Source organism: Lygodium microphyllum, chromosome 2 (assembly GCF_053477565.2).
Source record: "Lygodium microphyllum isolate KBCC chromosome 2, Lygodium_microphyllum_v1.1.10, whole genome shotgun sequence".
Taxonomy (NCBI): Eukaryota; Viridiplantae; Streptophyta; class Polypodiopsida; order Schizaeales; family Lygodiaceae; genus Lygodium; species Lygodium microphyllum.
Window position 1 is genome coordinate 129762946 of NC_141136.1, and position 144179 is coordinate 129907124.

Here is a 144179-nt window from a genome sequence, read left to right on the forward strand (position 1 = left end):
TATAGATTATTTTAGAATACGAGATTTAATATATGATTTTATTAAAATAAGCTTTTTTTATGGAATACCTTACTATTTTCTTAATGTGGTTAAGTTTTAAAAGGCTTTTCTAGCTTTCTTTGTAAAAGCAACAGAATCATGTGCAAAATAGGAGAATAGGGTGAAAATTGAGTTTTTTTGTTTGTCCCTCATCCAGAATCGAAATTCAAAGCTTCAAGAGTCGTTTTGGGGGTTTTAGTACGCTCCCGACGAGATAATGATGTCAAAACATCAAGATTTAGAGCACAGAATTTTCTGTAGCAACTGTATTGTGTTACAGGATACCTCTTGACTCTTAAAACTCTGTATTCAATTGATATTTGTACTTTCTTTATAATTATATGTAATATGAATGTAAATATCCATATAAAACTATAATATATAATTAAGGATGGCAAACCATGGCTTTTGCCATGAGGAAGGTTGGGCCCAATTGTGTGTTTTTCTCTTGTCTTTCTCAATCTATTCAATTATTCAAATCCTCTTATGCATTATAATGTTGTTTGTATTTAATAGTTGAGATGTTTGATTTATTAGATTTTTCCACTAAGTTCTATTATGTGTGTCATAAAATTGTTTATAATTGAGATTTGATTTGCTAGATTTGCCATGTGTTCCGCTTTGTAACAATTGAGTTCATAGTTAACTAATTAGTAAAAATTTTCAATTACTCATTGATTTGATTTCATAGTAATCTAATCAACACTATTAATAGAATAAACCAAAAATTAAAGTAATTAACATTAAGTAGTATCTTAGGTGAAACAATTCATAGTTTTGTTAATAGTGATAGTTAGTGATTAGTTTGAATATATTAATGATTAATTAATTGTAGTGATTGATTAATAGTTAGTAATTAGAAGTTTGTAGTAATTACATATTGTATAGTTGGATAGTTAGTGATTAACTGAATACATTATTGATCAATTAATAGTAGTGATTAATTAATAGTTTGCTACTAATTAAGAGTTTGTTACTTATAGTAGTGATATAGTGTTAGTTGGTTCATTTAGATAGACATAGAATTTAGTGAAATTTCAAATCCGACACATTTTAGAATTTGACTAACTTCTTACTTTCCCAATTTATGATTTGCTCATGTTTTGCAAGGTACATTTCATCAACACAACGATCAAATCTATACACTAAGTTTCTACATAGCTTCAAAAAAAGAAAAACTTGTGAGTGTTGCTTATGAAATATATAGTTTTAAAAAAACGTTTCATTTTGCTTAGATATCATTAAAAATACATTTAATTTAGTAAGACCAATATCATACATAAAAAGCACACATCGGTTTTTTCATACATAGTTCAAAAAACACAAATTCACTTTGCGTACATATGGCTAGAACTGAGTCTTCATCAACACAATGCCTTAGACTATATAACAAGTTTTTAGCCAAATCTAATTAGCTCCAAAAACTTTTCAATGTTATTCATCGAATGCATAATTTAAAAGAGGCATTTCATTTTCCTTACATGTACATAAAGATTAAGATGTAAAAACATGTTTAAACTTAGATATCAACCTATATCTAATTGCAAGTGTCAACCTAGTTTATTTGTTGATTATAATGATCAAAATTTACTTTCTTAAAACAAATCTAGAGACACACTCACTCGCTCACACACACACACACTCTTTGTGTGTGTGTGTGTGTGCGCTTGCTTGCAACATACACCCGACTACCCCACTTGTGCCACCTAGCTTTGCCTGCTTGTGGTGCTGTTACTAACAGCACCCATCTTGTTGATTGACCCTACCCCACAAATGTTTGTTAGCCGCTCCACTCGTGGCAATCCTTGCATGTTGGTTTGGAGAGAGAGAGAGAGAGAGAGAGAGAGAGAGAGAGAGAGAGAGAGAGAGAGAGAGAGAGAGAGAGAGAGAGAGAGAGAGAGAGAGAGAGAGAGAGAGAGAGAGAGAGAGAGAGAGAGAGAGAAGTTTAAGTATGCTTGAAGGTCTAGCCCCCCTCTCTCATATTTTCATGTCTCCTCTCTCTCTCTCTCTCTCTCTCATCCCATCAGTCCTGCTGCCCATATTCACCCACCTACATGCCACACTCCACCATTCCTAATGCCAATTACATACCACTCCATGCTAGCTCAACTACTTTTGTTGCCCACTACCCACTCTACTGCTACCCACCTCATCACCCAGTCCTCGACCATGTTCTCCTTGCTTCTACTGCCCACTTTGCTGCTAAGAGAGTTCACACCTGCCACCTATTCTATTTCGTGAGAGAGAGAGAGAGAGAGAGGCAAACACACACACACACACACACACATATGCGCGCGAGCACACACACACACACAGGTGTGTTTGTTAGCCCACGTCTACTACCCACACAAGTGCCTCGTCATTTTGCACACATTGCTGCACTGCCACCTCCCTATCCATGCCCTTCCAATTCTTGCCTACTCTGAGAGAGAGAAGGGGGGAGGAGCTAACATGTGAAAGAAAGAGAGAGAGAAGTCACAACTTGTCAAATTAGGTTTGGAGGAATAATGCAAGTTTGGAAGGCCCTATGAAGGTTTGAGCCTACAACCAAAATAATATACAATAGAATACATAGATAGATACCTAAGTGGTAATATGGTTGCTTGTTGTGGTATTCCACTACCATTTGACTTGAGGATCCCTTCTGTGTGTGAGAGAGAGAGTGTGTGTGTGTCAAACAATAAACTCTTGCTAAAATGAATAATGAAGTAAATTTACCACTACCATTTGACTTGAGGATCCCTTGTGTGTGTGTGTGTGTGTGTGTGTGTGTGTGTGTGTGTGTGTGTGTGTGTGTGTGTGTGTGTGTGTGTGTGTGTGTGTGTGTGTGTGTGTGTGTGTGTGTGTGTGTGTGTGTGTGTGTGTGTGTGTGTGTGTGTGTGTGTGTGTGTGTGTGTGTGTGTGTGTGTGTGTGTGTGTGGAACAATAAACTCTTGCTAAAATGAATAATGAAGTAAATTTACCTTGCACATGCAATAAGGGGCCTTAAAGTGATAAATAGAGACTCATAGAAATCAGATAGGTACAAAACTACTAATCACCATTTTGTGTCAAACATATATACATCATATGCGCAATACCTGTTACTTAATACTAGGAGTGCACCTAAAGTAGGTTATTGCATGTGCTCTACCACAACTTAGTTATCTATACAATACATGGCCAAAATAGTCCATAACTTCAATTATTTCGTATCAAAGTTTTGGATAGAGAGGTAGAAGCTAGTTTGTTGGCTTTCTAGCTTGTTTAAAATAAAGGTTTTAATAATTGTATCTACTCAAATGTTAGAGCTGTTGCAACATACCACATCAATCCCTACTTTCCATCTACATGTGTCTCATATCACATTAATGCATTGACACATAATTGCTATTCGTGTGTGTGTGTGTGTGTGTGTGTGTGTGTGTGTGTGTGTGTGTGTGTGTGTGTGTGTGTGTGTGTGTGTGTGTGTGTGTGTGTGTGTGTGTGTGTGTGTGTGTGTGTGTGTGTGTGTGTGTGTGTGTGTGTGTGTGTGTGTGTGTGTGTGTGTGTGTGTGTGTGTGTGTGTGTGTGTGTGTGTGTGTGTGTGTGTGTGTGTGTGTGTGTGTGTGTGTGTGTGTGTAGAAAACTTCGTTAAGCTTAAGCATGGGACAAAAGTTTGACATTAGGTACAACACTAACATCCCTCTCTCATCCAATAGATCAAGTTTAATGGGACTTGAACCCCTTGCAAAACCATGTTGATTTGCCCACCTAGAAGCTCCTCAAGACCTATATGTTAAGCTTGCTTCAAAAGAATAATGTGTAGACGAGGGAAAGCACAACTAAGATGCCACAACTCACCATGAGCTTGGCACCTGGAGATCACCAAAAGTAAGAGAACGGAGTCACCAAAATTGTGTTAGAATCCAAATGTATCTTACTAGAATGGTTTGATTGATTGATTGTCTATTATAACAACTCTTTGATTATTGAATGATTGATTACAAAATTATTAATCAATGACTCTTGTCTACATTTTGAGATTTTTAGGTTTTCTACATACAATGCTTCCATAGCAATACAATTGACTACTTTGTTGTTCCTGCTAATTGATTGAGAGGAATGTAGTCATGACTAAATCCTTCAGCACAGGGATTGCCTTTCACCATGCCTAGGGCACCTGGCTTGGTAATGATTTTCTGGAAATAGTGATGTCTTTCTATAATGCATGTTACCTACTATTCCTATTTCTAAAAGAGCTTGAGACTCAAGAAAATAACTTCTTGGATATTGCTTAAAGTTATGATGCCAATAACTTATGGGATATTGAGTATGCCATCATTAGTACTTATGATTTAAAGAGAGAGAGAGAGAGAGAGAGAGACAGAGAGACAGAGAGAGAGAGTGTGTGTGTGTGTGTGTGGTGATGATGCTAGCATACTCATGATAGAGCTAATTGGGATTGTATGAGCTCAAAGGTGGGATTGTATGAGCTCAAAGTCCCACCTTTGAACTCATGATAGAACTACAACAAAAGGTAAAACAAAAGTTATAAGGAGAGGATGCTTCTTTCTTTGCAAATAGAAAGAATGACAAAGATAAGGACTTTGGTAACCCTCCTTGTCCTCTTCAATAGATAAGAAGAAGAATCTCAAGTGATCCTACTACAAGACTAGACACATTCAAAGAGAATGAATGAACATAGAAACAAAGTTGCATATGAGAAGAATGGTTTGATCAAACCCAGTGGATCAACCAAGAAATTCTAACAACAATTATCAAAAAGACCATATATGACTATTCATCCTTGGACCATTTATAGTGGTGCCATACCATATATGGCTGTTCATCATTGGACCATTTATAGTGGTCCCAAACCATATATGACTATTCATCATTGGACCATTAATAGTGGTGCCATACCATATATGAATACTCATTAAGATTAGTTTTCCCTTGTCCAATAAGAGATGACATCATGGTTGATATGGATCTACTATATATGCTAAATATAGGAAAATCAAGGTATGATACATTGGTCCAAGAGGACAAAGGACAAAGGGGGGCCCAAGAACATTTGGTTAGCTATCTATTGAGAACGAAGTTTGATAAAGTACAATAGCTCGTTATCCTCAAAGTGGGTATGGAGGATTCAATGTGGATGGAAGATATGCATGTGGAATATTATTCCACAATGCCTAATCACAAAATGGGACCATGTGCATTGTTGCAACTACCAACGCATACTTTTGCCCCAACAAATATTGAAGTGACCATTGCAAGAGTGGCTTCAAAGCCTGAGGTTGTGCTCCCAAACACCAACCTTTCGAGCACTATGGCAAAGATAAGCTAATCTAGATGTGGGTAAGTAACATCTTTAAGAATGAAATGTAGACACAATAACATAGTTTGAGCCACCACAATATCCAATGACAATATACACAAAAATAGGAGGAGACCCAAGATGAACCTAAAGGTAAAATGGAAACTTCTTGAATCATGGATTCATAAGAATACAAATTGTTTGAAGCCGATGGGTGCTCTTTACTTGTCACATGTGTTGATGCATACAAGTACAAGGATAACTTCCCCACCCACGTAGTTTGACTACCTTATTTTTCTCTCAAACATACTAAATCTAGCTTGTAATCTATGCTTTTTTTAATCTCGATGGATGTATCATATCAATCATGTACTCTCAATCTACCAATTCTACATAGCCCCTCACACCACATGTATTTGTACCTCGATTCTCTCCCAAGCTTAGCCTCACCAAGGATCCTACCCTATGATTGAGCACAACTATTGAAACCAAGAAAAGAAAATAGATGGGTATGGTAAAACTCAACATGTTGTAGTCCAAGTGTTTGTTGATAAGTTCCAAAGCTTTGATCAATTCCAAGGCTACATCTCTTCATTGAGCTAGTTTGCATATTCACCGCTGAGGTTCCTAGCTCCCACTAATTCTAATGGTGTACCCTTTGTAGCTATATACTCGTTAATCTCCACGAGTTTCATATTCAAGATATAACAAACTCCATTACTTGTTCCTCCAAACCAATGCCAACTCTCTCTCTCTCTCTCTCTCTCTCTCTCTCTCTCTCAAATCTCTTTGATAACACCTCTCACTCTCTACACACATAGACAATAATAGATGAAAGAAAGAGAGGTGAATAAGCATGCAATCAAGTAGATGGAAGGTTCCCTCCTTGCGATGGTGCTAGGAAATGGTAGTGTACTCTTGTTAACCCCAACACGAAGAAAGCAAAAGAAAGTGGAAAAGACGCAGGGCAAAGGCGGAAAAAAGGTAGCCCGACTGAAGAAAGAAAATGAGAAAAGGCCAGAAGCACAAAGACAACCTTAAAAGTCCAAGGCAAACACAAAAAGGGAAATGCGCATTTTTGAATAAAAAAGCGCACCCTAAAATCTTGTAAAAGAGTGCCGGGCTCTCACCCGTGCAATTTGTAAATGTAGAAGGGCGGTGAAAAGGAAACTAGGAAGATAAAAGGACAATGGAAAATAGGGCCTAGGCTATGACCGGCCATGTAAAAAAGGGAAAAGGGGATGACCGCCCAAAAGGGAAGTAGGGTTTTGTATATAAGGTTGAAAAGTGAATGAGGAGCTCATTCTTTGGTGTGTGGCAAAACTAGTATTCTTCTTCCTCTCTTCTTCTCCCCTTCTTGCTTGTGTGTGCTCTTGAGAGAGGGAGTGTGAGAGTGTGAGGGAGTGAGCGTGTGCGAGAGTGAGGGATCAAGAGGGTGAAGCTCTTTACCATCTCCTCTTCTCTACTTCTCTTCTCTTGCGCACGTAGCTATGGAGGATGGAGCTTGGAGATGGAGGAGGCTTGAGGATGCTTGAGCTAGCATCTGGAATCATGGAGCTACCGGAGTGCAAGAGAGAGGAGGGTACTCGATCAAGCATCAAGGTAAGTTCACTGCATTTGTAGGATCGACGGCGCGTCGGCTAGGTGAGAGATAGCCATTAGTGCTCGGCTTGGAACGCTTGAAACAATAAGCGGTCTGAGGGTCTTGGCGATTGAGTGAAAGCTCCCACATTTTGGTTCCATTGCCGGGACCAACTGATTCAAGCTTGAGCACTTGCGTGCCTCAAATCGAGCATCGAAGTAGGGTATTCATCCCCGAAACAGAGCTTGAGATAGGTAGGAAGTTGGGTGTTTTCGATCTTCAGAACATGTAAGTATTTTGGAATATTCTGGTTCTTGATGATTGGAAAACATGGAGAAACTAGTTCAGTGTTTTGCTTTCGATTCAGGTTATGTTTAGGATAGATTAGCAGTAGGAAATCACACACGAAGAGGCAGAGGGCTGCTGCTGTGAAACAGGGGAAAAACCACAGGAAACAAAAGGAAAAATGGAGTAAATGCAAAGGTAACTGCATAGGAAACGCCAGGGAAGGAATCTGTAGTGTTCAGGGAGGAACTAGCAGGGTATAAACTCTAGGAGAGCAAGAGAACCCCATTTCCAACCAACGGAGAGCGAGTGAGATAGAGAGTGAGAGAGTGAGCGAGCTTGGCAACCGTCCGATCGACTAGGGCATGGAGGATATCGCATTCGACGACTCCCAGGTAACCGATCTCCTCCTCACCACTTCAACTCCATCGCTGGTTAAACGCATGGTCAATAGGATAAAACATCTGGAGAAAATCGAGCAAATCCGTGCGTGTAAGCTCATCGGACTGGCGGACTCGGACGTCCGACCCAGTGTCCGATTCCCAAATCGGACACTCGGACAACCGTCCGATCGGAACAACCTGTCCGACTACTAGGATCGGACCAACTAGTCCGATCGGATGTGCCACGTGGCACCCGGACCAACCCGTCCGATTTTTTAGGATCGGACGCTCGGACCAACCTGTCTGACTCGGATGCTCGGACCACTCGGACGCCTTGACTCGGACCCACCCTGTCCGATCGGACAAATTAATACACGTCCCCAATCGGACCACCTGCTCGGTCCGATTTCCAGAATCGGACCCGCCCAAAATTGGACCGCCCAGAATCGAACCCCCTTGGCCGATTCTTCGAACACTTGCCCGTCCGATTTTTGAGAATCAGACACGCGGACCTTAAGACTGTCACTTAGCCCTGATATACCTGGTCCGATTCCCGCAATCGGACCACTGGTAAATCAGACCACTGGTAAATCGGACGTCCGATTCCCAGAGTCAAACCAAAACAAAACCTGACCCATCCAGGGACACACTGGGGCACTCCCCCAGTGACCCACCCCCGCGTGAATAACAGGAAGCAGCATAGGACCCTAGGACCCGTAGAACGGCCAGAACTAGAGTAGCAAAGCCTGTCAGGCCCAAAACAAGCAAGAGTGAGTGAGACGCCGGGGAATTACTCACAGCACTCAGGTTGAATTTCCGCACTTGAAGTACACTTAGGAAAGCCGAAAGCCTGTTTGAGCACAGTCATGAACAACACGCTTACGAGTGACCATAAGTTGAGCACTGTATTCAAAAATTAAAGAAACTCACTCAGATAAATCGCCCAAAAAAAACCCACCAATAGGAGAAGACCCAAGGTGTATGCAAACGCGTGGAGCGCAGGGTAGGATCAAGCAAGGAGCGTCAACGACGAGGATCTGACTTACGACCAGGCGCAAGAATTCAACCATGACAAAGGGAGGCTCAGACCATCGATTTACAGGGGAGCTAGATGTTAGCGCATTTCCAGACGCCATACAACAAATGGTGAGCAGTTACGATGTGCATGCAAGGTACGAGCACCGTGGCAGGACGGCAGATGCAATCATTGAGGAGCTAGAGGAGGAGAGGAGGCTAGCCCGCAAGGCATTGCAGGGCATAGCCGAGTACAATAGGGACCAACAAGCCAGGATCCTAAGGCAAAGCATGGAGCTGCATGAGGTGTAGCAAGTGTTGAACTTGGCTAGCCGGAACCGGACAGACCAGGAAAGAGCACTAGAGGAAGACCTGATGCTGGGTGAGCTCCTCATGAAACGGCTACTCAATAACACCGCGGTAGAACACAATGCCACTGCGCTAGCAACCTCGCTACTTGCAGGGCTGGGGGCAAACCAGGGCTCAAAGAGCCAAGCCAAAATACCTATTGTCGCCAAGCAACTCGATAAGTACCAGCCACCGGACGACCCGTACAGCTTTGTCGAGCAGTTTGAGCAGGTCTGCAAAGCCAATGGCCTCAACGACCAGGCCCAACGTTCACAAGCATTCGGACTTTGCTTAAGCGATAAGGGTAGGACGTGGTATACAAGCCTAGACGCCATAGAACGAGCCAACTTCAATAACCTCAAGGACCTTTTTGTCAAGAGGTTTGGCGAACCCGGATACTCTGACAACCTGCTAGTACGCCTGATGAACGTCAAGCAGAAGGAGAAGGAAGGCATCTGTGACTATGTGACCCACGTGAGAAGCCTCCTTAAAAGAATCCCCTTAGGCGAAAGACCGACTGACAGGGCAGTGTCGACCGTATTCATCAGCGGGATTCGAGATGAGGAATTGTACAAGGCACTAGCAGGCAACTCAAGCTTGCAACGAGACGTGGTGGCTAGGGTTTTTGAGGAAGCCATTAGGGTTGATGACCAGCTGAAAGAGCGGAGCTCCAGGAGCTCAAACCTAGAAGAAACCAACCCGCGGAGTTTAGAGCGAACGCCAACCTCTAGCGAGCTATCAAACCCATCATCCCAAGATAAGGGAAAGGCCACCGAGACAGACCATGGCTTGGCTGAGGTCAGGACGGAATTGGCCAAAATACAAGACATGTTGAGGCGACCGACGCGTCTGCACATCCAGTGCGTGTACTGTGGAGGAAACCACCTACCAACAGAGTGTCAGGACCCTAGGTCAAGACCCTGCGCTAACTGCGGTAGGTTCGGCCACGATGCCGCACACTGTAGACTACCACGAAGACTACCATACACGCAACCCTACGACTAGCCTTACTCGACTAACAAGCCACAGCCATTCTTCGGAAGGGGAGCCCCGCTAGCCCTACCAGCGCCTAACGATATGAAAGCAGCAGTCCCTAGGATGGACATAAATCCCACTGGTATCCCTAGACCGCCTGGTCCCTATGTGACCCACCCACCGAGCGATGCTCCCGTACACTACGTAGAGGAGCCCAGTGACGAAGAAACCTACATATACCCTTACGTCTCGCATGACGACGAGGGCAATGCAATCCTCATGGATTACCGACCCGTGCCGGTGATGGCATTAGGACGAGGACGGGGTAGAGGCCTAGGAGGGCAGCCACAGGATCCGGTCACTTGTTGGACTTGTGGACATCCCAGTCACGTCTCATCACGCTACCCCGAAAGAGAGCAGCAAAACAGGGACAAAGCTGACCAAAGGTGCGCAAAGTGCGGAATCACCCATCTTTTCATAGACTGCCCAAAACAGAAGTCGCCTTCTGGTTCAGCTAATTTGCCATCCGTCCCGCTGGGGCTGTTTGGTGTTGAAAACCCCGATGGGGAGGCCACACCTATTCCCTTGCGAGTTATGACCCGAGCACAAACGAATCAGGCCGGCCTCTCTCTGCCAGGACCTAGCAATCTTGACGCGACCTGAGTAGGAAAGAAGAGCCGTAGGCGAAAAAAGAAGAGATCAGAGGCTAAGGTCGCACTAAAAACCGACAGTGTTACGACCTTACCCCAAGGGAAGAAAGTCTCAGACGCAGAGGCAGAGACTTCAGCCCCTAAAACAGCCCAAAAGGGAAGTGCTAAGGTAGGGGAATACCCACACCCCAAGCGGCAATTGGAAGCCATAGAAAAGGTGAAGGAATGGGTGAGGGAGGCTCAACAGCACCTCAAGGATGTTGAACCCATCACGGAGGACAAGATTGATGATCTCTCCAGCATGAGCACGCCACTATCGCTGCCCCAACCTAAGTCTGCCGAGGCTGCTACGCCACAAGCAGTGCCGTCAAGGCCAAGCCTAGACGCAACAGACCCGCAGATCAGCTGCGGCCATTGGCCTGGACAGTCTGAACTAAGGGAAGAACGAGTGTTTAGCAATCTCCTGACCACACTAGTGACCACCCCTGTAACGGTTGGCATGGGAGATCTGCTTAGGCAACACTCTGCCCTATGGGAGGACCTCAAGCATTGGGTCGAGAGACCGCAAGAGCAAGCTCCGGCAGATACTCAAGACCAGGATGCGGAAACGCACTTGCCAAGTTTGACGCTACACTCCGGGCCTAAATCCTTGCACGTCAACGCCTTCTAGGAGGGCTCGGAGATGCACGCAGTCCTGCCAATCCTAGCCCTAGGAGACGCAACGAGAAAGGGGATTGTAGACACAAGAGCTGGGGTTAGTGTGCTTAGCCACGCAGTGTTACAGAAGTGGGGAAACCCGCCTGTTGAAGCTGCTCGGTTTAACGTCACGCTAGCAAACGGTATGTGAGTGAAACCATTCGGGGTCTTGAAGAATTGGCCAGTGAAGATTGCAGGAGTCCAGTTCTTTGTCGACTTTATCGTCATGAAGGGAGTGGACTATAATATCTTATTGGGTCGACCCTGGATGCGCAATGCTAGAGTTATCGAAGACTGGGGTAACAGCCTGATCTTCCTGGGCAACCGAACTAACGCTGTGAGAATAGAGATGGACACTTGGAAGACCTCGCCAGTCGACCTAGACACCATCTCTACTCTACTCAAGGGAAACACCCAGGACAAGGAACCCTATGGGTCCTTAACTAAGTATATCCCATGCCCAGACGACGAGTGGGATTGGATGCACGTTCTCGCTACACTCGACCTGCCGTTCTCAGATCATGAGGCGTACGAGCAGGCTGTCAAAACAATTGGCAAGCCAAAAGAAACACTTCCTACACCTGTCTACATGATGGCAGCAAGCCTCCATGAAGGGCCTAAGCCTGTCGCTTTCCAAGTGCCTACCAACAAGAGGGAACTCCAGGGAATACTAGGGCACTTAACGGACCGACTAGCATGCAACGCAGCCGCCAATCTCAAGCCTCTCCAGGACCGCTTGGAAGAACCCGAGTGGAAGTGGACCAGGGTACATGAACTGAACCTCAGGTACAACTGGGCGTTGATTCCTGACCAACAAGACGAGGCAGAGCAGGCCTTGAGGGACGATGAGCAGTCTAGCGATGCAGATTCCTGTGACGAATACGAAGATTGCCAATCCTTCGATGAAGGAAGTGAGGATGAGGTGGACACCGTAGAATACGATACCGAAGGGCGAGAAATTGAGCAAATCCGGGCAGATGCTAAGCCGCAGACGAGACCGGCCCTTAGAGTGGACCAAGGAGTCATGTGTACGAAACGCGATCATGCTTGGTTGGAACAGATGGGAGCTGTGATTTTGAGCAAGCCGGCCTGGCCCAACCAGGAACGGTAGTAATGCTTAGAACCGAATCACCATCCGAACTGCGGCCGTCAGGGGAGACCACCTCCTCTAGTTAAAATGGGAAATTCGACTCTGAATCTGAAGTTACTTCAGATGGTGACCCAGAAATCCCTAGGCCACCCATGACCAGACGCACCAAGGGAGACTTACCTGTCCACCTGAGGCACAGACGGTTATGGCAGAATGAGGCTAAGCGTCCCAATGATGCGCGATCAGAGGAACAAAGGAAGCCACAAGACCTCCCTAAGCGCTTTTCGAAATTCAAAAGAGGGGACAGGGTAGTGGTTCTGCTAAGTGCCAAGCACCAAGGGTAAACCCGCTGATGCCAGGAGGCATATTCCACGGTGGATTCCGTGAGGTTTTACGGTGGATTCCGTAAACTCAGATGACCGGGGCTCATACGCAAAGAGGATTCTTTGTGCGAGAAGTTGATGGGGACGCCTGTCCTTTTCGGGCGTTTCATTAATTTAGTGTGTACATGGGTGATTCCATAGCGGGTGATTCCGCAAAATGCATATTAAATTAATAAACGTTTATGAGTTTAGAGTGCGCACTCGTAATAAATTAAGGTTAGGATTTATTTCTAACCAGTTGATTTATTTATGTAGCTGAAGACTGCTAGGTATTCACTTTTGTCGGTTTAATTGTGTTATTTTACTAACGATTGTGAATGCTTCAGTTGATGTGTAGAGATAGCAGCAGTGGCGGAGGAAAGCATTGGAGTCTAGCGGGTTTTCGACCTTTAGACTATATTTTGATAGGCGCCACGCCTATATTTTGTTATGTCTATAGAGACATCGATTATTTATTATTATTTTGTATGCGCTTATGCGCCTGGATATGTTATTTCTATTTGGACATTGAGATTGGGCGTGCCAGACTCTATGGGCACCGCCCATTAGCTTTATTTTCCTATTTTTGGTAGAAAGCAAACTCAAAAGCTAAAAGCTTATCATATTTTTGTAATTGGGCTATTATTGAGCATGAAGATTGGAAATATACATTAAATACATGCTTTGTGAAGCGCTCACACAAGGCATGGGGGAGATTGAACCCAATTTGTCTCTTGCCTCTTGTCGTGCTTGCTTTTACATGGGTTTTTGTGCTAAAAAGTAGAGTACTTTGTTCTTGGGGACCTTCCAGGATTCACCACGTGAGCTATCTGCGTCCGATCTGCGCACTAGTGGTATCAGAGCGGAGCAGAGATCAAGGGCTTCCAATCGCTACCAATCTCGGGCGAAGGCGGAGCTCCAGGAACAAACGGCCTCTACAGTCAATCTCGTCGCGAACCGTCGATACAGGCAGACTTCTGGCGATCAAGAACCCCTATTTCCACTGTCAGATCGCAAAGGACCAATCTCTGCAGGCGGAGGACCACGCATCCAACTCCTTCATCAAGTCGTGGAGTTACAGAGATAAGCTTCATTGTTTTTCTCAAAATTTCTTTCAATAAGCATTAGAGAAAGCTTAAGAAGCTTATTAAGCTTCAAAATCTTCAAGTTGACTTGCAAGAGGACCCCCCGAAAAATCCGCGCAGGCAAAAACGGTCCCCCCCCCACGAAATTTGACGACGGCCTGTTTAATCCTTCTTAAGCTTCATAAGCTTAAGCTTAATTACTTAAGCTTAAGGCTTCTTGCAAGTTACACAGGGCAGAGAAGTCGATATACTCCGGGTCACGCACTCCAGAAGTCAAGTTCAGTAAGTCACTTGGAATCAAGTACTGCAAGTTCTGCAAGTCGGCCTAAGTCCAGCAAGTCAACAACTCTGCAAGTCTGCTAAGTCTGCAACTCTGCAAGTCATACTAAATCAGAACTGACTAGTGCTTAAAACTCATAGAAGACTTGTTCGTATGCAAAAACTCTGAACTGGAAAGTTGTTCGTAGCAAGCTGTTTTACCTATCTACAAGTTTGTTGAAGTACTTTCAGCACACGGAGACAGAAATATTGCAGAATTTCTCAAAATTGAAGAAGAAAATATCCAAAAAAAATACATAGCCTTGTAACCCCAAATTTGAGCTACGCTCATCCCGCTAACTGATTTTGAGTGAGAAAGGTTTGTTGAGTTTTACAGGATGACTACCCCACATATGGATGATCCTATGGCTGAAGACGATCTACCCGAGCCTACCATGGAGCAAAAGCTGGATCTTATCATGCTACAATTGGAAGAAGAGCGAAGAGCTAGGCAAGCCTTGCAATCGCAATTGACAAAGCTACAAGGAGCGTCCACTGATAAAGAAGAACCTCAAGCTGAAGATTTGATTCGCCGTACCATCGACGCCACTCTTGAAGCACAAACCATTCGCAAGGAATCCAAGATAAGTAAACGAAGTTTCAAGTTTCGCACTTTCAATGGCATAAGAGAAGGAAAGACTGTTTTATCATTCATTAGCCAGTTTGATGACTATTTCCATGAGGAAACTTATCCCGAGAAAGATAAAATCAAGTGTGTTACTAATCATCTGATAGACAGAGCATCACTTTGGTGGACTGTAGTCCGCAAGAGCATAGAATGTCCTGCTACATGGGAAGATTTCAAGAAGAAGTTCATGCAAAATTTCCTACCACCGCAATTTCATGAGAAGGCTATCAAGCAATGGGATTTACTTCAACAACGGGATCGTGAGCCTATTCCACAGTATACAGAGCGTTTTTGGAATGCACTCCTACAGCTACGCATGCTTGAAGACGTACCAAAAACGACACATAAGCGGAAGTATATGTCTGGACTTCTTGGACATTACTACGCTGAAGTGAACATGTTCAAGCCGCTACCCTTGAAGACGCCATCTCCTTAGCTCACGACACTGAAGATAAGTTACGCGGAAGAGATCGACGACCACAGCCATTCCAAGCAAACGGTAATTATGGATCTAAACAATTCAATTCCAATTTCAGAAGATTTAATCCAGGTCGTTTCTCATCACCATCTTTCCGCAAGAATTGGCCTAAACCACCTGCATTACCATCCAATGTCAATCCAAATCCTAAGCCTATTCCACAAGCAAATCCAAATATACCCAGACTCCCAGCCATTGCAAATAATGTGACCAAAGCCAAGCCCATCGTATGCTACAAGTGTCACCAGCCAGGGCATCTCGCAGCAAATTGTCATTCAAAGAAGCCATCAGCACATATCAACTACCTTGGAGCTATGGACGAAGACGAGCATGAGGATATGCCGGATTTCACTGAAGAAGAAGATTATCCTACTACTACTTCCGACACTTTACCAGGTATGCCTACTTCACATTCATTGTTGACTATGAAATGTATGGTGCATGGAAAAGAAAGAACTATATTGCATGATGACGGTAGTACCCATGACTTTATTTCAGCAAAATTGGTAAAGGAATTGAAACTGCATACTGTACCTACGCACTATCGCATAAAAGCTGCATTTTTAGGCACTAGGTACAATGGCACACAAGAAGTTCAAGATTTAGAAATTCAAATTGGTCCATACATTGAAAGAAGAAATTTCTTAGTTGCCCCATTACAGTCAAGTGACATTATTCTAGGAATGCCATGAAGACACCAACATAATCCCAATATAGATTATTCCACACACACAATGAATATAAATTTTCAAGGAAAATCTATTACATTATTTGGTATGCATGCCTCTCATATGTTTCCACTGCTTTCGCATACTCAAGCAAAACGTGCACTACGCAAGAATACTAAATTATATCTCATTTGGGTGAATGAATTGCACGCAAAAGAAACTCATATGCACCCTAAGCATAAGGAATTTCTCGCATATTTTAAGGATTGTTTTGCAGAAGACCTACCACCAGGTTTACCTCCATCACGTCCAGAAGACCATAAGATTGACCTAATACCTGGCACACAACCACCTTGCAAAGCCCCATATAGGCACAATCAAATAGAGCAAAAAGAAATCCAGAGTCAAGTTGAAGAATTACTAAATAGAGGCTTAATTCAACCTAGCAGTTCTCCATTCGGTGCACCTGTGCTCTTAGTCAAGAAAAAAAATAATACTTATCACATGTGTATTGACTACCGAGCATTAAACAAGATCACTGTAAAGAATAGGTATCCTATACCTAGAGTTGATGACCTTATGGACAAACTGCAAGGATCTTCTATATTTAGTAAAATTGATCTTAAGTCTGGATATCATCAGGTGAGGCTAGATAGATCCGACATATTTAAGACTGCATTCAGGACACAGTTTGGCCATTACGAATTCTTAGTCATGCCATTTGGATTAACTAATGCACCTGCCACTTTCAGTAGAATGATGAACCGTATTTTTCTAAAATATCAATATTGTGTGATTGTTTTCTTTGATGATATTTTAGTGTTCAGTCAAAGTGAAAAAGAGCATTATGAGCATTTATCATTAGTTTTTCAATTATTGAAAGAAAATCAATTGTTTGCAAATCCTGACAAGAGTGAATTCTTTAAGACAGAAATAGAATATCTAGGTCATATTGTATCAAAAGAAGGAATAAAAGTTGATCCTAAGAAAATTGATGCAATATTGCATTGGCCTATTCCTAAAAATGTACATGAATTACGCTCATTCCTTGGTCTTGCTAGTTTCTATAGGAAGTTTGTACGTAATTTCTCATTACTTGCTTTACCATTGACCAAACTTCTTAAGAAAGGCATTGTTTATCAATGGACTGAAAACCAGCAGAAATCCTTTGATTTACTCAAACGTGCATTAACCAATGCCCCTGTTCTACAATTGCCTGACTTTAACAGACCATTCTTTCTAGTTGTGACCGATGCTAGCGGATCAGGAATAGGAGCCGTGCTAATGCAAGACAACCATCCAATAGCATATTCTAGTTCTAAGCTGAAACCCTCTGAGCTTAAATATTCCACTTATGACAAGGAACTCTTAGCAGTTGTCCAAGCATTAAAACAATGGAAGCATTATTTAATGGGTTCAGAATTCATGATAAAGACCGACCAGCAAAGCATTAGACATCTACTTAGCCAACCCCAAATTTTTGACCATCATATCAAATGGGCTTCATTAATTCAAAGTTTCCATCCTATCATTCAATACCAACCTGGAAAAGAAAATGTAGTTGCTGATGCATTGAGTAGAAGACCTGCAATTCATAATATTTCTATCATATCTTTTGATTCTTTGATTGCTATGAAAGACACATATCACCAGGATATTACTTTTCATTCTGATTGGCAAAAATTAGTTCAAAATAATTTCATTCATGTTGATTCATTGTCATATAATGATGGATTTATGTTCTTTGAAAAGAGACTGTGTGTTACTATTCCATTCCGATCTTTTGTTTTGAATGAAATTCATTGTCCCCCATATCAAGGTCATAGAGGTATCATTTCTACATTACGCATGTTAACTGAAGATTTTTATTGGCCGCATATGGATGCAGATGTATCTAATTTTGTTTCTGAATGTTTGATTTGTCAAAGAATAAAGAGACATCATGGTAAACAGTATGGACTATTAATGCCTTTATCTATTCCATCTAAACCTTGGGAACATATATCTATGGATTTCATCACTGGTTTACCAAATACTAAATCTAACCATGACATGATTTGGACAATTGTAGATAGATTTAGTAAGCAAGCATATTTCATTGCATATAAGAAAACTTTAACAGCATCACAAGCAGCACAGTTATTTTTGAAAACTGTTTTTACTAACCATGGATTGCCGAAAGTGATTATTTCAGATAGAGATTCTAGATTTTGTAATAATTTTTGGATTACACTGTTTGCAAATCTAGGCACAAAGATTGATTTCTCATCTGCATTTCATCCAGAAACAAATGGACAAACAGAAGCCACAAATAGCACCATTCTAGATCTTTTACGTGCATACACTATCTCTAAACCTCAGACATGGGATACTCATTTACATTTATTATAGTTTGCATATAACAATACACCGCACACATCTACAAAGAAAGCACCTTTTGAAGTTATTTATGGATATAGATTATCTACACCTGTTGCATCTTTGTCTAATAGAATACAAAGTGCCGATGATATTGCTATTATGCATAACACTATTTTTGATGAGGTAAAGGATATGATTGCTAAAGCCCAACAATCATATACCAAACAAGCCAACAAGAAAAGACAAGCCATAAATTTCAAAGTTGATGATTATGTTTGGCTTAGAATAGAAAAGCGTAGACTGCAAAGTGTAGACAGACATCCAGTTGTCAAATTAGCTCCTAGATTCTACGGACCATTTAGAATCATTCATAAGATTAATGACAATGCATTCAAGTTAGAACTGCCATCTCATTGGAAAATTCATAATACATTTCATATTAGTTTATTGAGACCATTTAGAGGACAATTACCTATCCACCCTGTCTATGAAAACCCACCTTTACTAGAAGAAGAGACTGAAATACTTGAACCAGAAGCCATTATAGACACTGACTACATGACCACTAGAACTGGCCGAAGGTATTCTAGATATCTAGTAAAATTTAAGAACCATCCTGTAGAGGAAGCACAATGGATGCACGCTAGAGACTTAAATGCTTTCCCCACTCTGTTAGCTCCACATTGAGCTAATAGCAATTGAGGTCAATTGCTATCCCACCCCGGGGGTATGATGCCATGAGGCATATTCCACGGTGGATTCCGTGAGGTTTTACGGTGGATTCCGTAAACTCAGATGACCGGGGCTCATACGCAAAGAGGATTCTTTGTGCGAGAAGTTGATGGGGACGCCTGTCCTTTTCGGGCGTTTCATTAATTTAGTGTGTACATGGGTGATTCCATAGCGGGTGATTCCGCAAAATGCATATTAAATTAATAAACGTTTATGAGTTTAGAGTGCGCACTCGTAATAAATTAAGGTTAGGATTTATTTCTAACCAGTTGATTTATTTATGTAGCTGAAGACTGCTAGGTATTCACTTTTGTCGGTTTAATTGTGTTATTTTACTAACGATTGTGAATGCTTCAGTTGATGTGTAGAGATAGCAGCAGTGGCGGAGGAAAGCATTGGAGTCTAGCGGGTTTTCGACCTTTAGACTATATTTTGATAGGCGCCACGCCTATATTTTGTTATGTCTATAGAGACATCGATTATTTATTATTATTTTGTATGCGCTTATGCGCCTGGATATGTTATTTCTATTTGGACATTGAGATTGGGCGTGCCAGACTCTATGGGCACCGCCCATTAGCTTTATTTTCCTATTTTTGGTAGAAAGCAAACTCAAAAGCTAAAAGCTTATCATATTTTTGTAATTGGGCTATTATTGAGCATGAAGATTGGAAATATACATTAAATACATGCTTTGTGAAGCGCTCACACAAGGCATGGGGGAGATTGAACCCAATTTGTCTCTTGCCTCTTGTCGTGCTTGCTTTTACATGGGTTTTTGTGCTAAAAAGTAGAGTACTTTGTTCTTGGGGACCTTCCGGGATTCACCACGTGAGCTATCTGCGTCCGATCTACGCACCACCCGCGAACCAATCGAAGGGCGAGCCAAGGTCAAGGAGGTAAACCTAGCCCTGGAAGGGGAAGTACCCCGACCAGTGTTCATTGCCGAGGACTTGACCATGGAAGAAGAGTCCAGTCTTGTCACTCTTTTGCGGGAGTACCGGGACGTATTTGCTTGGTCTTTAAATGAGCTACAAGGGGTAGATCCGAGTGTTGTGACTCACAACATACCCATGACAACGGATGCAACGCCGGTCAAGCAGCGATCATACCCCATGAATCCAAAGCATGCTCATGCTGTCAAGGAGGAAATTGACAAGCTGATGAGAGCCGGATTCATTTACAAAATTGAGCACACAGACTGGGTGTCACCCATAGTCATTGTGATGAAGAAAAATGGCAAGATTCGAGTGTGCGTCAATTACAAGAAAGTAAACGCCGCTACAAAGAGAGACAACTACCCCTTACCATACACCGAGCACATGCTTGAGAGGGTGGCAGGTAAGGAAGCCTACAGTTTTCTGGATGGATTCTTGGGGTACAATCAGGTGCAAGTGCATCCTGTAGATAGGCACAAGACCGCCTTCGCCACTGAGTGGGGCGTCTTTGCATACATAGTCATGCCCTTCGGGCTAACCAATGCCCCCGCCACCTTTCAATGCCTCATGTGCACCATATTCAAGGACATGCTTCGCAAGGAGTTAGAGGTCTTTCTCGATGACCTGTGTGTCCACTCGGCCTGGACCCAACATCTCGACAAACTCCGCGCGGTCTTTGAACGATGTCGCTTATACCGTCTCTCCCTCAACCCCCTGAAATGTCAGTTTTGGGTGAAGCACGGATGCATCTTGGGACACGTGGTGTCCAAGAATGGCATTGCCACGAACTTCTCGAAGGTTAAGGTCATCGTGGACCTTCCACCCCCAAGTAATTACAAGGGAGTTCAATGCTTCTTAGGTCACACAGGATACTATCGGGGGGTTTGTACTGAACTATGCGATGATCGCTAGGCCATTGTACAAACTACTAATTGTCTTCGAGTGGACTGAAGCGTGCCAACGGGCCTACGAGGAACTGAAAAAGCCCTAACAACGGCATCTATACTACGAGCCCCAGATTGGACTACGACTTTTCACATACACATCGATGCCTCTAAGTTTGCCGTGGGAGCAGTGCTGTGCCAACCTAGTGAGCATAACTTAGATTACCCAGTGAGTTTTGCTAGCAGGCAACTCACTGAGACAGAGATGAATTATTCGACAACGGAAAGGGAGGGATTAGCCATGGTATTCGCCGTGAAGAAGTTCTGGCATTACCTACTGGCCACCCCCTTCACCTTCTTCGTAGACCATCAAGCCCTGCTCTATTTAGTCAACAAACATTGCGCTACAGGACGTATAGCTCGATGGCTTCTCCTGCTCCTAGAGTTCGACTTCTCAGTGGTGGTACGGAAGGGAAAACAACATTACATGGCTGACCATCTGTCCCGTATACCCACAAGAGAAGCTGCTGGACAAGGCATCATGGACGACTTACCGGACAACCACTTATTCCATGTGTCCAGCGAAAGAGACCTATTCAGAACCGATCTGACACCATACTGGGTAGACGACATAGTCCAAGTGCTCGAGCATGGGCTGCCCGAATGACCAATAGAACGAGCACGGCTTAGGCGCTTAATCCTGAAAATCCAGCCCTATCAGCTGATTGCAGGCCAGCTCTATAGGCTGGGGCAAGATGGATTGCTACATAGATGCGTATGTGAGCATGAGATGCACGATGTTCTCTCAGAGGCGCACAACGGTATTGCAGGAGGACACTTTAGCGAGGACACTACAGCACGAAAGGTGTTGCAGTCCCAGCTATGGTGGCCCACACTCTTCAACGATGCCACACAATTTGTCAAGCATTATGACGAGTGTCAACGGACAAAGGTCTCGGTTCGTAAAGATTAGATGGAGTTAACCCCTGTTATCGCTCGCCAACCCTTCGAAAAATGGGGGATTGACTTCATAGGATCCATCAACCCCGCGGCACAAAATTCGCAACCTAGGTACATCGTGGTGGCCACGGATTACCTCACCAAATGGGCGGAAGCGAGAGCCACGCGGAGAAACGATGCTAGGACGACTGCCAAGTTTTTATGGGAGCAAGTAATCTCGCGTTTTGGTTGCCCCATCGAACTGGTTAGCGACCAGGGAACGCACTTCATCAACGAAGTGATAGCCCATCTCCTATCCACCTTTCTCATCATCCATCGCAAATCCTCACCATACTACCCTCAGGCTAATGGCCAAGCTGAATCAACCAACAAAATTCTCATCACTATCCTGACCAAGGTAGACTCAGCCTCACGAAGTGACTGGGATAACAAGTTGATGGCAGCCTTATGGGCCTACCGAACAGCTTATAAGACGGCCGTCGGTCAAACGCCTTTTAGGCTAACCTATGGGATTGAAGCTATTCTCCCAGTAGAATTCTTCGTCCCTAGCCTGAGGATAGCACTCCAAGAACGATGGGAAGGGAAGGAAGCATGGACGCAACACTTGGTTGAGCTAGAACGCCTGTCAGAAGTTCGTCTCTTAGCCACCCACGCACTTATCTGCGAGAAAGCCCGATGCAAAAGTTGGTTTGACAAACATGTCAAGCAACGAGAGTTTGAGCAGGGTGACCTAATGCTCCTCTACTCAGTTAAAGGACATAAGCAAAAGATGAAATTTAGAGGTCTCGGACCCTTTAAGGTCCGCACAATCAGCCGAACTGGTAATATCGAGCTGGAAACACTGGATGGTGAGGGAATGGGCTTCTTCAATGCCAGCCGAATCAAGAAGTACTATCCGCCCACTCATCCGTTGCATGAACCACCAATGGTAGAACCACCCGTCAAAATACGAGTAGTCACAATTACAAAAATGTGCGAGAATGAGGAGGAGCCTGTAGAACCCACCTACCTCCGCATCACGGTCACGGCCAAGCAGACGTGCTCCTTCAACGCCCTGATTGACGAGGGGGCGGATTTTAACATTTTGACGCATGAGCATTGGACCCGGCTTGGCACACCAATACTTCATCCCACAACAGCCAGATTGAACCCATACGGGGCTCAATCTTACCCGATCCTCGGCACATGCAGAGTTGCCGTTTCTATCGAGACTGAAACTATTCCCATGCTATTTTATGTCTTACCCATTGCCATGGATGCAAGCACAGAGTCATTGCTCGGGCGAACTTTTAAAAAGCAGACCCGTTGCAATGTTGATTATGAGTCGCAGACCCGTTGCAATGTTGATTATGAGTCGCAACGCATCCACCTAACGATCGGGAGCGTGCCTATTGTCACGACTTTCAACAAGGGCCTCGTAACCCCATCACCGCTCACGGGGCCACCGATAGAAACAGCCGCACCTAGGACTAAGGAGGGGGGCCGTGCATATCTACCACACCCAGATCCCCACGCACCGCGGCCCGCCGCACCCAAAGCAAAACCCCAATAGACTCGCTTGCAATGGGTACCTAAGAAGCCTCGAGAACTGCCTAGAACTAGACGCGCGTGTCCGCGGAACACCTACAAACCTAAACCTAGGAAACCAAGACGCCATCATCGCAAGCGCCGCGTGATTAAACAAATATGGGTCCCTAAAGTCCTCCTGCGTGCACAAGGCTACTATGAGGGGAATGCCTCGCTGTGGATCCCCAAAATCCCAACTGTCACAAGCCCTAGTTCTACGTCGATCTCAAGGCCTTGTCCCCCGACACCTCAAGACCACGAATCGCAGGGCCCACCCCAGTCATCCGACTCCTCTGCGAGTCAACCCACGGGCGTCACACACGCCCAATGACCCAAGCAACGGCTATCACCACAGGTGGCATTATCCAACCAACCCAACCCGCAGCTCAGCAACCCCGCTGACCGCAGTAGCATAGCCCCTAAGATCAAACCCGACCCATCCATCCAACCAACGCCCGAATTGCCGACTCAAACAGGCCCCCAGCTGCAGCTCTGTACTGTCAGAACCTCCAGCTCCAGCAAACCCCAACCACCCGCGCCGGCCTTAAGCCCTCCTATGAACGGAAGTCATTCCTAACGCTGGTCGCTGACCTCGCAGAGGACACAGGGGATGATGTGGTGGACTACATCAAACAGCTCGATGCCACCTTTGTTGCACTGGCCCTCAGCTATGACCGCCTGGACTTGGGACTATTAGCAGAACCCCTTGCAACTGACGTGCGCAATATGCCTTGCTCTTGGGAGACTTTTGAATTCGCCTTTGCACAAGCTTCTTGCTCTGCCGCTGCTGAGCTGCTCGCTCGTGAGGTCTCCAAAGAGCAAGCCATTAAGCAACGCCTCATCACATCATTTGACCCATGCACGACATCTGACATCACTAGCCAAGAGAAAGCAAGGTTGTCCCACCTGGCAGACACGGAATCACCCTTCTTGAAGCAGTGGTACGCTCTTAGATTGAAATGGGAAGTTGATGGATGCCGCATAATGACCAACGCGGAACAATGCCGAGCCATCAAAACGGTCGAGTATGATCCCACCTACGTCGTGCCTACCTCGTATCGAGTGTTAACCACTCTTCGAGGTCAAATCATATCTTAGGGCACCCCTATCTCGACCGCATCTTGACAGAAGAAGAGCTCCACATCGCAAGTCGGGTCAACTCCGGTGATTTGCTCACGGATGTCCTCACGTACATCACCTATGTAGGCATCCGACCCTGTGACCTGGATTGCACTGCACACTTGGAATATAACCCCAACTTCTACAATTGGCTCCTCCACAAATAAACATCTTGACAGAAGAAGAGCTCCACATCGCAAGTCGGGTCAACTCCGGTGATTTGCTCACGGATGTCCTCACGTACATCACCCATGTAGGCATCCGACCCTGTGACCTGGACTGCGCTGCACACTTGGAATATAATCCCAACTTCTACAATTGGCTCCTCCACAAATAAACATGAACGCCTTGGCCCCACAACCTCCAATCTTGGGACGGATTTTTCTTTTCCACAAGGGGGATGGGGCAGTAAACGGGGTTAAAACTAAAAAGTAAACCAAGCATGAAAAGGCTCAAAATTAAAATGCCATACAAAAGTAGGTGATAGAAGTTTGAAAGGAAAAGTTAGGGTTATGAACGATAAAATCTACTATGATTGTGGTCGTCCAGCAAATTGGTTGCCAAAAAATACTAAAAAGTTAATTGACTGAATGTACAGGTGGCGACCATGGCAAGTCAAGACAAAGCTGGCAAACTCCCCTTCTCAAAGGAAGAACAGGTGCGGTACAGCCTCACGGTGGAAACAAGAGCGTTCAATCAGCTGAAATTCCGCCACATATTCAACCTGGAAGACGTGGTCATTGAGGAACCAACGGCACGACGAATTATAGAGCAATGCCACTTACAAAGGTACCTGGACGCAGTGGGCCAGAGGATAAACTACACCCTATGCGCCGAGTTCCTGCGCACCTTCAACAGAAACAAGGGCACCATCACGATGCGGGACAGGGAAGCCACCAGACAAGTGCAGGTCGAACTGACCCCCGAACTGATAGAAAGGGCACTAGGGCTTCCAAACAAGGTGGAGAAGAAACCAAAAAGGGACGTCTATGCCATGTTGGGAATGGACAAAGTGAAGGTCCACACCAACGACGGAGTCAGCCTGGCAGACATCCCCGATCAAGAGATTCAATTGCAAGCGAAGATGATGCATACCATATTTTCGAGTCAGCGGTACAATAGCATCATGTCCAGAATCAATGTACCTCTACTCGAAAGCATCGCTGCTCAATCACTGGACGAGGTGAACCTCAACGGGTTCGTAAAAAAGACAATTGAGGCTTCGGCAAAGGCCCTAGCAACAGGAGGAAGGGCCGTAGCAAGAGAATCCCCTTTACCCCGATCAACCCGCAAAGCCTCATCCTCCAAGGCCTCCACCATAGGTTTTGGAGGTGCCCTCACCGCGATCATCCACGAAGCAATAGGGCAGGGACGAGCGGGAGAAGACAAACAGGGAGATGACGAGAAAAGTGGCGAATCGCTGTCGCAGTCCCAGCCTCATATGGAAGAGCAGTCTGATGAAATAGAAACGGACACCGACGAGGAGGGAGAACCCCAGGCTACACCAAAAAGGAAGGCGGAGCAACGGACTAAAGCCCTGCACGGAAAAAGAGAGAAGGAGCGAAGGAGAAAAGAGAAGGAATAGCTCGAATGAGCAAGCGCAAGAATGACCAGTTATCTGCAGCCAACCTGGAAGTGCAAAGTCAGCTTGAGAAAATTAAACAGGAGGCTGCAGAGCTGAATCAGTTAAGGGCAGAACAGGTGCGCAGGATACAGGTAAAGCTGAACCAACTCAATGCGCAGATCGCAGAGGAACACCAAGAGCAGTCCTGCCTGCACCATGAGCTCGAAGCCCGACAACAACAACTCATGGCAATGACCCTCCATCAGGGGGAAAGCCTGGAAGATATGGAGAGAAGGGCAAAAGAATGGTTCAATCATAACGAGCAGAGAGTACGGGACTTAGCACGCCGACTAGCCAAGGTCGAAGGAGACAGGGTACTGGCTAAGAATCAGGCAGAGGCAGCCCAGCTCTCTATGATAGCTCAGCAGCGCACTTTTCTCAACACGCTGCTCCACGCCACCCAACCAGAAGCAAATGAAGCCAATGATCAGCTAGAGAAAGCTAACCATTACGCGCAGAGCTCTCACAGCGGGCCTGCACGTACCACTACAACTAGGAGGCCCGCCGCAGAGCCTAGAAGAACAGAGAAAATATCTGGCACAAGTAGGCCTGACGGCACAAGAGATGGACAACCTTGGGTTCACTGAGGAGAAAACACAGGAAGACGAGCAAGCAGAAGGGGGTGAACCGGAGCTTGACATGGGGCCTCAGGAAGAGGAATATGTCCCACCACCCCCTCAATCACAACAAGCCGAAGTGCCACCCCCTGGCACATCTGCCGAGCGAAGAGCGGCCCAAACCAACCGAAGAAAGGAGATGGTGGAGAAGGCAAGAAGAAAGCTGAAGGCCAGACCTGTCCAGAAACAGCCTGCCCCTCTTCCACTGCGCACCCAAGACTCCCCTGCTGAATACCGCGCCGAAATGATTATCTGGGAACAGCAGGAGTATAGCCGAGACCCCTTTGATCTGCGCTTCGAGTTTTCCACCGCCTTGAATAGAGTGCTGCCCATTCAGTTGGTGGAGGATGTCATTGCCATGGGGGCCAGGCTCAAGGCCAAATGGTTAGCAGAGCGTGAGGCCCACCCAACTACTTGGGGAGCCGAGGACCGCGAGTTTTGGCAAGACAAAGTCCTCCAGGTACCTCGCACAGTGGAAGGCTATAATTGCCAACCCACCTGGAGGAGGCGCATTTTTGACGTCAACCTGGAAGCGTGGATGGCATTTTGCAACACCCTCCCTTCAGAGAGGAACGACCCCACCTTTATGTCGTATCCTCGAAGGGTAGGAGTGGACTTCAACCCGTCCATCCACGGCCGATTCGACTTCCCCATCATTTATAATGCCAATACCACTTCCCATAGGAACGCTCTCCTCTTCACCCTTCCCAACTTGTACAGCTCTATAGATAAATTCCTTAACGAATTCACCTCTTGCCCCGACCCAGCATTCATCACCACTTGTAACTATCTTAGGTTTATTAGGATCCTAGTACACCAGGAACCCGCACCCCAAGAACTCCACCTTCCACCCCTCTATTTTGACCCCAATGCCATAGACAGCACCACCATGACTTGCCTCATGATGCGTGCTGCTCTTTTGCCATCCTTCTGTGGTGCACTGCTGGAAGACATGAATGACAGCAAATTCACCCAGTGCAACCACCCCTTTCTCTCTACCACCACCCTCAAAACCCGCCTCCACATTAAGGGCTACTTGCTAAGCCGAAAATTCCTTAATAAGGCCCCCCGCCCCCCACCCACCCTTACCCACTATTCGAATAATGAGGAGTAGAACTCCTATTATGCCTTATACCACTGCCTCCATGTACCCATAACGATGTCTCCAAGCAATCTTCAAAAGTGTATTCCATCTTCTCATTAACACATTTTTTCACCAACATAGCTCCTTGCTCTACAAGGCACCACACCGACCAGTCTTCTAACTAAGTAATATCTAAGTATGCACAAGCACCACACTCACATAATGCCTACACTGAACTATATTCACAGTTTGGGTCCTCAAGTGCAGAACAATACTCTCAGCTTGCTTAGAGTTCGACCTGTCTCCTAAACTAATAAAATATGTCTTGTGCACAATACAGAAGACTAGCACTACCCTTAGGGAGAGCCCACCTAAGAGGTTTTCAATTGCAGGTGTTGACGACCACAACGAAAGTGGCATTCGTTCTTCATCAACGCCCAACGCTAATTGCCCCCTCAACATCCGACAAGCCCAGACAGAATCGTCCTAGGCAGTATCCCCAACAAACCCCCACGTGTGCCGATCACCAGGACACGCCCCAGGCGTCCTTGTCCCCCAAGTCTTTGGCGCATGCTACCACCTGCTACCTACGACAATGAGTGCCATGGGACTGGCACTCGTCTAGGAGGGGGGTAAATGTTAACCCCAACACGAAGAAAGCAAAAAACCAACGCCAACTAAGGCCATTCCCAAGACCATAGAGCCCACACTTAAATGGGTGACAAGGCACCAAAAATTGGCCTACGCACAGCAATCAAACACGGCCCTATAGGGCCAACAACTATCATTCAAAACCTAAGCGACCGATCCGACGCTATCGACATAGATACACAATCAAGCCGCGATGGATTCCCAAAGATCTATTGCGAGCCCAAGGATACTACCAAGGCAACACCTGGACATGGGTGCCCAAGATGAGAGATCCTAGATGCCACCCCCCATCTCCAGAAAGCCCCACTCTTGCTAAGGCAAGGAACACCCAGGAAACCCGAGCTGCAAATCCCACAGAACCCGTGACGGTTGCAGTAAAAAAAAACCCAACCAATATATCGATCGAAACGGCAACTCAATATCCCAAAATCATCTAATTCCAGAGAACTTGGCACCCCATTGGTTGCGCAAGAGGGAAGCAATGTGCCGTCCATGCCACTCGAGCCACCCTCAATAGCCCAAAGCAGCGCTGGACACGAGGATTAAACTACGGCGTTATCCTTAGATCCAGTACTGCCTAGTCCGCCACCCCTTGAACCATTACTGTCTAGCTCAATTCCACCCCAACCACCAACAGGTCTTAAGCCTTCCTACAAACGACGTTCATTTATATCAGTCACCACGTACCTTGCTAAGAATACGGGAGATGACTTGGTGACTTGCATCAAGCTCTTGGATAACACCTTTACCAAGTTTGATAGGAGTTACGAAAGACTTGACCTCGGCTTGCTTGATGAACCCCTTGCCTTTGAGGTTCATTCCTTATCCTACACTTGGGAAGAAAAAGAGTTTATAACCGTAACATCCCCCAAAGTCTCAAAGGAGTTGATCGATAATGGTGAAATCTCAAAAGAGCGCGCATTCATCAGATGATTAATAACATCCTACCGCAAGCCCCAAAGGCCTGTGTCAACCGTTGAGATTGAGAAACTTACTCGCCTCGCTGACTCTAACTCCTTGTTCCTACAAAAATGGGATAACCTATATCTCCAATGGGAGAAGGGGGGTTGCCAAATAATGACTAATGCTGAGCAACAACGTGCCATCAAGACGACTGAGTATGACCTGCGACTTATGTCACACCAACCTTGTTTAGGGTCTTGGGCATCACTCGACACAAACACCTAGACGACCAAGTCTTGTCCCATACATACATTGATCGCATCCTTACGGAAGAGGAGCTACATGTGGCTAGCCGCATCAACTTGAGTGATTTTCTAACCGATGTCCTAACTTACATTACCCAAGTATGCATTAGTCCTCGTAATCTCGATCGTCATACTCACTTGGAATACAAACCGGATTTCTACAATTGGCTTCTGCCAAAGTAGGTGCCAAAGTAGGTAGCAACATACTGTACTCAAATGACTAATCCTAGGAGGGATTCTTCTCATTAAGGAAAAGTGTCATAAAGTCTTAGAAAGAAATAGAACTGCTCGAAGGAAAATTCTCTTTTTATGCTTAAAGCATGTTCTTCTTTCCATAAAAGCGTAATCAATCCTTGTTTATCCTCCAGCAAGAAAATGTCTCAAGAATACTAGTGGTGAACCATGATATATAACAGGAACCTAAAATGGGAGGGCAAGATAAAGGTAGCAAGCTTCCATTCACGGAGGAAGAGCAAGCTAAGTATGGATTGACGGTAGAAATGAGGGGCCCCAATTCATATTCAAGCACGCCATAAACCTAGAAGACGCCATCATGGAAGAGCCTCCATAAAATAGCTCATGGACCAGTGCAGCCTACAGAAGTATGTAGAGAAGGTCGGTCAACTACGAAAAGTGTGCAAAATTTTTGAGGAGCTTCAATGCCGAAAGGAACTATGGCATGGTGACAATCAGGAAAGGGAAAGAATCCCACCAAGTAGAGGTGAAATTGAGCCCTGAGGTGGTGGAGAGGGCCCTAGCCTTAACTTGCAAGACCGAGCGATGCCCAAAAAAGGACGTATACAGCATACTAGGGATGAACATTTAGGAAGGGGATAATGTTAACCCTCAGACAAACAAGGTGGAAAATTGAAAAAATCTAAAGCAGAAGATAAGGCAAAGGAAAAAGTGAAACAAGAGACGAAGGCGAACTAAGAGAAATATGGAAACACAAGAAGTGCAAAAAAGTCCTGAATCAATAAGAAAGGCACACAAGAAAAAGTGCAAGTCAATGCTTTTGTAAAAGAGTGTAAGGCACACCATGATTTATTTTAAGAGTGCTCACCCGTGCAAATTGTAAAGGTAGATGGGTGGTAGGAAGGAAGCTAGGAAGATAAGAGGACAATGGGAAAAAGGGCCTAAACCACAGCCGCTGCCATGTAAAAAAGGGGCGCCCAAAAGGGATTTAGGGTTTTGCATATAAAGTTGAAAAGTGAATGAGAAGCTCATTCTTATATATGGCCAAAAGTAGTTCTTCTTCTTCTTCTTCTTCTTCTTCTTCTTCTTCTTCTTGCTTGCTTGAGCTTGTGCTTGAGAGAGGAAATGTGAGAATGTGAGAGAGTGAGTGTGTGAGGGTGAGGGACCATAGTGGAAAAGCTCTCCATCTTCTCCTCTATTCTTCTTTTCTCTTCTCTTCTCTTGTCTTGCTCGCGACAATGGAGCTTGAAGCGTGGAGCTTGAGGATGGAGCTCGCTTGAAGCTTGTACTTGGATCATGGAGCTACTAAAGTGCTCAAGAGAGGAGACAACTTAATCGAGCATGGAGGCCAGGCATGGAGGTAAGCTCACTACACTCGTAGAGATGGATCGTGTGTCGGCCATGTGAAAGGTAGCCATTAGTGCTTGGCTTGGAACGCTTGAAGCAATAAGCGGTTCGTGGGTCTTGGCGGTTGAACGTCTCTAAAAACATAAACAATATGAGGAAGTAGAATCTTGAAAATCAATTGGCTCTTGAAAATATATTTGACACTTAAGTTACTAAAAAGTTCATTAAGGTCAAGGACTTCAAAGACTAGATAGGAGCTATTAGAATATCGATTCCAAATGATGATCTTGCTTCAAGATATCTTTGAAACTTTCAAAATTTGATAGTCTTCTTACTTCCCTAAATATCCATGTTAAAATTCCTCCACCCAACTTTGAGGAATTTTGTTCGATCTTACAAGAGAGAAAACTAAGGAAGAACTACAACAAAAGGCAAAACGATAGTTGTAAGGAGAAGATGCTTCTTTCTTTGCAAATAGAAAGAATGACAAAGATAAAAACTTTGGTAACCCTCCTTGTCCTCTTCAATAGATAAGAAGAAGAATCTCAGATGATCCTACTACAAGACTAAACACATTCAAAGTGAATGATATCACAAGGAATGTTCACGAGGTCCTATACATTAAATTCAATTTTTCAAATTATCGTAAGGGTGCATGACATTCTAGCTTTTTCACTTTGAAATGCTTGCTCACTTTTGGCTTCACTTTCAACTTCAATTTTTCCCTCATGCATCCACTACTTTTACCTTTTAAGAGGAGATTAAGGCCCTTCATGCAAGAGAACTTGCTCAAAATGCAAGCACCATTGGATGAAATAGGGATATCAAGTAAAGGTTATGTAAGTATTTATAACTTATCATCGCAGTCAAAGGTGAAGAAATTTAGAAGATGTGAATCAATATTACCAAAGTCGAGATCCCTGTTTCATACCAAAGATACATATTATGCAACAATAAGAGAGGTGCTCTACAATAAGATATGATAATATGATAAAGGTTATGTAAGTATTTGTCACTCACGACAATCAAATATGAAGGATTTTAGAAGATGTGGATCAATATTACATCACTCAAAAGAATGCAAAAGAAAGTGAATGGACAAGATTTAATGGACTTGAATCCCTGTTTTATATCAAAGCTACATGCTATGCATCAACAAGAGAGGTGGTCCGCAGTAAGATATGATAATATATTTGACACCTTATTATCTTATGTGCTCAATTTGAAGTGACTCTAGAAGAATGTGACGATGTCCTCAAAATTATGCTAGACTTTGACAAATAACATATGAGGAGAGAAAGTTAGAACATGTTATCATTGCCTTGATAAATAGGGCAGTTGATCCATCCATTGCAAAGGAAAATCCAAATTAGTATGATGTCGATTTTGAAAGCGATTTATTTTCTTTGGGATCCTTCTTGGTAAATGATCTCTTATTTGAGGATTACTTTGATGAACCATTTAGTTATGTCAATCAAAGAGTGTTACGTGCCTATCATACATGTAGGTTGCACCCAATAATTTTGAAACCCCACATTGGGTCTTCCACAAGACAAATATAGCAAGTACAAAAATGAAAGAACCCTTGGATTGGAAGTCCTTGGATAGTACAAACCAAATATAGTGAGTAAAGAAATGAAGGAACCTTGGATTGGAAGTCGTGGGACAATACAAACCAAAATGACATTTAGCATGTGATCTCAAGACTCCGAAATTAAATGTATGATGTTTGAAAGGTCGCAAATTCAAAGAGCCCATGTATATATTACATGCGTTTTGCAAGGGTACTTGATATGAACAATTGGAAGAAGGCACGTGATAGGCACTTCAAATACTTAAATTTTAGACTCATTTTAGATATGCCATTATCAAGAGTTTATCTTGTTTAGCATGCAATCTCAAGACTCTAAAACATATGTACAATGTTTCAAAGGATGCCAATTCAAAGAGCCCATGTATACATTGCATGTGTATTGCGAGGGTACTCGATAAGAATAGTTTTTAGAAGTCGATCGATCGTTAAGAGTGCCAAACAACAACGTACAAGTTCAAAAGGTCGACGAATAATTAGATCACCCACTACATGGTACTTGAAAATCGTTAGTAGGAAGGTTGGCACATCTGATAATCCTTAGAACGTTTGCACCTACTACTTACTGCGGGTGCACATATATACATAAGCTCCACATATATCTTCTCATAATCCTGAGAACGTTTCCACCTACTCCTTACTAAGGGTGCACATATATACATAGGCTCCACATATATCTTTTCAAAATCCTTAGAACATTTACACCTAGCCTTAATCAAGTCTTCCATCAAGGTAGCGATGAAACATTGACACCTATGAATGGAGGCCGTGTTGATTGAAACGACACATGACATTTTTTGTGATGTGGCCTCGCTTATCTTAGGAAATAAAACAAAACTTTTTGTGATGTTGCTTCGAGTGTCCTAGGTTGTTGAGGCTCCGTTTTTAATCTCTCGACATAATCCATCTATAGCAAGTCATGGACAATCATATCAACAAGCACTGCAATCGTGAAATATCCTTGTAGCCCCAAATAACATTACGTTGGTTCGATAAGAAAAAAACATTACCAAACACAATGCAATGATGGGTTTTAGAACCCCCTTCTTACCCCCAGTTGCATTGTCAAGGTTTGATTCAAGACTTATGTGATAAAGGATTTTGGGATATCCTCACAGTCACTAACCACACTATGTTGATCCAATGTGAGATTAGACCAACAATGCAATAGGGGTTTTTGGAATATCCTCATGGCCCATCATAACATTTTGTCAATATGATTTGAGCACTATCCTTAACTGAACCCACTCATCATGATTACAAGTTGAGACATGGAGATATCCCCTTGATCTTATTGTCATATTCCCATCAAATGCAATTATGGGTTTTGGGATACCATCATGGACCCTAATCACAATTTGTTAGTCCAATCCAAGATCAAACAAACAAGATGTGCATAAGGGGCCTTTGGATGTTTCCATGGCCTCTAATCACATTATGTTGGTCAAATCCAAGACTACACCACACAACACAAGAAAGAAGACTATCAATGTTGACTATCAATGGCAAATAGTTCCATGTTGACTATCTAGTTCCATGTTGACTATCAATGGCAAATAGTTCCCTTCCCCTATGTTGTACCACCTATCTAGCCTTGCCCAATATCCTTGGTGGGCTACTAGTTCCCTTCCCCTATGTTGTACCACCTATCTAGCCTTCCCCAATATCCTTGGTGGGCTAGGGATATTGTAATGGTGGCCTTCTCCCAAAAGCTTTTAGTTTAAGGGGGATTAAACCAAGAGCTATCTAGGACCACCACGTTTTGCTTTGCAAAGGCATTCTTATGAGAATAGGTATTCAAATACTTTCTAGCCTCCCCTCTCAAGTAGTTTTAACTATAGCCTAACTTTCTTCATACTTGCCAAAGCATATGTAAGGCCCATGGCTTATACAAACTGCAGCATTACATATAATCATGCATAAATGAAGCCTTCATAGTGAACCCATCGAATTGATATTTGATGTTGCAATAGCTTATGAAACTATATGCATCCATTAGCATCTGAACCTGAGCAGTTCTTCGTTTTTTCAAAGCCAATGATCCCGCGGAAGCCGGCACGCCGGCCAATGAGAAGACATGACTGATAACGAGATTTTCCTTTTCAGTACAACCACAGGTACATCATTTCAATAGGAGTTGAGATAAAAAGCTCTGCTTGGCCTGGTGGTGTTAAAGAAACACCAGATAAGAAGAGCATGACGAGAGACGGTGACGGAAAAGCTGCCCGTGTCGCTGTGGCGGGCGCTTCCCCCGTCTTCGATGCCTGGCTTAGCCGCCGAAGCCGTAGAGGGTGCGGCCTTGGCGCTTGAGGGCGTAGACGACGTCCATGGCGGTGACGGTCTTGCGGCGGGCGTGCTCGGTGTAGGTGACGGCGTCCCGGATGACGTTCTCCAGGAAGATCTTCAGGACCCCGCGCGTCTCCTCGTAGATGAGGCCGCTGATGCGCTTGACGCCGCCCCTCCTGGCGAGGCGGCGGATGGCGGGCTTGGTGATGCCCTGGATGTTGTCGCGCAGGACCTTGCGGTGCCGCTTGGCGCCGCCCTTCCCCAGGCCCTTGCCGCCCTTGCCCCGCCCCGACATCTTCTCCCGCCCTCCCCGCCTGCGTTACTGCCGGCGCTCAGGGTGAATGCCTACCTACAAGACCTCGACAAGAGAGGGATAGCGATGAGAACTGCGAATGTGACGAGCCTCTCTTCTCCATGTAAGTGGTTTTATCTTCCTTGCTGATCCCTTTCTCGATCCCTCCTCCACGAGCCCCACACCCTCCGATCCTTGCCCCCGATCGACGGTCCCAGGCTCTCGAGAAAAAGGTCGTTCCACAGGCGGGAGCCCGAAAGTTCAAACAGGACATCGATCGGTAAGGTCGTAGGGCCGCGACCTCCCCAACCCCTTGTTCCTCCTCCTAACGTAACTTGAGCTTCCACCTTGGCACACCGATAGTGCCATGTCATTTCAAGAAAGAGTATAGGGTAAAGGGGCCAATAAAGTAGCACCTTCCAAAAGGAAAACACACCCCACCCCAATTGAGTGACAATTTTATAAGAAAGATGGAGCTTTTTTAGCCACTTAACAATATAATATGAATTTTTAAAAATTACAGATGAGCTTAACAATCAAGTCATGTAAATTTTTTTATATTTTAAATTTTGTAAAACCCTAAAGCAATTCATCCTCGAGTGTCACTCCATTGGCCCCTCACTCACTGCCCCTCTTTTATGAACCTTTCATTTGTACCTAAGGCTACTTGATAAAAATATCAAAATATCTTAATATCTTTTCTTTGAGCTCTATATAGTATAAATAGTTTGATTATTAAAAAATATTTATGCAACTCACTTAGAAAAATATATATATTTATAATGAAGGATTGTTAAATGACAATCTATTGGCCCCTTTGCCCTAGCACTAGCTCCTTCGCCCGGGTTCAGATTGAGCAGACCATCATATTTAAAACATTATACATGCACCTTTTTTATTTTAACGATTGGTCAACATGATGTCCATTAGGAGCTAGACGCATCCAACCTTGAAGGGGTGGACAAGGACTTCGCCTTCTTTGCATATGAAGAGGCGAGAACCGTAGGATTCAAACTCTAGTTTCATGAGAGCTCACCAACTCATGCCACATGAAGCAAGCCACCAAAGCTAAGAACTTACAATACAAATGTCCGGCTATATTGTGTTTTCCCACAGAAACCAAAGGAAATGTGGTCTAGATGGCTTTGTCTCCACCTACCCTTAGAACCGCATGGACACAACTATCGGGCATCAACACCACTACCATTGCATTAACAACAAGTATAACACAATGCAAGAAACACAGGTTATAAGGGACTCGAGCTTTTGGCTTCTCTAGTGTGCACACACTAGGCAACTAGCATCAGCAATACAATCTATGTCAATAAGACGACGGTTAAGACCTCATCATACATGCTAAGCAATAAAAGAGAGGTTGAGTGTCGCTAGGAGGCATAGTCACGGTGGAATCCTGTAAAATTTATTTATTGACCGGGGCTCGTACATAAGGTGGATTCCTTGTGCGAGAAGTTGACGGGGACGCATGTCCTTCTCGATCATTTTATTAATTAATGTGCATGTGGGTGTTTCCACAGCGGGTGATTCCGCAAAATTCATATTAATTAATTAAGCTTTACGAGTTTAGAGTGTGCACTCGAATTAAATTAAGGTTAGGACAGTGTTCCAATCTATTTTAATTATTTGTAGCTGAAGAAAGACTCCTATGTATTCACTATTGTTTGTTTATTTTATTTATAAACAATCGTGAATGCTTCACAGTTGATTATGATATAATATATAATTATGATTATATATTATGGCAAGTTATGATTAGTTATCTTAAGTATAATATATAATATTATGTATTTATATGATATTGTATTATTCAAATTATTACTCTATTTGTAAGTTATAAGTTTAAACTTCTTTAGTAATAATTAGATCATTGTTCTTAGTACTATCAAATTATTTGTTTTTAATGTATATTATTTTAGAATATGAGATTTAAGATATGCTTTTATTAAAATAAGCTTTCTTTATGAAATACCTTGTTATTTTCTTAGTGTGGTTAAGTTTTAGAAGGCTTTTTTAGCTTTCTTTATAAAAGCAACAGGATCGCGCGCAAAATAGGAAAACAGGGTGAAAACTGAGTTTTTTCGTTTGTCCCTTATCCAGAATCAGAATTCAGAGCTTCAAGAGTCGTTTTAGGGGTTTTGGCACGCTCCGAACGCGATGATGATGTCAAAACGTCAAGATTCAAAGCACATAATTTATTGCAGCAAGCATGTTACAGGATACCTCTTGACTCTTAAAACTCTGTATTTCAATTGATATTTGTACTTTCTTTATAATTATATGTAATATATGAATGCAAATATCCATGTAAAATTATACTATATAATTAAGGACGGGAAACCATGGCTTTTGCCATGGGGAAGATTGGGCCCAATCGTGCGTTTTTTTTCTCTTGTTTTTCTCAATCTATTGAGTTATTTAAATCCTCTTATATATTATAATGTTGTTTGTATTTAACATTTGAGATGTTTGATTTGTTAGATTTTTTCAGTAAGTTCTATTATGTGTGTCATAAAGTTGTTTATGCTTGAGATTTTATTTGCTAGATTCGCCACGTGTTCCGCTTCGTAACATAGGTATCAGAGCTTGGCTACGCTTCGAGTTTTCAATTGTATGATATCAGTGTATGTCAATAAGACGATGGCGAAGACCTCATCATACATGCTAAGCAATACAGAGAATCCATTTGCACTATAAAAGAGAGGCTGAGATGAAGGGGTACTACTCTACCCCACACAATAAAGCATCTCTCACCTCTCCCAATAACACCTTGTACTCATTCCTGGCATCATCTAGCAAGAAGTTCACAAGGAGAACCGCTCCATCTCTTGTTATTGGCATCAACCCAAGTGGTTTTCTTCAAAAGACATCTCCTAAAAGTTCATAAGGTGCATTAGGACAACTTATGATTGGGGTACAAAACACGGACACCAATAAGTTAAAATGTTATACGAGCGAAAAGGAATGGCAATCACGAGTAGATCTTTGATAATTGCAATGCAAATTGCTCCTTTTTGTTCTTATTAAGTATGGTGCCTATTCAAGTTGCAAGTACGAGATCTCTCATTTATTCCTACCGCAAAGTATCTTTGTTTGAAAGAGTGTACCATAACACACACACACACACTCTCTCTCTCTCTCCCCCCTATTAAGAAGTGTTGTGATGATGAATATTGAAACAAGGTACTAAATATGTCTCTTTTGGTTGCAATAATATTTTGAAAACATATGTCTCATATGATAAAGGGGGCAATGAAATCGTTATGGAGAATAGACCAATTCTAGTGATGATGCTTGGAAGGGGGCCATGGGTTTGGAGGCACGTAACCTCCAGATGCAGTGACCGATTAGATTTGTGGCCACCCTGGGTGCATCTCATGTTAATGACTAGAGAAAGGCTAATAGAGACAAGGTGGAACTGAGATGCCCCAAATGTAGCATTGCACACTGCATGCTATTTGCATGAAATAAAATGCTTCCACTAGTAGTGCAATCATCCCATCTGTGCCTTTAGGTTTCTGTAGAATTGAATATTTATATGAAGAAGCAATCCCAATTCTACTTAATGTAATGACTAGGGTGCAAGCAAAGAAAGTAGGAACACATACCAATACCAAGCAACTTGGAAGCTTCTTTAATTAAAGAAAGAATAAGAAGAAGAAACAAAAGAGGTTTGAGAAAAAATTAACCTTAAGAGTGATAGCAGGACCATGCTTACACAACAGGAAGACATGTCATTGATGCATAATCAAAAACCTCTTTATTCAATGTGGAAAAGAAAAGTGTTAAACTAGGAGAATAACTTGAGCCTAACCATCAGATACAAACTATGTAGAAGAGCAAACTACATTTGTACATAGGACAAACCAAATGATTGTGAGAGACAACTCTGCATTACTATCCTAAGCATCTTAGAAACACACTTAAAACTAGGACAACCTTTCATGCTTTACAATAAGGTTACAACTTCCTTAAGACACCAATCAGACCTTTGCTAGAGTATTCCTAACTCTCCTAAATAGGAGAACCTTCCTTGCTTTTCAAATAGCTCTTAAGAAGACAACTTTGTCACATTCTCAGATTTGATTGCTTCATCATTTAACTTCTTTATGTCACCCAAAAGCACCAGTCTCATTCCAAAATTGGTAAATAGATTGCCTCTCTCTAAAGCTTTCTATAACTTCCATTACAAATGTACACCCAAAATAGATGTGCTACTAACTTCGCTTTTCTTCCACAAAACAAATAAGCAAGGGAGATGCTTTTAAAGTTGCTCAAATTTTCCTTATTTGGAATCTTGCTCATCATAACATGCTATAAGCACAAATTTAGCCTTTGGGAAGGAGTACAAGTGTAGACTCTCGCCACTCTCCTCTTCAAAGCAGCGATTGGGTCCAAAGGAAATATATTTCAATAGCAATTATCTACTTTTAGGATCCAACCATAGGATTCTTTATTGAAATCAACACTGATAGGGCTAATAAAAGCACTACTTAAGCACTACACCTACCTCTAGTGGACATCCAAACTATCGAAATGCTTGGCTATTTGTATCAATTTAATACCATTTTCCAACAACCACTAGGACAAATCCTTCCAACTCAAGAACACTGGTTCAATTCTATTTACTCACAATACACCTAGAAACAATAGAGAAATTAGAGTATGGGGCCAAAGAGGTATCCATATAACCTTTGTCCACCAACAATAGGTTGGGGTTATCATAGAAGAATACTAATCGTTCTAGATTCTCAACCAATGTAGGCAATAAATTCTTATTGTTTTATCAAGTTTCCTCAATAGAGGATCATAACTAAGGCAAACACGAGTGGAGCAATCGGAAAACCTTGATGAATTGAGCACCTTAAGGTGAAGCCCTCAAAAAGTAAACCATTAATAGGTTCTTTAGTTGAAGCGTTGGTAAACATTGGCTTAATCAACCTACAAAACCCTTCACCAAAACAAACTCTTATTAATACTTCCAAAATGAAGTCCCACCTCACCCTATCATATGCTTTGTACACATCCATATTTAGTAAGATTGCTTCTTGACCTCCCTTGATAGCAAGAACTTAATTCCATAAGCCTACGCATTGGCCAAAATTTTGTAGGACAAGTTGAGCCTCATAATGGGCCCCAAATGATTTGGGAGCCTCAACTTTCGAACTTTGGAAATTAATTCAATGACACACCCATTGATGAGCTTATCTATTTTTGCAGCCAACATGACATGATTGTGCAGAACCACAAAGATCCCCAATGCACTCTTTTTGAATAACCAAGAAGGGTTAAACAATAAAATCGTTGAGACCTAGAGACTTTCATTTCTTCATGGATTTCAATACAAAAAAAACATTGTCATGCGAGAACATTGGAGCAAAGATAGGGCCACCTTAGGTGGACTATGGAACAAATCAAACGACAATATCTATCCAAACTTTTTTTACCTCATCCATAAAACTTTTATCATGCTAGAAGGAGGTGTTAAGTTTAAATAAAGGGGGGCCATTGGACAATTTACAATTGTAACAATCATAATTGGAGCATGGTCTAAAGATAACATATCATAGAGCATATGAAATTTATTGTCATGCTTCATCCACCACAACCCACCATTGAGACAAAAGCATTGGCTATGAAAATAAGTTGCTTTTATATTTCTTTATTTGTATATTTTCATTGTCTGTTTGCCACATAATCGTAATTTGTTATAGTAAGTGCTAGATGTGACATTAATTACATTATGCTTAGTAGATAGATAGTAGGGAACTAATGTATTATGTGTTGTGGTAAGCAAGTTGCTCAGCAGAATTAGATGAATTAATATCCGATTTAAAGAATTATCCAGTATAAATAATCTTAGGTGACTCTAATATATAATCATATATAAAATTATTTATTTATTTATGAATTATAAGTTTAAGCTTCTTTAATGATAATTTTAACTAAATCATTGATCTTTAGTACTGTGAATTTATTTGATTTTATCCTTTTAATATAGGTAATATTAGATTATTAAATTTATAATATGATTTTATCAAAATAAGCTTTCTTTATAAAATGCCTTGCTATTTTCTTTGTGTGGTTCATTTTTAGAAATATTTCTTAGCTTTTTTTATAAAAGCAACAAGATCACATGCACAATAGAAGAATAGGGTAAAAACTTGTTGCTCCTTCCTCATTTGAAATAGGAATTCACAACTTTCATTTAAGTCCTTGTGGGGATTTTGGCATGTTCTCAATGCACTACTGATGTCAAAACATCATGATTACACACACTGCAGTATCTACAACAAGCTACATGAAATCCTTGACACATGAAACTTTATAGTTTGATTGATATTTGTATTTTCTTTGCATTTAAATATATGATATGAATATTGATAGCTATATATAAATCAATATTTTCATAATGGAAAGATGCCAAACCATGGCTTTTGTCATCTGAAGGTTGGACCCTATTCCGTGTTTTTCTTTTATTCTTTGTGGATTTGTTAACATAATCAAGCAAATTTATGTTTAATTAAGTTGTTTGTATCTAGGATTTGAGATGCTTGATTTGCCATGTGGCCACTTCGCAGCAATGGCATCGTGAAAATTACTATGAAAAAAATAAAATTGTATATTTATTTATTTTTTGATTTTTATTATTTATTTGCTATACAATCATGACTTGTTACACAAGTGCTACTTATTACACTGGTCACATTGTACTTAGTAGATAAATAGCATGGAGCTAATGTGTTCTATATTGTGGTGAGCTATTAAATTTAAAGAAAGTACAAATAATCTTAAGTGAATCTATATACTAAGCATAATATTATATATTATATATTTACATGATATTGTAATATATAAATGATATTGTATATGATTAAAACTATTCCTTTATTTTTAAATTATAAGTTTAAGCTTATTTTGTAAATTTTTAACTAAATCGGTGATCTTTAGTACTGTAAATTTATTTTATTTAATCCCTTTAATATAAATAATTCTAGAGTATTAGATTTATGATATGCTTTTATAAAAACAAGCTTTCTTTATAGAATGCTTTGCTATTTTCTTTATATGGTTCATTTTTAGAAAGCTTTCCTTGCTTTCTTTATAAAAGCAACAAAATCACACCCAAAACACTTAGTTTTGTTGTTTCATTCTCATTTGAAGTCAAAATTCAAAGCTTTCAGAACTTGTATGTTTTGGCCACGATGGTGATGTCAAAACATCATGATTAGACACAAAAAAAGTATTTGTGGTATCTACAACAAGCTACATGAAACCTCTTGACACACAAAGCTTTGTGGTTTGATTTATATTTGTATTTTCTCTTGTTCTTTGTGAAGTTCTTTACTTATTCAAATTCTTTTATGTTTACTTACATTGTTTGTATCTAAGATTTGAGATGTTAGATTTGTCATGTGGTTTACTTTGTAACAAGCATAGTTATGATCAAGTTGTGCTGTCCTCCAAAACACATGAACATGACAATTATGCCATGTAAAGGTTACATGATTCTTCATCAATAAAGCTACATTTTTAATTAATGGTGCAAAGACAATGACTTCCACACCTTTACTTCACTTTGAATCATATAATATGACGTGTGATGTCTTTTGCTCATTCAATGATATTCCAATCACCAAGCAAAATAGTTGAAGGATATATGATTCTACATTTCAATTTCTACCAACACCTAGTCCTCTATATGGACATTTGATACATACACAGAGAGTACATCCAATCTCTCAATCTCAAACTAAATAGAGATTGTGATAACACGCCCAACACCTTTAGCCCAAAGCTTTAATAGCTTCAAGAATTTCTTGATCAATAGCAAGCCTCTTGCTCAACGCATATCCTTGCAACCATCAATGTATCTTTCTTAGATGACAAGGATGATTATAAGAAACTACTTGAGAAAATGAGAAAATGGAGAAAGACCATAGCCATCGATGAAACTTTGGATGAAATCCTACCATCAATACCTCTTTACATGATGGCAAGTAGTGCAATTAAGGAATACACTTCTAACATGAATTTTCAAGTAATTTATATGTAAGCTAGAGCTATTTAGAGTCCTTTAGTTTCTTAGAGGAGCCTTAAAGGATAACCCAAATAGCAAATTTAAAGCTTCTAAAAGAATTTTTAGAAGCTCACAAGTGAAAGTGCAAAAAGGTGCATGAAATAAATCTCATGTATAACTATGCTCTTCTAGAGAAAGATAAAGCTTTACTTGATTACAAACAAATGGATAATAAGATATCTAATGAGGGACATCTAGATGATGAGCACACCAATGACAATCTTAAGGATATAAGATAGTGCTTGATAAAGTGACCAATCACAAAAAGGCTATAGCCATGGACAACACCTTGGACTAAGTCTTCTACGATCCATACCTCTTTACATGATGGCAGGCAATGAGATTAAGGAAAAGTCTTCTAATATGAACTGTCAAGTATGTCCTAGTAAGCTAGAGCTAATCACAAACTTTGAGCTTCTTAGAGGAGCCTTAAATAATAACCCAATGGTGAATTTCAAGCCCCTTAAAGAACTCCCTGAAGCTCACAAATGGAAGTGGACAAAGATGCATAATCTAAACCTCATGTATAATTATGCCCTTCTAAAGAAAGATGGATCTTTACCTAATGACGAACAAATCAACATGTCATATGAAGGGGGGAATTCAAAAGATAACCACACCAATGAATAATCTAATGATGAAGCCTTAAATAACAAATAATGAAACGAGACTACAACATTAATGGGTGCATTTGTCATGCTTCTTTGCAAGACAAGGAAGAATCGAATGATGAAGCCTTAAATAACAAATAATGAAATGAGAGACTACAACAGTAATGGGTGCATTTGTCATGCTTCTTTGCAAGACAAGGAAAGGATTCTTGGGGCTTGGAGTGAAGGGGATGCAATGGCAGTGAAAAAATGCTCCACAAAAGTCCTCAAATGCAAATCTTGCCAAGCCCAAACATCTGCCATACTGCAGCCAAACCCAAAAGCATCCACCAAGACATAAACCCACATGGGTAGCCTAGGCATAAGCAATCATAAGTGGAATGCCAACTGCAAATAAAAAATGATAGTGAAGCATAAAATTGATCTTTACTTCTTACTCAAAAGTATTCTAGGAGAAAAAAGAACCATGTGGCATCATCCAAATGATGTACATAACCCCAAATAGCCGAGAGCACCCCGTGATCAATAGGCATAACCCAATTGTAGCATAAATAGCTTCAGTGCTGAAGTTTCCAATAGTAAATAATGTCCAAAACTGGGCAAAGAGTGACTCAATCCAAGCTCAAAACCATAGGCATACTTTTCCATATGTATAGGCACCAACCGGGCATAATCTGACATCAAATGACCATGTAACATAAGCATAAAATGTAATGACAAGGGGACTGCCCTATTTTGGGCTGTCTGTGGATGACGTAAAACAGTCAATCGTTGAGAAAATTCAGCCCCAAAAGTATCTCACATCATAGGCATATATTTTTTTATATGTAGGCACCATTTGGGCATGATTGGGTATCAAATGATATGGGTAAATAAGCATAGGCATGAAATGCTGGCTGCTGCCCTATTCTGGACAGATCTTGGGATTGTTCAAATAGTCCATGATTGAGCTAAATCAACTCCAAGCTCAATGCCAACCATAAATATCAGTGCCCAAACCCAAAGCCAAGTGTCAGGAGGCTTCAACAAGCCATAACCAAGTGCCAAATAAAGTAAATGAGCTAGGGATTGCTGTAAATGTCACTAAATTGATTGCTTATTACGCATTCTCTATTTAATAAATTCATGTCAATAAATTAATAAGAGAAGGTGCAAGTGTTGCAGAAGCTCTGTTGAAATCAAGCCCTAAGAGGAGAGCCATACACATATTGTGTAGGAGAGAAGGAGACTCAAGAAGGATCAAAAGGTACCAACTTCCAAGTTGTGCAAGTGTTAGCCGGTTGTATACTGTGCAAGGAACCATGATCTTGTTTCCAAGATCTACAAGTAAGAACTGGCTTATGTGTAACAAAGGAGCTTGCTCTTTGTCAATAATATAACTCCACAAGGGGGGGGGGGGGGGGGGGACTAGCCCATCTTTTAGTCCCTAGTGTGTTGCCAATTTCTCTACCTCTCTCTCTCTACATCTTTTTTTTCTCTCATCTATTCTCCCTATGTGCCAACCTAATATTCGCCATATATATTTTAAGTATATAAGAAAGTAGAGCGTGTATCTCAGATTTTATAACAGTAAATGTCTAGGACAGACTGAAATTAGGCATGTTGCTATTTACACAGCCAAGAGGAGGTCAAGATCAAAGCCCCAACTCATGTGTAAGTGCCCAAGCTCAATACCAACTACCGAGAGGGTCTCAATAGACCATAAACAAGTGCCATGTGGGTGAGGAGCTGCTGTAGATCTTTGTCATGCTAGAAAAAACGTCTGTCAACATGGCGTGATTGCGCCAACTATAGATATGGGGTTGGGGGTTGCTACGAAGGTTGCAAGTGGTGGGGGGGTCCCCAAGGGCCCAAAGAAGGCCACTAATCAAGCCAATGGTGGAGGGGAAGCTTGAAGCTTCACGGGCAAGCTCAACAATGGCTGCCCTCTTCAAAACCCTGTTGTCAATAAAAATGGTTGAAGTGAATATCTCATACCTCGTGTGGGAAAGGTCGAGAAGAGTCCGGGAAGAGATCTAGATGATCAAGCTCTGATACTAGTTGAAGGGGATGCAATGGCAGTGGAGAAGGAGAAGAGGAAGATGTGCGAGAGAAGAGCACACACAATGTAGGTGCTATCAAGAATGATATGACAGCCTTATTGCACTTTTATATTATATATGAATAAAGAATGGGCGGTCTATATACATGGGTAGGCCTAGTGGCCTTTTACCCCAACATGGAGATCTAAAGGCTAATTTGATTTAGCCTTAGTAAGGCTCGTATGAAGAAAATGGGCCACTCAGGTAGCATGGCATGAGAAAGAAGATTTGAGACAAGTTGGAATACCAACATCTACACACAAACAATAAGCTTATCATCTTGGATTACTATCAAAGCTAAATGGAATGAGAATGAGAAGATTTGAGAGATCAACTATGACATGAGATGTTGCACGAGAGACATATGGTGATGCCATTCAAGGCAAAGCCATGAGCTAAATAAGAGGAAAATTTACATAAGAGTATTAATCAACTTGCTTGGGAGCATAAGGCAGGTCATCATGATGAATTATTGTCTCTTCACCTTCTTTCTTTGCGCCATCGAGATCACCTAGAGAACCTTCTCTTCTTATTTCTCAACCTTCAAAGCACCCCTTTTAAAAATCTCATCATTCAGGCTTCTTTCACATGGCCAAGCACATTAAGGATGGAGTCTTCAATCACATGGAGGTCCATAAGCATGGTTTGAAGGCTAAGCTTGAGAGGTTAATTTGGGTTATCTTGAAATTTGACATGGGATTTTAATATTTTGGTTACTTATTTGTTTCTATAGGTGAAGGACAAGATTGGCACTAAATCTAAAATTGCAAGATCCAATGGTGGTTATTGGAAACTCAAGACCCTCTCACAAAGGGAAGTTCAAAGACTCATTGTGTCACTACAAAACTCGAAGATACTTGCTAGGGGTAAAGGCACATGTGCCTACATCACCCATGTATTCACCACACTGACATTACATGCACATATGTATACTGAAGTTGGTGGGTGGACTCCATCACTATTGTCAGAGAGGTTTTAGTCGAAAGGTTGTATCCACTAGGGATTAGAGAGAGAAGGAAGTAGAGAATAGGAGATAGAAGAGAATAAAAAGAATAGGCAAGAGATTCAAATGAATCCCAAGAATGCTTGAAATCAAGTTCTCTTCAAAACATATCCATACATCATGAATCAATCATAAAATCTTTTGACAAGTTTGCCAATGCCTTTACATAAGATAAAGACAAAGCTCAATGATTCGAAGCACTATATATTGACAAAATGTGAGAAGGCAAACAAAATACTTGTATGGTACTCCAAATACACTTTAGCCTTGTATATTCCTAGTTATTATAGTAGCCATAAGTTGATTGTTTGATTTCTAAACTCCAAGACAAATGGTTATTGGATTATCTAGACAATGTCTACTATTGCTCGGAAGCAATCTCCAAGCAGTAGATCTCATAGAGCTCCCTGTTATACAAAAAACGTGCACCAAACACTAGCTTCTTCTTTGCTACTTAGACAGCAAATCTAATGGTTTTGTTGTCTTCAAAAGGGGGTAAAATTGCAAGACACTTGATCAAAATTCTCTCGGATTGCTCCTTCTTCTTCTTCTTCATGTCTAGAGTATTGTTTACTGCTTGAAAAACTATGAGCGTAGCCCAAGTGAATTCGGGAGCCCTTTTTTTTCATAAGAGTTTACAAAACTGGTTGAAAAGCCACTTGCTTTCTACATGTCACCCTATTCTAGGAGTTTACTACGCCTTTTAAGGATATTTACAAGAAACAATATCCAAAATATTAAAAAAAAGCTAAAATTATCCAAAAAATCTTATATTTTTTAACAATCCATACTATGGATACTAACATTAATCGCTAATATGACATTGACTCTCTAGATTAATAACAAAGCTAGATGATGATGCACTCCAAGGGTTTTTACATTGTGTTTGTGTATAGCAGCACAACATCCACCCCCTTTGAACCTGCGCATCCTCCAATATGTGCCATCGATGTATCACCCTGGTCAAATACCCATAGTGTCAACTTGTCGCTCATCATGCACATAAGAACACATTCCCCTAGATCATAGATTAAAATGATTAGCATTTACACAACTCTAACACCATACCAAGCATCCACTCTAGGGTCATCATGCCTTGGGTACGCATCATATACTAGAGGTTGTTGAATCTCCATATACAAGCTATCAATGCACCCATCAACAAATACATAGCAACATGTCGGCACTTTTAGAGTCTAGCACATGGAAATCTACTTATACTGACAATTATGTACCGCACCAAATATAAACCGAGCCTCACTTGCATCCAACACATGCTAACCATCATCCAAAATAGTGAAGGAGTCCATGTCTTGAAGCATATTTGTATTGCTTATCAAGGCCTCTAACAAAGTACTTGAAACATTTTCCAACTATGGAGCATCATACACAGGATCATCTATCTTCATAGAATCTAGCTCACAAACTATCCCAAAGACAACAACTATCCTGCAAATCACATACATCTAGCAAGTCACCAATGTCCCTTTGAGTCCCTGTAGCAAGTAAAACACGAGCTTCGTAAACCTCTTCAAATGTATTAAGAAAATCTATAAATACATTGGCTAACTCTTCCACTATAAGATCTTCCAAGGCATTCGTGGCTATCTCAATATCAGATTGGAGCTTATATCTCGGTTGTTTGCCCTTCTTTTTGCCCTCTTGTTTGCTATCTTGCTTTTAATCTTGCCTAACCTTTTCCATAACATGCTCGAGAGGTGGCTAATTTGCAGCTTTAGGCTAATCCACAGTTCTTCTTGTCACTCTCTTAAATATAACTGCATTATCTTCATCTATCTTTCATTTCTCTTTCACAAGTACATTTGTATTTTACACTGTTGCTAAATATGCATCTATCGGTAATGAATTAGTGATTAAATGATGATAGAATAAGAAACCCTCTAAGTGTAGTGGTAATAGGTGTTGACCAATCTCTAACACATTGTGCCTTTTTAGGGTCAGCTTGTATCCCTTTTTTTACTAATAATATAGCCTAAGTACTCCACCTCAATAAGCATTAAAGAAAACTTCTTCTCCTTAGCAAAGAGTTTGTGATACCTCAACACATCAAAAATCTTCCTCACATGCGATAAATGGTCTTGTAGAGTCTTGCTATAAATCAATATGTTATTAAAGAATACTAGGACAAACTGGAAGAGAAAGGGCTGCAAAATCTTTTTTATTAGACTTTGAAAAGTAGTTGGAGCATTAGTAAGCCCAAATAACATAATTAGAAATTGGTATAGCTCATGATCAGTCCTAAAGGTAGTTTTAACTTCATCACCCTCTTGCATAAGGATCTAATAATATCATGATCTCAAATCAATCTTGGTAAATAATCTAGTCTCCTTAAGCTCATCAAGCAAATCATCAACTCTAGGTATTTAATACCTATTCTTCACTATGATCTTGTTTAGATCCCTGTAGTCAATACGCATCCTAAAGGATCCATCTTTCTTCTTCACTAACAAGATCGGAGATGCATAAGGTGGAGAGCTAGGTTCAATAAATCCCATCTCTAGAAGCTCATTGATTTGCTTGGCTACTTTTTCATGCTCACACTTACACAATCTAAGGGTGGCTTATTGATTGGCTTTGAGTTTGGCTCCAAATTGATAGGGTGATCCACTACTCTCTTAGGAGATAATGAAATAGGCACTTCAAACAAATCCATGTACTCCTCAAGAAGAGCTTTCAAAGCTGGATAATCTACTGAATTTTTGGACTGATCTTCAACCTCTTTATTTGAGTGTAAGATAACAATCTATGAGCATCTCTTGTACTCCTTCTTGAGTTTTGAATGGTGATAAGCTAAAAATCAGATTTACTAAAGATTCCCTGTAAATGGATAGACTACCCACCATCAAAGACAAACTCCATATACAACTGTGAGAAATCCATAGTAATCTTTCCTAAGGTCATCAGTCAATCACATTTGAGTACAACATCTATGGGTCCCATTTCCAAAGTAATCAAGTTTACATTTGCTTCATAATTTTTAGCCAACTGTAAGGAACCCTATGAGCATATTTGAGTGTTTATTTCTTCTTCACCATTTGCTACTTGAACTCTTATGGACTATTATAAATCAATGGTTGGAAAGACAATTTAATCTGTTTACAATTGACTTATGCACAAAACTGTGTGTATTGCCACTATCTATCAAGATAAACACATCCTTTCCATGAATATTACCCTTCATACAAAGTTTATTAGGGCTCCTAGAACACATGTCCAAGCATCCATGGAGATGGAATAATTAGTGGCAACATGTGGCTCATCAAGAATTTCTCCCAAATCAAAAGGAATTCTAGCACCTGAATCAAAAGGAAAAGTGTTAGCAAGATCATAAAATTGTTCTTGTCCAATTTCTTCTTCAACATTCTCAATTTTAGTGATAGTCACAAATGCATTTGCCTCATCATTATCATCCTCTGAATCTTCAAAGACTAAAATACCATGGACCTTGGCTTTTGCATTTTTGTATACACACTTTGTTGCATGATTAGCTGTATACTTCTCTTCACATTTGAAACATAAGTCTTTTTCTTTCCTTTCCTTGTAGAGATCCATAGGAGTAGACTTTGGATTAACATTGGCTAAAGTAGTTCTAAACTTGTTTTCTCCTTATTTAAAATCCACCCTTGGACTGTTTGCTAACCTAAAATTACATTGAGGTCTTGAAGCATTGAATGATGGATAAGTTGGCACTCTAAAGCTCCCACCTGACTGGTGCATGCTTACTGCTTTAAACATTGCCAATTTGCTTATGTTTTAAAATAGTCATTGGTTGTCCAAAACTGGGTTGAAATGAGGACTCTCTTCTATACTTCCTTCCATAATGTTTGCAAGCTCAATGTCTTTGAAAAGAGTGGTTGGATTTTCCACCATAACATCAACTGATAAAGAAGGTTCTAAACCATACATATACTTGTGGAGTTTAGCTGCATCACTTATAGTTGCTACATACATGGTGAGGTTGAGGAATGTGTCTGTATAATTCTCTACACTTAGGTCTCTTTGCAATAATCCATACTATCTTCATGCCAATTTGTCTTTCTTAAGAGGAGAGACAAATACCTTAGCCATAAGTGTCTTGAATGCATTTGTTAATCCTCAAACAAATAAGGTGAAAAATCTGGAAAATCTAAAGCAGAGGACAAAGGCCAAGGCAAAAGTGAAATGGAAGACGAAGGCGCGCCAAGAAAAATATGGAAACAAAAGAAGTGTAAAAAAGTCCTAAATAAAGGAAAAAGGCGCACATGAAAAAGCGTAAGTCAATACTTTTGTAAAAGAGTGCAAGCGCATCATGATTTAATTTAAAGAGCGTCGGGCTTTCACTCGTACAAATTGTAAAGGTAGATGGGCAGTAGGAAGGAAGCTAGGAAGATAGAAGGACAATGGGAAAAAGGGCCTAGGCCATGGTCGGCCATGTAAAAAAGGGGATAAGGGGATGACCACCCAAAAGGGATTTAGGGTTTTGTATATAAAGTTGAAAAGTGAATGAGAAGCTCATTCTTGTGTGTGGCAAAAAGTGGCTCTCTTCTTCTTCTTATTCTTCTTCTTGTTCTTGTGTTAACCGTCAGACGAACAAGGTGAAAAATCTGGAAAAGCTAAAGCAGAAGAAAAAGGCCAAGGTAAAGTGAAACGGAAGACAAAGGCACGCCAAGAAAAATCTAGAAATACAAGAAGCGCAGAAAAGTCCCAAATAAAGGAAAAAGGCGCATAAGGAAAAGCGCAAGTCAATACTTTTGTAAAAGAGCGCAAGCGCATCATGATTTAATTTAAGGAGCACCGGGCTCTCACTTGTGCAATTTGTAAATGTAGACGAGTGGTGGAAAGGAAGCTAGGAAGATAGAAGGACAATGGGAAAAAGGGCCTAGGCCACGGCTGGCCATGTAAAAAAGGGGATAAGGGGATGACCGCCCAAAAGGGATTTAGGGTTTTGTATATAAAGTTGAAAAGTGAATGAGAAGCTCATTCTTGTGTGTGGCCAAAGCTTATTCTTCTTCTTCTCTTGTTTCTTGCCTTCTTGCTTGTGCTTGAGCGAGGGAGTGAGAGAGTGAGTGTGTGAGAGTGAGGGATCGTGGAGAAGAAGCTCTCCATCTTCTCTCTTCATATTCTCTTATTTTCTTCTCTTCTCTTCTCTCGTGCGGCTATGGAGGATGGAGCTTGACGGAGGGGGCTTGAGCTTGCTTGAGCTTGCCACAAGGATCGTGGAGCGACCGGAGTGTAAGAGAGAGAAGGGAACTCAATCGAGTATCAAGGTAAGCTCACTACACTTGTAAGGTAGGCATTGCGTGTCGGCTATATGAGAAGTAGCCATGGCCGCTCGGCTTGAAACGCTTGATCAATAAGTGGTCCGTGGGTCTCAAGTGTAATATCTCCGCACAATAAAAGTTAGTTGGTTAGTTTGAAAGTTAGTTATCCAATTAATAAGTTAGTAAGATTACTAACTAAAGATTAACTAAGGTAAAAACTAACTAACATTAATTATTAATAATTTTTAAAATATTTTATTAAGAAAAGTCAAGAGTCGTAAATTCGATATTTTTCTCGGATTGGCAAGGACCGTAGCTACCCTTCACATAAATTACAACATGAACGAGACTTATGAGTTATATTAATCACTAGGTTAATGTGTATAGTTTGGATGGTCCAAAAATATTAGATTTTGGGCAAAACTAGTATATTTTAGATATTTTAGATATTATCCTAAAAAAATATATGGAGATTTTAGAACTGGATGTCATTTAAAAGAAAAGACAAGTGATATTTTAGTTAGTTTGGAGATTTTATAAAAAGAAAAAAATAAAGAGAGGATTTGCGAAATCGTGCGCGCCGCGATCACAGTACACAAGCAATGGACAACACTTTGAACAGAGAAAAGAAGAAGGAGTGAACTAAGAGCTTTCCAAGCAAGTGTCTTGGAGTTTTACCCCCCTTTCGGAGCCAATGGAACCATCAGATTCATAATCTGAGCATCAGATCACTGATCTTTCCAAGATCCCCCTCCACAAAGAGCTCCACTTCTCAACCACAAGCCCTCTTCTCTAATTCACTATAAATATGAGGCATGGGAGAGGCATAAAAAGCATAAGGAGACCCCGAGAGGCTGCGAGAGAGAGGTAGAGAGAAGGATACCCCTCCAAGAGATTGTGAGGAAGAGCTTGAGAGAGAGAGAGAGAGAAGAGTCACCTCGAGAGGCTGCAAGGAAGAGAATTAGCTCAATTCCCTCTATCTCGATCCTTGACTTAACCATCTTCTCTTACGCTCTCCCATCTTGAATCTATTATACCTTCTTAATCTCTTGAGTCTACTTGCGGATGATGGCCTCCAAGTGAAGAATGTCGCATGCGGATGACAATCCCGCAACCAACAAATAAGGCTTCGGGCAAAGGCATCACTGTCAATCCAACTATAGTTCCGGTCATAAGTAATGTATTTTCAAATTGATAGATGCTTGCTTTGATTCTCGTATGAGATTCTTTAGACCCCATACTATTGCACGAGTATAGGTCATGGGAAATGATAAATTTCATCTCACCTATTTGGAAGATGGAGTTTGTGAAGTGCATATATCAAGGGTAGATAATTGCACCTAGTTACATATGACTTATTTGCTGGTAGAGCAATTACAAGGAAGAATTAGTCAAGCGTTATGAATGACATAGTCGTCAAAAGAACGACATTAAAAGATTGTGCATACAAGTGCTAGATTAAAGTATAGTCAAGGGTTACAAATAGCATAAAAACTAAAAGAATTTGACATTGAGAATCATGAATAGAAAGTACTAGTTTAAAGTTTAGATACTTCAAAAGTACTTAGCCTAAGAGCCCAAATATTAAGAAAAACTAGATTCTAGCTCAATGCACGGCCTATTGGAGTCTAATTACTTGAGATCATCTCGCACTTATATTATCAAGTATTTACACGTTATGCCTAGAACATGTTTGATATATGAGGATAATTTTCTAGTTGCCTCATGACTTGACTAAGAGCTAGTATAAGAAATTAATCATAAGGGTTAAAACTAAGATGTCTTGAGTTTCGTCCGATAATGATGAATTTTTCCAATCCAAATCCAGGGTTGGGTTATCAAGCAAGGTAAGTGACCTATAGAACTTATATCATGAATAGTGTTTGAACCCTTAACATATGCCCTAGCCAAAGGAAGGAAGTGTTAAGATCATGTTTGCATAGTATTGCTCTTAGATCCCAAGGGGAAGAGCAAATATACGATGGAAATGTTATATCATCTATTCTTGCATTGGAAGGAAAGAATGCAATTAGTTTTGTTGATTGATCGAACAACATCCTAAATTCTTTTATATTCAACTGGTTGTTAGTTGTTGTTTGGATGATTATTCCAAGTGCTTGTGATTTATGGTAAATGCATGGCAAGGATTTGTGATGACAAGTCGCCATGGGAATAAAGGAATGTTTTCTTGGAAAATGATATTAGGCTGAATGCCTTGTTTGTGCTTGATTCTTAAAGGATTTAATTAAGGAAGGATATATTGTACGGGTGGATCACCTCCATGATTGCACCGCGTATTAACCCGAGAGGGCACTACTCGATTGATGGGCCGAAGGTCGAGTGGTGAAAAGGCCAACCACGGGAATATGATGTTTCGCTCCTAGATAGCTTGCGGGTCAGTTGGAGCTCTAGACACCCCTTGCTAGGTCTAGAATGGAGTTGAAGACCTCCGTGGCCCCCAATATCTAGGCATGTTGGGAGATCCTAATCTAGATAAAGGATTGAATTTGTGGTGCCATGTGAATTGGACCAGTTACTTCTGTAGGGCAGAAGGGATACTTCTATTGGACAGAAGTGAAACATAATTTCTCCTGTATGGGCGGGAGACAAAGATTAACTTGAAGATAAGTTAAAGAACTTGTTTGAACTTGTTTGTCAATAGATTGCTTTGCTTTGTTTTCGTGTCGGTGTTATAAGTTATGTGAATGAACCATGTTCCCTAAAAGGCTTAATTAATGAAGCTGACTTTAAGTGTCACACATAAATGTGGTAGGACCTAATTAGAAAACTAAAGCTATTAAGGGAAGCGGGTGGGCGAAACCCCCGATAGGTCCGTCCTACGGTAGGGTGGTCCCAGAGAACTGGGAGGCTTCTCACAAGTTTTTTTTAAATTGCCATTCGACCTTTAGGTATTGTCAGGTTAGAACCTGATTCATGTCGTTTAAGGGGACCGGAATGGGACTATGCCCTATGGGCAGAGAGATTGAGCATCGCATCCCTCTCATTTCCCATTCTCTTTGAACCAAGTGCAGTATGGGTCTGCTTTAGATTGGGTATCTCTGTGTAAAGTAGGATGTCCAAAACCCGACGCTAGAATGCTAACAGGAGACCTTGACAACTAGGAACCCAGATTTCAGGTTGATCCTAGTGGGTTCGATCGTGAGCGTTCCGTTGCGAGGCGGATTCGGGAAACCCTAGGCGACAAAACTCGGAACATTCCCTGGGAGTGCCGGGCAACGACGCTTAGATTTGTTTCTCAATAGACCGCTAAAAGAGTGCCTGGAACGCCGATGGGCGGGCACCTCACATCGGGGTAGAGCTTTGTAGCTCCCCTCCATTTTGGTTTCATTGCCGGGACAGACGGAATCAAGCCTTGAGTGCCGCACGTATCAATTCGAGCATAGAAGTAGGGTTTGCAGTTCGAACCGGTGCTTGAGATAGTTAGGAGATTTAGGAGGTTTTAATCCTTGGAGCAAGTAAGTATTTTGATTTGTTATTGAATATTAGAGTAGGACCATCCATCCCCATCTTTGGTTTTGATTTTTGTTGCATTAGGTAAGATTAGGATAGGAAAAAGAAGAAAAACAAAAGGGTTGTGTTGCTGCTGGAAACAGGGGAATAGGGGCACAAAATCAGATTTCAAGCTCGAAGAGTATGAGGGATTAATTTTTGAGGTTACATAGGCTGGGATAGGGCAATAAGAGGCCCAGGGAACCAGGAAGCACCACATTTGACATTCTGCCTTCTGAGAAGAGAGTGAGCTTGAGAGCTAGGGAGAGAGCAAGAGAGAGAGAGAGCTATGGGGAGATCGCGAAGTGCTGATTGATTTGAGTGCCACATCGTTTCCAGGTATGCATGGTAGTTCCTTGTATCGTTTTGCACCTATTTGGAAGGCAAGGGATGATTCCGTGGGGTAGGCATTGACCTTGAGGCATTGCGCGCAACCCGTGGGCCATCGTCCGCGCTGTCGGACTAGTCCGTCCGATTCCCGGAATCGGACCATTCAATTTCGGGAGTCGGACTATCCAACTACTAGAATCAGACCACCCTATCTGATTTGATTCCTAGAATCGGACCACTGCGAGAATCAGACCTAGTCTCAAAATCAAACCACGTGTCAAAATTGGACCATTGGTCCTAGCGTAAAAGTCGGACCACTTTTCCGATCTGACTCCCAGAATCAGACCACTTCGAAAATCGGACCACTTTTTCGAACCGACTGCTATAATTGGACCACCCCGTCCAACTGCTATAATCAGACCTAGTGCCAAAATCGAACCACCCTGTCTGATTTTCACAATCGGACCAGCCCATCCGATTCCCAGAATTAGACGGCGGGCTGGTCCGATTCCTAGAATCGAACCACCCTGGCCAAGTTCTAGAATTGGCCCTCGGCCCACTACCACTCGGACCACCTGACTCGGCCCTTGGACGAGGGGCCGAATCCGGGAATTCGGCCCCTGCAACTCGGACTTGTTGGACCAAATTTGGATTTTTTCAAATCTTAACCCATAGACCTGAAACTAACCAAGAGACCATATAAAACCGAAACCATATAATAGATCGATCATTGGGCTGAAACTTAGAGCAAGTAGTTCAAAATTTGACTATAAATGGTCATCCAAATTGCGCATGGTGTTTACCGTAATGGCCCTACGGGCCGGGGGGGACTACCCCCCCGGATCCCCACAGAGGGGGCTCTGTCAACACGCATCGTGATGACAGATCCTCCAAATTGGACCCTAGTGTAGTAATGACTCTACAACACGAGCATGGATTCTCACTTGCAAAAGAGCAACCAAAAGCCCATGCCCAAACAGAGAGAAATAGAGACCCTAGAACATCAATGGGCCAATCTAGCCAACAAGGGCAAAAAGGCCACACTGCAAAAACACATACGTGTTGCATTCGGATTGCATCTAGTCAAAGAGAAAAACAACAACATCGAGAATGACTAGATATGACAGTCCTGATGATAGATGCTCCTTGAATAGCACTGCACTGACGATCCAAGACATCAGTGGAGAATCCACATCTGGTCGTGCAGTTGGGGACTCAAGGGCATTTGTCAAAAGGCTTAAATTTACAAGCCAATACCCGAAAGACGAAGTCATAGTACCACCTGCTTATCTTAGGGTCAAACTCATTGCCAAAAGAGAGCATACTATCGATGCTCTGATTGATGAATGAGAAGATTTTAATATCTTGACCTATGAATCATGGACCCTACTGGGCCAACCAGAACTCACACCGACTAATGCAACTCTTAGCCCTTACGGGGGACATCCACAAGCACTCATAGGGAAGTGCAAAATCCTTGCAACAATTGAAACTGAAAGCTTGCCTATCCTATTCCATGTTCCTCCAAATAGTGCTAATTACGGGAAGGAAACCCTCCTAGGAAGACCCTTCAAAAGGGCAACCAAGTGTGAGGCCGACTATGTAGCACAGAGGATACACGTGACACTACCGGGTGTGAGGATAGTCACAACCTTTAGCAAGGGTGACCCCATCGAACCTCGAGGGAAAGGCAAGGAGGGTGTTGACATAACAGTCAAGCATGCTAACAAGAGCAAGGACTTGTTGGAAGAGTTGATATGAGCACAAGTCGAACAACGAGAACCAGTGAGTGAGGCCATGCCTGAAATAAGAAGGTCAAGAGACAATACCAAGGACGGGCTTTGGGCTTATAAATATCGTAGAAGACCCCAAGAGAAGCCCAAGCCTTATAGATGAAGGCATCGATGGAGAGTCAGCACAACGCCACGATGGATATCCAAAGCATTGCTACATGCTCAAGGGTATTACGCAAGTAACTGATGGATTTGGGTGCCAAAACCCCTTGCTAAACCTCCCTTATCGACTAAAGGCCAGATCATATCAAGAGCAAATAAGCATAGGATGAGATCTAAATGAAAAACCAAGTCTTGAGTCAACAACAGTGGAGTAACCGAGCCTCTCATGGTTGAAATCAGAAAACCAAACGAGACCAATTGGAGGCAGATATCAGATGTAATCATTGACGATACACAAAAGCCACTAGTGCCCAAGGAACCTTTGATTCCCCAAGGGGATAGTGGGCATCATAGACACAACATTGCTCATGGCAAGGGTAAATGCTCAACAAAGCAAATAGCAAAATCATCTAACAACCACGAGAAAATCTGCCAACGTTAAAGCCACTTAAGAGTCCCAAGTCTCCTACACCCTCTTCCCCTAAACGGACACAAGAGGCACAACAGTCGTCAAGTGCGGCTACTCAATCCCAATCTCTACCTATATCAGAGCTTCCAAATGTCCAAGAGGCAGGACATGACACTACCCTTAGCTCTCAACCTAAGGATATGCCTATGCAATCCATCATGACTAGCTCAACTGATACTTGATCTACGCAAGTGAATGCTCTAAGGGCAACAAAAGACATGACCACTTCCAATCGACCTAAGGACTTGACACTGCAATCCACCAATAGTAGCAATTCCACTGAACTAGCTGCTACTACTTCCAATCAGGGATCACAATAGTCACAGCCCTTAGCTGTGACAATGCCCCTTACGGAACATGTCCTTAGTAGTTCACCTATGGAGGAGGTGTCGCAACCAACTTCATTGACAACTCCAGCAGTTCCAAAGCGCCTAAAGTCTAGGCTGGAGGAGTTAAATAGAAGGGAAGAGCTAGACTCTCCAAAAAGGGAGGCATTTGTATCCTCACAACCTAGCGAGGCTATTCAACAGCCACGGCTATTTCCCATAAGGACACAGTAGAGAAAGAGAATGATGAGGCCCAACCAAGCATATCAACGATTGACCTAGTCCAAGGTCCTGAGTCATTGAGAGATGCACCTTCATTGACCAAGAAAAAGAGGAGAAAACAACAAAAACAACAACAGTTACAGGTGGTTGTGGACCCCAAGAACATTGACACCAAGAGCGCTGGAGAGCTGAGGAATAATGCATCGAGTCCATCCACCAATGACCCCATTGATGCCTCTCCTAATATCGATGAAACCTCAGACACATCTGTGTGCTCTGAAAAATTAGAGCAGTCGTTATCATCAATAGTTGATTGCAACACTCAATCCACTGACAACAGAACTCGCATTGACCAATCAAGAGTGGATACAACGCTGTCACAACAGGGTGACAAATTTATACTAGTCACATCCAAGGAGAACCATGATGCAATAACAAAGCCTAAGGAGAAACATGGAAACCCGAAGAGCATAAGCAATCCTAGAGTTGACCAATCTTGCTCATCTAGGCCTGAGCCCCCAACTATGCTAAAGCCTAGGCAAACTCCTAGAACCTTGCATGAGATAGCAACCAAGCAAGCCCTCGTTGAACATAGAAGTGTCGCAAAATGCTTAACCGAGTTGGATGCTAAGCTCAAAGTGTTCGCACATGTCTATGTCCTGGCAGACATGGGCGCATTCCCTAAATAGCAGCTTGAAGAATACTTGCCATTTTCTTAACCGAGTTGGATGCTAAGCTCAAAGTGTTCGCACGTGTCTATGTCCTGGCAGACATGCGCGCATTCCCTAAAGAGCAGCTTGAAAAATACTTGCCATTTTCCTTATCCTGGGAAGAGCAAGAACATCTTGACGAGCACTATAACAGGCTCCTGCATGAACGCATGCGGCTCATCTCTGACGAGAAAGCTGACGAACTACGCTTAGCTATAACATTAAATGATGTGCTTTGCCAACCAAATCTCTTAGAGATAGAGCAACTAAAGTGACAATCAAAGGGTTGAAGTCAATTTGAACAACGTTGGTGTGAAAACCGCATTGCAATGGCCGAACTAGGAGCCCAGATCATGACAGTCTCAGAGGAGCGATTGGCCAAATAGCGGTCTCAAAGAGACCCAACCTATGTGGCACCAACTTCCTTTCGAGTGTTGACTGCCATTCGGGGTACGGACTTAGCTGAAACTAGCCAAGAGAACTCTCTGTCTGATAAGGTTCTCACTGAGGAGGAGTTACATGTTGCCAGTAGATTCGGACAAGGTTCCATGCTACTCGATGTTACAAAATATCTATTGGTATTGAGTAAGCTACCACGAGTACTAGATGCATGTGCCACACTCCAGTACAATCCGGAGTTCTACAATTGGATTTTATCCTCGTGAAGTGACATGGATTCGTAGATATGTATATAAATAAACCATGACTTTTGTGACCCTGTATAGACAATATCAATACACACAAGCAATGATAGTCAAGTGCATGAAGAAGAGTTGGGTTCAACAGACTAAGCTCCTCAGGTCCTCCTCTCACCACACATTTAGAAGTTGTGTGACCATTCCTGCCTCTAGGTGGAGGGCATGCAACCCTCATTACCACCATAGGTAGCCCTGACCAACATCTCTGATGGTGTAGATAGGGTACCTCCCTTTCTATACACCTTTCCCCCTTTCCGGTCTATCCTTCCGAGGATAAGCCTTGCCCCACTCCATGACAACCAGTCCACGCAACTTAGCATGAGCCAAGATCTGCTAATGGCTGGAGGCCAAATGAATATCATCATGGGGGCCATCCCTCTATAACAAACATTGCATGCCTCACCTCTCCCCTTCTCGTCATGTGCACTTGATAACCCATTGTATAATCCCTTCCATGTGAACAATTTTATCCTGCCTCAAGGCCTAACCCTCGGTTCGCATATTGCAAGTCCCCCTACGGTAGCCGATATGGAGCACCCAGTGCGACTGGCTTGCAAGGACGCTATTCGCCCCGGAAGGAGCATGTAGCACAAGCTTCTCCGCCGAAACGCTATGTACCTACCCTTAAAAAGTATGCAAAGAAACGAGGCCCCAAGCAACATCGCGCCGGACGTAGGCCAAAAAATCCCAAGGCTAGGAAAATAGAAGCTCAAGGGAGCACATGGGGCATGGCAACACCGATCGCATAGGCTCCCACCATACGCTCGGTCACTAGGTGCTCAAAAGAGGAGAGGGCAACTCGAGACAAGCAGGAATTTGACGCATTGTTTAAAAGCATTCTGGAAACAGTTGTGGCCAAGAACTACACCATTCAGGCCCCGCCGACATTTTCCCTACCTAGCCTCATAGGAGTCCCTCACCAGCACAGCCTCAGTCGCCGGACCACCCAGACTCGCCCCGCCTCGTACAAATAGAGTAGCCACATCTTGTATAAAGGCTTATTAAATGCTACCTGGCCATGACTTTTTGTCTTTAAATGGTTAAGTGCTGAAATCCCAATTATACAAACTTTTTATATCTGCATTTAATATATGTCACATCTTTAAGCAAATGAAAAAGCTAATCAAGTGCAGGTGATAAGTATCTAAGTCAACACCATGGAATTTAGATAAATGATGTCTCCTTACGTTGCACTGGTTTATTATAGTTGTGGTATATGCCGTGCATGTACTCTCATGAAGTGACAAGTGGATGCAGGATGACGCATGTCTTTGTGCGAAAGTGTTCAATGCCTAAGTCACCGCAAGACCACCGACTCCACAAAGAGCCGCGACAAAGCCACGCTGTTGAAAGCAAAAATCACCCGTGCGAGTGCCCATGTCGCATGCGCCAAAGCATGATCTTAACCACTTCCTCTTTCTGGGTTACACTCTATGCCGGGCACTCATAGCAGCTGTTACCCCAATTGTACCAACATTGCACGTTCCAAAGAGGGTTGCAATATCTCAAGTGTATCTTTCCATCTCAACGACTGCTTCTCTAACAACGAGGCTAGGGCACAATCATCACTGTAATATCCATTTTCTGAGCCTTCAAAGCTTGACATTCCCCAACCCATTGAAAGGTTGATAGCCTCAACATATTGCAATGGTTGTACTCAGGCAAGTCAAAAAAAGAAAGAAAGAAAAAAAGCACAAGAAAAAGAAAACGGAAAAGGAAAAAAGAAAAGAAAAGAAGAAAAATATATGAATCACCCACAATCACAGCACAGCACCTAGGGGTCCTCAAATTAGGCACGTCCAGTGACCTTGGTCGGTTGGCTCCGTACCTAATCCCCTAGCCCTTTAGCATCACCCACAATTGTTCAGGGCACATCAAGGGCAGGACATACCTAGGGAGCTTGCCTCGCCAATAGTTAGACTTGTCACCCTAACCCATTCGCACGATTCCCTCTTGCACTCTGCCTTAATACCATTGCAATCAATTGTGGTAAGCACCGTACGAATGGCCATGAAAAGTACACCGTCCTCATCAAGCAAGTCCAATAGCTCCCAGCTACCGAAAGTGCAGTGTCCCTGTGTTCAATTATGCTATGTCGTGCAATCACAATGCAAAGGATGTCTCATACACCTTCATGTGTACTTCTCAACATGGACAACTTTGCTTTATCCACACATTGTTACGAGAAACCAGTCCATGCTCTTCTAACTACGTAATATCTAAGTATGCACGAGCACTCACATAATATCTGCACCAAAATATATACACAGTTTGGGTCCTCAAGTGCAGGACAATACTCTCAGCTTGCTTAGAGTTCGACCTGTCAAACGAAGTGAACTATGTCTTGTGCACGATAGAGAAGACTAGCACTACCCTTAGGGCAAGACCAGCTATGAGAGGTTTTCAATTACAGGTATTGAAGACTCCAACGAAAGTGTTGTTCGCTCTTCATTGACACCTAATTTTGAATTCTTATCCTTTATCATCCTGTAAGCCCGCCAAGAATTCGTCATGCACAGAATCCCCAACAAACCAACACTTGTGCTGGCCATCAGTGCAATCCCCAACAAAGAACATCCCTACCACCAACTCCAACAACCCTACCACCAGCCACCTAGGCCACCAACATGCCCCCAACAACCTTCATACCACCACCAACACTCCTCCGCGGCAACAATCGATGCCCCTTCCACCCACGTCTTCAGTGCAGGCCAAAGCCTGCTACCTACGATGGTGAGTGCCATGGGACTGGCACTCGTCTAAGAGGGGGGTAATGTTAACCGTCAGACGAACAAGGTGAAAAATCTAGAAAAGCTAAAGCAGAAGAAAAAGGCCAAGGCAAAGTGAAACGGAAGACAAAGGCGCGCCAAGAAAAATCTAGAAACACAAGAAGCGCAGAAAAGTCCCAAATAAAGGAAAAAGGCACACAAGGAAAAGCACAAGTCAATACTTTTGTAAAAGAGCGCAAGCGCATCATGATTTAATTTAAGGAGCGTCGGGCTCTCACTCGTGCAATTTGTAAATGTAGACGGGCGGTGGAAAGGAAGCTAGGAAGATAGAAGGACAATGGGAAAAAGGTCCTAGGCCACGGTCGGCCATGTAAAAAAGGGGATAAGGGGATGACCGCCCAAAAGGGATCTAGGGTTTTGTATATAAAGTTGAAAAGTGAATGAGAAGCTCATTCTTGTGTGTGGCCAAAGCTTCTTATTATTATTCTCTTGTTTCTTGCCTTTTTGCTTGTGCTTGAGTGAGGGAGTGAGTGTGTGAGAGTGAGGGATCGTGGAGAAGAAGCTCTCCATCTTCTCTCTTCATCTTCTCATCTTCTCTTCTCTTCTCTTCTCTCACGTGGCTGTGGAGGATGGAGCTTGATGGAGGGGGCTTAAGCTTGCCACAAGGATCGTGGAGCTACCGGAGTGCAAGAGAGAGGAGGAAACTCGATCGAGCATCAAGGTAAGCTCACTACACCTGTAAGGTAGGCATTGCGCGTCGGCTATGTGAGAGGTAGCCATGGCCGCTCAACTTGAAACGCTTGATCAATAAGCGGTATGTAGGTCTCGGGGTAGAGCTTCGTAGCTCCCCTTCATCTTGCTAGCTTGAGCTTGTGCTTGAGACAGGGAGTGTGAGTGTGTGAGGGTGAGGAATCAGGGAGGAGAAGCTCTCCATCTTCTTCTCTTCTCTTGCTTGCGGCAATGGAGCTTGGAGTATGGAGCTTGAGGATGGAGCTTTCTTGAGGCTTGCAATTGGGTCGTGGAACTACTAGAGTGCGCGAGAGAGGAGGTAACTCGATCGGCATGGAGGTAAGCTCACTACACCGGTAGATATGGATGATGCGTCAGCTATGTGAGAGGTAGCCATTAGTGCTCGGCTTGGAACGCTTGAAGCAATAGGCGGTCCGTGGGTCTTGGCAGTTGAGCGAGAGCTCCCACATTTTGGTTCCGTTGCCAGGACAAATAGATTCAAGCCTTGAGCGCTTGCACGCTTCGAATCGAGCATTGAAGTAGGGTTTTCCCCGAACCGGTGCTTGAGGTAGATAGATAGGAAGCGAGGGAGTTTGAAGAGGTATTCAATCTCATTAGCAAGTAGGTTTTTGGAGCCCCAAGAGGAACACCAAGGAAAAGGGAATTCTCTTGCAAGAAAATCTATCTTGTAACGTCAACAAGCTTTTATTTCATTCTTTTGATCAACAAAACAAAAAAAAACAGCAAATCTTCATGAAGCATCAGAGTAGATATCTCCCACGGATTTGATAGAATCAACCATAATAGTCAACATCTTCATAGAATTCTTCAATAGAAAAAAGAACACAAAAGAATACACCATCTTTGAATGAAAACCAATCATATATTATTCATCTTCGATGTCTTCATAGTTCTCTCTATCAATCTCTCATATATAGTTACACTGTTTTGATAGAATTTGACTATCTTTGGCTCTCTCTCTCTCTCTCTCTCTCTCTCTCTCTCTCTATCAATAGTACATCATATCCTCACTACAATACTCTCATAATAACTCTCAATAATCCTTCTTAGGTCATGGATGCACCTCCTAAGAGGTATGTCTGATATAAAGAGTCACCAGAGCAACTACAATGTCTCTTCACAGCTCACTACTGTCACTGTCACTCAGTTTTCTCTTCAGTCTTCACTGCTTCTTCCACTTGTTTTAACTCTTTTGAACTTAGATTCATCCTTTCTAAAGGTTAGAAAACTTTCACAAAGTCACACATACATTCTACAGAACACTTACAGAAGGTCTACAGAACAGTACAGTACAGTACCAGAGCAGCTACAGTACAGTTACAGTACAGAGATAGAGCAGAGACAGAGGCTCTACAGAAGGTCATCAGAACCTCATAAATCATACTCAACCCATTCCATACTATCAAAAACTATTCAATAATCTTTCAAAAGATTTCAATCTTCATCAATCATCAATCCATGCTTCATACAGAAGACAACCAGAACAAAATAGAAGCTATACAAAAGGTATACAGAACCAATCAGAACCTCAACAAATCATCATAGAGCTTCATATCTCCACTGGGAATCATCATGAACTTCCAAAACATAATCAATATCATCCAAAACACTCTCAAATACTTTCATTAACAACCATATATCACTCTAAATTCATCAAAAATCAATCATTCAGTCCTCAAAAACAACAAAAATCAGTCAAAATTTCAATCTTTTTCCACTCTCAACAGTTTTTGGTTTTTGGACTTGGGAAAGCATGATAGAGTAGTGTAGGTATTTTCCTTATGATTTTTTCTTGCATTTAGGAAGGATAGGATCAAAACACTGGAGGACACAGTAGGGTTTTATGTTGCTATATAACATGGTGAAACAGGAAAAAGAAGGGCAAAAAATGAAATTATGGATTAAATGTTGGTGAAGGGAGCAAGACTAAGGTGAGTGCAGGCTTGGGCAAAGTGATAAGGGGCCAGGAGTGGCAAGAAAGGCCACATTTTGCATTGCAGGGTTTCAGGAGAGCTGGAGAGAGGGAGAAAGCTTCATCATGTGGACCTGCTTCGAACTGGTCATCTAGGAGTTATTTGCCGAGCCCAGGTAATTCCACACCTTCCCCTACATGAGTAGCTTGGATTTGGAGGTGCTCAACCAGTAGGAAGGCCTCGATCACTCGGTGCGACGAATTCTTTGAAGTCTGGTGAAAAAATGCATCGTGCTTGGCCCGTCCGAGTGACGGCGATTCTGGGCCGAGTCCTTGAATCGGCCCTCGGACCACTCCACCATTTAGCCTCGGACCACTCAACCATTCGGCCCTCTAGTATTTGGCCCTCGGCGGCCAAATCAACCCTTCGGTCCATCTTACTCGGATGCCCTCTGCTCAGCCCGTCCGAATCAAGCATTCGGACCAACTTGATATTCAGTCCTTGACCCTACCGACTCGGCCCACGGACAAGTTGTCATTCGGCCCCGCCAAATTCACCATTCGGCCATCGGCCCAACCTGACTCGGCCCTCGGCCCACTCAGCCACTTGGCCCTCAGACACTCACACTCGAACTGGCCGAATTTGACATTTGGACCAGTTACATTCGGCCCTCCGCCATTTGGACGGGCTGAATCGGACATTCGGCCCCTGCAATTCAAAGCTGTTGGGTCAAATTTGGATTTTTTTCAAATTTTAACCTATAGATCCTGAAACTGACCTAGAGACCATATAGAGCCGAAAGCACATCATATACCTATCACTAGACTGAAATCTAGAGCAAGTAGTTTAAAACTTGGCTACGAACGGTCCTTCAAATCATGCATGGTGTTCATCGTAACGGCCCTGCGGGCCAGGGGGGACTGCCCCCCTCGGACCCCTGTAGAGGGGTCTCTTTCCCCTTCGCACCTCCTTCAAGTAGCGTTGGAGAGAAAACACGCGCTGCCGTGATAGGTCCTCCAAATTAGACCCTAGTGTAGTAATCACTCTACACAAGCATAAATTCTCACTGGCAAAAGAGCAACCAAAAGCCCATACCCAAACAAAGACAAATAGAGACCCTAGAACCTCAATGGGCCAATCTAGCCAACAAGAGAAAAAAGGCCACACCACAAAACACATACATGTTGCATTCAGACTGCATCTAGTCAAAGTGAAAAGCAACAACATCAAGCTACAACTGTGAGGATGACTAGATATGACAGCCTTAACTATATATGCACCTTGAATAGCATTGCACAGATGATCCAAGACATCAGTGAGAATCCACATCTGGTCATGCAGTTAGGGACTCAAGGGCATTTGTCAGAAGGCTTAAATTTATAAGCCAAGACCTGGAATATGAAGACATAGTACCACTTGCTTATCTTAGGGTCAAACTCACCGCGAAAAGAGAGCACACTATCGATGCTCTGATTGATGAAGGAGTAGATTTTAATATCTTGACCTATGAAGCATGGACCCTACTAGGCCAACCAGAGTTCACACCGACTAATGCAACTCTTAATCCTTACGGGGGCACCCATAAGCACTTATAGAGAAGTGCAAAATTCTCGTGACAATTGAAACTGAAAGCCTGCATATCTTATTTCATGTTCCTCCAAATAGTGCTAATTATGGAAAGGAAACTCTCCTAGGAAGACCCTTCAAAAGGGCAACCAAGTGTGAGGCCGACTATGTAGCACAGAGGATACACCTAACACTATCAGGTGTAAGGATAATCACAACCTTTAGCAAGGGCGACCTCATCAAACCTCGAGGGAAAGGAAAGGAAGGTGCTGACATAACAAGCAAGCCTAGTAATGAGAGCAAGGACTTGTTGAAAGAGTTGATGCAAGCATAGGTTGAACAATGAGAACCAGTGAGTGTGGCCATGCTTGAAACAAGAAGGTTAGGAGACAATCCCAAGGACGGGTTTTGGACTTACGAATATCGTAGAAGACCCCAAAAGAAGCCCAAGCCTTATAGACAAAGGCATCGATGGAGAGCTAGCACAACACCGCAATGGATATCCAAAGCGTCGCTACGTGCTCAAGGGTATTACACAGGTAACGATGGATTTTGGTACCAAAACCCCCCTGCTAAACCACCTCTATCAACTGAAGGCTAGATTGCATCAAAACCAAATAAGCACAATAGGAAATCTAAGAGAAAATCCAGGTCTCGAGGCAAGAAACCAAGCATGAGTATTAGAAAGGAAGAGCCTAGCATGCTTAATAAGCAGATGTCAGATGTAACCATTGAGCATGCACAAAGACCACTAGTGCTCAAGGAGCTTTTGACCTCCCAAGAGGATCATGAGCACCACAGGCACAATGCTGATCATAAGAAGACTGATTGCTCAACAAAGCAAATGGCACAATCGTCTAATAGTCGTGAGAAAATCTTTCAGCCAGTGCCAAGTCCACCTATAAGAGTCCCAGATCTCCTACACCCTCTTTCCCTAAATGGACATAGGAAGCACAATAACAGCCTTCAAGTGCAGTTGCTCAATCCCAACCTCTATCTCCATCTAAGCTTTCAGATGTCCAAGAGGTGGGACATGACACCACCCGTACCTCTCGGCCCAAGGATATGCCTGTGCAACCTAATGTGACTAGATCAATTGATGCTCAATCTACACAAGTGAATGCTCAAAGGGCAACAAAATACATGACCACTTCTGATCAGCCTAAGGACTTGACACCGTAATCCACCACTAGTAGCCAGTCCACTAAACTAGCTACTACTATTTCCAATCAAGGATCACAGCCCTTGGCCATGACAATCCCCCTTGCAGAACGTGTCCTTAGCTATTCACCTGTGGAGGAGGTGTCACAACTAACATCCTTGACAACTCCAGCACTTCCAAAGCACCTAGAACCTAGGCTTGAGGAGCTAAACAGAGGGGGATTAGCTGAAGAGCTAAACTCTCCAAAAAGAGAGGCAGTTGTACCCTCACAACCTAGTAGGGTTGTTCAGTAGGCCGCAACTATGTCCCATGAGGACACACTAGAGAAAGAGAATGCTGAGGCCCAACCAAGCACATCAACGATTGACCTAGTTCAAGGTCCTAAGTCTTCTAGGGATACACCTCGATTGCCTAAGAAAGAGAAGAGGAAACAATGAAAACAACAACAGCAGTTGCAAGTGGTTGTAGACCCCAAGAAGATTGAGATCAGGAGTGCCGAAGAGCTAAGGAATAAAGCATCAAGTCTACCCATGAAGAAGGAACTCACTGCCATATCTCCTAACAATGGTGAAACCTCAGACACATCCATGTGCTTTTAAAAATCAAAGCAACCATTACCATCAATGGTTGCTTGCAACACTCAATCCACCGACAACAGCACTCGTATTGACAAATCAAGAGTGGATACAACACTGTCACAACAAGGTGACAAGACTATGCCAGTCACATCCAAGGAGAACCATGACACAATAGCAGCAAGGCCTCAGGAGAAACATGGAAACCCCGAGAACATAAGAAATCCTAGTGTTGACCAATCTTGATCATCTAGGCCTGAGCCCCTAGCTATGCTAAAGCCTAGGGAAACTCCTAGAACCTTGCATGAGATAGCAATTGAGCAAGCCCTCATTGAACCTAGAAGTGTCACAGAATGCTTAACTAAGTTGGATGCTAAACTCAAAGTATTCGCACGTGTCTATGTCCTTGCGGGCATGGGTGTATTCCCCAAGAAGCAGCTTGGGGAATACTTGCCATTTTCCCTATCCTGGGAAGAGCAAGAACATCTTAATGAGCACTATGATAGGCTCCTGCATGAACACATGTGACTCATCTTTGACAAGGAAGCTGACGAACTACGCTTAAATGTGACATTCAATGCTCTGCTAACCAAATCTCTTAGAGATAGAGCAAGTAAAGGGACAATCAGAGGGTCAAAGTCAATTTGAAAAACGTTGGTTTGAAAACCACGTTGCAATGGCCGAACTAGGAGCCCAGATTATGACAGTCTTAGAGGAGTGATTGGCTAAATGGCATTCTCAAAGAGACCCAACCTATGTGGCGCCGACTTCCTTTCGAGTACTGACTACCATTCAGGATATGGACTTAGCTGGAGCTAGCCAAGAGAACTCTCTGGTTGATAAGGTTCTCACCACTGAGGAGAAGTTGCATGTTGCCAGTAGACTCAGACAAGGTATCATTCTAATCGATGTTGCAAAATATCTATTGTTATTGAGTAAGCTACCACGAGTACTGGATGTGTGTGCCACACTCCAATACAATCCTAAGTTCTACAATTGGTTTTTATCCTCATGAAGTGACACGGATTCGTAAATATATACATAAATAAACAATGAGTTTTGTGACCCTGTACAGATAATATCAACACACACAAGCAATGGTAGTCAAGTGTAGGGAGAAGAGTTAGGTTTGACAGGGTGAGCTCCTCAGGTCCTCCTCTCACCACACGCCCATAAGTCATGCAACCATTCTTGCCTCTAGGTGGAGGGCATGCAACCCTCATTACCACCATAGGAAGCCCTGACCAACACCTTTGAGGGCGTAGATGGGGAGTCGTCCCCTTCTATACACCTTTTCCCTTTTCAGTCTGTGTCCTTTCGGGGATGAGCCCTGCCCCACTCCATCACGACCAGTCCACACAACTTAGCATAAGCAGAGATCTTCCAATGGTTGGAATATGCCCCGCAGTTGAAGCAAAGTGAATATCATCACAAGGGCCGTCCCTCTACAACAAACACTGCATGACTCACCTCACCACACTACTCCTCATATGTGCTTGATAATCCACTGTTTAATCCCTTCCATACAAATAATTATACCCTGCCTCAAAGCCTAACCTTGGTTCACATTTTGCAGGTTCCTCTACAGTAGCTGTCATGGAGCACCCAATGTAGCTGGCTTGCAAGGATGCTATCCGCCGTTGGAGGGAGCATGCGGCACAAGCTCCTTCGCCAGAATGCTATGTGCCTACCCTTAAGAGTTATGCAAAGAAATGAGGCTCCAAGCAACACCACTCCGAACGCAGGCCAAAAAATTCCCAGGCCAGGAAAAAAAAGCTCGGGGGAATGCTCGAGGAGTGGCAACCCCGGCCATGCGGGCCCTCCCCAAGCACTAGGTGCCCAAAGGAGGAGAAGGAAGCTCGATTCAAGAAGGAATTTGATGAATTGTTTTGAGGAATTCTTGAGATCGAGGCAGCCAAGGACTATACCTTTTGGGTCCTAGTCGACGTCTTCCCTGCCCAGCCTACCAGGAGCCCACCACTGGCACAACCCTAGTCGCCTAACCATCCAAATTCACCCCACCTCATACAAATCGAGTAGGCCCTATGTTGTATGAGCTGCTTGCCAAATGCCATCCTGCCACAACTTTTTGTCTTTAAGTGGTTAAAGAGCAAGCCTCCCCCAACTGTACAATCCTTCCTTACTACTAATGCATGGTACATCTTTAACAAACTCAGATGAGATGCATCGCAATCAACACCATAGGATTTAGATGAAGTAATATATTTTTGTGTTGCAGTTGTTCATTATAATTGATGCATGTGATTTACATATACTCTCACGATGGATGCAGGATGACACAGGTCTGTGTATGAAAGTGTTCAATGCCCAAGTCACTGCAAGACCACCAACCTCACAAGAGCCATGACGGAAGCCTCACCGCCAAAAGTGAAAATTACCCTTGCGATCGTCCACATCACATGGCCCACAGCGTGGTTAGTGGTGGCCACTTTCTCTTTCTGGATCAAACTCTACACCTGGCACTCACGACAGCTATTACCTCAATTGTACCAACATCGCACGTTACAAAGAGGTTTTGCAAAATCTCCTGTGTATCTCCCCATCTCAACAACTGTTCCTCTAGCAACGAGGCTGGGACACAATCATCACTGTAATATCCAGTTTCGCAGCCTTTGAATCTCGACATTTCTCGATCCAATTGAAAGGCTATGGCCTCAACATATTGCAATGGTTGTACTCATGTTATTCTTTTTTTTTAAAGAAAAGAAGAAAAATAAAAATAAAATAAAATAAAATAAAAAAGCACTCACAATCATAGCATGACACCTAGGGGTCCTCAAATTAGGTATGCCTAGTGACCTTGGTCGGCTGGCCCCTTCCCTAGTCCCCTAGCCCTCTACACATCCCCCACAATTGTTCAAGGCACATCAAGGGTAGGACATACCTAGGGAGCTTGTCTCGCCTATGGTTAGACCTGTCACCCTGACCCATTTGCACGATTCCTTTTTGCACTTTGCCTTAGTATCATTGCAATCGATCGTGGCAAGCACCACACGAATGGCCATGAAAAGTACATTGTACTCACCGAGCAAGCCCAATAGCTACCAGCTACCGAAAGTTCAGTGTCAATATGTTTGACTATGCTACATTGTGCTATCACAACGTAAAGGATGTCTCATACACCTTCATGTGTACTTCTTCTCAACATGGACAACTTTGCTTCATCCACATGTTGTTACGAGGAACCAACCCGTGGTCTTCTAACTACGTAATATCTAAGTATGCACGAGTGCTCACATAATATCTGCACCGAAATATATACACAATTTGGGTCCTCAAGTGCAAGACAATATGCTCAGCTTGCTTAGAGTTTGACCTGTCTCCCAAACTAATTGAACTACGTCTTGTGCACGATAAAGAAGACTAGCACTACCCCGAGGGAGAGACCACATATGAGAGGTTTTCAATCACAGGTATTGAAGACTTTATCAAATGCATCGTCAGCTCTTCATCATCACTCAATTCTGACCTCTTGACCATCCCTATCATGCAAGCCACCAAACACTCGGCCTGTGCAGAATCCCAACAACCCACCACCCCCAGTGTAATTCCCAGCAATGAACCGTTTCACTTTTGCCTAGGCCTTTGTCTTCTGCTTTAGATTTTCCACCTTGTTTATTTGAGGTTTAACATTACCCCCTCCTAGATAAGTGCCAGTCCCATGGCACTCACTGTCATAGGTAGCAGGCTATAGCATGCACTGAAGACGTGGGTGGCAAGGACGTCTGTGGTTGCCTTGGAGGATTTCAAGTAGTGGGTAGATGAAGGTCGTTGGGGCTATGTTGTTGGCGTGGGTGGCTGGTGGTAGGGTGGTTGGAGTTGAAGACAAAGGCATGGCAAGAAAATATGAAAACACAAGAAGTGCAGAAAAGTTCTAAATAAAGGAAAAAGGCACACAAGAAAAAGCGCAAGTCAATACTTTTGTAAAAGAGTGCAAGTGCATCATGATTTAATTTAAAGAGTGACGGTCTTTCACTCATGCAAATTGTAAAGGTAGATGGGCAGTAGGAAGGAAGCTAGGAAGATAGAAGGACAATGGAAAAAAGAGCCTAGGCCATGGTCGGCCATTTAAAAAAGGGGATAAGGGGATGACCGCCCAAAAGGTATATAGGGTTTTGTATATAAAGTTGAAAAGTGAATGAGAAGCTCATTCTTGTGTGTGGCAAAAAGTGGCTCACCTCTTTTTCTTCTTCTTCTTTTTCTTCTTACAACCTTGAGCTTGTGCTTGAGAGGGGGAGTGTGAGAGTGTGAGGGAGTGAGTGTGTGAGGGTGAGGGACCAGGGAGGAGAAGCTCTCCATGTTCTTCTCTCTTCTTCTCTTCTCTTCTCTTCTCTTCTCTTCTCTTGCTCGCAGCAATGTAGCTTGAAGCATGGAGCTTGAGGATGGAGCTTGCTTGAAACTTGCACTTGGATCGTGGAGCAATTGGAGTGCGTGAGAGAGGAGGTAACTCAATCAGCATGGAGGTAAGCTTGCTACACCCATAGATATGGATGGCATGTCGGCTATGTGAGAGGTAGCCATTAGTGCTCGGCTTGGAACGCTTGAAGCAATAGGCGGTCCGTGGATCTTAGTGGTTGAGTGAGAGCTTCCACAACATCCTAACTCTCTATTAGTATGTTCTCTTTCTTAATATACCTCCACCAAGTATGTGCAAACCCTTCCAAATGTAATGAGACAAAATGAATCTTCATATCACTAGTTTTAGGAAATATATCAAAATAGGACTCCAATTTTGAAATCCATTCCTCTAGGTTGGATGGTGAAGATGATTGTCCTTTGTACTTTGTCGAAATAAACTTGTCTTTCGATTCCCTTTCATGAAAAGATTGTTATTCTAAAATAGGTTGACCATGATTAGTAGTAGGCATTGAACCTCCAAAATGAGATGGTACCCTTCCAAAAGGTTGCTAAGAGTTGGTGTGGAACCTTCCCGATGGTGGAGGACCTCTAAAAACTTGAAGATTCAATCCATAAGCTTGGGGATTAGCATTGTTCATATTACCCAAATAGAAATAATGCCTTTGGGAAGTCTCTTCTACTTCATATTGACTATTGGGAATGCCCCTTCATCCAATAATTCCTCGACTTTGACCGTTATGATTAGGTGGTTGAAGTGGGACTGACTAGTTATTATTGTTTGATTGTGCTTTCTCCCTAGCATCATTGGTTTCCATTTGCATTTGCATCCATTGAGAGAACTAAGCTATGATTTGTACATTGGATTCTACCAATTTGTCAATTGAAGCCTTCATTTGGGTAGTGGAATCCACCAAATTCTTAGTAGAAGACTTCATTTGATGACTATACAACACTATTTGTTCAACTCTGGATAGTAGCTCCATATGCCTTTGACTATATCTATTCTCATGTTCACATATGGTATGATTAAGAGCACTAAGTTCTTGTATTTGAGGCTTTTCAAGGCTCTCTTGAAGTTTATTTTTCAGCAAACTATCTCTAATTTGTTGGGCATATTCATCTCGAGCCTTATTCTTCCCTTTTATGACCTGCCATAGTAGTGCAGTCATGTAGGACCCCCTATCAATAAAATGGCTATAACTTGAGCTAGAAAACTCTGATTCCAAATTTTTTTGATTCAAAATGGAGCCAATGATACCCTCTCCAAGATGATCTATAGTACATTATAACAAGTTTAGAATAGAAATTTCTATAACCCAATCTTCCAGGCTAAACTGTCTAGGCTTCCACCCTGTTTTTTAACTTATAAGTGCATTATTTCCACCTATAAGAGCAAAATGGTTTAAACCCTATGATGAGATAGATAGGACATATGGGAAACTATAGTACTTACACTTGTACCTTAATGATGATAATGGTACTTGTAGTGACCTATTTGTACCCTGTAATGTCCTATAAAGGCCCTATTTCACCCTGTTTTGATCTTCAAGATACTTGAATCTTCAATTCTCCACTCATGGTACCTGTGTAAGGGATAAAATGGCAGGACAGGCTCCCACATAGGCTTCAAATCACCAGGAGGTGGGCAAAGTTTCCCTCGGGTCACTTGGTTACACCCCTTTGGGATCTTTAATAGTGGGGGAGAGGGTCACCTCTCTATTGTTCTACTATCATCCCCAGCATCCACCTTTTTTCTCGATGGGAATCTCAACTTGACAGTGATATATTACCCTAATCAATCAACATGATATGCATTACTAAAATTTTCATTTAGCTTATTCCATGAGATACAACATGATTAAAATTGGCAAAATGAAAAAGGAGAGAGTCTTATCACGCAGTGACTCACTACTGACTTACCCTTTACAATGGATTATGGTATATTTTTTCATGAATCAAATAATTATTAGCAAATCATTGGATTAGAGTAAGAAATTTAATCAATCAATTGGTCTTTAACAAATGGGATTGAATGTAATGCTGAAAACTCAAGCAATAACTTTTAATTCACTGTTTGAATCAAGTAATGAATGCACTCCATGAATGGGGTAATTTAATCAATGATGGGCTGAAATTTGATGGAAAATTTTCAATTATTTAATATCTCAATCAAATGGATGAAGTTCAACAATTAGATCAATGAGAGACATCAAGAATTGAAGAGAAATACCTCTTACATAGCTTGATGAAGGCTTGAATGATCCCCAAATGCTTGATTAAGTCTCTGGTTGCTCAATGTTGCTGAAATAACCGTCAATTCTTGTTCCTTGGATGCTTGGAAGCAATCTTGAAACCTCAAAAGATCAATATTGAAGCATTGGATCAGTTTCCCCCAAATCTTGACCCCATGGAAGCTCTTGAGGTTGAATATTGGCTAACATTCCTTAATCCTTGCAATTTATTCAAGAAAGCTTTATTAGAATGAATTCTAAGGCCGAAATGATAAAGAATATTCAATAAATTTAGGAGAAGTTGAAGCTTGGACTAAAGCTTTCGTGGCTGTCCATGGACTGCATAGTTAGGGTTTCAAGAGAGCATGAGGATGAATAATAAAGCATCAATCTTGATGGTTTTTGAGAGTTTTCACTTGCTAGTGACTAGTGATGCACCATGGCCTGGAGGTTGACAATCAAGAGCAAGGAGCAAGCTGAAATCAGCTCAAAAAGTGTACCACATTTTTTGAGCCTATTCTGTGCACCAATATTGAGCTTGCCTGAAACTTATTGGTAATCATCATGAAGCATTTGAAGCAAGGAATACTGATCAAGTGTTGCTTTGTCAAGAGGAGCGAGGGTTTGAGAGATAGAAGAAGATCTTGGTTGCATACTCCATGAAACCTATAGGGAAGCTTCAAGAAAGGGAAAAGAGAATCCTCTCTTTAAAAAGTAACCACAGTTTGTTCTTTTCCTAAGTCTAGTTAACCCCTATTTTATGAAGTTACCTTTAAAATAGCTTGTAATGGATATAAAGACCTGCCACTTTAGCTAGGGTTTGGCAAAAAAAAAAAATCCAAGATCTTTGTCAAAGCTCCAAGATTAGTCTTTGCTCCAAGTAGAACTCTTGTAAGTACCTACCATGTGGCTTTGTACCTATTGTCAAATATTTAATTGTGAGAATTTGGACAAAATATGTCTAATGAGAATATCAAATGGATCAAAAGCCTATGTTCTTATACCACTTTTCAAGGAGAGAACTAAGAGGTGAGAGAAAGGACACATGAGAGACAAAAGAGTGACTACGAGAGAGAAAGACTAGAAAGTTAGGAAAGAAGAGAGAGAAGCCATAGAAGTTATGAACAAAAAATTGAGGTAAGAGATAGTAAATGTATTAATATTCCAAAGATGTGAAAATTGACATGTCTCACCCCTTTTATACTTATGCTAATGTGATGAAAGAGGAGACTTCCATGTGTGCCCAGTTAAATGAGTTTCATTCTATTTTTAGCCACTTGTCTTTGTAGGGGATTGAATTTAAGGATAATCTTCCAACATTATTATTGATGGTTACATTGCTTGAATCACGGGACACATTCCGTACTACTATATATATGCAAATATGCACATTGATGGAGCAAAATTGTAGGATATAGAGGGTGCATTATTGAATGAAGAGATTAATAGAAAGAATATTAATGCTTCATGTAGCTCTCGTGTTTTGACAATAAGAGGTAATAATGCTAGGAGTAGTAATAACCGCCATGGGAGGGACTCTCACAAGTCTCGTTTCTCAATCACATAGACAATCTCACAGTAAGTCTCATGGCCATAAGTTTTTATTGACTTTTTGTTATTATGGAAAATGGGGTGACATTCAACCATAATTCCATAACGTAAATCCACAATCATTCTATCACTCTCTAAGCAGTCTTCTATAATTTTCTCTCTAAAGGGCAAACCCTTTGGCAATTATGGGAGAAGATCCATGATATCTAGGATAACTAGGGCCCTGTCTCTCAGAGGTATTGGTTAAAGCAACTCATGGACCTTCATATGAAGAAGAGGACTTCCATGTCTGCCCACTTAAATGAGTTTCATTCTATTTTCAACCACTTGCCTTTGCAGAGGATTAACTTTAACGATAATCTTCCATCATTGTTCTTGTTGGTTACATTGTCTGAATCATGGGACACATTTCATGCTACTATATGTGCAAATATGCTTATTGATCATATGAAATTATAGGATGTAGAGGGTTAATGCTTCCCATAGCTTTCGTGCTTTGACAATGAGAGGCAATAATACTAATAGTGGTAATGACTCCCGTGAGAGAGAGGGACTCTCAAAACTCTCATTCCTCAATCACATGGACAATTCCATATAGTAAGTCCCATGGCCATAAGTTTGCATTGACTTGTCATTATTGTGAAAAGCAAGGTCACATTTAGTCACAATGTCATAAAATATGTGATAACTAGTACAAGGAAAAGGGAAAGGGCAAAGTACTGGAAAATAATAATGATCGTAACATTGTCCCTAGCAAGTCCAATGTCAAGATTGAACAGATTAATGTCATGTGAATTGATTCTAATGATGATTACATACTTATACCTTCTTCTCCTGATGTTTCACAATTGACTAATGCCTCATCCAGCTACACTCAATGTTGGCTTATTGATTCTGGGGGACTTCGTTTCATGTTACCCCTCATCAAGAATGGTTCCACTCTTATCACAACATGACACGATTTGTAAAATTGGGTAATTACCTAGCATTGGATATTGTATAATGTATGTCATGTTTTGGCTTTGAGTAAAAGCTTACTCTCTATTGGACTGTATTATAAGTTACTTGGTATCCTTTCGTGATTCCTCATAGAAGATTATATGTGGGAATCTTGTCATGGTGGCACGAGATGCCAAGTCTAGCAATCTTTATCCCTTACTTGTATCTATATCTACTAACCATATTCTAGAAGTGGATGTAGTATCACATATATCATTGTGGCATCATTTCCTTTGCACATGTTATTAAAGGGAATGAAAGTGTTTATCCATTTGAAGTATCTTCCACCCCTTGACTACAAATGTTGTGATTCTTGTGATCACTATCTTTATGGTAGGTAGACACATAGTTCACTATCTTGTGATTCTTGTGATCACTATCTTTATGGTAGGTAGACACATAGTTCACATAAGAAGTCTGGCATTACATGTATGGATATACCTCTGGCTCTTATTCATTCTAATGTTTATGGACCTATGCCTTACAAGTTGTTATGTGGTGTGAAGTATTTTGTTACTTTCATTGATGATTACTGACATAAGGTTTGGGCATACCCATAAAGCAAAAGTCAAAAGTCTTGACTATGTTTTAGCATTGGCTTGCTTTTGTTGAGAACCAGTTTGGGTATAATCTAAAATGCTTATAATCTAACAATGGGATTGAGTATATATCTAAAGCCATTGAGAAATTTTGTGATGAGAGAATACTAAGCATTAGTTAACCACCCCTACACCCTACTCTAGAATAGTATGGCTGAGTGCATGACCAAGACCATTCAAGAGAGATTCCATAGTATGCTTAGCCAAGCGGGCTTACCGCAACACTTTTGGGCTAAGGAAATTACTATAACTTTACATTTGATTAATTAATCCCCATGCACTACTCTTAACTACTAGGTTGTAAAGTAGGTATGGTCTAAAAATCCTTAATCATATGCTCATTTACATGTCTTTGGTTGTGAGGCTTTCTACATGTTCCCAATGATAAATGGAATAAGCTAGATTCTAAGTTAGTGAAATACATCTTTCTTGGTTATGGGGATGCAAGTGAGATGGGCTTTTGCCATTGGGATCCACATGCTCGGAAGGTCATCCACAGTCATGATGTTGTCTTCCACAAGGAGAAAATGTATAAGCATCCTGAGCAAGTTGTTGAGGTATGTAAGGTAATATTTAAAAGGAGTCTCCTATTATTGTACAACTAGCTAAATAGCTTGTAGCAGTAGATGATCCTCTACTAGCCATAACCATGATGTTAAATACAATGTACATGCCTCACAGTCTATCTATTAGAGATATATATCATCCTGATTGGTTAGCACTCTCCATGGATTATATTATGGTGATAGATGTTGGTGAGCCTCTTACCTATGATGAGACCATGTGTAGAGATGATAGTCACTCTTGGTAGAGGGCCATGCAATCAGAGTATGACTCCTTGCAAAAAAATCATATATGGGATCTAGTTCATTTTCCTACTGGAAAGTGTGTTTTGCTATGCGAGTAGGTGTACAAGTTGAAGAGTACCTCTGAACACCCCAAGCCAACATACAAGACCAGATTGGTTGCTAAGGGTTATAAGTAGGAGTATGGTATTGAATTTGATGAAGTCTTCTATCTTATAGTCAAGATGACTATCCTATGCTTGGTATTGGCTTTGGTTGCATAGCTAGATCTAGACCTCTATCAAATGGATGTCAAGACAGTTTGGATTCATTTTATAGGTTACTCATATACTGGTGTGGTACCAAGGACCATTGGAATGTTATGTGACAATGGTAGGCTCAATTTCCTTAAGTTTATCCATTGAATAGACAAACCTATCAGAGAAACTGTCTCACTAGATCAATAAATTTGGTCTCCTCCTCTTGGATTATATCATCAACTATGAATACAAGTTAAGGTTCTTTCCTTCATTAGCCTAATTTACTTTTTAGACCTTGATAGGACCTTTCATTGAATTGCTAGCATGTCCTTTGCGTTTTGCTCTTAACAACACCACAACATGATATCCTTTCTTAAACTTCATGAAATGTTTTGGGAGATCATGGATTTCTAGATCACTATTTGAACTAATCTTGGACTCAAAGTTGAACTCGCATCCTTCACTAAACAAGGGTATTTCACCTAAGGTTTTAGCTCATATCTAATCCCTATTTTGTATAAGGCTATTGAGTTTGGTTGGCTGGTTTCTACCTGTTTTCATAGCAAACCATCTATAGATACTCATCAATTCAAGTCTAATTGCATTCCATCATAACCACTCATCCATCAAAGGAACAACATATTGGGTCCATTTGGCTTGGAATCTATCATTATTTGTTCTATCATGTTGTTGGGAGTTGGTAGAAATGAAAAAGCTCAACCTTTATAGCTATCTACCCACACAAGGGGACATTGAGCCCTAGAAATCAAAGGCCATAATTTACTCCAAACTCAAAAAATTGCAAAAGCATAATAGAATCTTCTTATTCTTTTGCCAATACATGCATGTACATTGGAGTACACAACCTTTTACACATTTATAAACTTATACTAAGGGAAGTTATCTTCGATATGAGCCGCTTAAAGGGCCAACTCCTCTTCGAGAACCACATACACACTATATACCACATCCAATATCTCTTTCGAAACCTTTACCCCTGACAACACAAGGAGGCAATTCTAGCATGAGCATCCACTTATCCAAAAAAGACTAGGAGATTACGTCTATGCATGGACAACCATACATAATCATGATCCAAATCATGGGTGCAATATCTAAGATAAGACATAAGCTCATAAGCTTTGAGTGAGACATACAATAGAAGATATGAAATACTTATATTGGATTGGCTCAGGGTAGGAGAGGATATCAATTATGCCATCATGAAGACTTGGAGGGATTTCAATGTGAGCAAGAGTTTGTATTATTTACATATTTCATAAAGTGAATAGGTTTCATACAAAATCTCAAAAGAAACACCATGTAAATGGATTTTTTGGACCCACGGTTCTAAACATGCAACATAGAATATAACCTTCAATTTTACCAAAATAATGCCCTGATATCAATTTTGAAGGAAGAATCTCAAGCAAGAGCACAAAAAAGTGGAAGCACAAGATGTATGAGCTATGGTAGATAGAGCAAGAGAGCAAGACACAAGATGTGGGAACTCCAACAGTCACTATGTGACTAGTCTCCCTTATTCTATTTGTCACTAAAAGAACTAAGAATGAAGTGACAGTGATGGTGTCCACCACCTACAATGCACATGCATCTTTACCCCCAAAAACCTCCCACTTAAATGCAAATATGCTCTAGTGAGGAGAAAACAATAAAAAAAGTGATAAAGTATAAATATACATAAAGTACAACAAGATGAGGAAATATGTCATCTCATCCAACACCCATTATCTTCTTAAGGAAGGAAAAACACTCCATTGAGAAACTTTTAGTGAGCAGATGTGCAAGATTTTGGTTAGTTGAGATCTTAACAAGCTTGATGGACTTGTCCTCAATATCCCTTTGATAAAATAATAATGCACCTCAATGTGGTTTATCTTTGTATGGAATATTGAATTCTTGGCCAACTGAATAGCACTCATAGAATTCAAATGCAATGTAGAGGCCACATCAATAATACCAAGGTTTGCTACAAGACGGCCTAACTAGAGAGCCTTCTTACAAGCCTCGATGGCTGCAACATGCTTTGCCCCTATAGTAGATAGGATTGTGTATTTCTACACCCTGAACATCCAATAAACATCACCTCCAGAAAAGGTGAAGACATAGCTAGAGGTGGACTTCCTACTGTCTACATGTCCTAATTAGAGTAAATGTAACCCACAACTCTTATATCTTGACCACCATAACATATACACATATATATAGTGCCCTTAAGATACCTCATGATACCATTCACAGTATTCCAATGCCACTTACTAGGTGTAGCCATATCGCATGTCACAATTCCCACTGCAAACACTATATTAGGACGACTGACTATCATGGGATATATCAAACTACCCACTGTGAATGTATTATGGATTTTGGAAATCTTGACCTTCTACTCATCATATTGCAGACAATTTACTTAACCTTTACATGAGAAGGTAAAGGACAATAGCCAACATGCTTAATATCTTGTATATGAAATTGTTCAAGGACTTTCTAGATGTACTCCTTCTGTGATAAGTAAAGGAACCCCTTAGAGTGATCACATGTGATGCACATCCCAAGATTATGTGAGACTTGTCCCATGTCCTTCGTCTCAAAGCTTTTCTTGAGCTGAATTTTCAAGGTATCCAACTCATCATGAGTACTCCTAGCAATCAACATATCATCCACATAGAGTGCCAAAATCATAAGGCTACCATCATAGGCCTTTTTTAATATAAACACGGATCCATATCACTGTGGATATATCCCTATGAATGCATGAAAGTATCAAATTTGTGGTACCATTTTTTATGTGACTACTTAAGGCCATGAAGGTTCTTTCTCAACTTGCACACTAGGTGTTCCATTCCTTTTTTCTTAAAGCCCCTTGATTGCTACATATAAATCTCATCATACAAGTCCCCATGTAAGAAAACCATCTTGATATCCTTTTAATAGAGGTCCAAATCTAGCTATGCAACCAAAGCCAAAGCCAAGCATAGGGTAATCATATTGACTACAAGAGAGAAGAATTCATTAAAATCAACACCATGCTCCTACTTAAAACCCTTAGCAACTAATCTGACCTTATACACTAGCTTAGAACATCTAGAGACACTCTTCAACTTGTATATCCACTTGCATGGCAAAGCATGCTTTTCACTAGGCAAAAGAGCCAAATCTCACATATAATTTTTCTACAAGGAGACATATTTTGATTGCATGGCCCTCTCTTAAGAGTAACTATCACCTCTACACATAGCCTCATCATAGGTAAGAGACTCACTTGTATTTGTCACTGTACCATATACATCATGTCAAGCATCATGGTGATGGGCCACTACTGGATCATCAACTATTGCTGCAAGTTGTCTAGCTAGCTAAATAAGAGGCTCCTTTTGAATATCACAATGCATACCTCAACAACATGCTCAGGATGCTTATCTATTTTTTCCTCATGGAAGACAACATCATGGATGCAGATGAAGTTCCAAACATGTGGATCCCAAAGGCGATAGTCCATCTCTCATCCCCATAACTAAGAAAGATGCATTTCACAAACTTATAATCCAACTAATTGCACTTATCCTTGGGAATATGGAAGAAGGCCTTGCAACAACCAAAGATACACAAATGAGCATATGATAGAGGATTTTCAAACCATACCTGCTTTACAACCCTCATAGGCATTTTATCTTATATCGAGATTAGTTCTCAACAAAAGCAAGCCAATGTTGAAACATAGCCAAAACTTTCGACTTCTACTTTATGGGATATTCTTGGACCTTACGAGTAATCATCAATGAAAGTAACAAAATACTTCACCACCTAATGACTTGCAAGGCATGGGTCCACAAATATTAGAACAAATAAGAGCCAATTGTACACACGTGCACATAGTGCCAAACTTCTTATGCAAACTATGTGTTTGCTTGCCATAAAGACAATGATCACAAGAATCAAAGCATTTATAGTCAAGGGATAAAAGGATAGTGCAAACATGTAAGAATTTTGATTCCTTTTAATGACATGTGCCAGGTCAACAATGCCATAATGGTACATATGATATTGTAGCCACCCCACTGCCAAAACATGGTTAATAGACCCAAATACAAGTAAGGGATAAATAGTGCTAGACTTCACACCTCGTGTTAGGACAATAATTCCATAGCTAATCTTCCATTAGGAATCCCCAAAGGATACAAGGTATCTTGCCTCATCCAATAGTCTAGCAGAGAGTAAGCTTTTAGTCAAAGCCAAAACATGGTGTACATCATGCAAAGTAAAGATGTTGCCTTAAGCAAACGCAAACTGCAACTGTACATCTCCAATACCAACAAAAATATCTAGTGCTAGGTCATTACCCAATCTAATAAATCATGTCATGTTGCGATAGGAGTGGAATCACTCTTGATGAGGGGTAACATGAAATGAAGCCCCTTAAATCAATCAACCAACATTGAGCATAGGTGGACGAGACATTAGTCAATTGTGAAACATCAAGAGAAGAAGCTGCAGGTATGCAATCATCATTAGAATCAATATGCACAACATTAATCTCTTCAATCTTGATGTTGGACTTACTAAGGACAATCTTGGGATCATCATTCTTTTCTTGCACTTTGCCCTTTCCTTTCTCCTTGCACTTGTCATCACACATTTTATGGCATTGTGGTTAAATGTGACCCTATTTTCCATAATAATGACAAGTCAATGCAGACTTATGGTCATGAGACTTACTGTGAGATTGTCCATGTGATTGAGAAACGAGAGTTTTAAGAGACCCTCCCAAGAGGGTCATTACTACTCTTAGCATTATTGCCTCTCACTATCAAAGCATGAGAGCTATGATAAGCATTAATATTCTTTCAATTATATGTATGTATCTATGTATGTGTCTACACATACATACATACATACATACATACATATGTATGTACATGTGTACACACACACACACACACACACACACACATGTGTACATACGTATGCACATATGTATATATGTATGTATGTATGTAGTACAAAACGTGTGTGTGTGTGTACATACATATGTACATATGTATATATGTATGTATGTATGTATGTATGTATATAGTACAAAACGTGTCCCATGATTTAGCCAATGTAACCAACAAGAACAATGTTGGAAGATTATCCTTAAAGTTAATCCCCTATAAAGATAAGTGGTTGAAAATAGAATGAAACTCATTTAAGTGGGCACACATGGAAGTTTCCTCCTTCGTATGAAGATCCATGAGTTGCTTCAACCAATAAATCTGAGAGACAATATATGCTTATCATAGATATCATAGATCTTCTTCCATAATTACCAAATATTCTATATTTTTGAGATAGCATTATAGAATACCTACTTGGGGAGTGACAAAATGACTATAGATTTACATAACTCATCCAATTCAACCCAATCATCTACATCAAAGCATTTGACCTTTACATACTCATGTCTCAATGGCTTAATCTACGATTTCTACACCAGAACTTCCCAAAGCTAGGACTTATTTGGACATGGGAATCTCAATTCTACTTCATAGGGGAAGCATGGACAAGTCACCCAATCTAACACCCACCTAAGAAAGACCTCTTTGTAATCAATCAAAGGTAGGAGTGAGGTTAACACCGCACTTGGTTCAAAGAGAGTGAGAGACGGGGGAGAGTGTAACTCGATCCCCCTACCCATAAGATAAAATCATAGCTCCAGCCCCCTAAAATGGTGTTAAACCTCATAACTAATCCTATCGATATTGGGAGGGTCACGATTTAATCAGCTCTATCTAGTGTTGGTGGAAAGTTACCCAATCGTTCGATCATCACTCAGGATCGAAGCCTCCCACTTTTCTTAATTGGGTTTGCTTTAGTTTTCTAATTAGCAAAGCATACTACGACGTTGTTTTGACATTTAAAAAAATAGCTTCATTTTATAATTTAGTTAAACTAGGTTCGTTAAACTCAATCTTTAGCATATAATAAACAATTCGAAAATCAAATATTTTATTTCATAAAAACAAGCAGAACCATCACTCCGCAGAGTGGTACAAAACTGTCTTTCTACAAAAAGACATTGTCTAGTGTTAACCCTCAAACGAACGAAGGTGGAAAATCCAGAAAAGCTAAAGCAGAAGACAAAGACAAAGGCCAAGGCAAAGAGAAACGGAAGACAAAGACGCACAAGGAGAAGAGTCCTAAATAAGCGAGAAAGGCGCACAAGGAAAAGCGCAAGTCAAAACTTTTGTAAAAGAGCGCAAGCGCATCATGGTTTAATTCAAGGAGCGCCGGGCTCTCACCCGTGCAATTTGTAAATGTAGATGGGCGGTGGAAAGGAAGCTAGAAAGATAGAAGGACAATGGGAAAAAGGGCCTAGGCTACGGTCGGCCATGTAAAAAAGGGAAAAGGGGATGACTGCCCAAAAGGGATTTAGGGTTTTGTATATAAAGTTGAAAAGTGAATGAGAAGCTCATTCTTGTGTGTGGCCAAAAGTAGCTCTCCTCTTCTTCTTCTTCTTCATGTTCTTGCTTGCTTGAGCTTGTGCTTGAGAGAGGGAGTGTGAGAGTGTGAGGGAGTGAGTGTGTGAGGGTGAGGGACTGGGGAGGAGAAGCTCTCCATCTTCTCCTCTCTTCTCTTCTCTTGTGTTGCTTGCGGCAATGGAGCTTGGAGCTTGGAACGGGAGGATCGAGCAAAGCTTGCACTTGGATTGTGGAGCCACCGGAGTGCGCGGGAGAGGAGGTAACTCGAACGGCACAAAGGTAAGCTCACTACACTCGTAGATGTGGATGGTGCGTCGGTTATGTGAGAGGTAGCCATTAGTGCTCGGCTTGGAACGCTTGAAACAATAAGCGGTCCGTGGGTCTTGGCGGTTGAGTGAAAGCTCCCACATTTTGGTACCGTTGCCGGGACCAACGGATTCAAGCCTTGAGCACTTGCGCGCTTCGAATCGAGAATCAAAGTAAGGGGTTTCCCCCGAACCGGTGCTTGAGATAGGTAGGAAGTGAGGGGGTTGAAGATGGTATTCGATCTCCTCGGCAAGTAGGTTTTTTGATTTTTTGAGATTTATGTTATGAGATGGAGTAGTGTAGGTATTTACTTTGTGATTTGGATGCATTTAGGATAGGAAAAAACAAAGAAAAAGAAACAAACAGTAGGGTTCTCTGTTGCTGTATAACAGGCTAAAACAGGGAAATAGGGGCACAGATCCTTGGAGTGCCATTCGATTCGAGCACCACAGTGGTTCCAGGCATGTTTGGCATTCCCTTGTAGTGTCTTGCACCTATCTGGTAGGCGCTGGATGATTCGGTGTTGTAGACGTCAGTCTAGAGGCATCGCGTGCAACTCTCGAGCTGTCGGCTGCATAGCCAGACCAGGCCATTTGAGTCCCAGAATCGGACCAGTCCATACTCGGACACTCGGACTCAGACCACTCGGACCAGTCCATAATCGGATGCTTGGACCAGTCCACAACCGTCCGATCGGACCACTCGGACCAACCCGTCCAATTCTAGAAATCGGACCACTCGGACCACTCGGACTCGGACCAACCTGTCCGATTGGTCACCTCGTTCGATCGAGGAAATCGGACCCACCCCTGTTCGAATTGGACCAGTCCGAATCGGACTAGTCAGAATTGGACCAGTCTAGAATCGGACCAGTCAGAATTAGACCAGTCCAGAATCGGACCACTCCGAAATTTGAACCACTTTTTCGATCTGACTCCCAGAATCGGACGTGACCAAAATCGGACTGCTGGGCCAATCGAACCACCCAGAATCGAACGTTCGATTTTGATAATCGGACTCCTGAAAATCGGACATCTGAGAATCGAACAGAAAATTGTCAAAATCGGACATTCGATTTTGATAATCGGACTCCTAAAAATCGAACATCTGAGAATCGGACAAAAAATTGTCAAAATCGGACAGGTATCTAGAACACAAATTCTGTCTAGAACAAAAAATCGGACAGGTAACTAGAACGCAAATTCTGACGCATCTAAACCTTGAAATTGACCCCAAAGACCACGTAGAGCTAAAGGCACATCACAGATCCATCACTGGGCTGAAACCTAGAGCAAGTAGTTCAAAATTTGGCTATAAACGGTCCTCCAAATTGCGAATGGTATTTACCGTAACGGCCCCCTCCGCACCTCCCTCAAGTAGGTTGGAGAGAAAACGCGCGTAGTGACAGGTCCTCAAAATTGAACCCTAGTGTACTAATAGCTCTACACGAGCATGGAACCTCACTTGCAAAAGAGCAACCAAAAGCCCATACCCGAACAGAGAGAAATAGAGACCCTACAACATCAATGGGCCAAACTAGCCATCAAGGGCAAAAAGGCCACGCCATGAGAACACAAAGACATTGTGTTCATACCAGGTCTAGTCAGAGCAAAATGCAACATTAGCAAGCTACAAATGCGAAGATGACTAGACATGACACTCGTAACGAGAGATGTGCCTTGAATAGCACTGCACTGACGATCCAAGACATTAGTGGAGAATCCACATCTGGTGGTGCAGTTGAGAACTCAAGGGCATCTGTCAGAAGGCTTAAATTTACAAGCCAGGACCCGGAAGATGAAGACATAATACCACCTGCTTATCTTAGGGCCAAACTCACCGCGAAAAGAGAGCATACTATTGATGCTCTGATTGATGAAGGAGCAGATTTTAACATCTTGATCTATGAATCATGAACCCTACTAGGCCAACCAGAGCTCACACTGACTAGTGCAACTCTTAGCCCTTATGGGGGACACCCACAAGCACTTGAAGGAAAGTGCAAAATCCTTGTGGCAATTGAAATAGAAAGCTTGCCTATTCTATTTCATGTTCCTCCAAATAGTGCTAGCTGCGGGAAAGAAACCCTCCTAGGAAGACCCTTCAAAAGGGCGACCAAGTGTGAGGCCGACTATGTAGCACAGAGGATACACTTGACACTACTGGGTGTGAGGATAGTCACAACCTTTAGCAAGGGTGACCTCAGCAAACCTCGAGGGAAAGGCAAGGAAGGTGCTAACGTAACAGTCAAGCCCATTAATGAGAGCAAGGACTTGTTGGAAGAGTTAATACAAGCACAGGTCGAACAACGAGAGCCAGTGAGTGAGGCCATGCCTGAACCAAGAAGGTCAAGAGACAATGCCAAGGACAGGCTTTGGACTTACAAATATCATAGAAGACACCAAAAGAAGCCCAAGCCTTATAGACGCAGGCATCAATGGAGGGTCAGCACAATGCCGTGATGGATATCCAAAGCATTGCTACGTGCTCAAGGGTACTACGCAGGTAACCTATGGATTTGGGTACCAAAATCCCTTGCTAAACTGCCTCCATCAGCTGAAGGCCAGAGTGCATCAAAAGCAATGAAGCACAAGAGGAAATCTAAGAGAAACTCTAGGTCTCGAGGCAACAAACCAGACATGATTGTTCGGAAGAAAGAGCCTCAGCCTAGCATGCTAAATAGACAGATGTCATATGTAGCCATTGAGCATGCACAAAAATCATTAGTGCCCAAAGAGCCTTTGATTTCCCAAGGGGAGAACAAGCATCATAGGCACAACATTGCTCAAGGCAAGGCTGATCGCTCAACAAAGAAAATGGCACAATCGTCTAATAGCCTCGAGCAAATCATTCATCCAATGCCAAGTCCACCTAAGAGTCCTAGATCTCCTACATCCTCTTTTTCCAAACAGACACAAGAAGCACTACAGCAGTTGTCAAGGGCGACTGCTCAATTCCAAACTCTATCTCCATCTAAGCTTCCAAATGTCCAAGAGGTGAGACATGACGCCATTTGTAGCTCTCGACCCAAGGATATGCCTGAACCCCCTAATGTGACTAGATTAACTCATGCTCGATCTACACAGATGAGTGCTCCTCAGGTCCTTCTCTCATCACACTTTTAAAAGTCATGTGACCATTCCCACCTCCAAGTGAAGGGCATGCAACCCTCATTACTGCCATAGGAAGCCTTGACCAATGACTCTGATGGTGTAGATGGGGTATCGTTCCTTTCTATACACATTTCCCCCTTTCTGGTCTATCCTTCCGAGGAGGAGCCCTGCCTAAATCCATGACCGCCAGCCGATGTAACTCGGCATGAACCAAGATCTGTTAATGGCAAGACGCTAAATATACATCACGGGGGCCATCCCTCTGCAACAAGCACTGCATGCCCTACCCCTCCCCTTCTTATCATATGCGCTTGATAACCCGCACTATAATCCCTTACATATGAATGGTCTTATCATGTAACAAATCCTAATCCTTGATTCGCATCTTACAGGTCCCCATGCAAGGAAAACATGGAGAACCAAGGGCAGCTAGCTTGCAAGGACGCTCTCCGCAGAGCCGATGGGAACATGCCACACATGCCCCTCTGCCGGTGCGCTACGTGCCCACTCTTAAAAGGTACGCCAAGAAACGCGGCCCCAAGGGACACCGCCCTGGACGAAGGCCGAAGAATCCGCGGGCCAGGGGAGCGGACGCTCAAGGAGGTGTACACAATGGGGCAACACTAGTGGCACAAACCCCCAATGTACACTCGGGCACCAGGTGCCCACAAAGAGAAAAGGCGACCTAGGACAGGGAAGAATTTAATGAACTGTTTAAAGACATTTTGGAAATGGTCGCGGCCTGGGACCACACCATTCATGTCCTAGGCGACATGTTCCCTGCCCAACCCCACGGGAGCCCCACACCAGCAGAGCCCCAATCGCTCAACCACCCAGACTCGCCCCGCCTCGTACAAATAGAGCAGCCCCATGTTGTATAAAGGCTTATTAAAAGCTACCTAGCTAGGACTCTTTGTCTTCAAATGGTTAAGTGTTGACATTTCCCGAATTGTACGAACTTTTCATATCTGCGTTTAATATATTTCACGTCTTTAGCAAAAGAAAAAGCTAATCAAGCGCAGGTGATAAAAATCTAAGTCAACACCATAGAATTCAGATAAGTGATGTCTCCTTGCATTGCACTGGTTTATTATAGTTGCGGCATATACCATGCATGTACTCTCATGAAGTGACAAGTAGATACAGGATGAGATAGGTCTTTGTGCAAAAGTGTTCAATGCCCGATCACCGCAAGACCATCGACCCCACAAAGAGCCTCGACAAAGCCACGCTGTCGACCGCCCACATCGCATAGCCCAAAGCATATTCATGGGCTACGCTCTCTTTCTGGGTCAAGCTCTATAGTTGGCTCATGGCAGTCGTTACCTCAACTGTACCAACATCGCATGTGTCGCAAGGAGGTTTGCAATATCTCAAGTGTATCTCTTCATCTCAACAACAGTTCCTCTAGCATCAAGGCTGGTGACACAATCCTCTCTGTAATATCCATTCTTCATAGCCTTTGGATTCCAATATTTCTCAATCCAAATGAAAGGCTAATAGCCTCAATGTATGGCATTGATTGTATTCATTTTTTTTCCACCCAAAAAAAAAAGGAGAAAGAAAGAAAGCAAGAAAGAAAAGAAAAGGAAAAAATTAAAAAAAAAAGAAAAAAAAGAAGAAGAAGAAAAAAAGCACACACAATCACAGAACCGTACCTAGGGGTCCTCAAATTAGGTACGTCCAGTGACCTTGGTCGGCTGGCTCCGTCCCTAATCCCCTAGCCCTTTGTACATCCCCCACAATTGTTCAGGGCACATTAAGGGCAGGACATACCTAAGGAGCTCGCCTCGCCTATGGTTAGACCTGTCACCCTGGACCACTTGCACAATTCTTTTGCACTCCATCTCAATGCCATTACAATCAACAATGGTAAGCACGGCATGAAAGACAATGGAAAAGTACACCATACTTTTCAAGCACTACGAGTAGCCACTAGCTAACAAAAGCTAAGACATCACAGAGCTTAATTGTGCTACATTGCCTTGACAAGACCATAATGATGTCTCAAGCAATCTTCAAGTGTACTCCCCGTCTTCATCGACAAATTTTTCCATCAACTAAGCCATTGCTTCACTGACCCATTGCTATACAAGGAACCAGGCCGACAGTCTTCTAGCTAAGTAATACCTAAATATGCACGAGCACTCACATAATATCTGCACCGAAGTATATACACGGTTTGGGTCCTCAAGTGTAGGACAATACTCCAGGCTTGCTTAGAGTTCGACCTGTCTCCCAAACTAATCAAAATATATATTGTGCGTGATAATAAGACTAGCACTACCCCTTAGGGAGAGACCACATGAGAGGTTTTCAATTGCAGGTGTTAAAGACTCTAACGAAAGTGTCGTTCACTCTTCATCAATACCCAACTCTGAATGCTTATCCCTTCCCTTCCGACAAGCCCGCAACGAATCGTCATGAGCAGAATCCCCAACAAATCAATACTTGTGCTGGCTATCAATGCAATCCCCAACATAGAATAGCCCTACCACCAACTCCAACAACCTTCCACCAGCCACCTTGGCCACCAACAGACCCCTAGGACCTTCTGCTGCACCACCACCAACACTCCTCCACGGAAACCACAAGCGTCCTTGTCACCCACGTCTTCGGTGCATGCTACAGCCTACTACCTACGACAGTGAGTGCCATGGGACTGGCACTCGTCTAGGAGGGGGTAATGTTAACCCTCAAACGAACGAAGGTGGAAAATCCAGAAAAGCTAAAGCAAAAGACAAAGACAAAGGCCAAGGCAAAGAGAAACGGAAGACAAAGACGCACAAGGAGAAGAGTCCTAAATAAGGGAGAAAGGCGCACGAGGAAAAGCACAAGTCAAAACTTTTGTAAAAGAGCGCAATCGCATCATGGTTTAATTCAAGGAGCACCGGGCTCTCACCCGTGCAATTTGTAAATGTAGATGGGCGGTGGAAAGAAAGCTAGGAAGATAGAAGGACAATGGGAAAAGGGCCTAGGCTACGGCCGGCCATGTAAAAAAGGGAAAAGGGGATGACCGCCCAAAAGGGATTTAGGGTTCTGTATATAAAGTTGAAAAGTGAATGAGAAGCTCATTCTTGTGTGTGGCCAAAAGTAGCTCTCCTCTTCTTCTTCTTCTTCATGTTCTTGCTTGCTTGAGCTTGTGCTTGAGAGAGGGAGTGTGAGAGTGTGAGGGAGTGAGTGTGTGAGGGTGAGGGACCGGGGAGGAGAAGCTCTCCATCTTCTCCTCTCTTCTTCTCTCTTCTTCTCTTATCTTCTCTTCTCTTCTCTTCTCTTCTCTTCTCTTCTCTTCTCTTCGCTTGCTCGCGGCAATGGAGCTTGGAGCTTGGAGCAGGAGGATCGAGCTTGCTTGAAGCTTGCACTTGGATCGTGGAGCCACCAGAGTGCGTGGGAGAGGAGGTAACTCGAACAGCACGGAGGTAAGCTCACTACACTCGTAGATGTGGATGGCGCGTCGGTTATGTGAGAGGTAGCCATTAGTGCTCGACTTGGAACGCTTGAAACAATAAGCGGTCCGTGGGTCTTGGTGGTTGAGTGAAAGCTCCCACATTCTAGCCTAGGATAAGACCTTCCAATCTCATAGGATTGGGCTATATGTGATCACACTCCGTTTTGCAGTCAACAAGGAATTTATTGGCTCAGAGCCCCTCTAAGCTTCATGAACCCTAGGAGCTGTCTTACATAGCAAGGGCACTTATCACTCGGCCTTTTGCCCTCTCAGGTACTTGAGATATCAAAAACCAAAAACATCTACATCCCTCAAGAGCATAGGACCCCCACCCATAGGTGAGTTTTTCCACACTCCCCAAAGTGTTTAGGGAGCATGGGGTTGGGGACCCCAACATCCCAAACCACCACAATCCACAACTCATCCAGCTATTACAAGCACGGAATCATAAGAGACATAATTCATCATTCATAAATCCAAAAGCAGACATAACCATAAAACATTTTTAACACACTTGTCAATGTATGTGATGAATAGAATATATCCCCCTCATCAATTCTCGTGTTCTTTCTTAAAAAGAAATTGATAATACTAACATGATTTTGTAAGTTTAGGTAGGTTCTCACTAATCGTAATCTATGTAACAGACTTATCCTATGGACATTTCTAACATTACTAACTTATCCCTCATTTTATCGTAAGATGCAAAAAAGCAATAACATAAAATAGAACAATTAGGAAGTTGTAGAGTTAATAGCTTAAAAGCAATCCTTTTCTTATGTACTAAATCGGATTATCTCCATTCGGCCATTCATTGTCATTATGAGTTATGACCACAACCTTGGTTTGTTGTATAATAATCGGTCCTTTATGCTCATTAATCTTCGTGTTCTTTCTTGATTATCTCCATTCGACCATCCATTGTGATCACGGGTTATGACCGCAACCTAGGTTTGTCGTGGAATAATCGGTCCTTCGGGTTGAATGGATTCAAGGGTAACTTTCGCTTGCACTTCAGCAGTGACTACTTCCTCGCATTCGGGAGCTCTCAGAGCATGACCTCACTCAGTATCTCGACATCTCTTGGGAGCCATGGAACGAGCTTGATGGATTTGAGCAATGCTTCTGTGTAGGTGTGGAGAGAGAGAGAGGCTTGGCTAATTGCAGCAGAGCTTCGTCGTGTCAACAATAGTAGAGAGACTTCTACAAGGGTTTTTCTTTTTTGATGTGACGCTCTATCCCTGTTTATATAGTAATCAAGGGGGGAGGGGAGATAAAGAGATAATGCTTGCTTTTAGCATTTTCATTGACATCATCAATGATATCAGAGAGGGGCTTCATCTTTGGAACGTAGCATGGAGATAAAGATAAGAATTTACGACAATGAGCATGGGCAGGCGTCACTCCAAGGTGGCAACTAAGGCATAGACCTTGGCATCTTGGCCTTGGCATACTTGGCAACGGGCTACGAAGGCTTCGTTGGTGCCGTTGGTTACATGCGAGAAGCTCCCACTAGCTTGTAGGAAAAGCTTTCGAGGAGGTGACCCATCTCGATAGTATTGTCACCCAATTGCACTTAACTGCCAAGTGACTATCCACTAGGTTAGTTCTTTTTGTTGTTCTACACTACAAACATAGTTTTAATAAGTTTGTCTTGGGAGGGTTTCCTTCAATTATGTTTGTAGTGTAGAACAACAAAAAGAACTAACCTAGTAGATAGTCACTTGGCAGTTAAGTGCAGTTGCCTTCCTTCAATTATCTTTAGAGCTAGTTTTAAAAATGTGCAATCTTTACCATTTTGTTTTCAACATAAATCAATTTTTGGAATGTATATGCACATTTTTTATTAAAATAAACTAAGTAATGGGGACATTACATTCTTCCCTCAGAGAAATTGAGATGTCCTCATCTCGAGAGAAACTAGGGATATTCTTTCATAAGGGTTGCCTCATCGATCCAAGTGGCATCCTCTTCAAGACAATCCTTCCACTGTACTAGGTGTTCTCTTAGGATTCGCCTTCTTAGAGGTTTCCCCCTTGTATCTAGAATCTTCTCGGGTTGCATTTCCAAAACTCCTTGGGTAGGCATGAGTATTTGTTTGTCATTAAGCATATGATCGGGGTTTGGTACTGATGAGACCGGGAAATCAGTGCAAATAAAGGCACCAAAATGTGCTCACATGGAAACAATTTTTTGTAAAATAACTCATTGCAAATGTACTCCTTTGTCAAAATTTCAAATATGAAGCAATGTAAAATGTGTAGTCCAAAAAGGCTCACATTAAAAAAATGTTGAAAGGAAAGGGAAGGTCAAACACCTTTTGTCTCAATCAACAAATGAAGGGTTTTTAGACCTTAGTCCATGTATGCAAATTTGAATTTTATGATATCAAGAAAGGAAAAGGAAGAGGCTTGTTGGGTGATTTGAGGAGGTGGGAGGTTGAGGTGGTTACACCCTCTCTCTTCCTTTATCTTCTCCTCTCACACTTCATTTCCTTCTCTCCCATTTTGGCACAACTCTCATCTTTCTTGTTCTTGCTTTTCTCTCTTGTGCTTCATGCTCATTTTTAGTGGAGAGTGAGGAAGAGGACGAGGGTGAGGATGGAAGAATTGTCCAATTTCTTGTGTGCCTCTTTCTTGTGTGATTGGAGAGCATGGATTCTTGGTGAGAAGGAGAGTTTTCTTGTAGGTTTTTATGGCCAGCAAGTGTGCTTGTAGCCTCTCTTGGCCAGTTCGTGGTTCTCATGGTGTCGTGGTAGGGTGCTCTTCAGGTACATAAGGTTTCAGTAGGCTTATAGGAAATACATTGTGAATCTTGAGATGGGGTGGAAATTTAAGCTTGTAGGCTTGCCTTCCCATTACTTTGATTACTTCATATGGTCCACAGTATCTTGGACTAAACTTTTTGTATTTCCCCAAGGATAATGAGCTCTTTTTGGGCCCTACCCTTGGAAACACCATGTCACCTTCCTTGAATATTCTTATAGATCTTTCAAGATTTGCATAGGGCTTTTACTGATCTTGAGCAGCTTGAATGTCATGTCGGATCAATTGGATTTGTTGGTCCATCTCTTCAAACATAGCCTTAGAAGCCTCTACCTTGAGAGTGGGATCTAAGAAGTTTAGAGGTGTACAACATTCTTGCCCATACAAGGCTTGAAATGGTGACATCTTGATTGTTTGTTGAAAGGCAGTGTTATAAGCAAACTCTACCAAAGGTAGATGTTCAATCCACCGTCTTGGTTCTTTGCCACAATAAGACCTTAGAATATCTTCAATAGTCTGGTTCACCCTCTTAGTTTGGCCATCACATTGAGGATGATAAGTAGGACTGAAGCATATTTGCGTTCTAATTGCTTGGAATAGACAAGTCCAAAACTTAGAGGTGAACCTGGAGTCTCGATCACTAATTATGCTCTTTGGCAATCCATGTAACCTAAATACTTATTTGATAAAGACTCCAGCAATATCACATGACTTATAGGTTGTTTTGACTAGGATCAAGTGTGCAATCTATCAACCACTACCATGATGCAATCATATCCACCACCAGCCAGTAGGTAATCCAACAACAAAGTCCATACTTATTGACTCCCATTTCATTTGTGGAATGTCCAAGGGTTGTAATTCTCTAGGTATCTTGATCCTTTCTGCCTTGACTCTTTGACAAGTTAAGCACTAAGTTACATAGTTTAATACATCTCTTTTCAATCTTGGCCACTGATAGCTCTTACGAACTGCGTTGAGTGTCTTGGCATACCCCGGATGTCCTGCAATGGGGCTATCATGTGCTTCCCATAAGATCTTGGCCTTCACTTCTGGTCCTTTTGGGACACAAAGACCATCATGGTAATATAGACAACCATTGCTAGAACGATAATCCTTAATCGTAAACCTTTCTTTGTTAGAGCTTACTCCTTGAAGTACTTTAGCCATGAGTCCTTCATATTCCTTATCTTGAGAATCAGCTTAGCATACAAGCTCAAGTAGTATAGGGTTATCAGGTATGGATACGGTTCTTAAGCTTCAAACTTCGACAATGTTGTAAAGAAAGGCTTTTGGGCTTAAGGCATCTACAACAACATTGTCCTTCCTTGGACGATATTTGATTTCAAAATCAGACTCTTGAAATATCTCTATCCATCTTCTTTGCCTCATGTTTAGGTTAGCTTATGTGAAGATCCACTTAAAACTTTTATGATCTGTCACTAAAGTGAATTTCCTTCCCAATAGATAGTGTCTCCTTAGTCTCAAGGCATGGATTACTATGAGTAACTCAAGGTCATGAGTGGCATAGTTGGACTCGTAGGGCTTCAATTTTTTGGAAGTTAGGCCATTGGTATTTATTTTTGTACTAGCACCCCACTGATTGCAAGTCAACTTGCATCAGTGATCACCTCAAATGGTTGACTGAAGTCAGCAAATTGAAGTCAGGGAGTTTTAGTACAAGTGCAGTGGTTACAGCTTCTTTAAGCTTATCAAAGCTTTCTTGATGCTCTTTGATCCAAAAGATTACTGTATTTTTCTTCAAAAGATTGTCAAGGGTGCAAGAATGAGGGAATAATCTTTGATGAAGATTCGATACCATCCTGTCACTCCCAAAAATCCTCAAATTTCTTTTATTGTCTTAGGTATTAGCCATTCGAATATATCTTTTACTTTGGTAGGGTCTACTAAGATTCCATTAGCAGAAACAATGTATCCAATATATTCAATCTTGTCAATGAGAAATATGCATTTACTCATCTTGGCATAGAGCTTATTTTCACGAAGTGTTACTAGGGCGATCTTTAAGTGACCTTCATATTCCTATGTTAGTTTGGACTACACTAGTATATCATCAAAGAATACTAGCACAAAATCATCTAGATATGGTCAAAAGATGTCTTGCATTAGACAGTTGAATGTGGCTGGGGCATTAGTCAATCCGAATGGCATGACTAAAAATTCATCATGACCATACCGAGGTGCTGAAGGCAATCTTTGGGATATCTTGTTCCTTGATTCGGATTTGATAGAATTCGGACCTTAGATCAATCTTGGAAAAAACCTTGGCTTCATGTAGGCGATCTAAAAGTTCATCTATCTTGGGTATGGGGTACTTGTTCTTGACCGTAACCTGGTTTAGTCCTCTGAAGTCAATGCAGAGTCTAAGCGTTCCATCCTTCTTTTTCTAAAAAAGGACAATTGCTCCCCAAGGTGAATTACTTGGGTGGATAAATCCTTTCTCTATCAATTGCCTCAGTTTCTCCTTAAGCTCAATAGCTTTAGGAATAGACATTTTGTACGATCATTTTGATACTTGTTTGGCTCTAGGAACCAATTCTATTTCATGATCAACGATTTGGAGGCAATTGAGTTAGTTCTTTTGGAAATACATCCTCGAAGTGATTGATCTGGGAAGGTAGAGTGCCTTCATTAGTCTTTTTGACCTTATTCAACCGAATTATGTAGATTGGTTGACATTTCTTCAATCCTTTCCTAAGTCAGCTTGCCTTGGCTAGTTAGACTCTAGTTCTTCCAGCTTTCCCATATGCCTTTATGGTCTCTCCTTCCAAGTCTTGGAAGATTATTTCCTCTTTAGCACATAGAATCTGGGCTTTTTTCTTCTTGAGTCAATCCATTCCCAAAATGCAATCATAGCATCCTAGTGATAGGATTCGGAATTCTGCTTCAGTTGTGTGGCTATCTAACTCAAATTGAAGTTTCCCTACACTTTCAATTGAGGCAATTTCCTTCCCACTAGCCAATTCTACTATTATTTTCCTTGTCCCCCTGGATTCTAGATGCAATCTTTTAACTATTTTGGCTACAAGAAAGGAACGAGTGCTACCACAACCAATCAAGATTATAAACAATGTACCCTTGTAAGTAACTAGAGATTGAATTACTGAACATTGGTGGTCTACTCCTTTCCTTTCCACCACGGCAGCATGAATGAATCCTCTTTCAATTTCTTCACCTAATGTGCATTCCTCGACTATCCAATCATGGTATTTACCCGGGCACCAGCTACTCTTCCACATCCCCATGGCCTGGGTTATTGTTGTTATTCCCTCGGCCTCTTCCACCAACCTAGTTTGGGTTAGGATTTTGAGGACGGTTAGGACAATTTTCCCTTAGGTGTCTAGTCCTTCCGCACTTGTAGTATTGCATGTTGCCTATCCCATTTGGTCTTTGGGTGATTGCATTAGCTCTACCATCCCCTCAAGCATTGGCCATGTTGACACCACGGTTTGGGTGATTGCATTAGCTCTACCATCCCCTCAAGCATTGGCCATGTCGACACCACGGTTTGGGTAGCCCCTTCCATAGTTGTTTATTGGGTGGTTCCTTTGGCCATTTCAAGTTTTGTGTGATTTCCTTGGCCATAGGCTTTGCTTGCATAAGAGTATCTTCGAGAGTTTTTGGTCTCATTGATTCAAGTCGAGTGTCCAAGGGTGGTGGATTTAGTCCTTGGCAGAACCTTGCAATCTGTTGAGACTTGTCATTGGGGGTGCATATTTGCACAGACTCACAAAATTAGAATAGTATCCTTCCAAGGTTAGGTTTAATTGTCATAAGTTGTAGAATTCATTCATCTTGATTGATTAGGTTAGTTTTAATTGTCATAACTTGTAGAATTCATTAATCTTGATTGATTCAAAAGATGGGAAAAGATAGCATCCTTTCACAGCCAATTTGATCTGCTCCCAAGTTTGGGAAGCTTTTGTTACCCCTTTATCTCAGCAAAATTGTTTCTATCAAAGCTTAGCTTCACTAGCGAGACAAAGACGAGCAATAATAGACTAATTTGCAACAGTAGTTTTAGCAGCTAGAAAATAGTCATCCATAGCCTCAATCCAAGCTTCTGCATCTTGCTCCACCTTGGGTCCTTCACTGCTAAACCTAGGTGGTGGTGTCTACTTAAAAAGAAACTTTTTCTCTTGGAGTTCCTTGTATGTTTCATCAATTTGCACTAGTTGGTGATTCTGATTACCACACAAGCTGAATGTTAGATTTGATTTTCCAAGAGTTAAAGTACATACGCTCTCTTAGTCAACTTTAGAAAATAAGGTAATCTTTATTTATCAAAAGAAGAAATACAATGGAGATCAATATTTACAAAGTAAGGGGGTTTCTTATCTGTCTCTAAGGCTCTATAATTGAGGGGGGTAAAGGTGATAGAGTAGCCATTTTGGGCATGTCTCCCATGGACTACTATACAGTTAGGAGGTATAATTTGGATGACTTGTTCATACACCCAACGATGTAGGGTCATTGTCTCCCCATTAATTGTCATTAACCCTCTGCCCTTCAAATAAGAAACATCGAACTACTTTTAGTTCTTCAAGCCACTGAATTCTCTTGAGATCGGTCTTGAGGTTCCCTGTATGATCAGGGTTGATCATGAAGAAGTTGCAAGCTATTCTCCATGGCATTCCTCTAAACCAACCCCATTGGATTCGGGTGTAATGAGGGTCTATCATATTCTTAAGAATTGTCATCATGGATTCTCGAAACTAAATGTTCGAGGATTGGCAAGCAATATTGTACGTAATCTTGAATACCATAAATCGATCATAAACTTGTTCAACATCCTGAAATACCATAATATACTCATCAAAAGAAAAAGAGAGATATTTTTATTGTCATAAGAAAGTACAAGTGTTTAGCAATGTATCTTCGTAACTTCTTTGTTATAAAACAAGATGGTTTGGTCTTCGTCTCTACGAATTGATAAGATTTTGGGAGACTGGGATACTCTGGAAGCTCATAATTTTTTGACTTTACACGCCCAGTAAGGACGATCCTATTAGGAGAAATAACCTTTGTATATTGATCATACATCCATTTATTTCTCGTTACAATTTTTCCATCTATATATTTTGCCTTATCATTTCGAAGAGTATCGTACTTATAAAGTCCTATTAATTTGAGGTCTTTGAACCATTTCAATAACTTGAGATGGACTTTCACATCTTCGTATAAAGTTGAGTCTAAGTAAAAGTAAGGGTTATCCCAGTTGGGCTCCAGTTGTAGGCCCTTCGTAAGCTTAAACAACTCCATAGACAAGTCTTCTCTAAGATAGCTAGTATGCTCTCTCTTAATTCCAACATGTTTGCCTGGAAAGCAGTGGAATACATGATCTCAAAAATCAATCATATAAAGTGTACTTCATCATTAACCTATCAAAGCAACTCAACTATCATCATATGCTCATAACTCAAAAATAATAATGAGACTTTATATTTGTGAAAATTATTTACAAAGATATATATGATCATACTATGATCTACCAACACACCATCTCATGGATCCTTTCCTCATGAAAAGTATCAGGGTCTATACTCTCATATCTTGGTTGATTCTCATGTACATGGAAAACAACATAATATGGTGGATCTTGGGGGTAACCAAAACATCCTGTGCCAAAACAAGGCCTTCTTAGCACTACAACAACTCTCTTGGGCGGTACTATTTGTAACACTTCTTGATATACCCACAAGGTTTCAAGTATAGGCTCATTCCCAATGCCTAGTAACCATTCAACAAAGGCATTGAACAAAAGGTGCATCTTAACTATCCTTAGTTGTTCAGGCCATCAAATCCTCCATAGCTCATAATGAAGAAGGATGTTACACCCACAATATATCCCCATATGTGACCTATTCCTTGGCTAGAAATCTCTCATGTACCATGAGTTAGGATAAGGTTGCAATACAATTGGAGGAATCAAGATCATTTCCATTATCTCAAATATAGCCTTGCAGTATGAGAAATTATTCGACCTTAAGGTTACTCGATACATGATGGGAAAAATATCTCGCAAACATGTAGCTTCCTTATTGCTAAGTTCCTATGGGCACAATGCATATGCTAGTGTTAGTGCAAGATCTCTTCTTTTCTAAATTTCTTATCTTTCCCTCTCCTAACACTCTTCCCTCTCTCCTTTATTTTTCTCTCTCACCTCTCAGTTCTCTCCTTGACATCTGCTTATAATAGATATTATAGATCTTCTCTCATAATTGCCAAACGGTCTATCCCTTGGAGACAACATTATAGAAGACCTGCTTAAAGAATGATAAAATGACTATAGATTTGCATACCTCATCCAATTCAGCCAATCCTCTACATCATAGCATTCAAGCTTTACACCCTCGTGTCTCAATGGCTTAATACATAAATTTTGCACTAGAAACTTGCCATATCTATGCCTTATAATAGCTGTAATTAGTGCCATCCAATTTGTCAATGGTAAAGCTAGCACTATCATTTGATCTACTAGCAATCGTGCTAGGAAATGAAAGCATAGTACAAGAAGACATGCTAGTGTAAATTAATACAAATCAGTCCCAAAATTATAGCCAGCACAAGGGCTAAGTGAGAGAGACTACTAAAGTAGTGAGCTATCCACTAATTACAACCAACGCACTAATATGTAATACGAGAAAGTAGTAGTGATGGAGTAGGTAATAGGTACCGAGAACTATTAAACTCAATGTGTCAGAGAGATACATCCAATGAGCAGAAACATCATGCATGTAGTAAGTCTCCAGAATAATGGAAAAGAACTACCAAATGCACAAGCGCTGAGCAAGGGTAACAAAGCTCAATAGATAGCCTTGCAAGGTGGATACATCATTGAGAGCACATTGATAGAGATAGGTGTCAGGCCCCAAAAGCAAGAATTAAATCAGCCCATTAGGCAAGTAACTGCATCAAGTAGCATCCACAGAGCATATACATGAGATGAAATCCCACTTTCTCAATGAGGTCAAATGAAAAAGTCCAAAGCTCAATGCAAAGATCCAAGTGTCAAATAGCTTCCACTAAAGTAAAACCAAATAATAGATGAGTAGTCAAGCTCAACACATGAAGTACATAAGCATCCAGAAGCTAAGATGCATCAAGTCCATACATCCGAGAGCAATACATATAGCCTATCCTCAAGCCTATAAGTAGAATCATTGAAGCACCCAAAGCATAAGGCCAATGCTTCAATACACATAACAAAGCTCAAAGTTGATTCTAGAGGCAAAACCATAGTCACATCCAAGCATATCTCAATGCTAAGCATCACTAAAACCAAGGAAGAGCTGAATGACATCAAGACATAAGATGCATAGAGCTTTGCCTATCAAAATGTTTGTTTCCCATTATATTATAGTAGTGGAAACCTTGCTAAAACTAAGCCAATGTAAGCTCAAATCAACCCAATAAGCACCTCAAGGCATCCACCACTGAGCATTTAGGTACTAACATGTCATCACATAAGCATCATATATGCATTATGAAACTTAATATATGTTTCCTTATAGTCTATACAATAGACCTATTTGCAATGACCACCAATGACTGACCTTATACAATCTAAACAAAGCTCAAGAACAAGTCAAAAAACATTTTAAGACATTGGACAAACATCCTCCAATGATCCTGTCATCACAGCATGAGTAAATGAGCATAATGAAGCTCTCAAAGTGGTTCAATGGTTGTCCACATATACAATAGTATGTCTATTCTTTCATCATAGTCAATGGTTGATGCTCAAAACTAGAGATGAAGCTCAAATGGGAGCCAAAGAACCTAGAAAGATGCCCAACAGAGTGCCCAAACACTTGAGCAAGAGCTGGAGTTGGAAGCAAGCTATGATCTAGAGAGTGTAGACTTGGAACAATGGTGCAAATTTAGTGAGATTGCTACTACCCAATGCAGGTTAGTATGAGACTTGTGGTGCACTAGCTAATGCTCAGGAAGTCCCTTGGAAGGTTCTCAAAATTCCTCGTGCAAGTCTTGATAAGTCAGGTAGAAGCGAGAACTGCTGGTTACCTTGAATGAGGTGAAGCAATGGTAGCCACCATTAAACATCAAGTTGTAGGTATTCACGGGCTGAAACAAACTAAAGAAGAAGCTCCTTGAACCTATGCTTTGATACTAATTGAAGGGAGAAGCCTGAGTTAGAAGCTTGAGTTAGAGCGCAAGTGGAAGCATCAAGGATGTGAGGTATGGCAGATGGAGCAAGAAAGCAAGAGAGAGACACTCAAGATCTGGGAACTCCAACAGTCACAATTTGTGATAGGCATGCCTTATTCTATTAGTCACTGAAAGAATAAAGAACTAGCACACTCCTCGGCCTTCGCAACTTGAGTTTCGGAGCCCCCAAACTCTATTATTGCTTAGAGATTGTGGCTTCCCTATTGCTCTACTAATGCTTGTATACTTATGCATTGGTGTTGAATCATTTGGGGATGTATTGGTATGCATCTGGGATCAATTCAAGCTCTCATTGACTTGATTTTGACAATTATCTTACTACTGCATACTGTGGATAGAATGCTATAATAGCAATAGGACAGATGTTTCATCTACTGTTTGAGCTCATGGTGCTCATTTGCACTATCTATACAACATGTATTTGATGCTCAACAATTGGTGAATGTTGTGACATTGATCTAACATGATTTGGGTTGATCTTGAGCTTTCATTGCCTCATTTTCTTGATAGTTTTATTTCTATAAATAGTTGATACATAAAGCCTTTACCCTAAAGCACTTTATGCCTACTGTGGGTTCATACTTATTGGGCACTTCAATAGTTGTCTTGATGTATGACATTGATTTTACATGTCTTGATATATTGATTGGATGCTATTGAGTTGTGACTTGACTTATTGCACTTATACTTTGGTTGATTTTGTGCTCTTACATATGGGCTTGAGGATTATTAAGGTCTTATGCTCCCGGATGTATGTCACATGTATCTTGGATGTTTGGATGCTACACACTGGATACATTGAGCTAGTATTGCTCATCTAGCATTCACTCTTCATACCAATGGGAGCTTTCATGACATTTTGGATGTTACATACAGCTTTGGATATTTGCAATTTAGCTTAGGCTAAATTTCATCGAGACCCTGGGATACCTACTTCATGTACTTGCTCTCTTGATATGTATCAGATGTAGTTACACTACAGTAGGCTGAAAATCATTTGAGAAAATAAAAATTAGATAATATATTGAGAATAGTGAAAATCTCACATTGTTTGGCGCCTTGGTGTGACAATCTTATTTCCTATTGTAGTGGCTTCAAAGTGGATGTTTTTGTCGAGGGTAAAGGCACTTTGCCTAACCACCCACGTATTCATTGCACTGACAATACCCACACACTTGTACATTGGAGGTGGCAGAAACCCATCACTATCACTTTATTATTTCATATTTTAGTGACATTTGAATAAGGGAAGGTTGGTCACACATTGTGACTAGTTGAGTTCCCACATCTTGTGTCTCTTGCTCCTTCCACCATAATAGCTCTTGCTTCTGCTCATGTGCTTCCACTCAAGGCTTCTCCCTTCAATTGGTATCAGAGCCCTTACACTCGGGAGCTTTCTCAATATTCTTCTTAGCTCATGATGAATACCTATAGCATTCATACACTCATTGGTAGCCATTTCTCTAACTTCAAGTGGTAACCATTGTTGCTCCATCCATCATTTTCAATAGCATCATGAGCTGGACAAATTGTGCATGTTTCCCAAACAACTCCATCCTTGTAAATTGGCAAATCATTTGCATTCTTGGACTCTTGGGTGAGATTGTACAATATATACAAGAATTTATTTTTCCATACCCTAAGTGTTACAAATTGGGACTATACAACATGTCCATCTCTATGCAAGCTGCTTTCATTTGACTTTCAAAAAACATCAATTCATTACAATCCTCAATATCTTGAGTAGTCCTCATCCATGGTCTACCTAGTGGAATATCATATTCCACTCCCTTCATGATGATGAAGTTAATAGAGAACAAGATACCTACAATTTTAATTAGCCAATTCTTCAAGACTTTGAATGGTCTCACATTTGTTGCGATTGCTCTTGTTACATTGAAGTAAGCAATCACTACCAAAGAACCACCCCATGCTTATATGACCTTGTGACTCACAACACTCACACTTACTTATATATCGATTTTCCCTTGTTGAATGTGTCTCATAAGGTCGCTCCTAGCAAGAGGGTTGTATACATTTTAGTCCCCTCCTAGAAAACATTGATCTACAAGAGGCTCCAAGTATTGGGTTAAGTGTTAAACTAGCAATATACATTTTGGGATAATGTTCTTGCACATTTGCATCGATTGTGTTCAAACTTGCAATACGCATCTTGGGATTAGGCTTCTGCACATTTACATCAATCACATTGGCTCTAAGGTCCATCTATTTAGGCTTTAAAAGATGGCCACATCACTAGGTTCTTTTACATTCCATAGATCGTGAGAGGCATCAAGCCGTGGGTGGAGTCTAGGGTAACTATTAAACTTGCATATGCTTCATCAAGCTTATTATTCCTACACCTCCAAACTACATAACCCTATTTGTCGAAGGACATGGTCAGTTCTAATCCTTGTCCTTAGAAAGATAGTGTTAACCCTCATATGAACAAGGTGGAAAATCTAGATTTATCGAAAGAGGAAGACAAGGCCAAGGCAAAGTGAAACAGAAGACAAAGGCATGCCAACAAGAATCTGGAAACATAAGAAGTGTAGAAAAGTCCTAAATCAAGGAGAAAGGTGCACAAGAAAAAGTGCATGTCAACACTTTTGTAAAAGAGCACAAGGCGCACCATGATTTATTTTAAGAGCACCGAGCTCTCACTCGTGCAATTTGTAAAGGTAGGTGGACAGTAGGAAGGAAGCTAGAAAAATAGGAGGACAATGCGAAAAAGGGCCTAGGCCGGGCGGCCATGTAAAAAAGGGGATGACCGCCCAAAAGGGATTTAGGGTTTTGTATATAAAGTTGAAAAGTGAATGAGAAGCTCATTCTTGTGTGTGGCCAAAAGTAGCTCTCCTCCTCTTCTTCTTCTTGCTTGCTTGAGCTTGTGCTTGAGAGAGGGAGTGTGAGAGTGTGAGGGAGTGAGTGTGTGAGGATGAGGGACCGTGGTGGAGAAGCTATCCTTCTTCTCGTCTCTTCTTCTCTTCTCTTGTCTTTCTCGCGGCAATGGAGCTTGGAGCGTGGAGCCTGATGATGGAGCTTGCTTGAAGCTTGCACTTGGATCGTGGAGCTACCGAAGTGCTCGGGAGAGGAGGAAACTCAATCGAGCACAAAGGTAAACTCATTACACTCGTAGAGATGGATAGCACATCGGCTATGTGAGAGGTAGACATTAGTGTTTGGCTTGGAACACTTGAACAATAAGCGGTCTGTGGGTCTTAGCGGTTGGTTTCATTGCCTCTACAGATATGTTAAATTCTTGACTCCCAACAACAAATGTTATATATATTCTAGATAAGGGTGACTCTACTTGAAAGATCTTGTCAAGTGTCTTGATGAATCTACATCTTTAAGATGTGCTTGACTCTCTTCAACCCAACCTTTGACCTTCTACACAATTTGTATACGATGGTTAGAGTCAAGTTATTCTCCTAGTTTGACACTTTTCTTTTCCACTTTGGATAAAGAGATTTTTGCTTTTGCATCAATGACATGTCTTCTTATTGTAAGCATGGTCATGTTGTCACTCTTAAGGTTAATTTTTTCTTAGACCTATTTTGTTTCTTCTTGTTGTTCTTTTTTTAATTAAAGAAGCTCCCAAGTTACTTGGTCTTAGTATGGACACGCCTACTTTCTTTGCTTACACTCTAGTCATTACATTAAGTAGAATTGGGATTGCTTCTTCATCTAAAGATTCAATTCTACATAAACCTAAGGGCACAGATGGGATGATTGCACTACTAGTGGAAGCACTTTATTTTATGCAATTAGCATATAGGTGCACAATGCTACATTTGGGGCATCTTAGTTCCACCTTGTCTCTATTAGCCTTTCTCTAGTCATTAACATGAGATGTACCCAGGGTGGCCACAAATCTAACCGATCATTGCATCTTGAGGTTACATGCCTCCAAACCCATGGCCCCTTCCAAGCATCATCACTAGAATTGATCTATTCTCCATTACAATTCCATTGCCCCATATATTGTTATTTATCTAATAGCTCCTCCACATAGTAAATAGGAGCATGGGTTTGTGGAAGTGTTAAAATTGGTGTAAGGGGTCTCGATGTTTTGATATGATTGATGTCCACCCTAGGTATGAGCTGCCTTTAATCATTTTGAAGCGAGTAGAGCTAAAGGAGCTCCTCTATCATAGTAAAATTGTCGATTCATTTGATAGGGGTTTTGATGGTAGGGTTGAGGATATAGAAGTATCCTTGGCAATCTAGAGTTGCCTACCTCGTGCTTAAACCTCCCAAATTCTTGCAAGATCTTGATTGTGGATTAAGGCATTTCACCAGAATGTGGTTGCGTCCAGAATGCATACATTGGACATTACGCCTCATAGACTATCCTTTCAAGAACTCTAGAGTTTTAGAAGCTCAATCTCAATATTTAACATCTCTTGGGAGATATCTGTCCCAAAAGTGCAAGGATGATAGAGAAGATAATGCATATATAATAGACAAGTTTCACCCCAACAATGACCAAAGTCATTGATCCATGAAAAAACGACAAAAGCTCAAAAGGAAGCTTCATATTTCAAGGGAAGGCATTAGATAAGTTTCACCCCAATGATGACCAAAGTCATTGATCCATGCAAAAACAACAAAAACTCAAAAATAAGCTTCATATTTTGAGGAAGCCTAAGGCCTTTACCTTTAACCTCCCAAGGAAGCTCAAGACAATGCTTTCACTAAATGTTGTTCAACAATTCATTGAAACATGTACACAATAGGGAAAAACTGGCTCTCTCAAACAACAGAAGATCCAAGGTCACTACTCCATCCAAGAATGATACTAGGCCCAGAAAGTTTTGGAAGTACCCAAGGTAGTGTATGAAAAGGAAGCTTGAGTGGCAAAAGAAAATTCTAGATAATAACTAGGAGGCTTGGATCACTTTCTACCATGCCATTACAATAGAAAAATGAAATTCAACTTGTCTTCATTGTACTTAGAGAAATTGTGTGGATTATGATCCAAAAAAGCATGATAGATTTTACTTTCCTATCATCTTCAACATCAATGCATTAAGTGAGAAAGACATCCTCAAGTTTTAGAAGTGGGATTTTGTTTCCTCCTTCAAGAGCTCTATGACAAATTTCATAAGCTACCTAGACCTTCCCTTTATTACCACTTGCAGCTATTTGTAGTTGCTCATCATCCTACTCAACTAGTAGTGTAGAGCATTGGAAGAAGAGGATCTCCATCCCCTGTTTTTTTATGTAAGAATTGATAAGTGTGCAATGGTTAGATTGATTCTTCATGCATGCAATGGTTAGAGTGATTGTTTGTGCCACATGTTAACAACTTAGCTCACAAATTGGAGCCAACCATTCTTACTTGCTACTCCACTAGTAACTAGATTGGCCATGAAGAGTTACCTCATGAGCAAAGCTTGCACTCTTTGAAACCACTTGCCCTTTGCTTGTTAGACAAGGAGGAGATTAAAAATAAATAAAAGGAGAGACAAAGATCCACTTGTAGTCTAGGAGCATACACAACCACTACACCCTAGGAGTTCTCAAGTTGGATGTGTCTAGTGATTTTGATCAATTGGTTGTGTCTCCAACATCTAACCCTTTCTTTCCATATATCATTCAATGTCCTTAAGGGTAGGCCAACCCAAAAAAATTGTAGACCTATCATTCAATAACCTCACACCAATTAGGTCCTCAAGTGTGGGATATATGTAGAAAGCCTTAACTTGCCTAGTAGTAGACCCAACTCCCAATCACTTACCTAACCACGCATCCTACAATTAATCACCACCAACATAGGATGATAACCTCTTCCTTGCATATACACAACATGCAATTGTGAAGGACCTCCATCAAGCTTCAACCCCAACTTCATCACCAACACATCATCTTACCCTCTTCCATGATTGCATTGAAGTTCCAACAAGTGCCATGGGACTAGGAGGGGGTTGTGTTGACTCTTTTCGATGTTGGATACGACAAAAAGTAAAATATATGGATATGAAAGGCACAAAATAGAAAATCAAAGGCTAGCAAGGACCTAGAAACCAAGAGCTATGTGGTTATGTCCTCAGATTTCTAATTGAACCTCAAAAAAGAAAAAAAGTAGAGCATGCTACAAATATCAAGTCCAAACAAAAATAGCTCCAAAAAAAAAGAAGCAACAAAGGTGCATACAAACTCTAGAAGTGCATAGGGGTACTTCAGAAGCGAAAAGCAACTTTGAGAGCTAAAAAGAGGCCATTGCTAAAATCGGTGATGGAGAAAAGCAAAGGTCAAAATGTGGCATGGACGTGCATAGAAGGAAGTACATTAACCACATTTAGACAATTAAAATTAAAGTTACGACTGAAAAAGAACTTCAAATTATAAAAAGGTAAAAATAGCATGAATGTGTTAGGCACTCTTGGATAATTTTGGGAGATTATATTTAATGTCCAAGTTCCATGACTATTTATTTTAAAATTATTTTAGGGCCTCAACTCACTTCTGTGCAAGTTGTAAATTAAACTTGCATGCACAACATAGAGTACTCAACTGTAGTACCCAATAGTAAATAGCCTTGACCACATGTAAAAGAGCTCGATCCATATTTAAGATGGAAGAAAAACAAAAGGAAACATTCTGGTGGTTTGCAAATTCAATTGTGGCTTATCTCCTTACTCTTTCTAGCTTCTCTATTGCATTTCTCGAGCATCCATAGTCTATGAGAAGAGGATGCTTTCATCTCTTATGCACATAAAGAAAAGAAGAATAGTTTTTTCTCTTCATGATTATTTGCTTCTTCATCTTGCTTTCTTTGTTTCATTACAACATTTATGTGTGTGTATCTGTTGCTCCAAGACAAATTTCAAAATATTATTGCATCCAAAAGAGACAATTTTAGTACCTCATTTCAATATTCATCATCACAACATTTCTCAATATTAGGTAGAAGTATACTAAAATAGATAACAAATGAGGGCCTAAGAAATTTAAATAATAAAAAATGTTTTTATTAATTAGAGTGAGAGAGAGTTGCAATACACTTTTTCCAACAAAAATACTTTGCGATAGGAATAAACGGGAGATCTAGTACTTACAACTTGAAAAGGTACCATACTTGATAAGAACTAAAAGCAACAATTTGCATTGCGATGATCAAATGTCTACTTATGATTGCCATTCCTTTTCACCTGTATAACAATTGAACTTATTGATGTCCATGTGCTGTACTCCACTCATAAGTTGTTCTAATGCACCTTACAAACTTTTAGGAGATAATTTTGGAAGAAAACCACCTTGGGTGATGTTACTAACAAGAGGTGGAGTAGTTCTCCTTATAGATTTCTTGCTAGACGATGCCACGAATGAGTATAAGTTGTTACTAGGAGAGGTGAGATATGCTTTATTTTGTGGGGTAGAGCAATTCCCCTTCATTAGGCTCTCTTTTATTGTGTATGTATTCTATGTATTGCTTAGTATGTGTGACAAGGTTTTAGCCATTGTCTTGTTGACATAGATTCTTCTGTTAATGCTAGTTGCCTAGTGTATGCATGCTAGAGAAGCCAAAATCTTGAGTTCCTTGTAACTTGTGTTCCTTGCTTTATGTTTTGCTTGTTGTTAATGCAATGGTAGTGGTGTTGATGCTTGATAGCTTTATTCACATGGTTCTAAGGGTCAATGTAGACGAAGCCATCTAGACCACATTTCCTTTGGTTTTTGTGTGAAAACACAATACAATCAGACATTTGTATAATAAGTTCTTAGCTCTGGTGGCTTGCTACATGTGGCATGAATTGGTGCGCTCTAATAAAACTAGAGTTTGAATCTTATGGTTCTTGCCTCTTCTTATTCAAAGAAGGTGGTCCTTTTCCACCCCTTCAATGTTGGATGCACCTAGCTCCTAAAAAACATCATGTTGACAAAGTTTTTTTCATGTGCATGTATACTTTTTTACATATGGTGGTCTGCTCAATTTAAACCCAGCTGAAGGGGCTAGTGCTATTCTTTCTTGAAACAACATGGCACTATTGGTGTGCCAAGGTATAAGCTCAGGTTACCTCACTAATAGTAACAAGGGGAGTTGCCCGTGGGGGGGGGGGGGGGGGGTTTCCTACCTACGACATTTACCTATCGATCACTTGTTTGAACTTTTGGGCTCTTGCTAGTGGAACAACCTTTTCTTTGAGATCCTAGAATTATTGTTCTCGGGGCCAAGGATTGTGGAGGATGTAGGACTCATGGAGGAGAGATTGAGAAAGGGATCAAGGAGGAAGATAAACCATATATATGGAGAAGAGAGGCTCATTACATTCACATTTCTCATCAATACCTCTCTTTTAGAGCTCGTCTAGGTAGGCATTCACCATGGCAGTAACAAAGGAGGGAAGAGGGGAAGAAGATATCGGGGTGGAGCAAGGGTGGCAAGGGCGATCAACTAACGCTTAATCCCCTGCTTACCACATAAAATTTACCAAAGGCTTTAGATACATACTCACCCCCATTGTCAAATCATAGGTATTTTAGCTTATACCCAGATTGGTTCTCAATAAGAGCAAACCAACACTCAAACGTAGCCAAAACTTCCTATTTCTATGTTATGGAGTATGCCTAGACCTTATGTGAGTAATCATCAATGAAAGAAATGAAATACTTCATGCCACCTAATGACTTGCAGGGCATAGGTCCACAAACATCAGAATGAAAAGAGCTAGAGGCTCACCTGTGAGTGTAATGCTAGACTTCTTATGCGAACTGTGGGTCTATCTACCATAAAGACAATGATCACAAGAATCAAAACACTTATAGTCAGGTAGACCACTGTGAAACATGAAGAGAAGAATCTGCAAGTACATACTCGTTATCAGAATCATTTTGCATGACATTAATCTCTTCAATCTTGATATTGAACTTGCTAGGGACATATACTATGATCATCATTCTTTTCCTGCACTTTACCCTTTTCTATTTCCTTTTGCTTATCATCACATATTTTATGGCATTGTGGCTAAATATGGCCTTGCTTCCCACAATAGTGCCAAGTCATTGTGGACTTATGGCCATGAGACTTATATGAGATTGTCAATTGACTGAGAACAATGTTGAGAGTGGAAAAAGACTAAATTTTGACCGGTTTTTTTTATTTTTGAGGTCTGAATGATTGATTTTTTATGGGTTTAGAGTGATGTATGGTTGTTAATGGAAGTGTTTGAGAGTGTTTTGGATTATATTGATTATAATTTGGAATTTCATGATGATTTTTAGTGGAGATATGAAGCTCTGTGATGTTTTGATAGGTTTTGTTGAGGTTCTGATTGCTTCTGATACCTTCTGTGTAGCTTCTGTTTTGTCCTGATTTTCTTCTGTATGAAGTATGGATTGATAATTAATGAAGATTGAAATCTTTAGAAAGCTTATTGAATAGTTTTTTATAGTTTTGAATGGTTTTAGTATGAGTGATGAGGATTTGATGTTCTCTGATGACCTTCTGATAACCTTCTGTAGAGCCTCTGTCTCTGCTCTATATATGTTCTGTATCTGCTCTAGTCATGTTCTATATTGTTCTGTAGATCTTCTGTAAGTGTTATATAGAATGTATGTGTAACTTTGGAGAAGTTTTCTAACTTTTGAAAAGGATGAATCTAAGTTCAAAAGATCTAAAACGAATGGAAGAAGCAGCTGCTGAAGACTGAAGAGAAGACTGGAGTGACAGTGATAGTAGTGAGCTATGAAGAGACACTATAGTGGCTCTGGTGCCTCTTCACATCATACATATCTCTTGGGAGGAGCATCCACGACCTAAGAACGATTATTGAGAATCATTATGAGAGTATTGTAGTGAGGAGATGATGTACTATTGAGTGAGAGAGAGAGAGAGAGAGAGAGAGAGAGAGAGAGAGAGAGAGAGAGAGAGAGAGAGAGAGAGAGAGAGAGAGAGAGAGAGAGAGAGAGAGAGAGTCAAAGATAGTCAATTTCTATCAAAACAGTGTAGCTATATATGAGAAATTGTGAGAGAGAACTATGAAAACATTGAAGATGAATACTGTGTGATTGATTTCCATTCAAAAATGGTGTATTCCTTTATGTTCCTTGTTCTACTGAAGGATTCTATGAAGATGTTGAAGATTATGGTTGATTCTATCAAATCTATGGGAGATATCTACTATGATGCTGCGTGAAGATTTGATGTTTCCTTTGTTTTGGTAATCAAAAGAATGAAATAAAAGCTTGTTTATGTTACAAGATAGATTTTCTTGCAGTAAATCCCTTTTTCCTTGGTGTTCTTCTTGGGGCTCCATGTTTTTGGTGCGCAGCCGAGGAATCTTGCCATCAACAAGCATTAGAAGAGGCTGAAAATGAAGGAAATGGCATTGCCAAGAAGAGGAGAATTCAATGGATGTTTGCAAAGTTCCTTCTTCCACTGAAGAGTTGGAGATTCTCATTATCAAAGCCACTTTCCACAAGAACTTCATCCCACAATGGCGAAAATATGTTATCATCATGATACATGCTCTATGCAATGGACTATTTCCTCTTCCTGTTGAAGCAATAGAAACTTGCATCTTGGTGGAAATTTGTTTGGAAACAAACTGAAGAGCAGAAGCAGAGAGAATGACTATCCATGGAAGATTTGGTATTCATTGAGAAGTTTCCAGACATCATCAAGTGGGAGATCGTGAAGAAGCTTCAAGAGTCGTGGTCTGTGGAGGTTCACGAAAACAAGAAGAAAAAGAGTTGGAATTTGTTCATGGATGCTCAACAACAAGATACGTGGGATGCTTGGTGCACTGACAATCTTGTGTTTGTCCAATTAGCAACCCACTGGAAGTTGGTAGACAGAGTGTTTTTCACAACATACATTGTTGAAACCCTCAAAAGCTGGCATTATTATGATGGCACAACAACGATCCTAAGAAGAATGAGTTTTGATACTTTCAGAATGGAATATCTCCCTCTCTATAGTGGTTTGAAAGCCGAATTTAGAGATGTTGAAAAGAAGGAGGTAGAGGAGATGTTGGCTAGAGAATCCCCCACAGATTGAATGCCTCTCTGATACTATTCTGTTGAGTATTGAACAACTGGTTGGAGCTAACCCCCTGATGAATGACGCAATCAAGAGGCAAGTGTTAGGATGAGTCTAGAGGTACGTGAGAAGAGAGAAGGTAAAAATCAAAGCTGAGAATGAGCTCGCAGCAGAAGCCTCCTTTGATGCCCTAAAAGCACTCTTTATAGAAATCCCCATGGCGACTCAAGGTCCCCTTCCTAGTCAAATTCGTCCTGGAAATATTGATGACAGGCTAGCAAATGTAGTCCCATGGCCAGTTTTTATAGGAGAGTACAATGAAGACCCTGATCTTCATGTAGCAGAATTTATGGTAGTATGTGTGGCTAAACAATGCCTGAACCCCTGAGCATTAGTTAGCAATATTCCCCACTACTTTCAAGGGCGCAGTGTTTCAGTGGTATGAGAGACAAGCAGCAGGAACTTTTGGCACATGGGACAACCTAAGTTGGCCTTCCTTACTAAATTCAGGCGTGAAGGTTTTGAAGAGTGGATGCGAGAGGAGTTCATGAACCTAAGTCAGTCCTCTGGAGAAAGAGTAGAAGCTTATGTCTCGCGAATGGAATCCATCCTGAAGAGATGGACTAACCATCATTTGACGAAGGCATTCAAAAAGGAGTGTTCCTTAGAGGCCTACAACCAGAAGTTCGCAAGTTCGTAGAATTGAGAAGACCAGTTAATCTACAAGCTGCAATGGAAGGTACAAGATTGTATGACGAAGTTGAAGCAAGGCTATCAATGACTCCACGAAGAGGAGTCTTACCTCCTCCTATGCCAGGAATGGTATACCCACCAAATGCAGTTCCAGGGATAGTTCCCTACCCCTATCCCTAGATGCAAACAATGCCGTAGTATAATGCACCTAATCCACTATGGTCACCACAGACGACAGTGCCTCAAATGATAGTTCAACCACAGCAACAATGGCCTCAAACAGTTCCTCCAATGGTGACAACAAGAGTGGAACCCTACCAATTGGAATCAACAACCTCAAGTCTCAATAGGAGCTCTGAATCATAATCAGAACATAGGACCCTCTAGATCAACCCAACCAGTGTATGCAGTAATTATAGAAGCTTCCCAAAACCCTACTACAAGCACTTCAGGAGCTGAAAATTTGAAGGACTACTTATCCAACTCAGTTTTGCAAGTATCGAGAAAGAGCTTAAGGATGTGATTACAGAGCAGCTACAGACGTTGAAGGTGAATACCGCCAATATATCCACCCCTACGGGAGCTAGAAGAGATGTGATGCACTCTAATACATGCTGTGGAAAGTGTCATCAAGTGGGGCATTTACCCACTGAATGTACCTGAAAACCAACCATTCCTGAAGCCTTTTGTTCCTACCGTTTGCGAAAGAACCATACAGAGGATATTTGCTCTCTAAAAGAGATGCACGAGCGAAGATAAAAGGATGAAAATGCAAGATTCAACTTGCTAGAGTTCAAAATGACGACTTAGGATATTGGATCAAAGCCTAGGGAGTTTGGTCCTAATTTCGGTCCAAGGAGGTTTCCCTCTCAAAGTTATAGAGGACGACAGTCTAGCGGTGGTCAGAGATCAGAGGTGGAATGTTATAGGTGTAGAGAAAAGGGTTATATCTCCCCGAATTGTCCAAACCCTAGATGATCTGTGGATTAAAAGTCCTTATGTAGCTGATGCAAAGGAGAAGGCCACACTGCAAAGGACTGTCCAAGTCCAGCCCCTATCAAGGCCAATGCTACTGATAGCCAACAGAAGGTACAAGAGCCTGCCTTCAATTTGGTAGAGTTGGAAGTTGTTGCTGTCACGCGCGCCAAGAAGAAGGGACCACTTGTCCAAGAAGAGAACAACTCTCTTGCCAAGATTGTGAAGTTCAACTTGTCAATAGAGGGATAGAGCAGTACAGGACAGAACAGTGTAGTACAGAGCAATGTAGTGCCATAGAGCATCATAGAGACAATCCCAGAGACATGACCAAAGGTCTAGGAGATAAACGATACAGAAGCAGCTCCAGAAATAGAGGAAGTGCCGATGCTGCAATTGCTAGAAGAAAAAGGAAAGATGAAAATGGGTGTAGGCCCATTCCCCAGCCAGCTGGAGAAGCCTGTGGATCCTATCAAAGATTATGACTTGGTAAAAGACCTAGACACTTTTAAACCAAACCTAACATTGTGATAGTTGCTGATGTTGTCTCCTAGCTGCTGAAAGAAATTCAAAAGCATCTTGACAAGAAGATGTGGATTAAGGATTGCTCCTTCAACAGTGACCAAGACCAATAAGGCCCCAGAGCCTGTAAAAGAAGTAGATGTGGCTAACACCTTCCTAGATCTTGGAACCCCAGAGATTAGTGTATGGATAGAAGGATGCTTTATTTCAGATGCATTGATTGATGGAGGTTCATCAGTAAACATAATGACAGATGTGACAATGAAGGACTTAGGGTTGCAAGGAATTCAACCTACACAATGGCTTATCAGATTGGCAGACCAAAGCAGAATTAAACTGTTGGGCATCCTCCCATAGGTAAAAACAACCCTTGTAGGAAAAGACGATTGGCTGACCTATTTGGTGGTCAAAGCAATTTCTTATGGGACCTCATACCCTCTGCTATTGGGAAGACCTTGGCTTTTTGAAGTAAAAGCCATGACGGACTGGTTCAAAGGAACCTTACCCCTAGGTAGAGGACCCAACAAAGTGGTGTTGAAGTTGTATGGATCGCAAAAAGGCAATGAATCCACATCCATTGAAGTCATAACTGACTCCTCCAATGAGGTAGCAGATGGTACATCAAGAGACAAAGAGGCTGTTAAACAGATCTTTCCCAAGAAAATAGAGGCACATTCCCTAACAGTGGGCACTGTAAGCCAACTACTACCAAGGGAAGCAAAGTCCTTGTCTATGGGAGAATATCTCCTGCCTCAAATTGAATTGACTTTTGAAATCACCTCTAACAGCGAAATAGAAGCAAGAATGTATTGTTCTCCCTGTTACATGACAGTCGCAAAGATAGAAAAGAGACATAACAGATACAGAGCAGAGATAGAGCCAGAGACAGTCACAGAAGCAGTAACAGAGACAGTCACAGATACAAAGACAAAGCAGATGCAGAACAGAGACAGAGACAGAAGCAGATGCAGATGCAGAGGCAAAAGATATGTTCTTCTCCTACAGAGCCTCTACAAAAGCAGAGACAGAGACTTTAGAGGAAGAGGATGAAAATGATGAGAAAGAAAACGAAGCAGGATATAGAAGTACATATGAAGAAGATCCTCTAATAGTGGATGATCTTGTTGATGTCCCTACAGAGACCTCAAAGGCCAAAGATCTTAGGGTGTTGGATGGAATGACCATGGTTCCATTCGGGTTGATCAATGGACCACAAAGTATGCAGAATATGTATAAATAATGGATTAAAAGCATGAAAATTAAGTTCACTAGTGGCTCGTGTCGCCCTAACTGTTCAATCCAGAGAAAAGATGATGATGATGCCCCCTGCCAACAGAAGCTAGAGTCATCAAAGCCTCGGCTTCTAGAAGGTCTGTGCTATGTAACATTCCTGGATGCATCCTCTGAGAAGATGAATACCTAAGTCCAAAAGAAATCACCATTCACACAGAAGTAAACAAAGCTCTAATACCCTTTCAGCAAACTTAATAGACAAATGAGCCATCTGTTCAGAAGGAGGGCACTAGTGCTAATGGAACATCAAACAATGACACTACTCCCTTGAAAGAGTCAAACCTCTATCCAGAAGCAATCCATGGGACATTTATCTGCAAAGTGGAAGGTGAAAAACAAGTGACATTTTTGGATACTGATGGTATTGAACGTCACCTAAAAGTGGGTCTCAATTTTCCAGAAGAAGAACTAGTGGTCCTGCGAGACCTACTTAAAGAGAACTTAGACGTGTTTGCTTGGTCATATAAAGATCTAAGAGAATTGATCCCACAGTATGCTAGCATCACATTGACCTAGAGCCCAATGCCAAACTTGTAAGGCAAAGACAAAGATGTATGAATCCTAATTATTCTGCTCTGGTGAAGACTGAATTATTAAAACTTCTTGAATCCGATTTCATTTATCCCGTGGCTAACAGTGAATGGGTTTTGCCCATTGTGGTTGTACTCAAGAAGAACGGGAAACTTCGAATATGTGTGGACTTTCAAAAGCTCAATTCGAAGACGAAGAAGGATCATTTCCCCATCCCTTTTATAGACCAACTATTGGACACAGTGGCAGGCCATGAGCTGTATTCCCTCTTGGATGGATTCAACGGATATAACCAAGTCCAAATTGCAGAAGAGGACCAATCCAAAACAACCTTCAACATAGAATGGAGACCTATGCCTATAGAGTGATGCCATTTGGGCTCTGTAATGCTCTTGTCACCTTTCAACGAGTAATGATGATTGCCTTCTAGAATCATCTTCATGATTTCATTGAGGTGTATCTTGATGACTTTTGTGTCTATAGCTTGATTCGTGAGCATTGGGGACACCTAGAGCAATGTTTTGACAGATGCCGAGAGTATGGGATTTCTCTCAACCCTGACAAATGTGTCTTTGGCATCTCCTCAGGAGTTCTTCTGGGCCATATTGTCTCTGCACAAGGGATTGCAACAAACTCAGCGAAGATTGAAAAGATTTCTGCCTTAACAACAGCAACAAACCTCAAGCAATTGAGAGGATTTCTTGGCCATGTGGGCTACTACAGAAGATTTATTGCACATTTTGCAACCAAGGCAACTCCTCTACACAAGCTCCTAAGGAAAGATAATGATTTCCTTTGGATTGATGATTGTAAAGAAGCCTTTAATGCCCTAAAACAGTGCCTTATCAAAGCACCTATCTTACAGCCTCCTGATTGGACAAAGGAGTTTCATGTGCACACAGATGCATCAGTTGAAGGGCTAGGTGATGTCCTATGTCAAAAGGGCCTCTCTAAATTAGATCAACCAATATATTATGCAAGCCGAAAGGTCACTGATAGGGAATGGAACTATATAGTGATAGAGCTTGAGTGCTTGGTAATGGTATTTGTATTAGAGAAGTCTAGACACTATCTACTATCAACTCATTTCAAGTTCTACATGGATCATGAAGCCCTATCCTTCCTGATGAACAAAGCATATGTTAAAGGACGACTGATGAGATGGTTGCTCCTATTCCAGGAGTTCAATTTTGAAGTGGTCACTAAGCCTGGCCATTCCCATGTCCTAGTCGATCATCTATCATGGATCCCTCAAACAGAAGAAGAGGAATAGGATGATCTTGACCTTCCTGATGATTCTTTGTTTCTAGTTGAAACAGTTACTCCCTGGTATGTAGACATAGCCAACCTCCTGGAAACTCAACAGTATCCTCTTGGTATCTCAAGCCATGAGAAGAAGAATCTTTTGTTAGGATCAGTCCCCTACACCTTGCTAGGCAGTGCACTGTACAAGAGAGGAAAAGATGAAGTGCTGCGAAGATGTGTTGCAGGGGATGAAATCGGCATAGTATTGAAAGCAAGCCATGACGAACCATGTGGTGGACACTTCGCAGGAGGTGACAACCAAGAAGGCTCTGTTAGCAGGATACTGGTAGCCAACCCTCCACAAGGATGCATATGACTACTGTAAGAGATGTGATGCTTGTCATCAAATGGGAAGTGGGAGATTGATTTTGTGGATCCCATTGATCCACCCACCAGACGGAAGCAGAACAGATACATCTTAGTATATACGGATTATGTCACAAAGTGGTGTGAAGCTAAATCCCTGAAGCACAGCGTAGCCCTGTTTATGTACGAGAATATTATCACACGTTTTGGCAATCCCCTCGAGCTGGTAAGTGACAGAGGTACTCATTTCCTTAACAAAATCATGGAGGAGCTGACGGAACTGTATAAGATCCGCCATTGCAAGTCCACTCCCTATTACCCTAGAGCCAATGGCCAAGTTGAAGTCACTAATTGCATCCTTTGCTCGATCCTGACAAGAACGATTGATGCACATCGTCGCGACTGGGACGATCGACTTACAGAGGCCCTCTGGGCAATACAAAACCTCTCATAAGGCAGCTACAAGATAGACCCCTTTCCATCTAGTGTATGGTACAGAAGATGTCTTCCTTGTTGAGCTGGAATTGCCCTCTTTGTGAGTGGTAGTTAAAGAACGCTTGAGAGATAATGAGTCACTACAACGCCGCCTCCTGCACTTGGAATGCTTAGATGAGATACGGTAGATGGCCCTACAGTGTATGGAAACCACTCAAGCACGACGCAAGGCCTATCATAACAGTTTCATCAAGCATAAGGAGTTCAAAGAAGGTGATATTGTCCTAGCATATGATTCGAGATTTGGCAAGTTTCCTGGCAAGCTTCAACAATGGTGGATGGGCCCATACAAGGTACTTGTTATCAATTCTAACAGCTCTGTTTAGGTGCAAACCGTTGACGCCTCTGATGATCCCTTCATGATCAATGGCTATCGTCTGAAGAAGTACTTCCCTCCCTGGGGATCTTGACAATCACAATCAACCTACCCTCCCCCTTTTGGGCTTCACACTGTCCTTCTCGTCGTGCTTCTGATAGTCCTTATGATTCTCCTCATGAGGTGGTCTCGTTCTGCAAGCCCCTCACAGATACCTCTCAATCCAACCTTGTTCTCTTCTCGTTTGATCCAACAACGGTGGCGAGGTTGGTCCTGACACATGGTATTTCTACCATTCACTTTCTTAACAAAAAAAAAAAAGGAAAAAGAAAAGAAAGAAAAAGAAAAAACAAAACAAAACAAACAAAACTGTTATGGAAGAAAAGGAAGAAATTCCCTGTCATAACAGACCTCGTTCCAAGAAAAGGTGGAAACACCCTTGGGCGGGAAGCTAACTATGGAAAAGATGGTAACACCCTATAGTTCAAGATAGATGACTTGCCAGCATAACCTTTTTAGCAAGTAATTTGAAGCCACCTGCCTTGGTGTGCTGTCTCTGCAATATCAGTCCGTCTGTCCTTCTTAATAGATGATCTTTCTTACAAATCATTAAAGTATGAGACTTGTTGGCTGCCTCCCTAGGTCTGCCTCGTCTTCAAGATCTTAATAACAATAGCCGACATGATCTTCATCACCAACCACTTGAGTGATGTGAGCTTTCATCCTAACAGGATGGGGATGTGAGTATGGACTGCCGTCTGTATCTTTCAACAGAGAGTGAGACAGAGGGTGGGGTGAGTAACCAGTTTTTCCCTTCAAATCAAATGAGAGGCGAGATGTGTGAATGGAGTGTTGCATACACAGAATGGGCCTCTCAATGCACAACACGTGATCTGTTCCTGTGTATTGCACCATAAGGCTCCCTGGCCTTCCTTCTTGCACTGTATGCCGGCACAGGGCGGGATGCATAGTTGCACCATCAATTGCGCACAAGGCATACAACCTCTACACAAGTGATAGTGAGGATTACATCAATGGAATTCAGGAATGGGCTACCCTCTGTATCTTTCAATAGAGCGTGAGACAGAGGGTGGGCTGAGTGTGATAAGTGTTTCTTCAATCAATTATCAAGAGGTGAGGATTGAGGGACGTTATGACCATTAGAGTCATGTACGTTTATGTTTTCCTATGCACCCACGAGATGGGTCTCTGCCATCAGCACAGGACACATCACTCTGTTCTGGACACTGCACTGCAAGGTTCCCTGGCCTTCCTGCTTGCACCTATGCCAACCGGGGTAGAACACATTGATGCACCATTAATTGTGCACCCTGGCATACTCTTTCTGCACCATTCCTTTGTCGATTCTCAAACTTGGTGTGAGATCTAGGTTTTCATCATTATTTCCTCTAGTGATGTTTGTAATGGAGAGAGTGACTATTTTTTCATTCCATTTAAGTGATCGTGAGTTGAGTGCAATATCCCTCGTCATCGACGAATTTCCTGTGATTCCTTCAACCAGCTACCTCCCTGGGTGCTGCCGCATGGTCCATGCCACAAAGAACGTGTGATGTGAATATACCTTGTACCTCCTACAGCCGACAATGATATAAGACGCAATCTCGATAGTCGACATTCCTCCTCGACAATATGGGCCAAGTTTTTCTAACCCTACACCTTATGTTTCTCAGTGACAGTCATGTCTTAAGTGTGGGGACGTTCGTGGTTGGTCTAATGTGTGGTACTAGGTCCTTGTTGTTCGGTTTAACCTTCTTGCTAAGGTTTTAAGTGTGGGGACGCATCCATGCGTGTCTATGTTGTATACCCCCATGCATACACCCTGCTATGATCATGCATCTATGCCATGACTTCATTTTACCTTGATGGGGTCCCTTCCCCACTCCTCCGTTCTATTTCACCATGTCCTCGGAGCTGTTCCTTGACCGTTTGCCTTTATCCTTTGTTTTGTGATTTTTCCATGCGAACGTATCCTACGTTCGCTGAGAATCACATCCAACCTTACAGCTGTGTTCATCCCTTCGAACTGTCCATTTTTTATTTTTTCCAACCCCTGTTTTGATAGGCGGTTCTAAAGTTATTAAATTTTTAAGCAATTCTCGTAAATTGGACGGTTTTCCATGAGAACGCATCTTTATTGCTTTGAAACCCTGATCTGATGTGCCAGCCCTGTCCTACCCATTCCCCATGATATTTTACACTTTTACTCCCTATCGTTCTGATGCCTGATTCATCCGTTATTAGTTTTTGCGGGTTTTCAGGCCCTTTTCGTGCCTATTTTTTACATTTTCCATATGAAAATGCTCTATTTGCACTGGAATTCCAGTTTAACTTGACAAACATGTCCCGCCATCCTTTCCCCCACTTTTTCATTTTTCCTCCCTCCTCTTCCGACTGTTGGATTTTTAGTTATTAATTTTTTCGAGTATTTTCGAGTATCTTTTTTGTATTTTTCCCATGTGAACCCCTCCTAGTTCCCTCTAAACTGAGTTTTGATGCACCAACCATGTGAATCCCTTTCTTTTGGGCATTTTTTCTTTTTATTGTCCTCTATTCCAGTGCACGGTTCTTCTCGTATTAATTTCTGAGTCCATTTTTGGGTCCATTTGTGGGGTTTTTTCCATGTGAACGTGTTCTATCTTGATCGGAACTGTGTTTTGCTATAATAGGGTTGTTGGGCACATTATTTTGCACATTTTTCCTTCTTTTTGCACTTCGTGTCGATGCGCAGATTTTCCGATATTAATTCATGTATGTGTTTTCGAGTCTGTTTCTTGCGTTTTTCCCATGTGAACACCCTGATTTTGCCCTGAAACCCATGTCACATTTATCTATCATCTTCCCCTCGTCTCTTGACACATGTTTCCTATTTACAGTTTTTCGATCTGATGTGTAGTTTGAGTTTTATTAATTTTTCTTCCTTTTTTACCGTGTGGCTGCGTTTCTCGTGTCGCGCGTGAACGCGCCTATTCTTGGTTTTACGTGCCTCGAAATGCCCGCGTAACCTCGGTGCCTCGAGTGTCGTCATCCCTGCCTCGTCTGATCTTGCCAATGCAAATTTTTTGGGTGCGCTCATTTTTCCTAACCATACTAACCATAAAAACAAAAAAAAAAACCAAAAACGAACGAAAAAAAAATCATAACAGTTAACACACTAAAAAAAAACCACCACACACATAAAACTTTTTTTTAAAAAAAAACAAACAAACAAAAATAGATTACAACAAAAAAAGAAAAAAACACACAAAATTCACAAATAAAAAAATAAGAAGAATTTAAAAAAAAAACAAAACCAAAAACAAAAACAACAAAAAGAAGAAAATGAAAAACGAACCAAATCGAAATTTCTTCAATTTATTAATAATAATAATAATAAAATAACAACCCATTCAAAAAAAAAAAACCGTCTTACCTGCTTCTCCTCGCGCGCCCGCGGTCCACCTGCTTCGCTCTCCCCCACCCTTGTCTCCATCTGCCTCGCCCTCCCCCACCCTCGTCTCCATCTGCTTTGCCCTCCCTCTTTGCCTCCCCCACCCTCTTCGCTCTTCGCCTCCGCCCGCCTCGCCTCCTCGACCTTCCCCACCCTCTTCACTCTTTGCCTCCGCCCGCCTCGCCTCCACCTACTCCCGCCCCCGCCCCCGCCCTCGCCCTCGCTTCCCCTGCCTCTTCCGTGGCCTCCCTCCACCTCGGCCTCCTCCGCCGCAGGCTTCCCTCTCCCACCGCCTCCTTCTCCTCCTCTCCTCCCCCCCACCCTACCACCCGCCCACCTCCCTCTTGGACCCCGCACCCTGCCACCCGTCCACCTCCCTCTTGGGCCCCCCACCATCCTACCCGCCCACCTCCCTCTTGACCCCCCCACCCTCCTGCCCGCCCACCTCCTTCCTTGCCCCCCCCCCCCCCAACCACAGTCACTTTAACCCTCCCCCACCTAACCACGGTCACTTTAACCCTACACCCCCACTAACCCCAGTTACCTCTCCCCTAGCCCCCCTTCCCACCCACACCTCTCTCCACCCGCAGAAACCCTCCCTTCTCCCTCCCATGTTCCCACGCCGTGTAGACCTCTCGGTGTGCGTATGTGTACGGATGTGGCTAGCGGGCGTTCGCGCACGAGGATGCGCCTCCAACTTGTCCGTCCGGTGGTGTATTGCAATCAGCCATTCACACACAGTCATCCTCCGTTGTTCACATGCAGTTCGGGTACCGACTTTTAATTTCAAAACCCGAAAAAAACACATAAAAACAAACATAAAACACCAAAAAACTTCAAAAATGTATTAAAATTCATTTAAAATCCAAATAAATTACCAAAAAATCCTTAAAAATTTCAAACATTGCTGAAATTATTTGCACTATTTTTTAAAGTGGGAATTCAAGAAAATAAATTACAAAAAATTCAAAACTTCAAAATTCTTTCAAAAATACATGTAAAATGCACAAAATTTATTAAAAATTTGTAAAAATTCAAAAATATTTCCAAAAAAATTTTAAAATTTTTCACAAACCCCCTTGCTCCTTTTGCCAATAATTTCTCAATTGGAAATGCTTCCATAAATGGCCAAACTATTATTTGAAGCCAAAATCCTAAATTTAATACTTCACCTCATGAAAACTTATTTTAAATTCCAAAAATCAGCTGAAACATCATGGATAAATTCAAACATATTGTTGACACTTGTTGGATTGCTGAAATTCCACCCTTACACTTCACAACATATTCATGTGTTCTATATCTCGTTTTAATCATATTAAAAAAAGGAAGTAAAAGAATTTTAAAAAAAAAACAAACTAACAAAACCAAACAATATACAAAATACAAACACACTTAGAATAAAATTTAAAAAAAACAAATAATAAACAAATAAAAATAAAAACACTAAGGTGCTTTATTTTTTCCAGCAGTGGTTTTTGCTTTTTTGACTAGATACCTTGTATTTGGGACTACTTAGTGCGCCTTTAGTTTTTTGTATACACACCCCCACCATGTATTTATTTTTTATACTTTATTCATTTTGATCATCCCTTAACCACAATTAATTGTTAAAATGAACTATATTCACCTGCTTTTTCACGCGTGCTGGCGCTAAACACACAATTTTCTAATAACTTAAAATCAACCCACCATTCACTTTGCACGTGCGACGTGCGCTTCAGAGACACTTTAATTTTTAATAAAAATGAATCAGCTATCACAAAAAAAAAACACCGGCTGGCAAAAAAGTGCTCCACATCACCATTATTTTTTAATTAATGAATTCGCATTTAGAGACCCCAGTCTAGGTATCATAGTTCGGGTTTCGTTTAAGCATTGTTTCACCTTAATAAATTGTAATTAAAATTTTAAGAAAGAACCACCATTTTCTTATTAAGATTTATAACCTAATAAAATTTCAACCATTGTTAATAATTTTTTAAAATGAACCCTTCATTAAAACCATTTCTCCTCACTGTACTTTTTTTTCCTTTTAACAAACACGCTTCGTGGGATGGGCACGTATAGTCCTCTTAGTTGAAATTGTTGGTTAAAGTTATGGTTAGGTCCTGATTAGGTTTTTTGGTATAATGGTTTGCTTATGTGATACAACTACGGGTGCGGTCTGTAGTTTTTTTTCATTTTTTTTTTGCCACATACGGGGTGTTGGGTGCTTGTTTGTTACATTACATTAAGTTTTCGGTCACATATGTGTAGAGGTCATGCTGAATTTTTTCTAGGATGTGGGTTGTTTGGGGTGGTCAATTGGTTAGTTACGTCTGTGTGTGTACTTCTTTTGATTGATTTCTTTTTTATAGCCATTTGGTTGTTTTGCATGCATTCTTTGTGATTGTCTGTGTTTGTGGTGTGTGTGTTTTCCATCTGAATGGCACCTCACACTCCTCCTCCTATCCAATATGTCATGTTGATCAATAGGGATTATTCTTCCCTACTGGCTTTTGAGCCTATAGCGAAAGCAGGTCTTGCAACTTTCGTGGCTGCTTCACTCCCATTGATTCCAGACGATCCATCATGTGTGATGAGTTTATTGCATCATACAGTAAGAAATCAGGCATGGTTCGTGGTGCTTCTATGGTATTGACACACCGAGGGTTAGGGAAGGCTTTGTCTCTTCCCTACAAAGGAAAACCATTTATTACAGCCAAATAATTATTCTCCAATGATGAGATTCTCAAGCTGTTACAGAAGCAAACCAAAGAGGTTCTAGATATTAAGAAGGTGATTAATACTTCAGGAGTGTCTTTTTTCATGATCACTGATCCTCTCTGGAAGTTAGCTTGTCAATTTCTCCAAGACAGGTTTATGCCTACCAAAACACCATCTCATTATTTGTCCAAGGAACTCTTCATAGCTTCCAGGATGGTGTTAAAAGGGGTGGCCGTTGATTGGAGTACTTACCTGCTTACGAAGATGGACCAACATTTTGTCAAAGTGACCAGAGGAAATATCACAAATGTCACTTATGGTTCATACTTATATGCTTTCTTGACATATTTCGGCCTTAAGAAGGGTGTGTTACCACCTCCTCCATCTGATCCAGTTCCTCACCCTCCACTTTCAAAGGAGTCAGAACCTATTAACATAGAGGATCTTGATTCCCCTCCTCCATTGGTCATTCAGCAGAAGCGCTTGAAGCATGTGGTAGATAAAACTCCCTCAGTCATTCCTTCAGTACAAGTTCCTGCTACCTCTGGCCGTGACTTTCCTCCCTACCTCACATGCAACAATTTATTCACGGCACATAGAAAGGGTTCTTTGGAAATATCAGTCCCTTCATTGAACAGTTTAGTGTCAGAAGATGCCATTCCATTCCTTTGTAATGACATCCAGAGTTCGATTGAACTCTCAGTGACAACTTGTGTTCAACAGTTATATGCTTCTTTCTATGAAGAATTGATGCAGCTGCATAAGGCAACCACAAAGTTAGCCTCTGCTAAAGACATTCTTGCTGATCTCTTTAAGCAGATGAAGCAGCAGACCCAAATGATTGAGACCCAGAGAGAATAAATATCTTCTTTGAATATTCAATTAGCAGAAGCTCAGTTAGAGGTCACTAGAGTCTCGGAGGAGAAAGAGAGAATGTCCAAAGAAGCTCAAGAGTTTCAGACTCTTTTAGATGCAAAACTATCAGCTTTGCAGACTGTTCATAATACATTGGAATCACAAGCTTCCCAAATTAATCAGTTGCAAGACCAACTGGCACAGTTACGGTCCATTCCTCCAAGCCCCAATGTTCCTATGATTCCTTCTATCTCTTTGCAGGACTTGGCAGTTCTCCAAAGACAGGCCACATTATATCCGTTGTTTCAAGATAAAGTGGAAAGATTGCAGTTCCAGGATGGATTTGTTATTGTCTACATTTGAGCACTTTCAGGAGTATGTTCCTCCGGACCATTCCTTCTTTGTCCACTATTAGTTTGCAGAAGTTGGCCTTCTATATGAAGCTTTCAATGATGGATCTCCCTCTTCCAAAGGATGGTTGGAGTGGGGCTTGGTCTTCTGATTTGTTGACAGAAGTTGTTCATATGGTCTTTGAAGATTCTATGACGATGGAAACCATGTTGCTGTCTTACATGTATCTACGAGGTGATCTATTGATTTTAGATGATGTAGATTTGGCCTAGTATGTGGGGGATGTGGTTTTATAAGCTGTCTTATATATCAACTATTTGGAGTTGAGGATAGATGACGTGTTCCAGTGTTATTCTTCTAAAGTGACTACTTGCCCTGACACTTCATGGCATTCAATGATTGATTCTGTGGTCCTAAACCAATGTCAGAATACAACTTCTACTTATGTGCAGAGCGCTAACCAACTGAGGGTGGATCTCTTAGCTTATCTTTCCAAGAACCATCCATTTGATCCATCCTTCTTTGATGCCTACCAGAGACAATCTGTTTTAGGTCCCTCTGTTCCTAGCCTATTGTACTATCACTAAATGGCCCATCGTTATGATACTTATCTTTCCCTTTATCAAACCAACTCAGCAACTATCTTACCTCTCCTTTTTCAACCTCAAGGTTTTCCTCAAATTCCCATCTTTACCTATTGTTCTTTCATCGAAGATCAAGTTTTTCCCCCTTCTCCACCATGCCCTTCTCCATCTATCCATATACCTTCTACTTTTCCTACTTATCAATTGACACCTTTCCTAACTGATTCGCTTAAATTTTCACAGTCACTCCTTCTTTAGCTTATTCCTCCTTTTATGATTTTGCCTACCCATCTCTTCATCCTCTTTTACTTATTCCACTTCCATCTCCTACCACTTCAATTTCTCAACCCCCTCAGTTGGTTAATGGATACGAAGGATTTGATCAGCAGATTTCAAGAAGAAGAGGATGGAGCTCGACTGATTCTCTCACATGACCATAGATTAATTGGCCATTAATTCCAGGGGACTAGACAACTTCTAGTCAAGCATACCAAAATTACCTCCATTTTTCTCACCAATATTCACAATCTCTAGATCCTTCAATGAGATTGACAGCTTATTTTGCTTGGTATCTAGCACATATACATAGGCATTCCCATAATGATCAAAAGTCCATTCCAAGGCTTTGTATGAATGTCAATGTGAACGTTGATTCCCAACAGTTAGATGTCCTATATTTCCATGCCTTGTGTCTACCTAGCAGATACCTTGTTTTGCTAGAGAGGATGTACTGCCTTTAGTTCTTTCAAAATCCTCCAAAGACATTTGTGGATGAGTCCTTCTCCATGGATCGTTTTCATAACCATCAAGCTTTCAAAAGGGATCACCTTCATTGATGCCTTTGCAATGTATTTTTGGTGATTCTTAATGATATATATCTCTCTTTTTGGAGGTGTCATTCAAATGGTTGTGTTTGTGTGTGTGTGTTGTAATACTTTGTATGTGATGAGTTCGTGCTGGTTGAATAATTTCTTCAAGAGCTATTTTCAAACTATTGATGGTGGATGGAAAGCCTATGATGGAAAGTTGAAGAAGAACCTCTTATATCCTTTACAAATTTGTTATGACTTTTAATTGTTTATCAAATGTGCTAATGAATAACAAAGTTTTCCTTTAGAAGTATTTTTCTAGAGATACAGGTGATAAGTTGGGGTCGTGGTATGGAGAGATTATTGAAGATACTGAGGAAGATCAAATTGATCTCTTTAATGAACTTATATTCTTCTTTTCCTTAGGTCGCGAGGACACTTCCTTTCTAGGTATGGGGATATGTTGAGAGTGGGAAAAGACTGATTTTTGTTGTTTTTGAGGTCTGAATGATGGATTTAGAGTGATGTATGGTTGTTAATGGAAGTGTTTGAGAGTGTTTTGGATGATATTGATTATGTTTTGGAATTTCATAATGATTTTTAGTGGAGATATGAAGCTCTGTGATGTTCTGATAGGTTCTGTTGAGGTTATGATACCTTCTGTACAGGTTCTGATTTTCTTCTGTATGAAGTATGGATTGATGATTAATGAAGATTGAAATCTTTAGAAAGCTCATTGAATAGTTTTTGATAGTTTGGAATGGTTTTAGTATGAGTTATGAGGATTTGATGTTCTATGATGACCTTCTGATAACCTTCTGTAAACCTTCTGTAGAGCCTCTGTCTCTGCCCTGTATCTGTTCTAAATCTGCTCTGGTCCTGTTCTGTATTGTTCTGTAGATTTTCTGTAAGTGTTCTATTGAATGTATATGTGACTTTGGAAAAGTTTTCTAACTTTTGGAAAGTATGAATCTAATTTCAAAAGAGCTAAAACAAATAGAAGAAGCAGTTGTTGAAGACTGAAGAGAAGATTGGAGTGACAGTGATAGTAGTGAGCTATGAAGAGACACTATAGTGGCTCTGGTGCCTCTTCACATCAGACATGCCTCTTGGGAGGAGCATCCACAACCTAAGAAGGATTATTGAGGGCCTTTATGAGAGTATTGTAGTGAGGAGATGATGTACTAGAGAGAGAGAGAGAGAGAGAGAGAGAGAGAGAGAGTCAAAGATAGTCAATTTCTATCAAAACAGTGTAACTCTATATGAGAAATTGAGAGAGAGAACTATGAAAACATTGAAGATGAATACTATGTGATTGATTTCCATTCAAAAATGGTGTATTCCTTTGTGTTCCTTGTTCTACTGAAGGATTCTATGAAGATGTTGAAGATTATGGTTGATTCTATCAAATCCGTGGGAGATATCTACTATGATGCTGCGTGAAGATTTGCTATTTCCTTTGTTTTGGTAATCAAAAGAACAAAATAAAAGCTTGTTGATGTTACAAGATAGATTTTCTTGCAGTAGAATCTCTTTTTCCTTGGTGTTCCTCTTGGGGCTCCAAACAAGACTTCTAAGAATCTCTCCCATGGCAATCATTATTGCTCTTACCATTATTGCCTCTAATTGTCAAAGCATGAGACATATAGAAAGCATCTACATTCTTTCTAATACTTATTTATTCAAAAGCGCACCCTTTACATCCTACAATTTCAACCCACTAGCATGCATATTTACATACATAGCAATATAAAATGTGTCCCATGACTTAGGCAATGTGACTAGCAACAAGAAGTGATGAAGATTGTTATTAAATTCAATCCCCTATGAAGACAAGTGGTTGAAATTAGAATGAAACTCATTTAACTGGGTAGACATGGGAGTCCTCTTCTTCATATGAAGATCCATGAGTTACTTCAACCAATACATCTAAGAGCCAGGGCATTGCTTATCATAGATTTTATGAATCTTATCCCATAACTGCCAAGTGGTCTGGCTGTTAAAGACAACATTATAGTAGACCTACTTAGAGAGTGACAAAACGATAGTACATTTACATAACTCATCCAGTTCAGTCTAATCCTATGCATCAATGCGTTTAGGCTTGATGGCCTCATGTCTCAATGGCTTAATCTGTAATTTTTGGACTAGAACCTGCCAAATTTGTGCCTTCCAATAGCTATAGTTGGCATCATCCAACTTGTCAATGTTGAAGATAGCACTGCTATTTGATCCACTAGCCATAATGGAGTAAGTGAAAGCACGATCCAAGATAAACAAGCTACTATAAATGACAACAAAAATTTCCAAAAATCATAGTCAAATCAAGGGCTAAGCAAGAGAAACTGCCAAAATGGTGAGCCATCCACAAACCATAATAAAGTAACTATCAAATCCAAGTGATTGTCCTTAGATAGAATGAAGAAAATTGAAATGACAGGTTGTTGTAATAAACTACAATAGTATGCCAACAACCAACTGTGACCAACCAAGAAAGAAAGACTAGGAACAATTGGCATTGAAGGATGTCACAATCAATGTGCTAGTAACCATACATGTGGTAGGCATAGATATCATGCACATAAGAGATCCAAGGGTAAAGATAAGAGAATTTCCAAATGCATAACCTATTGAGCAAATCTCATTACATAACCTAGAAGCACATAAATATCATTGACAACACATTGACAAATATAAGTGCCAAGTCCAAAGTAAGTGATCAAATTAGCCCACTGTAGTGTAACTACATCCAATACATATCAAGAGAGCATCTACATGAAGTAGATATCCCACGATCTCAGTGAAAGTAAGATCAAGCTAAAGTACAAATATCCAAATCTCTATGTAACATCCAAAATGTCATGAAAGCTCCCACTAGAATGAAGAATGAATGTTAGATGACCAATACTAGCTCAATACATCAAGTGTATAGCATCCAAACATCCAAGACATACATCCAGAAGCATAAGACCTCAATAATCCTCAAGCCCATATGTAAGAGCACATAATCAACCAAAATATAAGTCTAATGATCCAACACAGGTAACCAAGGTCAAGTCACAACTCAATAGCATATGATTAATATATCAAGACATGTAGAATCAATGTCATGCATGAAGACAACTACTGAAGTGCCCAATAAATAAGAACCCACAATAGGCATAAAGTACTTTAGGGTAAAGGCTTGATGTATAAACTATTTATAGAAATAAAACTATCAAGAAAATGAGGCAATGAAAGCTCAAGATCAGCCCCAAAGCATGTTAGATTAATGTCACAACATTCACCAATTGTTGAGCATCAAATACATGTCGTATGGGAAGTGCAAATGAGCACCATGAGCTCAAACAATAGATGAAATGTCTGTCCTATTGCTATTACAACATTCTTCCCACAACATATAGTAGTAAAATAATTGTCAAAATCAAGTCAATGAGAGTTTGAATCAATTCCAGAAGCATACCAACACATTCTCAAATGATTCAGCACCAATGCATAAGTATATGAGCATTAGTAAAGCAATAGGAAAGCCATAATCTCTAAGGAGAGGACACTGTTCTAAGTTTGTTACAATAGGTTTTTTGTTTGTATAAAGCAAGTTGGGAGCTCCAAAGCTCAAGTGACCAAGGCCGATGAGTGTCCTACAGGTTTCCCAAGAGTCCAAGAATGCAAATGAGTAGCCAAATTACAAGGATGGAGTTGTTTGGGAAATAAATGCAACTTGTCCAACTCATGCTACTGCTGAAAATGGTGGAGGGAGCAATGTTGAGCTCAATGGAGCATAAGCCAATGCTGAATAGGTTGTGAATGATGCCTCAAAGAAGCACTGTCAAGTCAAGTAGAGAGTAAGCAACAATAGTTACCACTTGAAGTTGGAGCAATGGCTACCAATGAGTGTATGAGTGTTGTAGCTATTCATCATGAGTTGAGAAGAATGTTGAGGAAGATCCCAAGTGCAAGGTACCCTAATACCAATTGAAGAGAGAAGCCCTAAGTAGAAGTACGTGAGCAGAAGCAAGAGCTATGGTGGAAGGAGCAAGAGACACACGATGTCGAAACTCCAATAGTCACAATGTGTGACCAGCCTTCCCTTATTGAAATGTCGATGAAAGAAGAAACAATAAAATAATAGTTATGGGTGCTTGCCACCTCTAATGTACATGTGTGCGGGTATCATCAATGCAATGAATACACAAGTGGTTAGGCACAAGTGCCTTTACCCCCAACAACAACATCCACTTTGAAGCCACTACTATAGGAAATAAGATTGTCACACCAGGGCTGAACAATGCAACATTTTCAGTCTCCTCAAATAAAACCATATTGGGGAATATGGGAATTTCCAATTAGTTTGGGACACGTGGTCAAATATTTGGATTTGTTATAACTTGAACACTATAACTCCAAATTGAGCGATCTGTAGCTCAATAGATTCTATTTTTCAAGTGCTTTCCAATGAGAGGTCACATCATATGGTTTTGAGAAACTTATGGGCATGTTATCCATGTGCCACCTTTTTAGTATTCAACAAATGGGAATTGGGAGATTCCCAAACTCACTAATATTGTGTTAAATATAATTCCGTAACAAAAATATCCACTTTGAAGCCACTACTATAGGAAATAAGATTGTCACACCAGGGCTAAACAATGCAACATTTTCAATCTCCTCAAATATAATTCCGTAAACTATGAGACAACGTATGTAAATGCTATCATTGAGACTCGCGTGTTGATACCACCCAAATAACAGTTATGGGTGCCTGCCACCTCTAATGTACATGTGTGCGGGTATCATCAATGCAATGAATACACAAGTGGTTAGGCACAAGTGCCTTTACCCCCAACAACAACATCCACTTTGAAGCCACTACTATAGGAAATAAGATTGTCAGACCAGGGCTGAACAATGCAACATTTTCAATCTCCTCAAATATAATTCCGTAAACTATGAGACAATGTATGTAAATGCTATCATTGAGACTCGCATGTTGATACCACCCAAATAGCTACTTCATCATTGGTTGATGGACAAATTGCTAATTAAAGAAGAGCTCCATGTAGTGAATCCCTTCAATGGCCCCTCACTCTTGGATGATATCATATCTTATCTTCCTGAGCTATTGATTCAATTTGATGCCCTAGACACTCTAGCTAAACTAATTTACAACTTGGACTTATACGATTGGTGGATTTACGAACCCTCTTTTGTTATACATAAGTAAAAAAACCAATATTATTTATAAGTAATAATAGCACTACTAAAACATAAAACTACTCGCACATGCTCCTACTCTCCCAAGCTAGGAAACTTAATCCAATTTTGCAAGGGGGAGGAAGGTAATACTAGATTGCCAAGACCAAAAGACCAAAAGGCCAACTCCAAGAGACCATCAAGTCATGGCTTGAAAGATCTTCAAGAATCCAAGAGCAATTGAGAAACCGAGAACTAGCCCACAACCAAGTAACCATTAACTGTGATATAAAGGTAAAAAATGGTAAGGCTTTGGATTCCTAGTTGTGCGAATTCAATTTTTCAATTTTGGGAAGTGAAGTAAAAGATGGAAAATTTAAAATTTTAAATAAAATGGATCAAAACAATTATTTTTTGCTTGCAAATGGCAATCACAAGCACCATTTCTCTCACACAACACAATCCATATTTATCAAATACCCAGTAGATGTTGATTAACTAGTTTTCTTTGTCAAGTAGAGATATGAGGTAAAATTGGAGGCAAGAATTTTTGGGGAATAGGCCACCTAGGAGTTTGCAACCTCGAAAATCTCATTGAAAAATACCAAATTTCTAGGGAACTATATAATGAAAGCTAGCATAGAGTCTACTTTGAGCCTTGTAAATTGGTCATAATGAAGCAGCAAGAGCTATTCAGGAATGTCTTCATTTTCATTTGGAGTGGCCTCATGGCTAACCTCCTAATGAAAGAGAGGATTGGTGAAGCCTTCAAGATTTCCCCTATGTGTGCCTTATACAAAAGAAGTCTTAAAATCATCGAGCGCATGCTTTAGAATTGTTAGGAAGACATGGAGTTTCACATTTGAAATCTATTAGATAAAAATAGTTATTAGAATGGAATCGAAAAAAGGGTGATTGATAGGAAAAATAGAGCAATTTTATAATCATTAATCACATGTGGTAGCATTTACTGTTGTGGTCTCTATTTATTCTCTCCTTGATAACTAGTTGGTCTACACATAATCATTAATTATGCTTAGTAGCATTTAGCTTTGTAATCTCTATTTATTATCTCATTTATGAGTAGTTGGTCCATATGCATGTGGAAGTGGATAAGCTACACCAAGCTCACCTCATGAAATTTACCCACTCAATACTATTAGATATAGGTCCAATCCAGATATCAATGAATAACAACTCAAATCATTATGACAACAAGGTGCAACCTATGCATCATGATGAATAATATGTAAATAAGCACGCTCAAATCCAAGAGCAATATAAGCATCAAATACACATTCATTGAAAGTCAAGCCTAGATATAAAAGCAAAGCTAAGTGATGCTTGATAGATGGCTAGCAAATACATGTCCAACATTGCTACAATATACATCCAATAATATCAAGATCCATGTCGAATGTAATGGTAACAAATCCAAGTCAAGATTTCTTATAGTGCATCCACACTGCCAATCAAAACACATCAACATCCTAATAATACATATGGTTTCTAATGCCAAAGAAATGTCCTAAAAACTTGCTATTACAATCCAACTACAATGGCCCATTTGCAATGACAAAACATGTCTCAAAGGACAACATAGATCTCACTTTGTTTGCATTGAAAATAATGAATTTAGTTGTCCTAATACAAACACAATATTTGTGAACTAGTTCCACAAAATGGATAGTTCCATCTTAATGATAGTGTGAATATAAATCTCCTTGAAGTATCTAAGTAATAATTGTGAACGCAACCATTGTTGAATTAGTTCAAAACTTCTCGATGTGAACATGGCTATCATGCATTAAGGTTAACAAGCCTTAATTGAATAGAATAATGTCAATAAGAACAACGCATCTCCCTGATTTAGTTAAAATTTTACTAAATAAGCTTAAACTTATAATTTAAAAATGAAGGAATAGTTTTAATCATATGCAATATCATTTATATATTACAATATCGTGTAAATATATACTATTATATATTATGCTTAGTATATAGATTAACTTAAGATTATTTATACTTTCTTTAAATTTAATAGCTCACCACAATATAGAACACATTAGCTCCATGCTATTTATCTACTAAGTACAATGTGACCAGTGTAATAAGTAGCACTTGTGTAACAAGTCATGATTGTATAACAAAATAATATTAATAATCCACAAATAAATAAATATACAATTGTATTTTTTTCATAGTAATTTTCACAATGCCAAATCAAGCATCTCAAATCCTAGATACAAACAACTTAATTAAACATACTTTTTTTAATTTATGTTAACAAATCCACAAAGATATAAAAGAAAAACATGCAATAGGGCCCAACCTTCCACATGACAAAAGCCATGGTTTGGCATCTTTTCAATATGAAAATATTGATTTATATATAGCTATTAATATTCATATCATATATTTCAATGCAAAGAAAATACAAATATCAATCAAACTATAAAGTTTCATGTGTCAAGGATTTCATGTAGCTTGTTGTAGATACTGCAGTGTGTGTCTAATCATGATGTTTTGACATCAGTAGTGCATTGAGAACATGCCAAAATCCCCACAATGTCTTAAATGAAAGTTGTGAATTCCTATTTCAAATGAGAAAGGAGCAACAAAACTAAGTTTTTACCCTATTATTCTATTGTGCATGTGATCTTGTTGCTTTTATAAAAAAAGCTAAGAAATATTTCTAAAAATGAACCACACAAATAAAATAGCAAGGCATTCTATAAAGAAATCTTATTTTGATAAAATCATATCATAAATTTAATAATCTAATATTACTTATATTAAAAGGATAAAATCAAATAAATTCACAGTACTAAAGATCAATGATTTAGTTAAAATTATCATTAAAGAAGCTTAAACTTATAATTCATAAATAAATAAATAATTTTATATATGATTATATATTAGAGTCACCTAAGATTATTTATACTGGATAATTCTTTAAATTGGATATTAATTCATCTAATTCTGCTTAACAACTTGCTTACCACAACTACCAAAAAATCACCAAAATTGAGAGAAAAATGGCGAGAAAAGTGTAACCAAAGCGAGTGCCCACCAAGTACTAGTGAAAGTATATCATTTCATAATATTTCAGCATGAAAAATCTATGTCAATCCGGAGTTATATGCTTGTTGTAATAAATCACAGTAGGATACTGTGAGAGTCAATTGCTGACCAAATCACTGCAACAAGTCAATAAATGACAGCCAAGACATTACCAGCCATAAACGGGCACAAATCAGCACCAAAAAGTCATCAAGACCCTGAGCAAACACCCAAACATATCACCAAAGCATCCGTCAATGAGTAGGCATACCCCTTGGACAATAGAACAAAGTATACATAACACTGGCAAGACTTGACACCAGTAGGTGTATGCTCACAAGAGTGCAAAGCCCAAGCTCAGGTTAAAAGCAACTCCAAGATATCAGTGCATGAACCATGCAACATTTAAGTGTAAGAGATCCCAACGTCTCAAGTATATGCAAAATGCTCAAAATAGCATAAACCTCCTGCTCAATGTCGGTCAAGCATACAAGATGCTCCCACTGGCACAAAAGGCGGATAAACAAGCTCAACAGCTCAATCAAACCAAGTCAGAGTACCAAAGACAAGTAACCAAGACAATGCCTCAATAGCATCCAAGGTCGTAATGGAAAAAGCCAAGTCGTAACGGAAAAATCCAAGTCAATGTCCAACTGCTCAAGGGAATACTCAAATGAATGTCGAGACAAGCTCAAACAACTGCCATCCACAGCCAAAGCATAAAGCATTCACCAAGACATCATAACCTGTATTGGGTAGCCTAGGCATAAACCATGTCATAGACGAAATGCCAGCTGCAAAAAGTGACAATCAAATCCAAATCGAGCACTAATCTCGGCTCAAAAGCATTCCGGAGCATAAACAAGACATGTGGCATAGTCCAAATACATCATGACATCATACCGAGTAGCCGAGAGCACCCCGTGACCAATAGGCATAACCCAACTATAGCATAAATAGCTTCAGCCCTGAAGTTTCCAGCAACATATATCCTCTGTAAACTGAGCAAATCAGTGCTCAATCCAAGCTCAAATCGATAGGCAAACCATAGGCACACATTCCCATATGTATAGGCATCAATTAGGCATAATCGAGCATCAAATGCCAAGACCTGTAAGCATAAAATTGAAGTAACAGGCGGCTATCATGTTTTGGATAGATCTGGGATTGTTCAAAACAGTCAATGGCTAAGCTAAATCTGCTCCAAATGCGTCTCACATAAGAGGCATAACATCCAGCCATAGGCATATAAATACATATTGTCTCAGACCTGAAATCTATTGTAGAATATTCTATCATCAAAATTTGGCAAATCTGACATCACCATTGCGTCTAAAGCATGCCAAAATCCCAATTTAGACTCTTACCTTGCTTGAATTGGGTTCTGAATGCCTGAGATATGACAAAAAGAGTGATTTTTGGGCTAGATTTTGAAACAGGCGCAAAAAAAATGTGAGCTGGCTGGGGGGGTCTACTATCTCATGTGTCAACAATGGGGCCCAAAGGGGGCACAAATGGGGGCCAAAGAAGACCTACACCAAGCCTCAGCAAGCCTTGATATGCTGGAAGCAAGATCCATGTGAAGGAAGCTCCAAGAGGTGTGAGCTATGGCTGCCCACAACCTGTGAAAACCTGTTTACCTAGACTTGTGGACTGAAGTAAAACTTTAAAATAATGAAGCAATACCTCAATGTCAATGCCCTAATGGTGCCTCAATAGGCCGAGAAGAAGCTTAGGAAGCCAGGGAGTGACGGGAGCTCAAGAGAATGAGCTATGGCTGCCGGGAAGGAGACCCAATGCGAGTGGGGAGTCAATGAGAAGCTGAGAATGCAACGATCCAAGCTCAAGAGTCGGGAAGTCGTGCTCTGATACTAGTTGAAAGGTGAAAATGATCGAAGCTTGCACTCGAGAGCTATGGCGGGAGAGCAAGAGCAAGAAAGAGAGAGACAAGAAATGGGAACTCCAATAGTCACAATGTGTGACCGGGCCTTCCTTATTTCAAACTATCACTAAAAGAATAAAGAATAAAGTGACAGTGACGGGCGCTCGCCACCTGCAGTGTGTAGTGGCGGTGATTGTCAGTGTAGTAATACACGGGCGGCTAGGCGGAAGCGCCTTTACCCCCAACACTTTTATTAGCCCTATTAGAAAATCTTGGGTAAGTTACAAAAGTCTAATTTTTGGTATAGCCTATCAACTAAGGTGGTGGTGGAAAAATGTATGTTATCTCTTGCACTTCACATGTTGGGGCTATTTTTCTTTTTGTCCAATCTTGTTGGCACAAGCTTGAGTAGTAGTGGGGTCGATAGTGATTATTCTTTTTTTGCTATAGTTGGCATCGGCCATGTGTTGTAAATTAAAGCCTTTGGATTTGTGGGATGAATTATTTGTGGTGCTAGGAAACATGAAGATTCCAACTTATATTGTTGCACAAGGGTTAGTGCATAATTGGATGGTGCTGATTAGGATGCTAAGTGAAAGGGAAGAGAGGGGCTAAGAGGGATCCCTCATTTTGATAGAATGGCTTCTCACTTGTGCTTTTCAAGATGGCAAAATCTTGTTGGAGAACCCTACTACTTCTCTGATTTGTTGGAATAAAGGTGATAAAAGATAGTTTAATCTTTGAGATAAGGTTGACCTTGGATTCAAGCAGTGTAATGTGATGGCTAGAGAGCTTGATCTTGAGCATAAAGAAGAAGATGGAGTCAAACAAATACTGTATAATGTTAAAGAGTATTGTTTGAGGTATTGTCCAACTTCCTATATTCCAAATTTTGAGAAGCCTTTTCTATATTGAAGATATCATAAAGGGAAATCATTTGTAAGACTCAAACATAGTGTTGATTTCAATAAAGAATCCTATGGTTGGAACCTAAAAGTAGATAATTGCTATTGAAATATATTTCCTTTGGACTCAATGGCTGCTTTGAAGAGGAGAGCGGCAAGAGTCTACACTTGTACTCCTTCCCAAAGGCTAAATTTGTGCTTATAGCATGTTATGACGAGCAAGATTCCAAATAAGGAAAATTTGAGCAACTTTAAAAGCATCTCCCTAGCTTATTTCTTTTGTGGAAGAAAAGTGAAATTAGAAGCACATCTATTTTGGGTGTATATTGAGGTGAAACATTTGTAATGGAAGTTATAGAAAGCTTTAGAGAGAGGCAGTCTATTTACCAATTTTGGAATGAGGTTGGTGCTTTTGGGTGACATAAAGAAGTTAAATGATGAAGCAATCAAATCTGAGAATGTGACAAAGTTGTCTTCTTAAGAGCTATTTGAAAAGCAAGGAAGGTTCTCCTATTTAGGAGAGTTAGGAATACTCTAGCAAAGGTCTGATTGGTGTCTTAAGGAAGTTGTGACCTTATTGTAAATCATGAAAGGTTGTCCTAGTTTTAAGTGTGTTTCTAAGATGCTTAGGATAGTAATGCAGAGTTGTCTCTCACAATCATTTGGTTTGTCCTATGTACAAATGTAGTTTACTCTTCTACATAGTTTGTATCTGATGGTTAGGGTCAAGTTATTCTCCTAGTTTAACACTTTTCTTTTCCACTTTGGATAAAGAGGTTTTTGATTCTGCATCAATGACATGTCTTCCTGTTGTGTAAGCATGGTCCTGCTATCACTCTTAAGGTTAATTTTTTCTCAAACCTCTTTTGTTTCTTATTCTTATTCTTTCTTTAATTAAAGAAGCTTCCAAGTTGCTTGGTATTGGTATGTGTTCCTACTTTCTTTGCTTGCACCCTAGTCATTACATTAAGTAGAATTGGGATTGCTTCTTCATATAAATATTCAATTCTACAGAAACCTAAAGGCACAGATGGGATGATTGCACTACTAGTGGAAGCATTTTATTTCATGCAAATAGCATGCAGTGTGCAATGCTACATTTGGGGCATCTCAGTTCCACCTTGTCTCTATTAGCCTTTCTCTAGTCATTAACATGAGATGCACCCAGGGTGGCCACAAATCTAATCGGTCACTGCATCTGGAGGTTACGTGCCTCCAAACCCATGGCCCCCTTCCAAGCATCATCACTAGAATTGGTCTATTCTCCATAACGATTTCATTGCCCCCTTTATCATATGAGACATATGTTTTCAAAATATTATTGCAACCAAAAGAGACATATTTAGTACCTTGTTTCAATATTCATCATCACAACACTTCTTAATAGGGGGGAGAGAGAGAGAGAGAGAGAGAGAGAGAGAGAGAGAGAGAGAGAGTGTGTGTGTGTGTGTTATGGTACACTCTTTCAAACAAAGATACTTTGCGGTAGGAATAAATGAGAGATCTCGTACTTGCAACTTGAATAGGCACCATACTTAATAAGAACAAAAAGGAGCAATTTGCATTGCAATTATCAAAGATCTACTCGTGATTGCCATTCCTTTTCGCTCGTATAACATTTTAACTTATTGGTGTCCGTGTTTTGTACCCCAATCATAAGTTGTCCTAATGCACCTTATGAACTTTTAGGAGATGTCTTTTGAAGAAAACCACTTGGGTTGATGCCAATAACAAGAGATGGAGCAGTTCTCCTTGTGAACTTCTTGCTAGATGGTGCCAGGAATGAGTACAAGGTGTTATTGGGAGAGGTGAGAGATGCTTTATTGTGTGGGGTAGAGTAGTACCCCTTCATCTCAGCCTCTCTTTTATAGTGCAAATGGATTCTCTGTATTGCTTAGCATGTATGATGAGGTCTTCGCCATCGTCTTATTGACATACACTGATATCATACAATTGAAAACTCGAAGCGTAGCCAAGCTCTGATACCTATGTTACGAAGCGGAACACGTGGCGAATCTAGCAAATAAAATCTCAAGCATAAACAACTTTATGACACACATAATAGAACTTACTGAAAAAATCTAACAAATCAAACATCTCAAATGTTAAATACAAACAACATTATAATATATAAGAGGATTTGAATAACTCAATAGATTGAGAAAAACAAGAGAAAAAAAACGCACGATTGGGCCCAATCTTCCCCATGGCAAAAGCCATGGTTTCCCGTCCTTAATTATATAGTATAATTTTACATGGATATTTGCATTCATATATTACATATAATTATAAAGAAAGTACAAATATCAATTGAAATACAGAGTTTTAAGAGTCAAGAGGTATCCTGTAACATGCTTGCTGCAATAAATTATGTGCTTTGAATCTTGACGTTTTGACATCATCATCGCGTTCGGAGCGTGCCAAAACCCCTAAAACGACTCTTGAAGCTCTGAATTCTGATTCTGGATAAGGGACAAACGAAAAAACTCAGTTTTCACCCTGTTTTCCTATTTTGCGCGCGATCCTGTTGCTTTTATAAAGAAAGCTAAAAAAGCCTTCTAAAACTTAACCACACTAAGAA

The 144179-nt window shown here is 41.1% G+C and overlaps 1 protein-coding gene across 1 annotated transcript; it reads right to left on the bottom strand.

Annotated features, from left to right (window-relative positions):
* Positions 1-34678: 34678 nt before the first annotated feature.
* Positions 34679-35427, bottom strand: LOC148040318 (histone H4). Its single transcript, XM_087698274.1, has one exon. The coding sequence runs from the start codon at positions 35341-35343 to the stop codon at positions 35032-35034; it is 312 nt and encodes a 103-aa protein (XP_087554400.1). The 5' UTR covers positions 35344-35427; the 3' UTR covers positions 34679-35031.
* Positions 35428-144179: the final 108752 nt, after the last annotated feature.

Bases quoted from the DNA above. Each gene is read 5' to 3' on its own strand.
- LOC148040318 (XM_087698274.1), bottom strand. From the start codon at position 35,343: ATGTCGGGGCGGGGCAAGGGCGGCAAGGGCCTGGGGAAGGGCGGCGCC.